General features: G+C 37.1%; 13 protein-coding genes and 1 long non-coding RNA gene across 68 annotated transcripts; 4 read left to right on the top strand and 10 right to left on the bottom strand.

The window, feature by feature from the left end:
- Positions 1 to 16,431: 16,431 nt before the first annotated feature.
- LOC110182686 (uncharacterized) lies at positions 16,432 to 17,447 on the bottom strand. Its single transcript, XM_020950779.2, has one exon. It carries the CDS (start codon positions 17,329 to 17,331, stop codon positions 16,540 to 16,542), a length of 792 nt encoding a protein of 263 aa, XP_020806438.1. The 5' UTR covers positions 17,332 to 17,447; the 3' UTR covers positions 16,432 to 16,539.
- Positions 17,448 to 21,278: 3,831 nt separating this feature from the next.
- LOC110182684 (beta-1,3-galactosyltransferase 5-like) lies at positions 21,279 to 22,797 on the top strand. 3 transcript variants are annotated; one of them, XM_086832602.1, is made up of 2 exons: positions 21,279 to 21,974; positions 22,043 to 22,235. In XM_086832602.1, exons 1-2 carry the CDS (start codon positions 21,315 to 21,317, stop codon positions 22,103 to 22,105), a joined length of 723 nt encoding a protein of 240 aa, XP_086688728.1. In that variant the 5' UTR covers positions 21,279 to 21,314; the 3' UTR covers positions 22,106 to 22,235. The 3 variants fall into 3 exon arrangements, with proteins under 3 accessions (XP_086688728.1, XP_086688730.1, XP_020806435.2); XM_086832604.1 differs by having other exon boundaries at positions 22,024 to 22,164; XM_020950776.2 differs by having other exon boundaries at positions 21,279 to 22,797.
- A 9,135-nt stretch (positions 22,798 to 31,932) lies between these two features.
- Positions 31,933 to 33,110, bottom strand: LOC110182689 (farnesol dehydrogenase). The gene is made up of 2 exons (XM_020950782.2): positions 32,368 to 33,110; positions 31,933 to 32,310 (listed from the first exon to the last, which is right to left on the bottom strand). The coding sequence occupies exons 1-2, from the start codon at positions 33,079 to 33,081 to the stop codon at positions 32,269 to 32,271; spliced, it is 756 nt and encodes a 251-aa protein (XP_020806441.1). The 5' UTR covers positions 33,082 to 33,110; the 3' UTR covers positions 31,933 to 32,268.
- A 576-nt stretch (positions 33,111 to 33,686) lies between these two features.
- Positions 33,687 to 34,470, bottom strand: LOC110182685 (galactose-specific lectin nattectin-like). The gene has a single exon (XM_020950777.2). It carries the CDS (start codon positions 34,449 to 34,451, stop codon positions 33,744 to 33,746), a length of 708 nt encoding a protein of 235 aa, XP_020806436.2. The 5' UTR covers positions 34,452 to 34,470; the 3' UTR covers positions 33,687 to 33,743.
- A 696-nt stretch (positions 34,471 to 35,166) lies between these two features.
- On the top strand, positions 35,167 to 36,979 carry LOC110182672 (uncharacterized). The gene is made up of 2 exons (XM_020950753.2): positions 35,167 to 35,305; positions 35,363 to 36,979. Exon 2 carries the CDS (start codon positions 35,367 to 35,369, stop codon positions 36,801 to 36,803), a length of 1,437 nt encoding a protein of 478 aa, XP_020806412.2. The 5' UTR covers positions 35,167 to 35,305; positions 35,363 to 35,366; the 3' UTR covers positions 36,804 to 36,979.
- A 138-nt stretch (positions 36,980 to 37,117) lies between these two features.
- On the top strand, positions 37,118 to 40,906 carry MICU1 (Mitochondrial calcium uptake 1). Its single transcript, XM_020950732.2, has 9 exons — positions 37,118 to 37,209; positions 37,310 to 37,798; positions 37,859 to 38,051; positions 38,829 to 38,991; positions 39,117 to 39,154; positions 39,224 to 39,338; positions 39,398 to 39,558; positions 39,975 to 40,434; positions 40,485 to 40,906. The coding sequence occupies exons 2-9, from the start codon at positions 37,506 to 37,508 to the stop codon at positions 40,637 to 40,639; spliced, it is 1,578 nt and encodes a 525-aa protein (XP_020806391.2). The 5' UTR covers positions 37,118 to 37,209; positions 37,310 to 37,505; the 3' UTR covers positions 40,640 to 40,906.
- LOC110182674 (uncharacterized) lies at positions 40,815 to 46,569 on the bottom strand. 2 transcript variants are annotated; one of them, XM_020950758.2, is made up of 3 exons: positions 45,452 to 46,569; positions 42,397 to 43,195; positions 40,815 to 42,335 (listed from the first exon to the last, which is right to left on the bottom strand). In XM_020950758.2, the coding sequence occupies exons 2-3, from the start codon at positions 43,178 to 43,180 to the stop codon at positions 41,380 to 41,382; spliced, it is 1,740 nt and encodes a 579-aa protein (XP_020806417.1). In that variant the 5' UTR covers positions 43,181 to 43,195; positions 45,452 to 46,569; the 3' UTR covers positions 40,815 to 41,379. The 2 variants fall into 2 exon arrangements, with proteins under 2 accessions (XP_020806417.1, XP_020806418.1); XM_020950759.2 differs by lacking the exon at positions 45,452 to 46,569 and adding an exon at positions 43,430 to 43,694.
- A 252-nt stretch (positions 46,570 to 46,821) lies between these two features.
- LOC110180228 (uncharacterized) lies at positions 46,822 to 50,791 on the bottom strand. 4 transcript variants are annotated; one of them, XM_020947878.2, is made up of 3 exons: positions 50,664 to 50,791; positions 48,875 to 49,786; positions 46,822 to 48,493 (listed from the first exon to the last, which is right to left on the bottom strand). In XM_020947878.2, exons 2-3 carry the CDS (start codon positions 49,774 to 49,776, stop codon positions 47,824 to 47,826), a joined length of 1,572 nt encoding a protein of 523 aa, XP_020803537.1. In that variant the 5' UTR covers positions 49,777 to 49,786; positions 50,664 to 50,791; the 3' UTR covers positions 46,822 to 47,823. The 4 variants fall into 4 exon arrangements, with proteins under 4 accessions (XP_020803537.1, XP_020803540.1, XP_020803538.1 ...); XM_020947881.2 differs by having other exon boundaries at positions 48,875 to 49,782; positions 50,664 to 50,748; XM_020947879.2 differs by having other exon boundaries at positions 50,360 to 50,721.
- Positions 50,792 to 52,254: 1,463 nt separating this feature from the next.
- On the bottom strand, positions 52,255 to 63,537 carry LOC110182660 (ubiquitin-conjugating enzyme E2Q-like protein CG4502). 2 transcript variants are annotated; one of them, XM_020950738.2, is made up of 5 exons: positions 63,025 to 63,537; positions 53,737 to 54,320; positions 53,521 to 53,644; positions 53,111 to 53,460; positions 52,255 to 53,043 (listed from the first exon to the last, which is right to left on the bottom strand). In XM_020950738.2, the coding sequence occupies exons 2-5, from the start codon at positions 54,093 to 54,095 to the stop codon at positions 52,959 to 52,961; spliced, it is 918 nt and encodes a 305-aa protein (XP_020806397.2). In that variant the 5' UTR covers positions 54,096 to 54,320; positions 63,025 to 63,537; the 3' UTR covers positions 52,255 to 52,958. The 2 variants fall into 2 exon arrangements, with proteins under 2 accessions (XP_020806397.2, XP_086688868.1); XM_086832742.1 differs by having other exon boundaries at positions 63,269 to 63,414.
- A 2,703-nt stretch (positions 63,538 to 66,240) lies between these two features.
- Positions 66,241 to 84,122, bottom strand: LOC110182677 (uncharacterized). Its single transcript, XM_020950764.2, is given in 7 exon segments — positions 66,241 to 68,393; positions 68,395 to 69,101; positions 69,165 to 69,319; positions 69,386 to 69,550; positions 70,885 to 70,998; positions 71,068 to 71,198; positions 82,998 to 84,122. Coding segments are annotated over 7 exon segments (2,523 nt in total). The 5' UTR covers positions 83,201 to 84,122; the 3' UTR covers positions 66,241 to 67,345.
- Positions 84,123 to 84,349: 227 nt separating this feature from the next.
- On the bottom strand, positions 84,350 to 87,103 carry mEFG1 (mitochondrial translation elongation factor G 1). Its single transcript, XM_020950742.2, has 4 exons — positions 86,893 to 87,103; positions 85,124 to 86,798; positions 84,716 to 85,061; positions 84,350 to 84,651 (listed from the first exon to the last, which is right to left on the bottom strand). Exons 1-4 carry the CDS (start codon positions 86,962 to 86,964, stop codon positions 84,507 to 84,509), a joined length of 2,238 nt encoding a protein of 745 aa, XP_020806401.1. The 5' UTR covers positions 86,965 to 87,103; the 3' UTR covers positions 84,350 to 84,506.
- Positions 87,104 to 88,788: 1,685 nt separating this feature from the next.
- Positions 88,789 to 117,358, top strand: LOC147643691 (uncharacterized). Its single transcript, XR_015271697.1, has 2 exons — positions 88,789 to 88,846; positions 117,290 to 117,358. It is a non-coding gene; the product is annotated as an uncharacterized LOC147643691 (long non-coding RNA).
- Positions 89,100 to 117,389, bottom strand: Ndae1 (Na[+]-driven anion exchanger 1). Of its 48 annotated transcripts, none has more exons than XM_086832791.1 (13): positions 111,637 to 113,430; positions 102,091 to 102,194; positions 100,082 to 100,288; positions 98,201 to 98,671; positions 97,330 to 97,440; positions 96,317 to 96,475; positions 95,365 to 95,659; positions 94,358 to 95,303; positions 93,773 to 94,275; positions 93,386 to 93,698; positions 93,026 to 93,268; positions 91,407 to 91,660; positions 89,100 to 90,842 (listed from the first exon to the last, which is right to left on the bottom strand). In XM_086832791.1, the coding sequence occupies exons 1-13, from the start codon at positions 111,711 to 111,713 to the stop codon at positions 90,632 to 90,634; spliced, it is 3,894 nt and encodes a 1,297-aa protein (XP_086688917.1). In that variant the 5' UTR covers positions 111,714 to 113,430; the 3' UTR covers positions 89,100 to 90,631. The 48 variants fall into 48 exon arrangements, with proteins under 48 accessions (XP_086688917.1, XP_086688870.1, XP_086688875.1 ...); XM_086832744.1 differs by lacking the exon at positions 97,330 to 97,440 and having other exon boundaries at positions 95,365 to 95,602; positions 111,637 to 111,790; positions 111,949 to 112,088; XM_086832749.1 differs by lacking the exon at positions 96,317 to 96,475 and having other exon boundaries at positions 95,365 to 95,602; positions 111,637 to 111,790; positions 111,949 to 112,088.
- A 1,682-nt stretch (positions 117,390 to 119,071) lies between these two features.
- Positions 119,072 to 121,485, bottom strand: LOC110182687 (uncharacterized). Its single transcript, XM_020950780.2, has 4 exons — positions 121,382 to 121,485; positions 120,072 to 121,321; positions 119,884 to 120,000; positions 119,072 to 119,815 (listed from the first exon to the last, which is right to left on the bottom strand). Exons 1-4 carry the CDS (start codon positions 121,468 to 121,470, stop codon positions 119,166 to 119,168), a joined length of 2,106 nt encoding a protein of 701 aa, XP_020806439.2. The 5' UTR covers positions 121,471 to 121,485; the 3' UTR covers positions 119,072 to 119,165.
- Positions 121,486 to 124,462: the final 2,977 nt, after the last annotated feature.

The following is a 124,462-nucleotide window of genomic DNA, read 5'->3' on the forward strand; positions in this document are numbered from 1 at the left end:
ATTTGTTACTTGGCTTGGAGTGGCTAAAATAATAGCGACCATTATAGGTAGTGATATTCGAAGATGAGCTGACAAAGGTATTGAATGTCTTAATTTAAAGTACAAACTGCAGAAGCAGGACTATCTTTAAGATAAGTTATTATGAAGCTAATGATGCCTTTTTTTTATTACTTATTTCAAGGGTATACTTGTTAAGTAAACTATATTTTGTACATACTTCCTTAAGGTCCAAATATCAGGGTTTAATCATATATCTCTGTCACGAACTAAAATAAATGAACTAAAAGAAATACAAGAACACATAAAATATAAATACCTTTGAAAGGCCTTTACAAAATACAAATATTTTAAATTAAGGCATCACCTGATTGTAAATAAATTATAGGGATCACGAAAGTATATATCAATAAACTCACTGAATCCTTCAACAACTATAAACCGGTTTTGAAAACAAATATAATGTAGAAATTCCTTTAATTTCAACCCTACTTCAATGGCTGTCAATCATCCTGCAACAAAGGAGTATTTCCCTTGAAATAATATACGATACCACAATTTATGGCTGATACCCATTGTCTCAACTTCCCCAAACCGCATTTAGTTGCCTATCAGTCTTCACCTGGCACACTTTGTAGCCACTTTTATGACACATATAACCCAAAAAGAATACCAAAGCGCACACAAAGTTGCCAGCTCCTACATTGCCACGCCCACTTTACACCGCCCACATGCAACCAGGAACTCGGATCCATGTGGATATATATATATATACATATATGTATAGGGATATAGTATTCCTGGCAGGAGCTAGAGATGGCCAGAGAGACAAATGCCGTTGCCATTGAAGACGAGTTGCCATCATCTCATGTCTCCTTGTGCCTCGTTAAAATCTGTGAAAAAATATGTCTGGCTTTCCGTTATACAGGACGATATCTATAGGGTTACAGTTTTCCTTCTATTTTTCTTTTAGTTCTGGTGTGTCTGTGTAGGTTGTTGTTGGCTTGTTAACAACACCAGGAGGCAGACACTTCCTTCGGCTTCTGCAGATCCTTTTGCAAACACAGAGAAAATATATAGAAATTTATGTCAAATATTTGTTTCTATGTTAGGAATTATAAGGGTTTAATATAATGAATACAAAGCTTCAGTATTTATTATATAATTTTAATAGTTGTAGTTTTTTGTATAGATTCTTACTGTGTTTTAAAATTTTCAAATTAAATTTCTTCAAGAATATATATGTGATTGAATTAGAATTGTTTAAATAGAAAAGGGATTAATTTATAATCTCCGAAATATCTCTTACTTTTTCTTATTAATTTATGATTTTCTTTAAGTTGATACCTTATTTTTTGCAGCGTATTTTGAACTCATTTTTTTCTTTTCCCATTGTCTTGGGCATCCTCAGCTCGTGTCGCGTGCTTTGGCCTCATCCTCATGTCTCCCTTTATTACCATTCTTTTTTTGCTCGTTGCTTTCTGGGTTATAGGCCCCTTTTGTTTGGCCAGAAAAGAAGGCGCCGCTTTGTGTCTACTAGAGTGTTTTCCTCGTTTTCCTCGTTTTCTCCCCCGCCAAAGCTTAAGTTGAAATGTTTAACGCCAGTGAAGGCGGTTGGAATAGGGAATAGACCATACAATATGCTGCCATTGATGATGATGATGGTGGAGATGAATGGAGCCAAGGAAGGTATCCCATTCTAAACGGAAGTTCTGGCCACCGAGCAAACAATTCTGCAATCTTTAGGGCGAGACCAAAAGGGGCAAGTAACGGAGCCTGGGAAAGTCAGGAAAAACAGCTCAAATATTATCAGTTGAGTTAAGACGACTTAGCCAGGATGAGTCACGAGGGAAAAGAGTCATAAAAAAGATTATCAACAAGTGTCAAAGTCCTGGGAAAAATAAAAACAATTTCTCTTTGGCATTTAATAAACTTTGAGTGTGAAAAAATAAGAATACTGCAAATTCTGGAAAGCATTTTTTGACATAAGCAGCTGCCTTTTGATAAGAATAAATATCAGCTTACAGACTTATCGAAAGTATTATTCATAGTCCATAGTTTATTAAAAAAGAATATATTTTAAGTATAAAGATTTGAAAAACATTGTTAGGGCTTTAAGGTAAGTGACAATATAATTTCAGCCTAAAAATAATTTACTCTAATATAATATGCAATAATCTCTTTAAAGATTATCTTATTAATTCTTAAACCTTTAAGCCTTGGCAAATTCCCTTTTCCTACTAAAATCTCTGACCCATTAAGGCAATCATTTAAAGCTTATATTCTCATGGTTTTGGCAAACAAAAAATGTAACAATAAAAGGCCCAAACTTAAGGAGTCAACGAAGAACTTCAGCAAACTAAAGAAGTCCCATCATAAATGGCAACGAAAAATTTCGCTTAAATCAGACTTTGTGAACTCTTAAGCTGAAAAACTTTGCAAGGAGGGAAAACTGAGCCTTAAAGCGCACCAGAGTGTTCCCTGGCAACTTTGAAGTTGGACTTGGACACACTTGTTGCCTTAGTCAAAGACTAGGGGGAGGGCTTGGGCTTCGTCAAGGAGAGTGCCTAGTCACGTAGGTGGCTACAAATAACCGCCAGCCATAAACGACCCGAAAAAAACGAGAAACATAATAAAAAGCGAAGGAATCGCTCAAATGGCCACACACAGAGCATCCAAGAGTTCTCGTTTCTTAAAGGAATATTAAAACAGTCGCAGGGAGCTCGGAAAAAGCCAAGATAGCTGAGGAGGCGCAGCTGTGTGAGCCCGTCCATAGCTCAAGGTCAGAATGGGAAATCCGGTGGCGGAAAATGGGCAAAAGGTGGGCAAAAAAAAAACGGTTGGAAAGCTGGTTCGGCTTTTCGGTGCCTTTTCGCCTGGTTGTGCATGCAAATAAATATACAATTTTTATGAATGAACACGTATGATGAAAGAGCACCGAGAAGCCCGTGGATCCGACATACTCGACCTACAATGGGAATAAAAAAGCACTGACAACCTGGTTGCTGGGAAATTATATTTATAGAATCTAAGGAATACTTCAAACAAATATTGAAAAGCTGAAACACAAGATAGAGGCTATGGAAACACACATTTTCAATACTAATTAGTTAAGATTACAAAATAAGATATGAACTATTTATTAAATAAATATATAAATATAAGGATATTTTTAAAGAACCATTTGATAGTGACGAGGGTATATGAAATTTTATGTTTTCTAGTATAATAAACTTGAATAAATAATAAAAAAGGTAACTACATATACGGTATCTCTGTAAAAGTTTTTAATCTATTTTCAACATATTTACCAACACTTTATTTTCAAAAACTTAATTTCCAGTGCAATTATTATTAATTTCTCGATTCTGACCTATTGAACCCTTCGTTAATTTTGCCCACAGTGCGTGATCCTGTTTCCACGAAAATAACCCGACTCACCTCGCTCCCTTTTCGCTGCCCAACTGCGTCCCTGGAGGCCACCTCGGTACTGACATGGTTTCGTTTAACCAGGCCAGAATGGAAAATCTGTTAAAGGTAGCAGCCAAAACCAAACCAAGCCGAAACTGAAACTGAAACCTAGTTAAACGAAAGGGGGCTAGTAACGAAACGGGGGGAGGTTGGGACACTGTTTTCTGTGAAACAAAACAAAAAAATGGTAAAGGCAAAAAGGCTATGGCAAATACTTGTAAAAGTTGGCATGTTCTCTCGGTGCTCGCGTTTTGTCAGTAAAATGTTTCTATTTTTATCACCATTACGAGATGGGAAATACCCCCAGCAGCCCCTTTTCCCAGCTTGATCTTTTCCCTTCACACGTCTCACAACACCACCACCCCCTCTTTTGACTGCATTTGCATGTGAAACAAGCAGATAAATTCAGACATGCAAACGCCATAAATTCTTGTGAGGCGAGCAGCACAGGAGCAGTGCTAACACAGTAGTAACAGGAGCACACGGAAACTAAAATTTATAAATTTTATAAATTTAATTTAATACATTAAAATTGGCATAATTTGTATAATTTTAATCAGAAGCTTGCAACACAATGAAGGAGTCATTTGCGACCCTATACATCATATAGAATCAAGAATCAAGAATATAGATCAGCATCAACAGCCGAGTTGATCTCGCCATCACCGGCAGAAAAACCAAATTTTCAAAGGGGTTACATTGTTAAAATTGGTTATTCAGATATTATTCATTGATCATGTGATATTTTTGGAGTCAAAGCGCAATCACTATCACTATCACCAATATCACTTTAGATGTTAACAGGGGGAAGGCCACGTACAGAATGAGGCGCGAGCGGCTGCTGCGCCTGGTATTTATAGTCTCCGAGCAAAGAGAACAGAGAAAGTGAGAGTGAGAGAGAAAGAGAGTCTGAGATAGAGAAAGAGAGAGGGAGAGGGAGAAAGAGAAAGCTATTCACCTGCATTACAATATTTTATTGTTATAAGAACGGAAGCCCAAGTTTAACACTCTCAGTTTTGCAATTTCCTCTTCTTCTAAAGATCATTCCTATGGCAGATATAGTCATTCGATCCGGCTCGTTATTTTATTAGCTTAGTTATGATATGATTTCCGATTTGATCCTATATTTCATGCTGAAATGCTTTAATCTTTTTTTAAAGTGTAGCCATGAGAGAAGAGTAAGGGACCGTTGCAGCGGCATCATTTAAAATCGAAAATTTCACATATTTTTGCATGAAATTTGCATGCAACAGGGCCGGCGGAAACAGGAAACGGTCGTAGATGCTGCGGCAAAAGATGCAGTTTCAGATGCATCCCTTTTTCCGTGTCCACATTGCGATACAGTTACAGATACATATATAGAGCCGGCATTATGTAGATGGCAATGCCATACATCTTGTTCCCCTAGAAAATGTTTGCCTTAAATTTTTGCGGGCGAGAACTTTTTAAAGTTTTTGCCAGAAAATTGAAAAAGTTTGATGTCTGAAAAGGAGGGGGCTGCAGATAAACCAAGTTTAGAGATGCGACATGACGGCATGTGGAAAGGAAATAAATTTAATTGTAACGATCATGGAATACCCGGTACTTAAATCATTAAAAAATTTACTGGAACTTACTGAAGGTGTAGAAAATATTAGAAACAATCAGCTAATTAAGTTTCAATTGCATTCAACTTGGGTAAACACAGTGAAGCTGGTTATTTTTCATTAAATTATATTTTTATCTTAATTTGAGACTCTTAAATTATTGAATTTGCTCTGGATTTCATAGCTTAATTGTTGACATATTCATCTAGACCACCATATGCCCTTGTATTCCTCGAGTACCGTGTATAGAAAAAAGGTAGAGCAGAATGGTTGCCCTGAGGGGCAACTGATGCCTGTGATTAGACCCGAGGCACGTTCCCCTGGAAACTGCAGATACAGACCGCCAACGTGGACAAGATTTATGGCCTGCGATTGGGTTCCAGTTATTAGAAGCAGTCGAGAGCCGAGAGAGTTGCGGCAATCGAATGCCGTTGCATAAATCAAATTCATTGGCCAACTGTTTTCACTTGGGTCCGAATCTGTCGGCTGACGGCTGTCGGCTTGCAGCCTCAGCTCAGAAGCCTTGGCAAATGGAGCAGTCAGGTGATTAGCAATCATCATCGGCCAACAGGTAAGTCTGGTAAGAGCTTTGGCACACTTGATTGAAATGTCCAACTGTCCAGTAGTTCTGTCACTTTTCCCCCATTTCTATTAGCCAAAGGAGTGGACAGACAGCTGCCTGGGTTATTGCATCTCAATTCTGGGAAACTTGTCACGGAGCTTATATGCAGATTCTGGTCTGAAAAACTAATGAATTTCACTTGGAAACTTGTCAATTAAAAATGCTCTAGGAAATTCTGGTAAATCATGTGAAAATTCGGAACATTTTCTGGAACATGAAGACAATCTAGAGGGAACTATCTTTCTTTTAAGACTTTCTTCAGGTTTTACATTAAACCAGAAAGCAATAAAAAGAGTTTAAATAGTTGTAGGTAAATAATATATATATTGAACCCATTTATCATAACCGTTCTTGGTCTAGACAGTTTCCCTGGTCAACCCGATTGACTCATCAAACAAAAAAAAGGCTAAGGAATCACAGAGGCCTCCTTCCCGTGGCTATCCCATTAAACACCATTAGAAAAGAGTTTTATGTTACCAGTTGGAAGCTAAAAGCATTTCCCATTCGCAGTGGGAGAGACTAGGAAAACCAACCTGAACCTGCCCCAATGCTGCACTCAAGTAAAATGCAAATGAAACCACAAAGGAAGAACGAATATAAAAACGAAGATGAAATTGAAAATCGAAATGAAATGAAACTGAAAAAAAATACATAAAATCGAAAGGCAGTTGCGATTGAGATTCTCAAACTGCTGGTGGCCTATCGAAATCGGTAGGCATCTGAATAATTGAAGTGTTGGACCCTCCAGATGCTAAGATACATTCCCAGATAGTCAACAAGTTATTTTCCCCGGTTCCTTTTATTTTCCTCTCTTTTTTGGCCAGCTGGAAAATTGCCAATTGTCAATGGCTTTGACATTGGCAGGGCAAGAAAAGCGTGACAAATTGTTGTGTGTTCTTCCTTTGGAGGGGTGGAGAAAAGGGAAGGACTTGACCGCAACTCAGCAGGAGTCATAAATTCCTGGGCAAAGAAATTTATCAGGCTCAGGCTTGGCCAATTGATTTTATCCCTCGGCCTCAAACAAATCCAATTGACCAACAAAAAGTCGGCAAACATATAAAAAATTCCGATTGGAAATTGAATCTAAGTTCGAGGCAGACACTTACGCAAGTTTCTTCTTTTTTTCCTTTTCAACTTCTTGGTGAAAAGTTTTTGTGGCACTTGCGATAGAAGATTTTCACGGCAGCCCTAACTGGGAAAATAAACAAGAGGCAGCTGCAAAGCAAACAAATCCACAAGTATTTCAAAGATGCAGCAGAAACGCATCGTCGAGATACAAATTCGCTTCCTCATCGAGCGGCACTTCCACTTGTGTTTGCTTACCTAAGGTAACTTTAAATATTCTCCCAACTGCCTGCCAAAATTTAGGTGAGAATTTCGTTCTAGCCAAACAGATAATGGCTCCAAGTCAAAACTTTGCTTTCTATCTATCTGCTGGTTGCATCTACCAAACTTGTGCCAACTGTCGCATATCATCTTCATGGGAAGTACTTATAGGATTTAGAGGGGGAAGTTCAGATACTCTATTTTAGCATAATTCGAACAAATATGTATTAAATAATAATAATATTTTACTGATGGTGTGACTTATACAACCTTTTAAATTAAGTTCAAAACCTATACCAAACTCAGCCACTTGAAACCCATTCCCAATCATTAAACAAACTAAATCATCAATTCATGATACTCTTCAAGAAAACAAACTCCTACAACTTCCAGATTTTTCCTTCAGCACACAGAAAAAAAAATATAAAAGAACGAAGCTAATAAATCAAGCAAATATTTGGGTCACGCTTCCGTGGCTCTGTCTGTCCGCAGAGTGCACACTGTATGTGGCAGCCGGGGTATGAGGGAGGTGCAAATGGACATCGACAGTGTCTAGTAAAAAAAAATAAAGATAAATATTTGCTTGAAAATTGCCTGTAAATATTTGAGTCAGTTGGTTGGGGCAGATCAATGTGTCTCAAAATCGATTCGGTTCTCCTTTTCGGTTGATTTATGCGCGGTCAGCCACTCTTGACCCCAACTTAAATGTGTGGCCAAGATTCGAATTCTGGCCAAGACTAATGCCACATGCTTACGCACACATGTCTGGGCCATAATTCAATGAAAGTGTCAATAGGGCAGCAAAAAGCTGACCAAATCAACACTAACTCAATCAATTCCAGCAGAATAATAATAAACAATTTCCTTAACAAAACAGACATCGCCACAAACTTTTTCTCCTTCTTAACTTCTTTTTCAAGCTACGTGACTTGGTAACATGGGGCTTTCTCGGTTTTAGCTTTTTATAAAATATGTATATGAAAAGAATAAATTTTTAAGAGTTTAAAATTATTATATTAACGTTCTTTTACAGAAAATAATTAGGAATAGATTTCACCAAGTGTTAGAAATAGATTCAGGTTTTTTAAGAAGACTGAAATAATTTTACTGAGTAAAACATATAGTTTTTTTTAAGAAGACTGAAATAATTTTACTGAGTAAAACATATACAGGATATATATTCAAAGCTGATCCGATATTAAAATTATAATTAACCAAAAGCAATATTGTTTCTAAATTGTGAACAATATATATCAAATTAAAACTCACTTATGAAATGTATAAAATTTCAACAATATTGTCTCGAATCAATAAAAATAGACCCTTAAGTGAAGTTATATAATATTATTAAATATATGTATTTCCCAAGATTCCATCACCCCCCAATAAACGCACTACGAAAATTCGTAATTTTCTGCTCATATCCTTGGAAAACCTCAACGAGAACCTCCAAAGCGAAGGACATCGCATCTCAGCTTGACTTTAAGCAGGCCTTTAAAGTCGCTAAACGTCAACTTGTGGCGATGGCAAAATAGCAAAATGGAAAATGCACTTTCCCGCACACACACACACACACGCACACCAAGAGTCAGACGGATGAACAGAGAGGCACACACACACATCCGGTTGGCCATTTGTCGGAATGAACTGGCAGGATTGCGGGCAGGGTCACGACACATGGCGGCCCAAACCGATTTCACCAGGCCAAGACCAAGCCGGCAGACAAACAACTGTGAAATGCATTTCGACATGTCCAAAGCACGAAGGAAAAAACCAAAAAGGGGGGGAAAAAAAGAAAAGGAAAACAAGAAGAAAAACAGCCAGGAAGAAAGGCCAACCTACTAGGAGCCAGATGGAGGGAACTTTTCCGGGCCCTGCCATGCCATAAAAGTAAATGGAACATGTACAAGTGTCTCTCTGCACACCTAAATATATTTTTAAAGCAGAGAAAGAAAGTGTTAACTAAAACTAAAAAATAAGTATAAGAAAAGAAAAGTTTAAAACAATAAAAATATGAAATTAATAAAAGAAGTGTAATACAAAATATCTCTCTCTCCACAAAAGCCCTTAAATTAAATAAATATAAGTAGTTTGGTATTATTTTTTAATACCAAAAATAAATATATTTATTGTAAGACTAATTTACTAAAGCAGCTTTTAAATTTATATTTTATTTTCTATCTCAAATAAAATTTTCAACCAATTCTTAAACATTTTCCTCTCTGCAGTAACAAGTGTGTTTTGTTTGAAATTGCCAACAAGTGCAGCAAACTGTCAGCTGCTAACTTTAAAAGCTAAAAATGTTTATAGAAAACTCGTTACACAAATCGAATAGAAATTCTCGTCTCTCGTTTTGCAGCAACCTCATTTCACGAGAAGGGGGGCGTGCACCCTGCTTGACCCTGGCAGCCCCCCAGGAAAACTCACTAATTTCCCATCGTAAAAACTTCGAAATGCTGTTTGTCGATAGAGAGGTGTAATTTCAATAGGTGTAATAAAATGGGGGGGAAAAAAGGGCAGAGGAAAGACCAATTGCCAGTGATGGACTTGCAACACAAAAAAAGGCGAAGATATTGGTTGCAAGCTGTAATTGCTTAACTGCAGTTTCCACACAGGAAAACAGATTGGAAATAGGGTTTTTTCTTTACCTATATATAAACATTAAATTTAATGGGTGGTTCCAAATAGGTGACAAAGAGTTTTATATATATTTTAATACAATAAATATCCTCCTGAATAATCAATCAAGTCTCTTACCAAGTCTCCCCTTCATGCTAACCCCAATCATTTTTAATTTTCCTGTCTTTAGCCCTTTCATTATGACCAAAAGCCTTGTCTGAGCCCCTTTTGTAGTATTTGCCACAATCGACAAACAATTTAATTAGGAAAATAAGACGAGGAACAGGAAAGCCGAGAAGTAGACAGAATTTGTGGACTAAACTTTGGCTTTGACTCCTCTCATCTATTTGTCTAGCAATTAAAAAAGTATAAAACCAGCAAATTAAATGCGCCAACTGTTGGACCAAGTTTTCTATTTTTTCCCACTTATTTTTTCCAAATTCTATTTGCAGCGCCAATTTTTTCAGCTTTCCTAGCTTTGGCAAACTTTTTTGCGTCCAAGAACGAGGGGGCAGAGTGAGGGATAAAAAGTAAACCAACAGGCGTCTCGTCGCCGCACTTAATTAAATTAAAAGGAGTTTTCCCACACCAGTGCACAGTGGCGCCAAAACGATGCGAAAAGTCAACAATAACAAACGAGGAAACAAGAGAAAAATTGAGCAAAATGTTGGCGACAGTCGCGGGAAATAAGCAAAACTAATGCGGAAAGTTATTTTTTTTCCCTGCGAAAGCGGGAAAAGGTTGGAGACGGGAGGAGAAGGATCCAGTAGGAGGAACAGGAAGTAGGCGGTGGGCGGCAGGAGGTAGGCGTTGGGTGACAGCTGCCTTTGGTGGTCGTGTAAGTCGGGGAGGCGTGGCATGGCCCGTCACCGAACTCACAGCGCCGTGAAATAGCCGACAACTTTCATCTGCCAAGCGAAATTTAGTTTTCCGCCCCGTTCCGGTTTTCACTTCCGGTGATTTTTGGGATTTTGGAAATACATTTTAGAGGATTTTGTTTGTTGAACTTTTATTTTGATTAATTTTATAGACTTGTTGTGTTTTATTATTTAAAAGAAGCTTCAAAATCACAATTCAGGCTAGGAGTTTTGTGGAATGAAAATAATTTGTATTTTGCATACTTATTTAATAGAATTTTGAGTGAGATTTTGTACACAGGATTATTGTTTATATATTTTTTTGATAAACTAATCAAATATCGCATAATTTAATTCCTTTAAAGTTTATGAAAATTGTTTCTATTAATCAACTATTCAAAATAACTTGGAAAACAAAAATCTTAAACCCAGAACACAGTTGTGTAATTCCTTTGACGCCCACTATGTCTTTTTTTTTTTGGTGGAAAACTGTCGAGGGCGGCACAGAGTTTATCAACTTAATTAGAGGCTTGATTACGCCAACTGTCGTCTGTCTCCATGGGCATTAAAATTAAACGCGACGAGAATGGTTAAGGAGGCTGCGGCTAGGTTCCAGGACACCCGGATATGGACAAGGATTCCGGAGACAGAAACCGGATACGATGGCGGCACTTTGACATTTTAAAGCAGCCACCGCCAGACGGCGTGTCGCTTATCGCCCAGTCACCTCTACACCCACACCCACACCCACACTCACAGTCACAGTCACAGTCACAGTCACCCCGGTCGGGAAACCCTTTAGCGCCACAGTCTGTTATCAGCTTATGGCTCCCATTTGGTTAGCAGCCCTTTAACTGCTTGCCATTTATCGTAGATTTGATTTATGGCGCAATTAAAAACTGCCCCAGATGAATTGTGGAGGATGGGATAAAGATGGGCTGGTTGAGGCGGTCCAGCAGTTCACACGATCCACGGCTGCTTTTCGCTTCTTTAGCGAAGTGAAGCCAAATTTATGGCAACAAATTTATTGGCAAAAAAGTGGCAAGGAAAAAAGGAAACACAAAAAATTTAAATAGAATTTTCGCTTGCTTAAGAGTGACAAACGGGACTGGAAAGGCGGAAAAGAGAGCAGAGAACTGAGTTGGAAAATCCCACTAAGCTACACCGCAAAATATTTGGGAGAAGGGAGTGACGAAGGTTCTGCAAGAGAGGTGGGTTTATAAATATATAAATAAATATATAAGGCTTGGAAATTATATATAGTATTTTAGATACTTTTAATGTGAGTTCCAATTCTAGTCTTTACTACTTTCCGAAATATTCCCTATGATAAGTACTTCTCTATTAAGAACTAAAGCAGCCACCCTCGTGTCCCAGCCTTGTCAACCTGACTTAGGCTACTCTTCCATCTTGGAACTCTACCAGCTACCATTTTCCATTTCCCATCTCAACCCCCTAATATTTCTCCCTCTTGGCCAGCTGTTTTGCCTGCACTTTGAGTTATGCATTGTGGTACCACTCCGGCCTTTTTGGACTCGTGTCAAACATATATAGACCAACATAGGACCGAGTACATATAGCTGTAGCTATATATATAACAGTGCAACATGTTGCCAGTGCCATGAAATGTAAATAAATTTCTCATGCGGCCTGGCATGTCGTAAAACCCGAGGTTAATGTGGTAAAAGCTGGCTAGACATCTGATTCATGGGCACTGGGTAACTGTAGAGGGGTGCTAAAATAGGAGGAGCAGTTGCCACAGTTACCCGCAACGGGCAACATATTGTTGCCTAAGCAAACTATTAAGGACAGTAAGTGGCATTTAATGGGGTTTACTCGTGGATGGGAAAGTGCAATCGCATATTTCATTGCCAACTTTGGCTGCGAACGAGAACTGTTTAAGCTTGGGGGAAGTGGGAAGTGGAAGTTCACCAGAGGAAGCTACAAATCTGGACAACTTAGACACGATAAAGTAGAGTAACTTTTTGAAAATAAATTGTATACAAATACCACATTCTGTAAGGGATTTAGTTGTGTAATCCAAGTATTAAATATAATCAATGTATGACATAAATTTTGAACTTTAAATTGTAAATATTTATATAATTGTTCAGAGTAAAGGTAATAAATAAATATTAATTGTTCAAAATCAACTATTTATTTGTTTAAATCAAAAACGTTAAGCCTCTTTTTCTAAGCAGCTTCACTTAAAAAAAGTCATTTTCCGCTTACTAATTCCAACCCCAAAGACCCCACAAAGTATGCTACATTTGTTGAAGATTACTGCGGCCATGTCTGAGATTTACCTTTAACCCATTACAGCCTCTTTCTGGCCTGAGGCAAAACAGCCAAAACAACAGGTCACGCAGTCAATTATTATAAACTGACAAAACTGCTAAGGTAACAAATGTTGAAGCTCAAACTGGGGAAAAACCCCTTCGGCCTCTCCATTTAATTAACACGCACACACAGACATGCCAAAAAATTGAGTTAAAACTTTTTTTTTTGGGCTGCGGCATCAGCAGAGATGAGAGAGAGAGACTGAAGAGGGGTTAAGGTTGAGAGGGATGGAAAATTAATTTGGCGCCCTTTTGCCCGACGCTCTAACTCGCACATAAACTTCTAATTGGCAGCACATTCCGCATACGCCGCGTTGGCCCATGGAAAAACTTTTTGCACCCCAACCCCTGCGTGGAGGATGAGCCCTGCAAAAAGGGCGAAAGGGAAACACAACTTTGACGTTTTTGTGTGCAGAAAAGTTATAATAGATTTTTAGTTTCACTCACTTAGTTGAAAATATTTTAGAAATGGGCGGCGGGCAGCTGGGCGACCAGAAAAACCAATCATTTGTAGTTATGGTCCAAAAGTTGACTTTCAGCCCGCAATGTTCGCAGATTGAATTGAATTGTTTTCGGGGGGCTTGATGGTCATGTCCGGAAGAAGGTCACTCAATTTGCTGTCAATGGGAGTTTTGTGTAAATAGTTGTTGTTTTGAGTTTATCATGTGGTCAGGGTATCAATTTAATGTTAAATGCTGAATGTATTTTGAAGAGAAAATTGAGCTGTAGTTTTGCACAGAAATAAAATGTAAATTGTATATGTATTTCATTAAAGCTTATTTAATGTTTAAACACATATCTCTTTTATCAATAACTCTAAATCATTTTAATTTCTACTCACACTTTCTTTGATTAAAAAGCACTTTGAGGCTATGTAAGCAAACCTTTAAACTTTAAGCTTTAAACACTTGCCTAAGTAAATTCAATGGTTGTTTAAAATGTATTCTCCATTATTCATTGGCCTTATCAGTTTAATCTCCTGCAGCTTCTAAAACTCAATTATATTTGTTTATTCATTCCCAAAACTAATCCGGCTATTTAATGTCTTCAACTTGGTCAGCAGAAGCATATATATCTTGGCCAGAATTCCGCCGCCCCAAAGAAAACTTTGTTGTTCTGCTTTCTGGGTCTTGGGGTCTACTATGGTCCTCCTGGCTTTTCCCCCGCTTTTCCCGCTCGGCATTTTCTCGCCTGTCTCGAAAAACTTTCCCCTGGGCGTCATGCTGTCTGTGCTTGTGGCTTTTCGCTGCCAGTTTTATGGTCAACATTTTCCCACACCCCCAGCTCTCTCTCTCTCTTTTCCGCCTCTCCTGTTTTGCTTCTTGGTTCATATATCTTTAATTTTTTATGCTCGCCGTTATGTCAGCACATTTGCCATAGCATACTTTTCAGCAGCCACAAAACTTGAGTTGCTGTCATTAGCGGGAAAGATTCTCGAGAAGAAGAATGGCACAGAATGCACTTGAAAAATAAATTATAAAGAATATAATTAATTTTGATGACATTTAAAAAAACATTTATTTATTCATTAATAAAGAGCTAACAATTAAAATTAAGATCTAGAAACGGTGTTAGAGGACATATTTTTTGCTCTTTAAATATTCTTTGCTCTTTAAATATTTATAGCTTCTACTCTAAACAATTTGTTACATACTTGTAAATATTTTGTATTTCCCCGATATGTTTTAATTATAAAAAAGCATAAACATAATTAAGAAGACTCTGAAAGGAATAAGGAAGTTAATAAGGTAAGTTGTAAGACTTTAATATTTTAAATTTACTCTAAAATATATTACTTTATTATATATATATAGTTATATATATCATAGAATATTTATATGACCTTTTAAAGAATTCCCACTATTTAAAATTACCAACAATTAATTACTATTTATTTATTTATTAACTTAATTAAGACTTACCCATTTATTTCAGGTGCATCTCCTGGATTTTATTTGTGTGAGTTGACTGGTTTGTGGCCCATAACTGGGTCAACAATGGGAGCTCTTTGAGGTCCTTTCCCTCATTCCGCAGGACGTCTGCTTCTCCACCCCACCTCCTCTTGCTCCTTATCATCCTCCTCATCTTCCTTTGTGGTTATCCTGGCTGGCTCCTTTTAGCATTGTCGGGAACCATCGCCCGTTTACAAGTCAAGTGGCGGGCATAACACCAAAAAATTGTGTAACGAAAACAATTTATTTTGCTGTAGAACTTGACGTTTCCCTGCTGCTGAATGCCGGCTGCTCCACCTCCTCCTGTCATTGTCAGTTGGCCAGATTTGACAGCCAGATTCTGGACAGTGCCTGCCAATGCATGTGTTTGTTGTAGTTTTTTTCCTTCCACCAAATCTCTTTTATTAACACATTTCAACATGGCATTAAATGCAAGCATTTATTAAATTTGTTTTGTCAGTTAAATCCTTTTTGCGGTTTTAAAATGCCAAATCGCATTTATTTATTTATAATTGCATTTTGCTTTTATTTTGATTATGACGTGTAAATTTAAGTGCCTGCTAGGTTCTGTCCTATTGAATTTCCCTCACAGCCATTTGAGTAAAAAATATTTTAATTACTTTTCAATTGAGATAGGTATGGATTTTCCATTTGACACTCGTATTGAAGTATGACAAAGCATTTGCATTTGTTAAATATTTGCATTTATTGCATAATATTGGCTATCAAATATTTACATGTCATTGCACCCGAAGCGGGAAATAATTTTGGGCATAAATATTAAATGTTTTGCGGGCGATTGGCTTTGAATATTAATTGAAAGAGCATATTTGCGAGCATTTGTTTTATTGATTAAATTATTTGATTATTTGTAATTTAAAGCTGGCATTTAAAGTGACTTGCTTAAAGTGTTATTTTAAGTTGATTTCTTGTTGGATATTAAGCACAATTTATTTGCATAGATTTTTAAGCAAACTTTTAAAGTTATTATATCTTTAAAGGTTTGCTTAAAAAGCTATGTTTAATTGAAGCATAACCCTATTGAAATACTATTGATTTTTATTTAAGAAACAAATATTTTTTCATTTAGGATATTTTTAAAACTTGTGTGATTATTTTTCATGATAGAACATTATCTTAAATTGTTACTTTCAACTAAATGAATTCCCACAGTTTCATCAAAAAATCAGCAAGATTATTTGGCAAATATATACCATTATAGTAGATTTCTCAATCAATATATCCTCAACCATCTACCCATTGTTTAATATTGTCAAATTTACTGAAATTTGGTGCATATTTGACCTGCTGGCAAATGCATTTGCAACAGCTGGCAAACATTTTAGCCCACTGACCAAAACGTGACAATTTTGGCCAAGACAAGCATCGAAAAGCAGACAAACCAAGACTGTGGGCAAACATTGCAGCTACTTGGTTGTTGGCCAAAACCACTTGGCCATGTGTGTGTGCCAAGGCAGCTGTTCGCTTATTGTCAGTCGCTTGGCTTACAGCTCTCGGTATTTGCATAAAGATTCGATTGGAGATGAGGGGAAGCTGGACAAATAGCGCAAAGCTGCCGCAAAAATCAAGGAAATGCATATAGATGGCTCAAAAAAAACCCCCAAGAACTTTTACAGTCAAGAATAGAAAATGTACCATGAATTACTTTTAAAGATTTTATATATGTACTTATTCTTTGTATGTGGCTTATCCAAAAATCTATTTTCCATTAGAAATTTGATAATATTACATCTGTATAGATTAGCCAGATCAATGAAATTGAAATATATCCTCCGATGGATCAATGGCCTGCAGCACAGGCACAACAGGAAATGCAATGGTATTCATCTTGCCACCAATTTCATGAAACTCGTAGTGAATGTTTTTTTCAACAAAAACCACAGTATTGGTTTTCGTGGGTTTCCTAATGTTGTGACTACTGCTGTTGAATGTCCAGTTTCCAGCTTCCGGAATTCTGGTAACCAAATCAAAGCACTGGGCCAACTTCCCTGACCACACAGAGGTAGCATCAAAGTCCATCTTTTCTCGTTTATAAAGTGCCACTGCTTCGCTGAGGGTTCGAAAGGTACTCATTGTGATCACAGCAGTGGGTGTATCTCCGAAATAGTATTGGGGAAAGTCCAAGACAACTATTGGTGATCCTTTTATCCTGCGACCACATCGCTTTTTCGTATCTTCCTCATCGAATTCCTCCATGTGAACAGTTTGACATTTCAGGCGATCGATAATCTTTACTGATCTTAGATAACTCGGATGTTTTTGTATGCGCTCATCCATGGGTTCTAAGCCTTCTCGCAGCTTTTTGATCACTTCATCTCGGATGCATTCTTCCACCAGGAAACACACCACCTGACCACTTCCTATTGGATGCTTCAGATCCTTGATAATGATCTCCAGAGCCTTGTTTATATCTCCGCTGGCAAATAAGATCATTATTTGTGGCTTCACCCATTTCTTGTGGCTTCCATCAATTGGATAATGGTACTGAAGACGACGAAGTAAATGGGCATAAACATCACCACCTAAAACTTCATTGGCCATTGTATTTTCTAATGCGTTGAATTTTGAGATTGATTGATTTGTTTGTAAGTAGTTGCTGGAATATTTTAAACTTAAAAGAGAACTGTCGTAATATCAACCTTTCGCTTGCTATACAAACAAACTACACCCAGAGCACTTAGTACACTTAAAAATCAAACAAAAGTATGCGGAAATCGCTGGACCAGCCAGCAAACTATAAAAACTATGTGAAAAACTTGCTCAAATCAGCGTGGAAAACCGAAAGGCCGCATGAACTGAGTGCAAAAGATAAGCCTAATGAAGATTGCCAATTGGCCAATTGTTGCCACTCGGCAGCAGAGATTTTTGTGAGTATTTTTTGTTTCGCCTTTTAGGCAATGGCAAAAAAGAATTAGCAGCAATTAAAGGAAATTCGCAATGAAATGCGATAAGTGCGGCCGATATAAATGTGTTTGAAGTTTTACCATTTTTGTGGGGAAGGTGAAGTCAAAGTCGCTTGCAGCTTAGCTGTGTCGTTATGGCCTGCAAAAATTGGCTCAATGAAATGGAAAATGTGGCCATAAGTGGGTCAAATTGATTCTGATAAATGGCCAATGGCAGCACATAGAATTTAATGGCAATCTATTTCCTTATTGAGCTTTCTTTTCTAATGCCTCTTGTTTCTGTACATTTATCAGTTTAAATGAAAATGGCTTTCATTGACTTTTATTTGCAACAAAACTAACAATTTAATGGATTATATTTGAGTTTTTTGTGGTCAAAAAAGTCTTTATTTTAAAATATATTTAATGATTTTTAGTATTAATAAATGTTTCTCTTTCAGAAAACAAGGTTTTGTGCTAAATATGATTGAAAACCAAAAACACATACCTGAGTCAACCTTCATAATAAATTACTGCCTTTTTAGGCTCATAAAAATTACAAGTACCCTAATTAAAGTGCCATCACCATTCCCACACTCGCCTTATAAAGATGTACGTACATCATGTCACAATATTTTGACATCTTGCTGTCAGGCCTGAAATAATCACGGGCCCTTAATGAGATGCAAGACGAATGGGGGACCGCGTTTTTTTGATAAATTGATAAGGTCTTCGGCAGGTACAAATTACAGGCCAGCAAAGGTTGCCCCCGGTACTCAGACAAGCCCAATTAAAGTCGAATATGCATAATAAAAATCAGAAAAAAAAAACAAATGTGAGGAATACGAACAAAAAACAAAACCTAAACTTGTTGTGCATCTTGTGAATCGAGGCAGAAAAACTCAACAGAAGTAGCAACAGATTCTTCAAGGGCGATCGATTAACGCAAAACTGGTTTCAGAAAAGAAACCATATGGAAAATCGGGTAGCTGTGAGGGGCGTTGTAGGTGTCAAAGGCCCCCTTGCATCTCGATGAGTCAGTCTTCATTATGATTCCCACTTTTAATGGTCAAGGCCAAGTCACAGCAGCTCACGATCTGACAAATTGAGTTAATTTAAATATTTGGAGTAAGAGAAACAAATTGGTAACTTTACATTTCGATCGATGCCTTTTACCATTGTCAGTCGCCCACATGAATATTTTTTATTTAAGCCACTTAAATACAATGCGGAAATTGAGCACATAAACCTTATAAGGTTAGCAGACCTTTAGCTGCATTTAAAATTCAATGTTTTTATGCCATTATGATGGGTATTTATGTTTCCCATTGTTTATTTTGTTGTCCAAAACACCCAATAAAAAAATTAAGTCTATAAATTTCATTAATTTTAACATTATAATAGTTGGTTTTACTACAGTACATTTTCAATTGTACATTTTTTCCCTTTCCCTTTTATTCAGCCCACAAATTCCTGTCACTTTAATAAATATTAAAATATATATGAAATGCAGATGGATTAAAAGAGGAAAGTAAATGCATTAATTGCCATAATATTGTATAAAAGCGTGCACGCATTGTGTGCAGTCTGCAACAATGTTGCAATTGCCATCAATTAAATGAAAATCCTCAACAATTTGCATGGCCATGCAAATTATGCTCAACAGGCGGGAAAAAAGCCAATTCCGATGATGCCGGGATGTAACAAAAGAAAAAATCGGAAAATAACAGCAACAAAGAAAGATAACTTTAAGAAGCCGAAGTGTGTATACACTTGGATCATGGGTTGGAATGTGAAATTGATCATAATTAAGTCAAAGATGCAAGTCATAGTTATAGCACTTACCCTTTTCCTCCTGTTAATTCCTTCCAGTGTAAATTTATATATTTGGTAACTCCAAAAAGGCTTTTTATAGTGTTATCGAAGCAATTATCCATATTGTATTGGTCAGGTTATATATTTGGGGTCGCATGGTTATCACTATCACTATCATTTCCACTATCACTTGAGATGTTAACTCGGTGAAGGCCACGTACAGAATGAGGCGCGAGCGGCGGCTGCGCCTGGTATTTATAGTCTCCGAGCAAAGAGAACAGAGTAAGTGAGAGAGAGAGAGAGAGCAAGCGATACCACTAGAAAGAGGTATCTCTATAGAGATACTCATAGAGAGTGAAAGAGAAAGAGGCAGAGGGAGAGGGACGACAGAGAGTCAGAGATTTGGTGAAATTATACTCAGAGTTTTGCATTTTTATTTAGGATCGAATCAATGACAGCTATATAATATAGTCGTCCGATTTTAATAAAATGAAAACCGAAGTTATAAAATAATACAAAACAGCTTTACATCAAAACAAAATTAAAACGATATTAAAAACTAGAAACGATATTATTTGTTTTCTAAAATTTTTCGATCCTTCCTCTGACAGCGATATATAGCTATATAGTTCTTCGATCCGGCCCGTTATGACTTATGGGTATACATGTGAGATTATAAACTGAAGAGTTTTATTCAAACAAACTATTTAACGTAGAAACGGATATGGCCAGATCGACTCTGATGTTGATTCAGATCAAGAATATACATCCTTTATATGGTTGGAAATGATTTACTGCGTTGCAAACTACTGATTAAAGTTAAAATACCCTGCAAGGGTATAACATAAGTAAGGTAAAATGAAAATGAAAACTTTAGTTGCACAGAAATTGACGTAACGTTCATTTAATTTGCAGGCGAAAGGCCATGCAAAAATAAGTAAAAAACCAGACGTTCAGCTTACTTTCTAAAAACGAAATGGAAAGTTGTCAGTGTGATGAAGGAAATCACTCGAGGATATTTAAATATCGAAAGAGGAACTCAAAGATAGATCAGCCTTAAAGTTTATTTACCTGAAGAGGCTAAAATATGGCAAATATTTGTATATATTTTATAATTAATTAATTATAAGCAATTGACATATTGGTTGTACAATATATAAATAATAGGTAAACTACATATTCCTGTTATATCAGCTTTAAAGTTTTCTCTACCGTGCCATATTCATAATTGAGCTATTATTTTAAAATCTGAGTAATCTGACCTTAAAAGAGATAATGAAACCCATTTTAAACCAACTACCAAATTTAATTAATAAAATGTTTCAAGAAATATCTGATGACAGACTTCCCAAGATATTTTAGCTATAAAATTATCTCCCTTTTTTAATACATTTATTTTTCCCAGACCTCTTCAATTAGTAAATCCCAGTATCATTATCATGGGCTTATCTATCAATTCAAGTAAAATGATAACAACATTTTGGCCCCTCTTTAAAAAGCGTAAGTGTATGACACCAGCAGAAAATATAACATTAAAATACAGAATAAAGATTCTTAAATAAATTAAATATAGAATAATGGTGAACAAAATTTATTTTAATTTAAATTAATTACTCTAAGATTTATATGCCTTCCCTTCAATATTTAAACATTAAGCAAGTGTCATATAGGCATTATCAGCATACTACCAATTAATCGAAACTTGTCACAGTGCCTTATCAGTAAATACATATATTTGAGAAGTAAGGCCAATTGATTTGAGGAACTCCGCATACAGTTGTCAATGGGATACCGTCTAGTGCGGATCGTAAAAATATTTCGGAAATAATGGCCGCCATACGATCCGTAATCGTTTTCATTATTTTGCTAAAAGTGCTCCTTATTATCTATCTCGTAACTCCCAGTGAAACGGAATTTGAAGAGAAAACTATCTTGAAGGATGAAAACTTTACGAACGTGGAACACTTAATGGACTTTACTAACTTCACATATACCATAGAACAACCATCTTGCGGATTGCAAACCCAAGGATTAATCCTGATCCACTCGGCACCGAATCACTTTGAAAAGCGTTCCGTGATAAGGGAAACCTGGGGTGGCTTTAATTCCTTACAAGATTCTCCTCTGCGGTTGATATTTGCTCTGGGAGCCGTTCAAAATGATTCGATGCTAACATCACTGGTTGAGGAACACTCTCTCTACGGGGATCTACTTCAGGGTAACTTTATAGACACTTATGTGAATATTACCTACAAGCATGTGATGGTACTCAAGTGGTTTAATTCGCACTGTAACCATGCCAAGTTGCTAATGAAAATCGATGACGATATATTTGTGAATACCAAGATACTCTGGGATAATTTAGTAGAGCCTGTGAAAGCCACCAATACAATCTTGGATTATATTGTACAACAAAGAGACAATGTATTGTTTTGTTCACTGAATCCAAATCCTCTAGTGATACGATCCCTTAAATCCAAATGGCACGTAAGTTTAGACGAATATCCCGATAGTCATTATCCTGACTTTTGTCCAGGCTTCACGGTAATTTATAGCCCGGATGTGGCCAGGAAACTGTACGAAGAGGTTCAAAAATCACCCTACTTTCGATTGGATGACGTTTACATCACGGGAATAATGTCGAAGCGTGCAAATATCACGATCACTGACCTCAAGCCCTTTGTCCTGTATCCCGGAAAGACGAAAAAGAAGCTGCTGAGTGGCGAAATTCCAGTGTCAGCAATGGATTTCCTGGTTTCCTGGCATAAAATCGAAGCCGAGGAGATGAGAACTCTGTGGACTCTGTTCGCCGGCGGCCAGTAATCGGATTCAAGAGCCATGGGCCCCAGGGCCTTCCTCAATCTACCAGCTCCAATTCATTGCAAGTCAAGTGCGTTCAATTTCCTTCGGCCCTCATCAATATAAATCACAACAAAGGGCCCTTGGCAACTGGCTTTTGACATTGTTTACCTCATCAGTTCGTGGAGTCCCTTACATCTACTTGACTGATGTTCCCATCCATTGTTTTTTTCTGGACCAGTTGCCGGGCTCGCCTTTTGATGGATGCGTTTCAGGCAGCTGTTTTTGGCCAACAATGGAGCAAAATAGGACGGAATAGTGATGTCCATAAGCCAAACGGACACTCAACTTCATATTTTGGGGGGCTATGAACTTGGCCAAGTGAGGAGTACATATCAATTTTACCCTTCTGTCAGCATCAACTGGTGTGTTTTGGATTAAAATCTCATCATACATACAGCCTTTTAAAACCTATTAAAGACTTAAATTATTTAGAAACTGGTTAGATTTTGATTCAGTTTTGTGCTAGAAAGAATCTTATATTACCTAGTGCGAACTTATAAATATAATTAAATGATAATTAAAATCTTAAGCTAACTAAGGGTATTTCATATAAAAATGTAAATATACTTATTGATGATAATCTAATCAAACAAAGCGTCTATTATAGTAAACTATGTTCTTAAAAGTACTTCAAGATAATGTTTATTTAATGAATGAAAAGAAAACCTACAGTTACCTCTTAAAAATCAATAGTTTTTCATTTAATTATTTAATAATACCCAGGCAATAATTTCTAAAGTTTCGTTGTCAAGCCATGACATTAAGCTCAATTTGTGATTCGCGTCTTATCTCATTGGCCATATCTTGTTCGCAGTTTTGCATCGCCTCACTGAAGTTTCCATTGAGGTTGGCAATTTGAATTGCAAAATGAAAACGAAGCCGAGACGCTTATCGGCCAGTATTTATCTTTTGACGGTAGCTGGTTGGGTAAATATTGTCCAGGGCATAAGCACTCCGTATCTCTCAGTTCGTATCTGATTCTGTATCTATGTCTTTTTTTCGAACCCGCCATTCTCTGGCCAAAACAGCTGCAGGCCAAAGTGTCAAAATATATGCACAATCTGGTGTTGCATATATGCAAATTATTGTCACTTCAATATACGAATTACTCTTTTAATTTTCTTCAGCAAGACAAGCGACATGTTGTAATACTTCACAGCCATTAATTATTATATTTAACATTTTTGAGTGACTCATCATGAAAGAAAGATTTTTTTTAAGTAGAGAAATACATAATACATTCATTAATAGTAAAAGCAATAAGGCAGCAGAATCATTAAATATGTAATTAATGTATAAATAATTAAAGGAGGATACTCATTTACTGGATAATTCATTTATAAATATGTACTTATAAAAGGAGAATCATTTACTGAATAAATAATTTATAAGTATTATAGAACTCTTTCTCATTATATTAAATTAATAAGTATTTGATGAAGGAGATTAATTTAATTCTTAGTTATTTTTATTAAAATTTATAACAACAAAGGAAATAATGCAAGCAATATCAATTCTAAAAGTTCTCTGAAATAACTGATATAAAAAATATATTATATTTAAATAATTAAATGATTGTCACGTAAACAATGACATTGCGATTTTCATTTTTAATTAAATTTTTAGCTGTTAGCTTTTGGATATTACTAAGTGTATGTTTCTTTATAGCGTTTTATCACTTATATGGTGCCAAAAATTAAAGATAAACCCACCTTTGGATCAACTTTGCTAAGACAAAGACAAAACTCCTTGCTTTATTGATTAGACTTCCTTATGGAATGTTCAAAAGTGTTACTTATTTTGAGTGAAATATATTTAGCAAATATAAAAGATAATAAATAAAACCAAGAAAATATAATATGAAGTTCTAAAAATTTTATTTTTAAATATTTTTCAAAGCATAAAAATTGCTTTATTTATTGCTTTCTTTTGTTTTCTTGTAAAATAGATTTACGTATTTCCATTGTCTTGGTTTATTTTTACAAAAATCCGCTTTTCGTTTAATATATTTGCCGTATCTCAGTTTTCGCTTGCCATCGATCAACAAGGAGTGGCACATATTTTCCGGGCCATGAAAAATAAAAGCACAATCACCCCTTCCCTTGGGTTCTCCTTTTTTATACCCTTACAGGGTATTATAGTTTTAGTCAAAAGCTTGTAACACTAGGAAAAAATTATTTCCGAGCCTATAAATATATATAAATTTATATTTATTATTATTAACAGCAAAGTCGATCTGGGCATCTCCGCAGAAAAACAAAGCTTTCAAATTTTTTAAAATTTTCAAAATAAGATAGGGATACAATTTTTAAATTGAGTTTGCAGATTTATTAACCTAATAAAAACTGGGAAAGCTTTCCTAATTAAAATAAAGTCTTTTTGGATCTGTTATTAGTTTTTTAAACTTTGGTTTGTTGAAAAAAAATATCTAAAAATCTCTATTCAAAGAATGCAAATAAGGTTACTTAGGATCGATTGACGATTTTAATTGCAAAGAGCAAGGGTATATAATTTTCGGCTTCTCAAAATTTCTTTCCTTTCCAGCATTTTTTTTTTTTTTTTAATTTTCCTTTTTATTTTATTTTTTGTTTGACAGGAACAATGCCGCTTTTCTTGCCTTCAGTCATCATATTATTTTCAGTACCGCCTTGTTCCATGTAGTTAGCCATTTTCCGTATGTGAGAACCGTTTTTCCTTTTTTTTGTTTTCAGCTTTTTCATTCGATTTTTATTTTTTCTTTGCCCTTTTTGAGTTCCGTTCCGTTCCGTTCTCTGAGCGAAGCAACAACAATGGATGGGCAACCCAAAAACGAGCATCCATTTTCGATTTTTCATCAATGGCGGGCCCTTCTTCCTTTCTGGCTTGACTTATTTCTTTGCCGGTTGATGTTTTTTCTCCTTTTTTGAAGCTTTTTGGAGATATTGTACGGTGCATTTTTATTGGAACGCTTTTGGCTGTTTTTTGTGGGATGAGGAGGGAAATCGACGAAGGAAGGGGGGCACTTTTTCCCTTTGGCTTTTTGTGACTGGTTCCTGGCCATTGTTTACTTCCGTTTCCGGTCGGCAAAAGGACCGGCAGGGCAGAGTTTCGAGGGTATTGCCATATGCAAATATTTTCGACATGATTGCATTTTGCTCTCTTTTGATTCCCTTCCCTTTGTGTGTGTGCCAGTGTGTGTTTGGGTTGACTTTTTGTTGTTAATCGAATTGATGAAATTAAAAATATATAACTGCATCGGAACGAAATGAAAAATTTAAAGGGTAATGGAGGACATTTTCCCCCTGGCTTTATTCTTTTATCTCTTTTAAAGCATTTGTCATGTCGCTTTCTAAGGAAAAAGGACTCTCGTATGTCGCTTAAATGTAATTAAATGAGTTTGTTTATTTTAGAAAATGTACTTTTGCTTTTTCACGCGCTTTTAAGCAAATTTTGAGGCTCTTTTTCGCGCTTTTTTTTTGGTGTTCGTGTGGCCTAATTAAGTAAAAATATTTACCCACGTGCCGCCTCAACCCCACACACACACACACACTTTTCGCATCTTAACGTTTGCCTTTTTAAACGCTCTTAAAATGCTTAGCCCTTGTGCTCTTGGGTGATTTTCATTTTATGCCATGTAAATAAAAATTAAAACGAGCTCACTTTTCGCCCGCCTCTCGCGTGTATAATTTCCTTCTCTTTGTTTTATTTCGGGTGGAACTTTTTAAGCGGTTTTTTTGTGACGCGTGTTTAATTTTTAAAGACTTTGTTTTCGGCGGTTGGGTGTTGGAGACCCTTGGAAATTATGTTTATACAGGCACTGAAAAATTTAACTTTTTTTGTGAGTTGCCATATCCTTAACAAATGCAACTGATTCCTTTGGGATTTCTGGGTTACTTGGCTAACAAATCTTTTGGCTAATTCGTTACATGACTTTATGTCTACTTTTAATCGTTTACTTAACTTTTGTGGATTTTTTAAGACTTTTTCATGATTGGTTCATAGATAAGATTAATTACAATGAACAATGTTGAAGAAAAACAAACCTAATTCTGATAATTTAATATGTGAAATAAGTTTTTAATCAAAAAGCTATTATTATTAGAAAACTAAAACATTATTAATAATTAATGTTGTAAATAATACATTAAATGCTATTCAGCTGTCAAAGAAATAGAATAAACCAAGTGTCATCATCAAATGAAAGCAAGCTACTTAAGTAAGCCAATGTAAAACCGGAAAAGGAGGTTAGGGAAGAGAAAATATAACCAATCGATAAATGCATGTGTTGGGCAGATATGGAAAAATAGCAAGGGGAAAACGATTTAAGCCAGGTAGGGGGTTATAACCAACAGAAAGCCGGCTTCAAAGCACAAAGAAAGAGAGGTACTAACCCAAAGAGAGAGAAAGGGGAAACGAAGGAGAGACAGGATGAAGCCAAAAGCTATGAGGGAATGGTAAGTTGACTTACTCCAATTGGTATTGGCATATTGGCCAAAGTTTTCCAACGCTAAAGTGGATTGCCTCTTGATTAATTAAAAGCTCCTTTGATGCTCCTGCTGCTCTTTGTGTGTTCACCTTTTCGAACCTGTATTTTCTTCTATTTCCCCCTTTTCTATTTACCACCTTCTATGTCCTTTCAGTTCAAACTTCAACTCAGGTCCATGGCTCACAGTTTGGCAGTGATATTGACAAAAGTCTTTGGTAGCTGTCAAGGACATTATTGAGATGCACATTCACATCCACAGAAAGGGTTAAGGAAGCAGTACAGATGGGTTTAATATAAAATTACTACGATTTATCAGATGCAACAGGTTGGGAGTAATGTTTAAAATAATTTTATAAACTTTAAAGCATTTACATAATATAATAATTTATAAAACTTGGAAAGAGTAGTTACTAAACTATGCATAAAATACAAAAGTAACTTCTTAGAATTCAATTCAATACTGTATTTATTGTACTTCTTTAAATTATATAAATAAATTAATCATTAAAAGCTAAAATATTGAATTATATTTGGCTTTAAGTTTCTATTATTTTGTCATCATCTGTAAAACTTTCAAGAACGGGAAAGCTATCAACGGCAAATGGGGAGAACCAAAAAGTGTCCTCAAAGTCCTATGCAAAATGTGTGCCAATTTGTGTGTTTGTATTTGGTGTCCTTTGCTAATGGTTTGTCCTGGCTCCTCCTTTTACTCTCTCTCTCTCTCTCTTCCTTCCAATTTGCGTAGCAAAGCGTAAATCAATTGCTTGCCAAAGGAGCAAAGGATGCAGCCAAAAGGTTCAATTTTCGGGGCTGAAGAACAACTAAAACTAATTGCTTTAAGGTCATGCTAACTGGAGATTAACCAGGAAATTCAAGCAAACTCATGCTCAACCAAATATAGACATGAGATAATCGAATCAACCAGAAATTGACCGCAAAAACTTGACCAAAAATGTCTAATAAGGCAATAAAAAACAAGAAAGGAAGCCAGCTTCGGAAAGCCGAAGATTGTATACCCTTGCAGACCGAAATTCGATCACTAGAGTTAATACAATATTAATTATATATATTTATGTTAAAAAACAATAATGAAATGCCTGCATTCATTAACCCTATTTTCCTCTATTTTTAACGATCGTTTGTATAGCAACTATATGATATAGTAGTCCGATTTTTATAAAATTTTACACAAAATTCTAGATTAATATATAATAAATATCAAATTTGATGAAAATCTGTTGAAAACTGGAAAAGTTATGATTTGTTTTTCTTAAAATTTTCCGATCGTTCATATCACAGTTATATATATGTATATATGTATATAGTCTACCGATTCGCCATGCTTCGACTTACATGTATACTAGTAAAGTTATATAGAAAAATAACTCCATAATTTTATAGCTTGCTCTTAAATTTGTTCCAAAACAAATCTCGCACATCAGTGCATATGATTCCCAACTGGTTCTAACATCCCCAGAACGAAGTGACTGCTGCCGGCCAAGTTTCAGAAATGTGTTGTGTTACAAAAGTTGCAAGTCATTGTGTATTAGTGTTCAAAATTAGTAACTGATAATACATACTTGCTGGTCATAGATACTTACAGATCATAGTTACTTACTGGTCATAGATACTTACTGATCAGAGTAACATAATGCTCATAGTTACTTATCGATTGTAGTTAAACTAAATAGCGCGCTGCTCCTCTCTGTCGCTCCCCCTCTCTCGCTATGTTAGTCGCTCTATGTTAATCTCTAGAGGCAGCTCCTCTCCCGCCCACTCACACTCACTTTCTCTGCTCCTCTCTTTCCTCGGGGACTATAAATAGAGGCGCTAAGGCCGCGCGCGATTCAGTCTGTCCTAGGGGTACCTAGTGTTAACATCTCAAGTGATAGTGATTACCTTTCGATCCCAAAACTATGACGTGGGCAATGCAATACATCTGGATGACCAGGAAGAAGCTCACTTTGGATGGAGTCACCCAATATTGGTCGCTACACTGTAAGGAAGTAAACAATGACGTGTCCTCTACTGCGGTAAGTCTTAACCATGACATTTATATTATGTATGAAGAAGCTATTGGTGGTATCAGACCTAGGTATAGCCTTTATATTCCAATTTATTTTCCTATTGCCATGGTCCTATATGCATACTTAAAAACTTTCTGATATTTTCAGATACTTTAGTAACTGATTATTGTTACTTACTGTTCATAGATACTTACTGATCACAGTTACTTAATGTTAATTAATGTTAAAAATACATACTAATCCTCTACATTTAACAAACGTTTCTCTTGCAGTTTTATAGTATTCCGATTTTCAAAAAACTAAAAACGATTTTCTATAATAATAAAAGATAGCTTTGAATAAAATAAGATAAAAATATGTTAAAAACTGTAAAAGTTATCCTTTTTTTCTAAAATTTTCCGATTATTCTTATGTCAGCTAGATGATAAATCGTCCGATCTGGTCTGTTCAGATTTATATAATAGTGAGAGTATATATAGAAGACTAACTGCAAAGATTTATTGAGATATAAAGGAACTAGTTTTCGAAGAAACGAACAGATGGACGGACAGACAGACAAGAATATATATACTTTATATGGTCGGAGATGACTGACTCACTGCGTTTCAAACTTCTGACTGAAATTATAATACCCTGTAAGGGTATCAAACGGAGCAACAAGTAAATGTGGCATTAAGATGGCGTGACCAGATATTGCATGAGAATCGATAAAACACGAACATGAATGGGAACCAAAGTGGGTTGTATTCGAACATTGAATCGAACTAAGATTGAGCTAACGGGGTGAAATCATGAAACATGATCACGATAGTGTTTATAACTTAATTTTAATTCTTTATAAACCAGCAAATAGGAGAACATTTGGCTCCTTTTATATGAGTTTCTATACTAAATATTAAAAATTATATATCATAATGTAGAGTAATTTAATAAGCCAATTTTATATACTCTGTTCTTGGTTTAAGTATAGTAAAAGACTTAAAATACTTTCATTATGTATAGTAAGTACCTCTGATTAATGTCATTAACCATTTGTCACATCTCCTTAACCAACTTACTCTGAATCCTGGCCAGATACTTGAAATGGCCAACTCATCTTCGCTCCTATCAATTCAAGACATTCCCCAACCAAAACAAAAGCCTCCACACACAGTCCTGACCATCATTAACATGAGCAAGGCAGAAGACCAGATTATATATATATGTATATATGTTATATATATAAAGACCTGTTGTCCCCTTGAAATACAGTAAGAGAAATATATGTAGCTTTGATATTGTAAATAAGTTTCTTTGACATACCAAATATTAAATTTTATAATGAATATTAAAATATTAACTAAATAAATAATATATAGTTTTTGAATAAGGATTCTACCCGAGGAATACATAATCCAAAATTGAAAATGAAGTTTTTCTTAAATCAAAAGTCACCCTTAATTGAAGAAATTTATAAATAAATTTATTTTAATATATGAAAAATAATCGAACTAATATTAAGCATTAAAATAACTTACAGATAAATTTATTTCCAAGAAAGCCTTTAAAAATCTTGTATATTTTTTCCCCAGTGTACATTTTATATCCGTGGAAGTGCCAAACCGGTCCAGGAGTCCAGAAACCCAGGCAGATATCGAGGCCTAATGGCGCCAACGACGATTACTGAAAACATAGACATTAAATGCAGAGGAAGTGACATTAATTGCATTGATTTAGCAAAACCCTACAGCCCCGGCTAACTGATAAAACTTGACCAGGTCTGGGCTCCATTACTGGTATCCCCCTCCCAAGGCCTACTCCTATCCACACAACACAATTTTCCAGGAGAGGGAGAGGAAATGAAAATGAAAATAAGTCGGCCATTACGCACTCATTGCGTATGCATTTGAAATTGTTGCTAATGAGAAATTAATTTGCAAAATGCTAATCAAGCGGTGGCAGTTGGTCGTCGCTCAGATCTCCATTCTAATTCCAACAAATTGCAAATGAGCATGGGAAACGAACGGATCGAAGTGATTTAATTAAGACCAGACCAGGCCAATCGCACCGAGTTTCGGTATTTCAACATCTATAGTCGGTTTCTGACTCTAATGCGGATTTAATTGTTTCAATTCGGACGACGAAAAGCCAACAAAAAAATATATCGAATCGTAATTAGAACAGCATTGAGCAGACCTTGGCAACATTGCATTTTAAAAGGGGGTGAAAGGATCACGAAGTTCTTGATACCCTTGAATTGAAGAACATATAAAAAATGAATAATTAAATACCTAAGGAAACTACAATTTCCTTTTTTATAAACATTAAAAAGAACAGGAAGTAAAACATTAGATAGGTTTCCTTTAACTCTTACCCTACCTACACCTATAAAATCGAGCCATAAAACCGTAAGGGTTATATTAAATTAAATTAAACATAGAACACATCATACCCCACAAAAATTCCTAGGATATCACAACGGAAGTGGATTGCAAGTTGCAACATGTTGACTCAAACATTGTTATTAGCAGTAGGAGGTAAAAAAAACGCCATAAATACAAGCACCGCTCAATAAATACATCAGCGGTAAAGACAATTGGGGCGTGAGGCAACATTAATCAAAACTTCAGGTAAATAAAATCTCACCTGTCCTCCTCCTTCTCGCCGCGTTTACCTCTTTCTTTCTTCCAGTTGCAATCAGAATTTCAATTTTTCACACCATCCCAGTGGCCAGTGCAACGGTAAATTATGTGTGTGTGTGTGTGTGTGAGTGTGTGTGGGTGTAATTGCATGTGCCGATTGATTAATTCTGATTGATTAATGGCATTTAAAGTGCGTGCGTGCTTGCGTGTCGGCAATCAGCTGCTACTTACATACCTGATGAAAAATACTTCAAGTTGCGAATTTATGAGGTAAACATATTTCAAGAGTTGCGCCAAAATTAAAAATAATTACATACATATATACGAATTTGAGAGATTGCGAAGAAGAGAGATCTCAAGAAAAAAGATCCAGGACTAGGGCATAGGATGCATCCTTATCCTGCTAAATTTTTAACTTATAGTAAATTTGTTTTGTTAGCGATAAGGAAAAAGTTTCAAGTCAAATGATGTTTTTAACTTCTTGTGGTTCCATATTCATAGGTGAAAGTAGAGTGCCTTTTTTATTTTCAAACTTGGTATTCATAAAAACTTGAGCTTGCCAAAGCTATAAAGTAAATGTTATAAGAATATAATAATAGTATAAATTTAATATTTGAGAGTATAAGACTTGCTTTTGTCGAATTTCAATTTAAATTAAATTTTACTTTAGAGAAGCTCTAGTAAATTCAATATTAAATCGTTTCTGAAAACTGTTACATTTTCATATCAAAACTCATTAGAAAGAAATATAAATAAATACTATTTAAAAAGGTTTAATAATCAAGAAAAACTCGTTCCTTTTTTTATTAAAACATTTCTCCCATAGGTTTGATGGTGATCTCATGAACCTGAAAACAATTTTGTTATATTAGAAGTACTTTTCAAATGATTCCACCTTTACCCACCTGAACATGAGGTGGCGTCCTCAAGGCATACATCACAGCATCGGCAATATTTGCGGGATCCAAACGTGCCATGTCCTTCACATAAAAGTGAATCTCCTCGGGAAAGATATTGGTATTGACTGCTCCAGGACATATTCCGGTCACTCGAATATTTTTCGTATGCAACTGGAACTCTTGCCGATATGTCTCCGTAATGGCCGTGATGGCGAATTTTGTAGCCGGATAGATATTAAACGAAGGCAGGACATCTATAAAGTTCAGCACCTGATGTCCAGCGATGCTGTTGATGATGAGTACATGACCCTCGTTGCCCCTTTTCTTCATGTTATTAAAGGCCTCCCTTGTGCACCAGATCACACCCATCACATTCGTGTCCAGGACCTCTCGGAGTTTTTGTGTATTACCCGGAGTAACTAGTTCCGTTTCACGTGTAATGCCAGCATTGTTCAGCAGAACATCCGGACCCTCCAGCTCCCGTTCGATCCAGTCAAAAGAGCTGATCACCTGCTCCTCCTTGGAGACATCACATCGTCGTGGTATAAAGTTAGCCTGCAGATGCGACGGCAGGCTGTCCTTAAGTTCCTTGAGTTTTGCCTCCCGTCGAGCGAGGCCCACAACCCGTAATCCTGCTCCGATCATGGCCCGGGCACAGGCAGCTCCTATGCCACCACTGGCACCAGTAACCACCGCCAATTTGTTGTGCCAGCGCTCCATTGCATCTGATGAATGAATGAATGAAATGTGGAAACTTGGTATGTATATAGAAACCCTCAAAAGCAAATGAAGGGCTTCTTCACTTGGAAAAAAACTAAATGAAAATGTTTAAAAATAAATTAGTGGAGTCTTAAAATATAGAAATTCGTAAAGATAATATAGAAATTTCTATGCTGACTTAAAATCCAATAAAAGAATACCCAGAATAATGATACTTAAAAGTATTATTGCAATAATAAGTACAAACTGTAGATTTCATACCTAAACAAACTGTTTTTATTGATTACAATTACTTTAGTTTTTTATCTATATTTCTTTTATTCAATTTCTCTTTTAAATAAATATACATAATATTCCTCTTTTTTCCCAGTGTAGCTAGAGTATTAAGGTTAATCGCTAACGGTCAAATATGGGGCTTGCTGCGGTCATAGGCCTTTGAATACACTGAAAATATTTACCATAAGTAAATATACTGTATAACAAATATTTATTTTTTAAATTTAAGGGCAGATTTATAATATTATCACAACTTTTCTTTCAAAACCCATTCACTTCTCCATTTAATTTTGTAAATCGCTTTTAAATATCACAAATGCTTAAGACCATAGTTTTTTGTTAGTAAATGTTTTTTTATTTAGGGAATAACAAATTTAAAAATTATTTTAAGCTTCACAAATAAAGCGATGCTTAGTACTGCATGGAGAATCGTAAAAATAATCGTTAATTAATTGCACACAATGTTCATTATTGTTGTGGTTGTCGGGTTGTCTTTTTCTCCAGTTCAAAAAGGATGCTGGCTTGCCTGAGGATGTAACGAACTCCCCCTCCTTATCCAAATCGTTGAGATCCAGCCAGTAGCCAACATCATGTTTCAATTTACGTTCAATAAGATTTAGCTCCTCGTTGTTCCTGATGGTGGCTAGTTGGCCGCCCATCTTTCGACAGGCGGCTTTGGCGGAAAACCAATCCACATTTACCTTGGTGGAAATGTAAAAAAGCCTCGAACCGATCCTCTTGAAATTATCTGGAACAAACCACTTCTCCGGAGAATGATCGTTCTGCTCCAAGATCAGATTCTGCTGATGTTCCAACTTTTGAATTTTCTCCTCGATGACATTCTTTAGAACATTCAGATCAGCTTCCGTCCAGAACACTTTCTCTTTGAAGGACGTTCGGACCACCATATGCAATACTTTCTGTAAAGCCAAGAGCTGGTCTTCAATTATCTTCAACTCCTCCGCCGGTGTGATAAAAAAAGGAGGTTCCTCTAGTTTTTTGTCATCTGAGCCACCGGGGGGTCTCCTCATGGATCCACAAGCATCATGTGCAAAAAGAGCGATGAAAAGGATTATTGCTGTGTTTCTGAACATTTCCGAGTTCTTGTAATTACTGATTATTTATGCCTTGAAAGCGCTGTATTTATAGGCCAACCCGGTACTGTTTATTTTATTAAACTGATAAGAAACATCTTTTTACAGAAAAAGAACACTGCCCGTGTACTTTGTACATAATATAATCGCATCAAGTAAAGACAATGAAGTGATTAACATTTTCTACTTGGAAATGCATCCTTTGATAACAACTTCTGGGAAGAAGAATTCACATAAAGATTAAGATTCATACGAAAGGTTCTCATTGGAATGCCTTGAAAATAGTCCATATACAAACAATTAATAAATAACCAGTCTTCCGCCCAATTGATTGGACATGGCTATCTTCTTTTCAATGTTAAAGTGGAGGTTGTCCGTATTGATATGTTAATGTTTTAATTGTAACAATTGAAGCAGTTTAAGAAAATAATGTGTTCCATTGTTCCATTTAAGTTAATATAATCGTTGTGTTTCTCCGTGAACAAACAACAAAACTCGAATCTACCCGACTATTTTGGCTCCAATTTGGAAATAAAGTTAAAATAAAATTGTTAAAAGGAAATAAAGGAAAAATATTATATAAGATTAAGGCAACAATTTGACCAATCTACCCTTGCAAACATAATTGAATAAACCCCTTTTTTTTAAATATAATAATCATCTCAAATCTCAAAAAAATTTTAGTAATAAATGTTTTTGAAATTCAATTTAAATATTACTAATAGCATAGCAATCAGCTTTTGTCCTGCCTTACATATCAGCTGGTTGTGTCTCACAGGGTGTTTAGTGTTCAGATTGTCATAAACAAAACAAATCGTCTTTTTCTAATTTGTACGATTTTTACCAAATTTAAGGTAAATATATTTTGTATTCAATAAAAATAATATTCAAAACTATTTGTTGAAACTCAGGGCAATGGAGGACACGTGTAGAATTTGCATGAGAAAGTCGGATACAGCCTTGGTCAACATACTTGATGAGATGCCTCCTGGAGCGGAAGTTTCCATTGCAGATATGATTTCTCAATATACTGGCTTATCGGTTTCCAAAGGGGATTCCCTGCCAGAAACCATCTGCTCCCCTTGCCTGCAGGACGTCCGAAGCGCATTTCAGATAAAACAATCGTATGAGGAAAACCGGGAGCACCAGAATCATTCAACGGAGGAGGAGGAGCCCACGCAGATGGAATTTTTCACCATAACTGAATTCAAATGTGAGGACGACGAGGAGGAAATCCAAAATTTCAATTCTGGAAATCATAACGAAGGCGTCGACGGGAATTTAACGCAGAGTTTGGAACCATATGGCGACTATACCAACTTCCAGGTGAAGAATGAGCCAATTGAAGAAAACTCTGTCGGAGAGGTGGACTGCGAGGTGGATCATACCGAATGGCAAGTGAAAAGCGAAGAAGCTGAATATGATGAAGAACCGGAGGATGATAATGATAAGGATTATATCGACGAAAGTGAGTTCCTTAGCCAAGATGGACAAACTGCAGAAGAGCTACCCTTCAAGTGTACCCACTGCTCCAAGTCCTTCTCAGACCGACGCAAACTCAAGAAACACATACTGTATCACAACAGTAAAAAGACATACCAGTGCAACCAATGTCCAAAGTCATTTCTTTCGCCATCTAACCTGGAGAACCACGTCCGTACACACACCGGAGAAAGACCGTATAAGTGCTCCCAGTGCTCAAAGTCGTACGCCCAACTATCTGCCCTCAATACACACTACTTTAGTCACACCGGTGAAAGACCCCACAAGTGTCCTCACTGCCCGAAGGCGTTCCTAACGTCACCTAGTCTCAAAGTGCATGTCCGAAGTCACACCGGAGAAAGGCCCTACCAGTGTACACTATGCTCAAAGACTTTTCTGAGACGATCCTATCTGGATAACCATTACAACGTTCATACTGATGCAATAAAAGCCACCGAGAACCTTGAGGGATTGGAGGTCTTCAAGTGTACCCATTGCCCAAAGACTTTCCTAAAAGAAACGTGGCTGAAGAAACACATACGCAATTATAGTAGTGAAAAGGCGCACAAATGCTCCATCTGTCCAAAGTCCTTTATTTCCCGAAACAATCTAGAAGACCACATCCGCACTCACACCGGGGAACGACCCTTTTTGTGTACCCAATGTCCAAAATCCTTTTCAAGTGCCGTCGGACTCAGGCGGCATATCCTTACACACTCAACTGAGAAACCATACCAATGTCCCCATTGTCCCAACTCCTATACCATAAAGGAGAATCTGACGAGGCATATTAAATCACACTCGTCGTCTCTCAAGGTACCCTTGGACAGTGAGCAAACTTTGGAACAAGAGGATATACTTGGAAAGTAATATTTTAAATTACTTTCCATAGCATTATGTTAGATACATTTTATGGGAAGGCCTTTGCCCTATTTTAATCTATAATTTTAAATAACCAAATTTTTCATTTATATTACCAAAAAATATAAACTATCAAAAAGTATTTGTATTCAAACGAATAAAATTGTACAAATATATTTTATTAACACCATATTTTATTAATACCACATATTTCTGGAAAACATAATTAGACATTTTATGTTAACTTTAATTATAAAATGTATTTAAAATAAAAAGTTTAAAATTTTTAAAAATTATTTTTAAATGCATTTAACACACAGCTGTAAGCTATGGTCCTGCTTCACATGTCAGCTGATTGGGCATCACAGGGTGTTTCTGTTGTCAAATTTTTGTTATGGTTTGTAAAGCATATAAGGTAAATTTATTTTATTTTTCATCGAAATACACAAACCTCATTATTGTTAAATACTATTGTCGGATAATTAAAATTTTTAACTGCCTTTTAATTCATTTAGTGTTAACCGAGCAAAAGCTGGGTGTTGTGACAAAAGAACACAAAACATAAACAAAGCCTGAGCCCACCTGCGAAACGTGGTGTTCTTTGGCCGTAAGGCATCTGGTCATACTAACCTATTTTGCCAAAAAAAATGCGCATAAAAACGATAAATTGGATTTAAAAAACGTTAAAACAACATAAACAAGGCAATAAAAATGTCAGTGCTGCGATTCCTGGTAACGCGCCAGGCTTTGGCTATCATGGCAAGACCCAGGATTTTTAATATACTTCAGAAACCAGCACAAATCGCCTTGGCCTCCACTTTGTGCAACCAAAATAGCAATCAACTCATTAAGGATTTAACAAAATCGAATGGAAATCCAAATTTAATGCAAGTGAGAAACCACAAACGCTTCGGACATCAGGGTGAAAAGACGCCGAATGTCACAAAGTACTTTCACATGTTCATCCTGAGCCTATTCCTGATATCGGTATTGGATTGGAGCAAGTGAGTAAAATAACCAATAAATTATCGCATTTTATATTCACACACGAAATCTATTTTTAGGGTAAAGCGTATGCTGATGCCCAAAGTGGATGCGGATGCTGGACAACGACCATCCTCGGCCGCCGGCGTGAATGGTGAGGACAAGTCGTCCAATACGGAAGCAGAGGAGAGCGAGGATGAGGAAGGTGGATCCGACTTACACCTGCACGAGGGCAAGAAGATTCGTGAGAAGGTCGGATTTCGCGAGAGGAAGGTACATACATAGCAGCTTTTAGCTCTGGAAAGCAATATATAACTCCGCCTTGTTAACTCTGTTTATAAAGCCTTTATTATATATCAGGTTTAATCCGGTTTTCACAGTCTAATAATCTATGGTTTGCCAAAAGTTGTTTGAATACAAAAATACGTCAAAGAATTATATCAGTTTTGGAAGATAATGACTGTCATTTTTGCAAAGAAGGTATATTCCTTTTTGGCTTGTCTTGAAAGGATGCAAATCATAAAATGAGAAAATATGATAATTGACAAATCAGTCGAAATATGTGAAAACCGAAGTAAACCCAATTTATACTATTTTCCAATATATTTTAAAGTTTCTTTAATTACGTTTACCGCAAAATCCTTGGTTTTCTTTACTTTTATGTTATGTGACGTCTTGATTTTTGTCATGTTACACACATCCACCCGTGAAGATCATTGAGTATGAGAACCGTATTCGACAATTCTCTACGCCGGACAAGATATTTCGATACTTTGCCACAGTACGATTGCAGGACGCAACCCAAACCATAGTCTGTATGACGCCCGAGGATTTTCTGCGCTCTATTTATCCGGGAATCAAACAGCCAGATGGTAAATCAAATCGACGGAAACTCAGAAAACACCTTAACTAACATTTAGTTTTTAACTTAATTTTAGTTTAGTTTAAAAATCCTCTTGTTTAGTTGATTAGCCTTCATTTGGAATCAGTGTTGCTCTTTATATTCAATGTCATTGTTGCTATTAGCTAAAGTAATGTCGTTTGCCTTAGATCATAGAGTACGAGAACCGTATTCGTCAGTTCTCGACGCCGGACAAAGTGTTTCGATATTTTGCCACCATCCAGGTGCCAGTGGCCGATGATCGTCATGAAGTCTATATGACACCAACCGATTTTCTTACCAGCATGACACCGGGCATGAAGCAACCAGATGGTATGTGCTAGCAAACATTGGGACAGGGACATATGAGATGACTCTCTAGTTTGTAGCAAACTAACACGATTATAATAACTAGGAGAATTTGTATCTAACAATATGCACATTTTATGTTTTTATAGGATTGGGTCTGGACCAATATCGACGATATGATCCCAAGGTAAAATTAATAAATTAACTTAACGTATTTAGAAATTTATTTGCTTATTAAATCCTTTTCCCTTTTCAGTCCGTTGGCGAACAACTTAATCTGCACTTGGAGAAGAACAGTATATTCTACAAGTTGGGCTCCTTTGGCTTGATCACCTTCTCCGATTACATATTCCTGCTCACCGTTCTCTCAAGTAAGTAATATAAATTAATGTAATATGTAAACTAACCAAATTATGTTTATCTTTTCAAGTTTCTCGTCGGCACTTTGAGATTGCCTTTCGTATGTTCGACCTAAACGGAGATGGGGATGTGGATTGCGAGGAGTTCGAAATGGTTGCGACATTGGTGAGGCAGCAAACGAGCATGGGGACACGGCATCGTGATCATGCCAATACTGGCAACACCTTTAAGGTAATATAGGAAAATTCTCTTCGAGATTAGACAGTACCTCGAGACGTACTAAAAAAAACCATTCCTTCTTTTGTATACTTGTATATTCTCTGTCTTTTGGCTTTGATCTCCTGTATATGTATATTGAACGCGTGTCTAAACTGTGTACATAAAAAAAAACTCTTAACTTCCCTCTGTTTTTGACGTACTCACAGTCCTTGAAGGTACTTTGTGTGATAATGCTTACTGACTTATATTTTGCCCTTTTCGAACTTCTTTTTGAACATCAGTCACATTCGCACCTAACTAAGACTAAATCACGCTAGAAAATCCACAGATGCACCAGCTCCCACGCACACAAGTTACTGCCCATTAATGTTAATCATAAATTCTCTACAAAATAATATTAATTTATTATTGTTAAATACTTTCTTTAGGGTGTGAATTCTGCCTTGATCACATATTTCTTTGGCCCCAACATGGACGAAAAGCTGACAATTGAAAAGTTCTTGGACTTTCAAGAGCAACTTCAGCGGGAAATTCTATCGCTTGAGTTCGAAAGAAAAGAACCAAACGATGAGGGAAATATAACCGAAGCCGATTTCGCTGAACTACTTCTGGCCTATGCCGGATATCCTTTGAAGAAGAAACAAAAGAAGTTGAAGAGAGTAAAGCGGAGGTTCAGGGATCACGGCACAGGCATTTCCAAACAGGATTATCTTGATTTCTTCCATTTCCTGAACAACATTAACGATGTGGACACTGCCCTGACATTCTACCACATTGCGGGAGCCTCGATTGATCAACAGACATTGCAGCATGTGGCAAAGACAGTGGCTATGGTCAATCTATCGGATCATGTGGTGGATGTTGTCTTCACAATTTTCGATGAGAACAGTAAGTTTCGTATAAAACGTTATTATCATAGCTAAGAGTTATTTATACAGATGACAACCAATTGAGCAACAAGGAGTTCATTTCGGTCATGAAGAATCGCGTGCAACGCGGTCTGGAAAAGCCCAAGGATACGGGCTTCCTGAAAATGATGAGATCTGTGTTCAAGTGCGCCAAGGAAACCAAACCCGTGCTGTTGGACATCTAAGCATAATAACTACTTCATTGTGGATTCTCCCGCTCCAAGCGCGCCTCAATCTTAGTCATTTTTTCCTACGCTTACACGCTTTTTACTATTTATTTTGTAGTCAACGTTACTTAAATCGATTTTAGCTCAATCTCTTAAACCCAAGCAAGTTTTTCGAAGACGAAAATTACTCTTGTATATTTCACCGACTCTTGTGCACTTAATACGTTTATTTTGTAATACCAAAATATATCATAATATTTATAAATAAATACAACAAATTGAAAAGGTGGTTATATTTTATTGGAACATTTTCGTTCCAGTTCAGTGTTTGCCACATCATTCTTATTGCTTTGCAATTAAGGTTTTTTGTGAAATAAATATGTTTTAAATTAATTTATATAATTTAAGGTTTCGGAATAGCTCTATTCCAATGAATCATTGATGAATCACAAAGTGAAGTTAAATATATCAGGGAATGTATTAAAAAAAAGGCAAATGTATGATTATGACTACCTAGAATGATCCTTAAAGCGTTTAAGACTTAAGGAATGCTTCACTCAGCAATATTACAATTTAATCTTTTAGATTTATAATCTTTTATAAAAATATAAACTTATAATCCTCATAAATTTAAAACTTACTTTCAATAACCTGCTATTTAATATCGCATCCAAAATGTCAAGCAGAATATTGATTGATCGGACATATTTCCTTATGCTTATATCAATAATATGAATTCCACATCTTCCATTCCTTATCTAGGCCACATCCACATCCTGATCCTCATCGCCGACATCATCTACACTCATTCCATACAATTCCAAATCGTGCTTCTTAAGATGCGATGTATAGGCTTCCAATTCTGTGAATCTTTGCTGACATTCACAGCACTCGAGCCAGTCTTCCACAGAACTCTCATCATCACTTTCGTAGTTGGAGGATTTCCTATCCCTTAGCTGCTCCAGATGATTGGACTTATGATCAGCATACTCCAGATAGTCCCTGAACTTCGCTGGACACCGAAGGCACTTGTACCAACGGTCTCGGATATGCGTGGCCATGTGTTTCTTCAGCGTTGAACATTCCCTGAAGGGTTTTCGGCACTTGGAGCAGCTGAATGGCTTTTCGCCTGTGTGAATCATATAGTGACGCTTTAGGTTATGACGCGTTCCAAAGGGGCGATGACATAGGGGGCACGGATAGGATCGACGAGTGCGACTTCTAGGCTTTGCCAAAGTATTGCCATCATTGCTCAGGGAAGACGAAGAGTTGGCGCTACTGCAACTACGCGGAAGTGGAGGACGACTTGGTTGAGTGGGAGGAGGAATCTTTTCCGGCGCAGACTGAAGTGTAGTCGGTATCAGGGTTACCATCAATGTGGGCAGCGAAGGCACAGGTGGTGGCTGCACCTCTTCTTCTGGTTCATCAATCTCCTCTTCTATTTCCTCCTCTATATACTCATCTTCCTCTTCCATTTCCTCTTCTGCTTGATCCTCCACTGGCTTGTCCCCCATCTCATCTGGTTGTGGTTTTACCATTAGATTTTTGCTTTCACATTCCGCACACCTGGTGGCATCCTGATCCAGCGGTTGCCCCAAATGACAGATCATGCAGATGAATCTGGGGTCATGAGAGTGCCTGCGGCGATGCTTTTTTAGATCACTAAATTCCCGGAAGCGACGTTCGCAGAGATCACAAGGAAAAGGTCGTTCCCCTAAAATAAAGAGTAGAGATATTAGGAAAGAATTTATAGAAATTAAATTTAGGAAAAATACCTGTATGTATCATCATGTGGCGTCTTAGATTATAGTTAGATTGCACTTTTTTACCACAGTCAGGACACTCGTACAGGTGACGTCCCCTCCTATTGACATACGAGCGTTTCCTTCTTGACGATGCAGGTTTCTTTCTTATGGCCCGTGGGCGCTGCTTTTCCTCTTCCTCTTCGTCGGAGGGCAGGACAATCACCTGCTGCTCCTGGGAATTTTGAGGCGTGTTTTTCTCGTTTTCCAGGACACAACTAACAGTATTTGACGGAAGATTAACATCCTCATCTGCGTCGCTATTTGCATCCTGTTCGCTATCGCTGAGCTCGATTTCCGCCACAATCCTGTGCCCCTGTTTGGGAATCAATTCAATATCCGGCGATATCCTTTTTATAGAAGAATTCCAATTGGCCAGACTTCGAGCGGCGCTTATTATTAACCCATTGGCTTGGGAAGCATCCTCCGCATCCAATTCAATGACCTCCTGTTCCCTTCTTTTCCTCTCTGCCTCCTTTTGTGCCTTCTCTATATCCTTGAGTCTCTTCATTTCCAACTGCTGCTCCTGTTGCTGCTGGGCTATGCGCAACAGGAAGCCCTTGATTTTGACATCATCTATGGAGACAAAGTTCTCCTCGGGCTCCTGGTACTCATATCTGACCGGATCGGGGGGAATTAATCCGCAGCTGGCTCCACAGCTGGCATCACAGCAGGCAGCGCCCAAGCAGCAGGATAGAGCAGTACAGTCGCTGCAACAGTCCAAGCAGGACGATGACTTATTCAGGGTCAACTCCATTTTAAAGGTTTAATGCTGTAATTAAGAAATTTAAATTGATTAAGAGAATAATTAAAAATAGTATAGAACACCAAATCGTGACTTATTAATTCATAATAATTATTTTAATAATTCTTTGGGATGATCGTGTCCTTGCATCAAAGGTTGATCACTTTCAAGGCTAATATCTCGCATGTTCCATAAGAAAAATGTATAAAACAAAGACACACTCTTCTCTTTGTGTCCTGTCTGATTTAAGTGTTTACTAACCATATGATCTGAAAGGATATTCCGAAATTCAAGGATAAAGGCTCCTCCGACTATGTATCTTTAATCCCCGATCTTTGTTCTTTCTTTCAACTGCTCCCCTTCCTTTGGCGCTTTGCTTTCCTTTACTCTTTTTTTATCCGCGATTTCTGTGCTCGGCAACGTGCTGCGACTGCCGAGCGATGAAGTGAAGAAGAAACTGGATTCGCGAATCGCGATTTGCGGCTTGCCGAGCAGCAACCTCTCGACAAAAACAACAAAACGCCACAAAAGTCGAGTTTCAGTCGCCGTTGGCAGCGCTGCTTGGTCTGTGAATCAGCGAAGCGAGCAGAGCAGCAGCAGCAACAACAAAAACAACAATGGGCGCTGCAGGCTTTTTTTATTTTTCGAAACACGAACGTGAGCCTTATCCCCAAACCCACCGCCCCTTCTCTGCCCGTTTGCGTGTGTTAACTTGATTTTTCTTCGGGCCACGCAAAAGCGAGACACAACAAAAACAAAGAAAATGCGCACAGGGCAAGCCCCAAAGAAAAGGCAACAAAAAAAAACAACAATTACAGGCAAGAGCAACAGGCGCAACAACTACAAGAGCAACAACAACAACTCACGATTTTCAAGATTGCTCAGAGAGCCAAAGAGTGAGAAAGAGAGGCAACAGAATGGGCAGTTGGGGGTGTATGGAGCCGTGTGTGTGTGCCAGAGCGAGAGGGATGCGTGGGGGAGGAGGACTGAAAAAAGGGAGCAGCGTGACGGAAAAAACAGTAACAATAACAACAACGAGACCAGTAGCCACAACAACTACAACATAAACATCAACCACAACAAAAACATCTGGGGAGCTGCGACGTCGGCGTCAACGACGACGTCGACTTTTTTTATTGACGGCCGAGCAGCAGCGCAAAAGTAAAACCGTGCGCCTTAATTTTTGTTATTTTTTATTGCCAGTTGCTTTTCTTCTTCTTCGCTCGTTGCCTGTTGTTGCTATTGCTTTCCTTTGTGGTATTTCTTTTTTTAATTTCGCAGTAATTGATTTAATTATTGAAGATGGCTTTTGTTGTCCATTTTCAGGCCGAGTATCTTCGGACAAAAGCCTTTCGATCGTTCTTTTTTTCGATCAGTGCAAAAAAGTTGAGGAGAAAGGGTTGAAGGATTTTTTCTTCTTTATTGAATATTCTTTAATGTTCATGACGACTTTCAGTAATTTAAATTTAGTCCTTTAAAACAAAATACAAAAAAAAAATGCATGAAAGCACTTTAAAAATAAGGTAAACGAGGGTTTAAGCATATAGTCCTTAAAAAATTAATCGTGAGAATTACCGACCAAAGAAATTCCAACCTCAGCTCACATAATTTATTGCATACTTTTTAGCCATATATTTAGTCCTTGAAATTGATTTTATCTTCGCATTAAATAGTATATGAAGTTTATTTTAAAGTAAATTTTAATCCTTTTTAAATTGTAAACACTTAAGAATGTTTTTAAATTTTTTAGTTATCGAAGAATTTTTTGGCTATTTTTCTCGAAAATTTTTAAGGAGTAAGCATCGTTAAAATTCTCAAATCTTGGCAAAACAATTTATTTTTAAATTTTGAAACTAAGTACACAATAACAACTAGAACGCAAAAACTCTCCGAATTTAAAATAATGAATTTTTGACGTAGTTCTAAAATTTTTAAACTTCAATTTAACAAAAAAAATATCATATACAAATATGATATTTAATATACCTTTTAATATTAAAGCCCAATATACTGATATGCTAGTAATAGCATAATAAAAAAAATTGTATAGATATTTATTTTACACCACTGCTATGCATGAATTCTGCTCTTTAAATTCTAGGATATTATCCTTGCTTTTTAAGTTACTATCCTACCCAGAGATCCTTGATATCTACTTGGATGCTAAATAAATCACTATAGTTTTTTAAATTTATAGTGATCTCTGCAAAACTTCACATATATTAAATATACTTAAAAGTTAATATCTGTATATTTAAGGATACCTCTCCTGTGTATACTCACATTTCTGAATTAAATTTGTGTAGCTTTCCGAATGTTAAGCCCCCGATCGCGTTCAGGTTTCAGTTCAATCCGTTCTTGGTAAGATAGTATAGCGTGTTTTCTTCTAATTTGTATGCCATTTGCGTGAGTAGCCAAGTTCTGGTTCCAAGCCTGCCACTATGGTCCCAAAGATCCGCTTCGAGTGCTGGGCTCTAGGCTTCCGCCTGGTCTCTCGGTCTCGGGAATATTGATGATCGTGACTGCAGCAGCGCACACTCATTTTCGTACTCGGGTGTTGTTATTTTTTTTCTCTCATTTTCGCTATAAAACTCGTTTATATCGGAGATCCAGTCTCTGGAAGTCAACACACAACGCCCACTCCGTGGTCCGTGTGGAATCGGTTTATCGGTCTCGGTCGGTCTCTCTGGCTCTGGCATTTGCGATGTTAGCCTGGGGGATTGGCATCCGTGTGCGATGTCTCAGCAACTGGCCTGGCCATGTGTCTCGTATCGTGTCCTATCTGTGTGGGGAACCAGTATCTCGGTGTTGGGGAGCGAGCGAGCGAGCAAATGGGGAGCAATGCTCGGCACCTCGGCTTCTGCCTCTTTCTGTCCCCCTCCCCCAAGGTGTTCGAACTTTTTCAGTCCCACTGTCTCTGGGTGCACAACATACACACACACACACACATACTCATCATGCAGGTGCTTTATAAGGCTTGGATGACGGTGGGGAGATATCGTGCTCGGCGAAAATATACAGATTCTTGGTATTATTTTTATAAATCAGTTACAATTAAATATATATATAAATATAAAAAAAAATTATAGAAATTTTGAGATTAGGGAGGGAAATTGAAAGTCCTTTTTAAAGTACTTATAAAATATCTCATTTTAAGTAAAATTGAATATATAAATTTGAATTATAAAAATTCGTATACTTCAAAAGGGAATATATGGATAAAAATAACAAAATTCATATTTTTAAGAGCTATGTAATAAAATATATAATAAAATAATTGCAATATTATTTGCAAAATGAACTTATTAATTAGGATTGTATAATACAAATATTTGAAAAGATTTACGAAAATATTAACATACATACCTTTCCAAGACAACTTATTTTCCTTAAGCGTTATCTGAAAAGTAAACGATTAAAAATATATTACAGAAAAATAATCATATTTATAATATTCTTACCCAGATCCATTTTTAAGGGTATCTATAATGAACTATATTCCGAAATTATGACATCAGCTCTCCACACAATTAGAATTATCCATATAGAGTCCATATTCTAATTATATTTTCGATTTAATTCTAAACAGTTGTTTACTATAAACCCCTAGACATCTCCTTACTTATGTAATAAAGCAAAAAACAAACCGATGATCTATTTGAAAAAATGTTTAATAGGCATTTTCTTTCGATCTTGAATCATTTCTAAGTATAACATTTCCTGAAGCTACGTAAATTCGCTTACGATATTTAGAATCGAACTGTAAACCTATATAATATAGGTGTAAATACATATTTATATATATATATCGATCAGTTTCTTTTTGGAGATATGCACATATATCGCCGCGAATATTTTGATCACATTATAGGCAATATAATGTTGGATTACATATTACGTACAGGAAACATATTTGGCAAAATTGGGACCTTGTTTGGTAGGCTAACATCTAACGAAACTAAATTATTCATATTATTTATATATATATGCAAAGGTAAACAAAAAAGATTATTTATAAATCGAAACATTTGTAAATGAAGAACATATCATAACACAAAAGATCGGGTGTAATAAATCTGCCTATATAATAGATAAACTTAAGCTAACACATTAAAAACGAATGTTTGCTAGGGATTAAAGAGCGAGCGAGTGTGTGTTGTGTGTTTTTGTGAAATATGATATGCAATACAGTTGTTTATAGCGTTAGACAAAACAACTTAACTATGTACAACAAAGCTACAAACTAATTATTTAGCAAATCAGTGGGTTCCTATGGGAAACCCACCCGACTAAAGCGAGTTGTTTTTCGGGTCGAGTACAGAAGATTTTGCTTTGGAGAGCTCTACGGATTTTAAATGAAGTTAGTTATATTAGATTTCCTTAAATTTTGTGTGTTCAAGATGCGTATTAAGTAGATAATACAGATCTGACATTAATTACTTTGTCTTCTTACTTTCCTTTAACTTTTCTTTTAAAAAATTGTTTAAATGTAAGGCAGAATATGATTTTCTATTTGTATTATGGATTTCCTTGGAAGACAAGCCTAAGATTCTACCTGAGGCTTCCAAAGCAAAATACCCCATGAATAAACCAATATCTATTCTCTTATTATCCTTTCTTTTTGCATTCCCAAAATCGATTTTATCAACCGATTCTTAAAGCTTTTGCGGCACATCCTTGCTGGCGGCACTCGCCGTTCTCTCATGGTTAACAATGAACTTCTTGGCGCCCGACAATCCCTGCTTGTTGATGTAGAAGCTCTTCTGCGCCAGCGGTGAGCCACCGCCGCTGCCATCCGAATCCACAACCAAACGATTGAGGAAGGTGGCTGCCGTTCGGGCACCACTGTCGCAGGATGAGGACTCTATGCTGATGGTGGAGCAGCCACCAATCGATGACGTCTCGCTCTTGGCATCATCCATCAGCGTGGCATCGTCGTTCAGATCGTTAACTAACACCTGAGTGCTGGACGAAGCCGTCGATACTATGGAGGAGGTGCGACTGCGGCAGGTTGAGGAGTTTATCTCTGATTCGAGTGGTATGGAGATGCCCTCGTCGATGCTTTGGCTCTGGCTTCCGCCTGAAACGAGGCACATGGCTGCGTCCAGATTGGGGCCACTGCTCAGGCCGCCCGGTGATGCGGATACCGGCGAGGGGCAGCCCGAGCTGCTGCAATGATTTGTCCCGCTTCCTGATCCGCTCACCGCATTATTTGTGCACAGCTTTGAGATAAACAACTTGGGCGTAATCCGACCGTCGTACGTTCCGGAATCCGGGCTGGGGCACACCGACGACGGTGATTGGCACACAGGCGAGGAGCCGCGGCTGGGAGGGAAAGAAAAAAATACATTATATTAATCATAAAAGACATATTTTCTTTAGTTGTTGGTTACATTGTTTTTTTGCATTTTGCCACGTGCTAATCTTATAAAATTTAGCGCATTTGTGCATTTTCAAATATAGTTTTAATCAGTGCCAGCGCATTCTGCATTTATTTTTAGCTTTTAGAGGAATGTTTCGTTGTCGAAAACAATCCGAAAATAATGTAAATAATTCTAAGAGAAGCTACATTTTATTTTAAATGAACTTTTGCCCCAGAAAGAAATTAAAGGCAAGTATAAGCAAAGCAAATAAAATAGTTTAAAGGTTTAGTTTGCTGTGCAATTTGCATATACCCATTAGTGATCTTAAGATATTATAACTTACCTCTCCGTAAATATCTTTTTAAGCGGCGGTGGGGAATACACACTCCAATTACTTCCCTGCGTGGGAGCATCGTCCAGCTCAAACTTCCGCTTCACCGGTCCCAGCTGCGATGGCCTCATGGCAATCGGTGACATCGATCTCCGGGTGGCAAATGTCCGCCTCGTGGGCGATGGCGAATATGGTAGCCGCATTCCGGCTCGATTGTTAGTTGGACTGGGACTGGAGCAGCTGGTGCTGCCGGTGGGCGGCAGGTTGACCTGCAGGGGATTCGAAAACTCATCGGATTTGCAGGACCAGTTCTCGGCCACCAGTGTGAGATCCTCCCAGCTCTGCGATATCTGTATTTCCCGATGCACTTCTCGCTCATGGTTCACCTCGCGACTATTTAGGTCCGCACACTCCTCCTGCCGCAACTGGGAGACCCTGGGCGTTAGGCAGAGAGTGGCTCCATTGGCGGCTGTGGTCAGGGGACTATAGCTAGCCGAATAGCGTCGGGCTCGCGGTGTGAATATATTGAATACTGGAGCCGGGGACACCTCCCTCGAGTTGGGCTGCGAGCGTATGTGTATGTTCTTGCCAAAGCGATCGATGGAAGCAATAGTTGGCATTTGGATATCAAGCACCGGTTGATGCTGGCTCTTCTTGGGCGTCTGCTCGTGCTCCCTGGCCGCCAGAGCAGCCGCTGCAGCTGCCCGGGTGGTCATTGGAGTTTTTGCACCCGGAGTTTTGCCCGTTGACGGGGTCCGGATTATGGGCACACTCAGGCATCGTTTAAGGGTCTTTGAATTACTGTTGTTGGCGCTATTCGGCGGCGGTGGGTCCAGAGTGTCCATGGGCATGGCCATGCTGGGTTTTTCTTCCTGCTTCTCCTCATCGCCGCTGGCTTTCGTCTCCGATTCCATTGCCGTCTATCTAAAAATAGAAGATGTTTAGATTTCTTCTTGACTCCTAGGGTTTATTTTTATAGCCTTGGAGAGGGGGTAGTTCGACCTCTTCTCGGGAGTTCCTTAGGATTATTTTTAATCGAACGTAAGACACAGTTTGACAAGTTAGTTCCTAAATTAAAGAGCATTTGTGGTATTTTACAGCTAAACTTAAAGCGATTTCTACTTTTTTTAGGTACAAATGTTATTTTAAACTTTAGAAATTATAAAGGTTATAGTAATATATATTATTTACGATTTACGATACACAATAACAACTTGTAGTCTTAACGAACATTGGTTTTATCTTAATAAGTTAATTTATATTAATAATTAAAGAAGTTATCATAACATATAGAAACTTCATTAGGAAATATCAATTTAAAATCTACAAAAAGAATGGTTTATGTCTAATCTGAGTTCAATGATAGTTATTTTAATAGAATTCCGTGGATATTCCCAAAAAATAAAGACAATAATCACAATACTAGTAGAGCCACGAGCCAGTCGGCTTTGCCAGCTCCCGTTCCCTTCGGCGGCTACCTCCATACCCCGTTGTTACCTTATGTCCTTGGGCAGCAGCACGGGAAATTTATCCCCGATTTTCCGCCAGGACTTCGGGGCGCAGCTACTGCGCTGCCGGCGTCGCTGCCGCCTCGGGGGCAGAGAGACTGTCTAGTTTTTTTTTCTCACTTCTCCACACAAACTGCGTGCCCAGCGAGGCAACTTTTGCAGGCCAATTTTCACGAACCAAATGCAATTAGCCGCCGCAAATAACTGCTGATTTAGCTACGCCAAACCATGAAGTACACTTGGCACTACCTTAAATGTACACAATACACTTGCATATGCCTTAAAATACTTACAAAATTGTGTCCTGCGATTGTAATTTTTCAGCTACCCGTTTAGTTTTTTTCTAGTGTTGACAAGCGATTGATACGCGTGCTCACGAGGCACGAGCAAGCGGAATGACAAACTAATAATCGGATGAAAAATGTACAAAAACTGGAAAATCTCACGTCCAAGTTGAGCAATTCGTATAGATAGTAAAATCTTTAATTTAACTATTAATGTGTTGAAGTGTTTTTTGTTGGATATTAATGATTATTTAGCTTTAATCCGCTGGTCTGATGACCAAGCCAATTTTCTACCAGTTGGAGCTCTCGTCATGCAGCTCTGTCCTTGTGCGTTGCCAAACACTGTGCGCGCGCATTTCGAATTCAGGCGCTTAACTTGTAAAATATAAATATTATAAAAGTTTAAATTAAATAATTTTTAGATCTCTTTGACAGACGAAAAACATAAAATGTAATTATAATGTCTTTTCATATGTATGTATGTATATATATTGTACAAGATTATTCGGAACATTATTTCGGCGTTAAAGGAATGTGATAATACATTAATATCAAATGAAAATGGCATTAATTTAAATTAAATTAAAACATTTTAGCAATAAAATAATATTTTGTATCCTTTAATTTTAAAAAGTATATTTTTTTTAGTATTTTTATTTTTTCAATTTTTCCATTTGTTTTTAGACATTACTTAAATTTAAGTGTTTCATTTTGGCAGCAAAAAAAAAATTGATTTATGCACCATACAAATTAAAAACTGAATATATTAAGCTCTAGATAATTAATAAATATGCTTAACCTTTTCAAAAGTACATTTTTTGATATTTTCCTTTTTTTAGCAATTATTAAAATTAATTATTTATATATTATTATTATTATTTATAATATATCAAACAAGAAAGGAATCTTACTTCGGCACGCCGAAGTTTATATACCCTTGCAGATAGTACTTCGATGACTAATTAATTAATACAATATAAATTTTATATATTTATGTTGAAAAACAATGAAGTAATGCCTGCTTTCATTTCATTCACCTATATATATATTATATTTATAATTTTACATTCACAGTTTTGCATTTTCCTCTATATGTAACGATCTAAAATTGAAATTCTGGAATAATATAATAGGGCTAATGATAATAGGGCTGTAGAATAATATAATATGGCTATATCTCAAATTGAAAAGTTATATTTTTTTCTAAAAATTTCCGATTCTTCCTATGGCAGCTATATGATATAGTCGTCCGATCTGGCCCGTTCCGACATATATACTAGTGAGAGTATAAAGATTAACTGCAAAGTTTCGTTCAGACAGCTTAAAAACTGAGAGACTAGTTTACGTAAAAACTGACAGACGGACATGGCTATATCGACTCGACTGTTAATGCTGATCAGGAATACATATACTTTATTTGGTCGGAGATGACTCCTTCAATGCGTTCCAAACTGACTGAAAATGAAATAAATAAATAAATAAATAAATAATGACTGAAATTATAATACCTTGCAAGGGTAATACCATTTAAGCAGGTAATGCTTTTTGGTATTAAAAATCCCGAATACAATTAATGTATTTTTAAAGACACCATTAAAAGTCCGTTTATAGACACATGTTATATTTATTCATTATGAGAAACTTAAGAAAACAAAGTCGTGTTTTACAAACATCAGTTGTAATTTTGGTTTTTTTCATGGTTTGTTAAACGTTAACAGAAATCACATCAAATTATAAAGTAACACAGTCGGAACCAAGATATCAGACTAATTGAAATCTGTAAACCATACGCAACTTCGTGTTGAACGCTGGGCGATTGAAACTATATAGAAAATTGATTTTCTTTTATACTTCTTAGTCGGTTTTTCCTTTCTCAACTAATATAATACTTTAGACTTAAATAACCGTTTTTTTTTCTTTTTTTGTATTCGACGAAAGTTTTTCATTTTGCTTTGTTGTCTACGAGCTAAAAGTACATATTAAGCTAATTTGTTGCTTGATGCGTTTTTGTGTTTTTGCTTCATTAGAAGGCGATCCTCCTCTTTGGGCTTCCTTTTTGGATGGTTTAGCAATTGAAATCGTTCGTTACTTTTCTAAGAACTATGTCCCACGGGTTGGGGGGAGAGAGGATCTATCGCAACCGATGATGATTGTAAATATGTAATGATGGGTGAAGCATTTCTATGAGCGACGACTGAATATTAAATTGCATTGGTTGTTCTTGTGTTGACTTGGCAAACGCAGAGCATCTGAGCGTAGTTACATCGCGGTTCTGGTATCTGGAATCTTGGTAAGACTTTATACTTAGCCATCGGCCAAAGCTGGTGTCACCCATCCGTACTTTTCGTGTGTCTTTACCAGCGAACGGAACGACTCTTCGGCCTGGCGACTGCAAAGGAATATAATATTTGAATTATTTCAATTTAATATATACATTTCAGGAGGACTCAACTAACCGAGTAAACTCTTTTGCATTCTTTGGCTTGCGCGTTATACGCCCCTGACCCTTGACAACGCTGGCAGCGAACTGCATGATGACCGCTTCCACCGTATATGCACTGGCCCATCCGCGGGGCGTTAGTAGCTCCATGCAAATGGCCCCGCCCTCCATCACATAGCCCTTCTCGATGCGCGGCTCCACGACACGCATGAACGGCGGGGCGAACGGAAAGTTGTCGGGAAAGCTCAAATGCAGCAGGATGGCCGGAACGCCCATCTCAACCATATCCCGGGCAAGTGGTGAGTCGGGATCTATCACATGAAGGCGGACATGCCACTCAAACAGGTTGTCATTGACGAGTTCCACCTGTAAAGATGTAAAGGTTAGCAAATTGAAGTCTCGATATAGATATATCCTTGGACTCACTGTGAAGACGGCATCGTTCTTGGATTGGAGCCGCTCCATTTCACGGTACTCCTTCATGAGGCGCCGCGAACGGATCGTTTGATCCGGCGCGGCTACCAGATGGCGTCCCGTTGTCGGCGCCACCCTGCCAAGAAGGATTGCGAATTTTAGTTTATGAACAACAAAGCAGTTTGAAACAATGTTTCTTTTTTTGATTTACTAAACAGAAATATTTACTTGTGATCTTGTCGTCGCCGCTTGCCTGGTGAGTCCCAAACGGCCTGTTCGGCTGCCATTCGCACCACAGCATTTTTGGAGGCAGCAGCACCGGATCCAGATCCTGATCCTCCTCCGCCCATAGCACCGCCACCCATTGCTCCTGCGCCGCCGGCTGAAGGAGCTGCCGCTGCAGCCTCATGGTTATTATTGGTTATATTCGGATTGCTGCCAGTAGCACCATCAATTTTGTCATTGTTATTATTGTTATTATTATTATTATGGTTGTTATTATTATTATTATTATTGTTGTTGTTGCTGGACTTGTGGAAGATTTTGCGGAATGCCGTGACAACTCTCTCCTTGGAACGCGATGACATCTTTGTTAGCGTTTTTATTGGCTTTGGGCTTGGTCTATCTCCTTGTCAATTATTCTTAGTATATTTCTTGTGCTTCGTTTTTTGTTTATTTGTGGTTTAGAGTTAAGTTTTGAGCGGTGGTGGCTTTTTTGAATTCCTATAGTTTACAAGTTATTGTGTGGGGCGTCGTGGATGTTCAGTCTTATTTCATTAAATTGTTTTGTGGTTTTTGGTTATGACTTAAGCCTGAAAAGGGAAAAGGAATAAAATCAAATCAATAAATAAAAGTTGTATGCTTTTGAACACCAAAGTTAGCCACCTTTCTTTGTCTTCTCTATATTTAACCCCACATAACACATGTGTATCGTCAACAAAATGACCACATTTGCATTTTCTTGGGTTCTGACTTTATAAAATTAACATACTTGTGCATGTTAAGGATGCCATTTAGCTTGGAACTTGATTCCCCTCAAGCAACTTTCATATTTTAGTAGTCCTTCTTTCCCGTACAAATTTTGTGACCTTGAACTGGGTTACCCCCCTCCCACCGACGACAACAATAACCAGTGGGGGTAATTCTACCATGTCTCGGAGTCATGACCACAAACACATCATCCTTGGCGAACTCTTCAAGTGAATAACGAGGAGCAGCCAACGGAATATGTTAAATACACCCACTTTACCACAACAGCACCTACAAAAAAAGGTAGGAAAAACAAAACAACTCATAAATGCGGTCGCAGGAATGACATAAAAACTTATTCCGTCGCAGACAAAAGATTTCCAAGGAAGCTTTAAGGGATAACATACTATATTAACCGAGGGAACTACATATTATGAAAATCAGTCGGAGGTATATGGATAAAATGTAATATAACGAAAATATAAAAAATATTTACGGGAATTCTCAGTTAATAAGAAATCAAGGGGGTAACTGCAGAACTTGTCTAATGTTTTATATTTAATTTAGAAACTAAAAGAGGTCTAATATATGTATATGTTTCTAATAATTTGCACTCCTTGTTTCAAGACGATATATTTTTAATTAATTGCATACAGAATAGAAATACTTATTTTCCATACTCAAACTAAAAATCTCTTTTGCTTTATCCCAAAAGTTTACATAGCCTCTGGAGTGGCACAGTCTCCGCTTGCCTTTGACCCTACCTATTTTCAGTGGTTGCCAGTGGGAGCCACCTCATTCTCTGTCTTTTGACCAAACCCGCCCCGACTCGAGGTGTTGACCGTGTTTGGTCTCGCCAAAGTGTTTGCCTTGCACATAATTAGCTTTGACCCCCCAGTGCACGAGCCCTCAAAGGGGGGATTATTTCTGGGGTCACTCCCGGGGCTTCTGGACACAAGCCAAGACCTGGGAACTTGGTGACCAAGGACAACCGTTGTGGGCGTTCCATTTTTATGGCCGTGGGTGGTATGGCTAAGGGACCATTATTATTATTATAATAAGAGGTCGGATAAGTGTGAGCCAAGTTGAGAGCAGAAAGATCAGATAAAACGAGTTTCGAGGGAACCTACGGCATTTTTGCCAAGTAAAAAGAAGCTGTAGAGAATAAAATTATGTATTAAATTTGAGTGGAAACTAATTTCCTTTGCTTAAAATTTAGGTATATATTAAGAACTCATTTTCTTTGGTTATTTTCCTGAAGTCTGATACATTTTCCTGTTTCAGAAAACCTTCACACATTGTCCTTTAATTTCATATTATTCATAATTTATTACCCTTAACTTTTGGCTCCTCTTTCTTTGCTCATCTTTTATTCATTCCCAATCCAATGGAAGTTTCTCCTTTTTCTCCCAAAAATTATAGCACTTTGCTCTAGGCTTTAGAACTTCTTCCGTAATCTTGCAAATTATGAATGATTGATGGATTAATGAACCGGGTTGGAGAAACGAAATCCACTCTCTGAAACTGACCTCCCCCAAAAGACTGACTCATTAGGAGTTCATCAAGATTCGAACTATCCCTGGGCCCCTTTTCCTACTTTTCCTTCCTTCCTTCCCGCTTTCCGGTTAGCTATGAGCCATTTCCTTCCTGCAGCTCAGCTCTTGTGTGTTCTGTGCCCAACTAAAAGTATTTTTAGAGAAACTTTTTGCACTTTTGCTTTCAGCCAGGGGCATTAAAAGGAAAAATAAAAGCTGACCGAGGCCGAAACAAAGGCGCCACAGGCATCCTCTTCTCAGTGCAAAAAAAATAATATTATATCCAAGACCAAGCAGGTTCCACAAATAATGCAGACCAAAAAGGGGAGGAGAGATGTGTATCCGAGTCATGTGGATGGAAATGTTTTCTGGCGCTCAGCGCAACACATTTCTACAGTTCTTTCACCATTTATTTAACCAAATAAATGTCAACAATGGTTGACATATTTTTTCTCCTCGTCCACAAACGCGCCCAGAGACTCTTGAAATGTCTATATACCAGGCAGTAGGGTGCATCGATTCAGATTTTAAAGAAACTATAATAAAATGTGTAAAGAATGGTTTAAAATTTACAACAAATTGGGAAATATATATTTTGTTCGATCAATCAAAGTTTAAAAAATACATAACTAAACCAAGAAACCATTAATTTTAATTCGTAAAGCGTTCCTTTGTTAGTTTTTATTCCGTTAATAAATCTGCATACTTTTTTAAATAAAAAAAAGTTAAATTTTTGAAAACTAACGATTTTAAACCATTATAAAATTTGGAAAAATTTCGAAGTTTTTTTTTGTTGCCTTAGATATATATATATATATATATCATATATGGTTTATGGGGTCGGAAATGACTCCTTCATAGCGATATAAGCTTTTAACTTAAATTATAATACCCTGCAAAAGGGTGTAATATGAGCCACCCTAATGCAAGTACGTGTATCTATAGATTGGGCGACAAATTGACTGTGCGGGTGGAAATTACAGCTCTCACAAAAAATATATATATCTTATCTGGCGCCATGAAAATCGATACGGAGAATAACCCTTATCATATCCCCCTTTGTACCCCCTTTTCCTGCATTTTACCCACGCTATAACTGACCTATCCCACCCAGCAGATATATAGGACTTATTTAATAATAGCCTACGGAGCTGTTGCCTGGCTAAATCAGTGTTATTTGCCATTCCCAATATAGATAAGAGTGAAAAAGTCGTTAAAACAGGTGGCGGTCACGTTTTATGAATCTAGTTAATGGTATCCAATAGGATTGATGGATATTTAATGACGTTTTGCTTAATGTCAAAGTTTTAATTTAGAAATTGATAGTTAAAAAAGCTAATATTAATATTAATGATCTTTCCGTAGATTAAATCGCACCACAAGTATTCCAACAATTGTAATCCCTTTTAAACAACACATTTCAACTTGCTTTAAGTTGATTTTTCTGAAAATGCACAAAATATAATCAGATTGTACAAAAAAACATAAGTATATAATATGTACATATTTCGGAATATAAACAACTGGACTCATGTTTATTGTTGTTTCATTGCATGCAAATTTCCTCGCCTGTCGCATGCAAAATTTTGAACGCAAACACGAAAGCACAAGGGGAAAAAGAAAACAATAACACGAACTGGGAAAAAATGCAAAAATGTTAAAATTAAGAAAAGAAATGAGAACTGTGTCAGTTTGCGAAAAATGCAGGCAGTCAGAAGCGGAGCTGCTCAAGTTCCCTGCTCTCCTTACGCTTTTTATTTATTGATTTCTGTTCCTGCTGACTGACTTTTTAATTGCATTCGGAATGAAAATCAAGAAGTAAAACCAGAAAATGCACTTTTAAAATTATTTTAACATCATTAAATAAGATTTTAAAAATTCCTTTGCCAAAAAATACTTGGAAAATGCATTATTATTTATCACTAATGGATGTTCTTTAAAATCATGAAGTTTTCATTAATAATTATTTATAATTCGAGAAGAAATAACCAAGAAAATTAAATTTATTTTATGATCAAATTAATACACTTTCAATTTTTAATATTCTAAAAAATACACTAATTTTTATGCAGTTTTAAACAAATTTAAAATGCAAGCATTTTTCTAAGTGCACTGACCGTGTGAGAGAGAGATCGCTCGTTAATCAACTGTTTGGTGAGTAGTTGAAAAAATGCGGAAATATTTGCCAAGGGGAAAGGAGGAAGCTGAAGAAAGATGGGGAGAGAGAGAGAGAGAGTGCCTGACTAATGGCCCCTGCAACGGTTCTTTGTTCTCCCCCATTAGCGAACACCTACCCACACAGACACACACACGCTTACTCCCACAGACAATTAATCCCACTCACCCCCCCTTTTTTTGCATCATCAACCTCTCACCCACACAGATTGCTTACGGTGGCATTCGGTGTCCCTTTCCACTTCCTGCCACGCGCCTGTCGCTGGTCATCCTCTCATTACACTCACACTCGCACTCTCAATCACACTCTTACCCTTGCACTTGCACTCGTCCTCTCATCAGTGATGCCCAATAGGAATGGTTAACCCTTAAGGGGCTAAGGGAGTTTTATTAATATAAAATATAATTTTCTTTAAGTTCTATTAAATTTTATATGTATTTTTTTTCTTAATATAAATTGTTTTGTAATTTTTATAAGTATAAATTGTAATTCAAAAATGTATTATTTAAAAAAAGATCAATAGACATCAATAACCGGTTATACCCTTACCGCACTCTCTCACAGCTGATTCCGCTGCATTGGCATTGTTCTAGTTGGAAGTCCGAGGGTCACCATCGCTTGTTACGGCTTTGTTAATTTATTTATAAACAATTCTCCGCTCGAACTCGGACCCTCGTGCACATGCAAATTGAATTAAACTGGGGACTGGGACTGCCCCTATATATGGCAAAGCTTTTAAATGTGCATTCAGCATTAATCAAGGCCAGCCATCGGATTCAGCATCCAGCGGCTTCCTTTATTTCCTGGTTTTACGCTAACCAAAGCTAAGTGCTTTTGTCTCTTGACAAGGTTCGATGACACTGTCTCTTCAGTTACTATATACTATATATACTATACCCAATAATTCCCGATAACTGACTAACAGTCTGTGACTGATGGTGATACTTTAACCCCATTAGGGTCCTCCCAAAAAGAAGCAAGGGATCGGGTCTTGGTCCCCCCCTCATTTGACCTTGAATATGTCTCAGTTAGAGTCTGTTTATCATTTTGATGTGGCGCCATAACACATGGCGCACAACGCAAAAGTATCTATGTATATATAGAAACACGAACCCACAAAATGTGTGTTGAAGTAGGGAAACATATCGAAGCTTGAGATACACTACAAGATCCTAAATTAAATAATAATAAATAAGGGCTTATACGGTAAGTAAATAATCATATAGAGATCTAGTTTCTCTTGTAGTTATATATATATAACTTTAATTTAATTTAATTTAGATAGTGTTTATAGATTCTTTCAAGAACCTTCAAACTGCTTCTTAAAGTTAAAATGCTCTCCTCAAAATAACATTTTCCTTCGAGTGTTTGCACCATATTTGGTATATGTGTTCATTAAGACCCCAAAAGGCATTTCCAGCACGCAGATATAGATATAAAGATAAAGACAGAGCAAGCGCCTAGACAACAATCCTCGAGTGGGTATGGGCGTGGGGCTAAAAGATGAAAAGCCCAGCTAGGATTTAGGACCTCTTTTCCACTCCTTGGTATTACTTTTGGCCCTTGGAACACTGATGGCGCGTGTTTCATTCAAACGGAAGCCATTTATGAAATTGCTTTCGACAACAGAGAGAGAAAGAGAGAGAAACAACAGGAGCAGGCACAACACTCAACGATGGCCACAACTCGTCGTGGGTTAAAAGTGGACTTTGACATGGACATCAGACAAGGGATATGGTCATATATACGCGTCATTTGATGACGTTGACGGTGGAATTGCGGCTGTAGTCTGGTCAACGTTCAAGTTAGTTCACAACAAAAAATAATATGATACCTAAAGAAGCGAGGCAGAAAAGTAATAAATTAAAGAAAAAGTGGAGATATTTTGCAGACCATATTTATCTTCAAAGTTATTTTCATTCTAAAGGTATAGTACAATTTATTATTGCATATAAAATATAAAACTTTTCTTTGACTTCTTTCCGTGTATCGACTTTCATCTATATCTTATAGCCCGTGTGTGAAACGACCTGTCAATTTGGCTTTTGTCGGGTGTCAGAGCTAAATACTTTGGGATAGCCGGGTTATTGCACATGAGATAAGCTTCAAGTGCCTGTTGTTGCGTGTTTTACGTTACGTTACGTGGTTTGGAATTGGTTATTGAATTTTTCGACAGTCTCTCGTTAGGCACTCGAAAAGTATGCTATACTAAAACCAGAAGAGAAGCTAACATCAGGAAGCCGAAGGTTATATACCCTTGAAATTGCTAATAAATCGAAAATTTATCTTTAAATCACTACTTGTATAATACGCAAGACAATCTATACTACTTCTAATAAATAATTATACACAATTGTATCTTATTTACATGCACTTTGAGACTTAATCGGGCAAAACTCCCATGATATGGATATATCCCATTCGCACCTCAAGGAAATTAACATTGCTGACGTCAATGGCTGGCCTGGGAGCAAAATAAAAACAAGGACACACAAGGCCATACACACGCACTTGATGCCACAACCACCTGCCATATATTGTTTATGCTCGGTGGAAATTGTTTATCACCTGCCACAAAACACTCCTCACTCTCATGTAAAATGCATAAATTCATGCGATAACGGGGGGAAAGTTCATCTAATTGCTGGCGACCCTTTGCTCTTTTCTTCTATTTATAGAGTCCCCCTGGGATCCTGGGGTTTACTTCTTCCTGACTTGGATTTTTTTTATTTCCATGGCTATGCATAATCAATTGGTGCGTGTGCCGGGTTAAATCTATAAATTAATTCAGCCGTAAAAATAAAATGCCTACTCGGCGGGTCCATAAAAAGTTGGATGCACCCACATCCACATCCTATCATCCCACATTCGTTCGCTAAGCTCCACTGATCAAGTGCGATTTAAATGCACAGCATGTCCGGAGGTCGAGGAACAGGATAGCATTTACAGTGGACACTTGGTTAATGGAATGGGTTCTATAAGTATATAAATATATAAATATAAAGTGATAAAATTAAGATGGGACTCAAAAATTGTAAAGATGGTTTTGTAAGACTTTAAAAAGATATTATTTTTGAATATTTATTATATCGTATCGAGCGATATCTGGTCTGATTTAATAATGGTATGAGGCACCGCCTGTTTCTAAACTATTTTAATTGTTGTTCTGCTGGGAATTCTGTTTTTTATTATTATAAGCCAGAAATTAAATCCGATGCCAAAGCACATTTAAATTTAATTGCCTGCCACTTTATGCATCTGTTAATGATTCGGACTAACAAATAAGTTTGAAATTTCAATCACAAAATGGAGATAAATTCATAGTTTTTACTGTAGAAGGAAGAGGATAAAATGCTTTGCTTTGGCGCCTGTCTTATTGTGTTGACGCAGCGGGAAAGTCTGGTACATAAAATAAGGACTAGTGGGGAGAAGCAGATGCCTTTGTCTCTCTCTTTCTCTCTCTCTCTCTATCTGAAGTGGAGCTCTGATTTCATTCATGAATACCAAATAGCGCAGAGAAGCCTTTCCTGCTCCTCCTTATAAACTTGTACATACATATGCCTGCCGTGTCCTTAGGCTGGGTGGTATGTGCGTATCGGTAGGCGTGAAAATGTCAGCAGTAAATAAAATTTGAGCATTCTTCGTTGTGTTGCTGAGCTTCTATTCATTTGCTTAGATTTATATTCCACAATCTACAGCTTTAGGAATTTCCTTTTATCCTTGCTTCTCAACTGTCACGGGCAATAAGAGCCGAAAGCGGAGAGGCAACAACAACAACAGGCATAAACATGAATGGAAATTGAATAACCAACAAAAAAAAAAAGGTAAAACTGGAAAAGTTCTGTGTTTGCATTTTATTTTAGAGGCCCTTTTTGCTCATATTTCCTTTTTTCAGCTTGTTATTTTTAGCTGCGATTTTTCATTTGCTTTTCATTCTCTTTTGGATGAGTTAGAGATTTAAGCGAACTTGGTGAAAAGCTAGCGGGAAGCATGAAAATTAAAAACTTTACTCATTAAAGCAATGAAAAGTTTAAGGTTTTATGAGACCAGCGAAACGAGTTTTAAAGCCTATCTTTGCTACAAAGAAATCATTCGCCAACTTTGTCCAAAAAAAAAACGTTGATAATTAAAAAGACAATTGCAAAACAGAAATTTAATAAAGGAGGAGCTTAAAGCCAAGTTTAATTTAAAACTTGCCTTATATTTAAATACTCTCAACCTGTCAAAACAAATAATAAAATGTAAATCCAATTTCTAACCTGATCTTGAAACCTAGATGACAGAAGCCCTGAAAAACTACTACGGTAAACAAAAAAACAAACCACAAAAAACACTTGCAAATTTCAGTATCAAGTTCAATGAAAAGCTGGCATTGAAAGAGCAAAAGAGACAGAGATAGCATCCCTGGCCCTCTTGAGGACGAAAATAAATCCAAACCAATGTCAAAAGCTAGAGTGCAATGAATAGGACAAGCACAAATAAGTTGACAAGAATACACTCACATACACACACACACGTGCGGTATTGTTTGACGGGCTTCTCGGTAGTGGCATGCTTCAATTGAAAATCGAAGGGGAATAAAGAGGATAGAAAGGAGGGGGGTGAGGCAGCGGCAGCAGCAGCGCGAGCGAAAGAGGAGCTCCAGCAACACAAAAGTTCTACTTGCAAGAGTGAGAGGTCAAAAGCTTTTAATTGGCAAATTGTTGTGAGACGCCAAAAACCCAAAAGGGATACATGTAAGAGGAGACAGGGGAGATAGAGAAAGAGCGATAGCTGTAAGACGCAACTCACAGACAGCCGAGACACACACACACAGTCCCAGAGGGAAACACTCACCGCAAAATGCAATACGCCTTTGTTGTTGTTTTCCCACGAATCGTGCTTATCAGCGTTTTTTTTTCTATTAGTTTGGTATTCTTTATTTACTTATGCAGTTGGGCTTGCAATTCGCACAGCAAACAAATAAACCAACGCGAAAATCAATCAAATGCAATTTAGCTATTTAACGGCGACTTCCGCGAATTGTATATCTTTTATTGCGCGCTAACAAAACTTCGCTGCAGTTTGTTTTTCGATTTACCAGCTTTTCCTCTGCCCGAAATACCACTACATGGAGCTGCACTTTTTTTCGCTGCGAATCAGCGGAAGGCGGAGAGAAAATTGAGAACAGTTTAAAAAGAAGAAAATTTCTTTGCTTTAGTGAGACCAGGTTGCAGAAACACAAATAGCTTACAGTACGGTATACAGGGGGTGAAAGTTTATTCCATTTAAATGGGACGGTCATACTTTGTTGACCTGGCTGTTTTGAAACTTAAGACACGTTTAACATTTGATGGTTAGTTTTGTATTAATATTTGTGCAAAATCGACAACTTATTGAAATCATAGTTTTGAATGCTAATAACAAATTACAGAATGCTCTCTAAAAAACTTAAATTTACCCGCACTAAAATTCATTAACAGACTCTTTCGATGAATATCGGAGTAAATGTAAATTAACAGAATTCTCTCGTGAGCGTGCACAAATTTAGCAGTTTGGCTTTTTTCGAGCTGATCAAATATTTTTGGAAATGCCTTAAGAGTAGATGTTTTTAATGTTCATCTATCATATGCGTCACATCAACAATATATTTTATAAGGAAAATATATATATCACTTAATTAGGAATATCTAATTAATTAAGTGATGTTAATTTTAGATTCAGTTTTAGCAAAAATCTGTACATTGTTTATATTTGGCTTTTTATGCCCTTGCTGTGTAATGTATTTTTAATCAGAAGTTTGTAACGCAGTGAAGTCATTTTCGACCATATAAAGTATATATACATATTCTTGATCAGCATCAACAGCAGTCTCGATCTAGCCATATCCCTCAAACTAGATTCTTAGGTAGGTTTGAAGCTGTTTTAATAAAACTTTGCAGTTAGTTTTCTATTTAATCCCACTAGTATATATATATGAACGGGGCGGATCGGGCGACTATATAATATAGACTCTATTGGAAAGATTGTAAAATTTTCAGAAAGTAATTTAAAATTTTTCTAATTTTCAAAATATTTTCATTTAATATGATATTTACATTTATATATTATTTGTGTTGCTATGGAATTTTTGTTTTTATTTTTTGAAAATCGGACTACTATATCATATAATTGACATAGGAACGTTCATGAAATTAATACAATTAAAAAGTATAACTTTTTCAAAATATATTTTCATAAAATATGATATGTAGCCATTCTGTGTTATTCTAAAAGTTGTAGTCTCTATATCATAAAGCTGAAATAGCAACAATCGTAAAATTTGTAGAAAAAATTATAACTTTCCCAGTTTTTAACAAATATTCATATATGTGAATATTTATGTATTTTTTATTGCTGTGGAGTTTTGGTTCTTATATTTTTAATCGGACTACTATGTCATTATGTGATGTGACAGCCATTGAAAGGATTGTAAATGTAAAGGAAAATGTTTAACTGTGAATGTTAATTTGTACATAAAATAAATATAGGTAAATGTTATAACCGAATCCAAATGTAATCTACGGCGTCGCGAAGTATTCTTAATTTTCTTTTTTTTTGCTTATTTTTTCTAGGTCTAGCTTTACGAGTGGTCATATCCTGTCAGCACTAGTGAGAGCGGACAGTGAGAAAAGAGAATGGAAATCAAACAAAAAAGGTTGCCAGCAAGTCTCAACAGGCAAGCTGCCAGATCGCTTAAAAGTTTTTGGCAGGTTGCCAAAGTGGCCAGATCAGTATTGTAAGTGAGGAAATATTAAATTAAACTTATTATAATACAAATATTTATAAGTGGATAATAATAATAAATAAATATAGTATAATAATAATAATAATACTTTTAATACAACTTAAAAGTCTGATAGTTTTATAAACGTTACTAGCCTTGAAGTCATATAGAAAATACATACAAGTAAACAGATCTTGGGCTAGGTGAGTAATGGAATTGATAATTTTAAGTTTTATTTAAGGGTAAGAAAATTAATTTAAAAAACCATTTATAACAATAAAGTTGTATTATAATAATAAATACAACATTAAACGTCTAATAGTTTTATAAGCGTTACTAACCTTGAAGTCATATAGAAAATACATACAAGTATTTAGATCTAGGTCTAGGTGAGTAATGAAATGTATTATTATATGAAATGATTTATTATTTATATGAGGGTAACAAAATAAAATAAAAACATAATAATATCAGCTGTTGAAAACTATAACAATTCCCTAGTCACTTCCATAGTTACTTGGTAACTGGTTACCGAATATAAATATTTTAATAAATTATTCAGTCCAAAAACTTTACAATTACGTAAAATTTTAATAAAAAAACTCACATTTATTTGTATATTTTATATTTATTTTTGTTTAATAAATGTCTAGAACACCGATAAAGTAAATTCAGTAGCAAACAAGTCCGTTTGCAGTTTATTGCTTTTTCTGGCTTGTGCCTTGACTTACGAATATGTCTCTATATACGAGTAATATGAGTATATTTAACGATTTTAGTTATGAAAAAAGAAATGCCGTTGTTATAATAACAGTTGTAGTTGATTATGAGTATTTTTAAGTAAGTAAGTAATTCGTTTTACAGTTGTAGTGGAAATTTGGATAATTAGATTCCCACAAGGATACAGTATACTGCGCTTCTTTCTGCAACATATCGGTTATTCTAGGGATATATATATAACCCATACCCATACACAATAGGCAAACAATCAAAAATAGCCGCTACGTACTAATCAACAAATTTCTCGTCCCATTCCATTGATTATTTATAATTTTTAAATATTTCTTAAATATTCTCAAGCACTTTGAATACAATTTGACGTGGCTTAAAAATAAATCTCATATTTAAATTGTGTGTACGTTTTCAACGGAATCTCAAAATTGCAAGGAAGATATTTGGCTTAATTTTCATTATAGGTTAAAGTTAATTTCTAGAATTACATATGTAGCTAAGGGTGTTAGGAATTGTGCTATATACTTATAAAAAAGAAATTAAAATTAAATAAATTAAAAGAAAACGAAAAGAAATTATAAGTTTTGCTTGGGTTTTCGTTTATTTTCGAATCAATATTCTTATGGAACTTAGCTAATAAATTCTGCTAGGAAAATGATAATGTTAAAAATTCTTTAAAGAATAATATCGAGATTAAAGTTTGATTTTTGTTGGTGTTTTTCCGTTTCGTTTTATACAAATCGAACTTACAAGACTACGAAATGAATTTTCACTAAGGTACGAAAAACAATGACAATTTACTATCAATTTGTTTTGTTTTTAATTCTAAACAAGGTTCTAGGCCCGAGCTGAGGGAAGGTTGCTCACAAAGTGGATATGTTCTTTTGTTTGTTGGAAAACTTAAAGGCTGTGACAACTTTCTGGCTTGGTCCCTTCCCCAGCTGAAACCCCTTTGCTCTCCATTTAATTCACATAGTCCGAAACTAAAGTTGATAAACTAGTTTACAAATTTAAAGGCTAATCTGTTGATGCATGATCTCACATAAAAAACAATGTACATACATGTATATAAACTAGACCTGCTTTAATCTTATCTTCTTGGTAATAATTGTTACCCCCGAATAACAGCAAAATGAACAGCATAATGAATTTTGGTTTTTCCATCTTTCCGCACGAGTCTTCTACATATTCCATTCCATTAATTAACGATCTTAACCCCTGACTTATACAGCGTGTATAAGAGTCATGGTTGTAGAGGTATGTTTGTATGAGTTATAAGATGATTTCCGTCGAGCTTTGCTGCAGTGGATCGCACTGATACGCCTCCGAACTGGGCACCGGAGAATATTTGGAGTTCCTCTTGCCACTGGTCGTCGAGTTGGAGCTGGTAGTGGCTGACGTTGTGGTGGTGTAGCTATAGGTGGTTCCGCAGCCATTCAAACTGGTCACAGTGCTCACTAGTCCCGCTCCCGGTCCCGGATACTTGGCCACGGTAACCACACTGGGCGTCAACGTGGCCGTAGAGGAATCATTACTCTCCGCACTTCTGGGTGGACATCCCTTTTTGGCAGTGGATTTCCTGCGCACCGGCGTCTCCTGCAGCACGGCCGACTTCCTTATGGTCTGCTGCAGCAGAGCATTCACATCGATGGCTGGCCAGGCGACCAGCGAGACACTTCGTCATAAAGAGCTGTCCACAGGAGAAGCGGCGCGTTTGTGTTTGGTATGCGGATTGCGAGGATTCAAGTGTTTGCAGGACGGCTGTATATCCACATCCCTTTCCTTTGAATCCTTTGGCTTCTCTTCCTTGATGGGATAAGAGGTGGTGGCTCCTCCAGCGGTGGACGATAGCGAGAAGTATTCGGCGGACTGGCTTAGAGAGGAGGCATCGGCATCGGTTAGATTACCGCCACCATTATCATCGCTCCTCATTGTATGATCTGCATGATCCATAAAGGAAGACCTGTGGGTGCTAAGGGGTGTCAATGTACTGCTGTGCATATCCTCACCCTCCTGAGAGGGAGTTATCGTGTGATCAGCAGCGGTACAAAAACTTTCCCTTTGCCCTGTGGTTTCATCATCATCTTCATCGTCAGCCTCCTCCTCTTCCTCGTCCTCGCCTTCCTGGGAGCCAGAGCCGCAACAGCAGCTGGAATTGTGGCACGAACAGAAGCTGCCTCGCCTACACTCATGACACTCTGCCGAAACGGTCATTTCATGGACCTGACCCTCCAGATGATCCTCATCCAAGCTGCTGCAAGAACAGGAACTCGAGCAACTGCTGCAGTAATCCTGCCCAGGTTCGGCCATGAACCTCTTCCTCTTGATTCGCACGCATTCATTTCTCGCTGGCGCCGAGGCTGGATTTCCTCGCTTTGTGGAGCTGCTCGAGCTTGTATTTGGCGGCTGAGTTAGTTGGGTCTCATCCTCCGGCAAATGATGGGAGCCCATACGCACATCGTCATCGTCGTCGTCGTGGGAGAGCTCATCGGTTTCGATGGTTGTGTTGGAATTCAGAGAGCCTCGCCTGTGACGATGCTGTTCTCGCAGAGGTGCCATTATAATCGGCTTCACACCTTCGCTGGCTACCTTATAGGGAAAATTAGAGGTGGCCGTGCTGCTGTTATTCTCCTCACAATCCTCGCTCATCGTTGCCGCATCGATCTCAATGGCTATGGCCTGATGATGATGATGCATTCCCTCCTCGCTGGAGTCCAAGGAAGACTTTGTTGTTGTTGTTGTTCATTGGAAGCATTTGGTTGGGATTCGTTTGCTTAATGGGTAAATGCTGATTGTGATTATGCCGATGGTGGCTGTGACTCCTTTTCTGGTGCAGCAGAGCTCTCCTCTTTGTGCTTCTGTAGTGACAATGATGATGATGGTGATGATGATGCCTATGACAATGGCAGTGATGATGATGTGTGGTAATTACACAGCAGCAACTGCCGCCATCTGATCTGGTTTGCGTGGCATTATTGCGCTGCTTCCTTCGACAGCAGCTGCTACTTGTCTCCTGACCACCAGCACCAATCAATCGCTGCTCCTTGGAGGCCGGTGAATGCACAATGACCACCTCCAAAGCTGCGGCCATGCTGCTGTCATCCTTACTCTTGCCACTGCCGCCTGGTCTGGGCAACATCTTGTTATTATTGTGATACTGGAACGCTCGATTATCGTGGCACTGACCAAAGTCCAGCACCTTGAAGTGCTCATCGTCTGCCCGCGCGGTGAGTAAATGGTCATCTCCACTGCTGCTCACGGTAACGGGTAGCGATAGTTGATGCTCCTCGGAATGGGATATATGTAGATCATGGGGATGGACGTGCTGTGGCTGTTCTTCGGGGGCAAACTGCTAATCGCCGCGTCGCAAATCACGCGGCTTGGAATTCTTACGGTAGAACCACACCTGTGAGAGGATCGCAATGTCCAAGCTGACCTGGAGGTAACAAGAGCAATTTAGTAGGTATATTTCTATTTATTTAAACTATGCCATATTTACCTGCAGCGTGCCACAGATCCAGAATTGCGATGGTGCTTTCCTAACAATAAAGTAACCAGTCTTAAACATATCACCGAGCGTCCACATGATCACCATGTGTATGCTCATTCCATATGTTGATTTATTCTTAAAATTGCGCAGAAATTGCGGCGCCCCTAAATAGAAAATGTATAAAAATAAATTTAATGAGTGACGGAGAAATTTATGGAGTTGTGTCTTACCCAACATGGCCTCGGTGAAGACGGCCACAAAGCCCATGGATTCCATGAACCAATGTACGGACAGCATTAGATATGTTATAGCGGCACCCACGGCCCAAACGACGAGCATAAAGTCCAGATACGATTGGAAATCTGTCCAGCTCCAAAAGTATTTGAAATCAAGGTCTAAAAAAGAGAATTTAATAGGATTATAGATTTAATATATGCAAGTATACAATTGTTCTGGTTCTATCTTAATATTTTTAATATATTCAGGGATGCCAAAGAATGGCATTGAATTTAAACGACTTGAAATGAGATCCTTAAAAAATGCTACATCAAGATGTGCTTTGTATTTGGATTCTTTAATATATCATTGCATACTTTCAGATACACTTTATAATTTATTTAGAATATAGCAATTTTTCTGTGACACACTTGGCTTTTTAACCTGACCAAAATGGAAATTATTTTTCCTTAAATAAAAACAAAAGCTTTTGTAAACTGTTATATATTTTAAGGAAAATCTTATTATTTTCCCAAATTTATATAGCCTTAAATAGGCGTTGCATAAATATTTTCCCTAGCTCCTGTTGTGTGGGGTCAAAGGTCATGACCCCCTACAATTTAAAGCTCTTTAAATTGTTCAAAGCCAGAAGCCACAAACAGAAGGCACCGACTTGGGACTGCTACAGATGCCAGCACAACCAGTTGGAAATCAATTTTCATTATCTTTGCCTGCTTTTAGGCGCTGCACAATTTACGACAAGCAAATGTACAACAAAGAGAAGCCCAAGGCGTGCCAATATAATTAGCTTGCCATCGACGTGGGTGCTGTATATATACATAAGATATATATATATATATATATATATATATTGTTCATTGATCAATTTAACCGCGACACCCTCCTTCTAACCCAGTTACTGAGCTTTCTATTTACTGATAAGAAGTAATGAAGGAGAAGAAATAAAAGCGGACAGCAAGCGAGCGCCTCATAAAGATAAAGTATGATAAAAATAGCAGAAGGCGGAGCTCCCTAGATTTCTCCAATGTTTGGGTGGAATTGCAATTCCCTTATACACTGACCCTGCCCACAGTTTTTTTTATATTTTATATCAATCTATTGTACAGACTGACACAGGAAATTTCCGTCAATTAAGTGGAAACTTTGTCTACCTTTCAATGGGAATTTAAAATGGGTGTATCAGAGACATTAAAATCTAGGGCAATAGGGTAGAGTAACTAACTGAGGATATATATATATACTAAGTAGGATGTATAGAAAGGGAAAGTTGGATATGATATCATTTTAGATCTCGAATTCGTTTCGTTAAATTATATTACAAAAGTATCTCAAATTAAACCAAATTCGTTTCGAAGAAGTATCTGCTGTTACCACTTAATAAGGCCCATAAAAGTAGGCAACATATTTTATAACACTCTAATATTAGGTATTCCATAGTCGATGCGCTATGTAACAAAGTTAACCCCCTTAGGAATCGCTGCAGTTGACTCACCGTTTAGATAATGCCTGGAGCGAACTCGCTTCAGGACACTGCCACCCGCCTCCGTGGAGACCGAGGCTCCCGTATCCGTGTCGGTCATCACCTTGGGCAAATGCAGTTCATCGCCTGTGGAATCGATGGAAGAGGTTGACATGTTTATCCTCTGTCAGGATAGTTTAAAAAAAAGGAACTCACCTCGCAGGGCGTGCTCACGGTTATTGGCATTAACCCGCTTCACCTTCACGCACAGATGGATCATCAGGAACATGGTCACGTTCATCACGACACTCTGCACCAGCAGTGGAAGCTCATAGCGGCTGGAGAACCTGCAACAAGGAACAATGGGGAAATGAGGTAAAGGTCAATCAGAAAGGTTAACATAAAATTACATTATAATTGGCATATGGCAGACACTGCCCGGTGGGACAGTATTCCGTGGTGGACTTAATTTAAGAGTTATTTAATTGCAATATTTGCTATTAAAGAAAATCTATACTACATATATTAAAATAAACTTTTTTTATTGCTTGAAAATACAGTCGAGTCCCGATAATTCGTACCCCGCTAAATCGAAAATCGCAATAATTCGTAAAAAATTCTGTCCGCCTGAAAAAAACTCGTTAATTCGTAAAAATTCCATACATTTTGGTCCCCTCGTTAATTCGTATTATTTGGCGCAACGCAAAGAATATTGAATGTCTTATAAATCGTAATTTTGTTTCGTAACCTCTTATAAATCGTAATGCAATGCGAAATTTTTTGTAGTTATAGCACCGTTAGATTTTGCAGACAGCTATTATTTTAAGGCTTGAATTTTTTTTTTTATAATTTAATGTTCCTGCTTAATTGTTTAATTTTTTATTATTATAATTTTATGTTCTTGTTTAATTTTCCTTTAATTTGAAAAACGTACAAATGAATGTACATACTTATAATGTTTGTTTAATTTGAATAAAGTTAAATACATATGCAAACATGATGTGAAATGTAAAAACGCCGGTTATTCGACTCTTTCATTTTTGAGCCCCGTTAAATAGAAATCTCGATAAGTCGAATTCCCGTCTAATTCGTAAAAAAAGTGATCCCCTTGCCATTTCGAATTATCGGGACTCGACTGTAGTAGAATATATTGTATGTTTTAAATAGTCCATCAATAGGAATCATATAAGTAGGAGAACTCCTTAGCCATTTTTAATACCTAATACACACTCGCCTCGATTGGCATTCCACGGGGCATTAAAAAAGCATAAAAAAGGTATTATTATTTATCACCCTCACGGCTGACAACTTCCTGGGCCTAAAATGTAAGTACTACTAATTGACAGGTGCTTGAAGGCAGACCCAAACAAGTGATTGATGTGTGCGACCAACAGCATAATTCACTCACGAACCAAATCGATTATGGGGGCCCTGCAGCAAAGCTTAATGTAACATATATGTTTGTAATATATTTACTATATATATATAATTTTAACCCCGAGAAGAGGCAAACAAAATCCCAGGACTGTGTCAAGCGTCACTGTCATAAATCTGACAGATGCCAAGTGGGTGAAAGTGGGGAGTGCGCCTCGTCCCCGGACAATGAATGAAACGTGTTGAGCATTTGGCAAAGCCACCAGACAAAGGCCTAACAAACCAGAAATTTGCTGGGGATTTGTTTGTTGTTTGTTGGCTGTGTGTAAGTCCGGCAAAAAAGTCATTCCCAAGTGTTATTAAAAAAAATGCGACAATTTGTTGGCATTCCGCTGGTCCCCACAACGCCCTCGGATTTGTGTGCCCAACTGTTATACAGCTGTCGTTGCCAATCACGCACCAGCAGATAGCATACATTTCCGCGTTACTTCCGATTATCGGATGGGAACTAGGGGGTGTTGCCTGGAAGGACCAACTGCGGGTTATTTACCCTCCTCCTTTGGCATGTCGATAGTGCGGCATGGTATGGAAATTGAATTACAAGTTGTGCCAAGTCAATGTCATTCCATGGCTGTAAACGAGTCACCACATAAATCGCCTTTAAATGACATGCAAAATACATTTACATTTCGATTTCGTTAGCGGACTCAAAAGAGTTGTATAGTTTGAGGAAAATGGAGGAGAAAATGTGGATTAAGAGTTGGATTATAGGCAGTAAAATTGAAGAATTAGTAGAAATATAAAAAGGACTTTGTATAGGTTAAAGGATATGTAGATTTAAGTAAACATTGTTATACATATTATATTAAAGTTAAGGGTAAACATAAGTTTATTAAATGTCTACCCTACTTAACAAGTTAGTACCAAATTTGTTTCCTTTTAAACCAATTTCCCACAATTGCTAAGGCTTTACAACATTTAAAGCTCAGTTATAAAACGGCTTTGACGGTTTTCTCATCCTTGCTAAAATCCACTTGCTATGCTTAATGCTTTTTGTGTTTGTATAACAACTGCAATTTTCTGCAATGTTAACATTTTCATTGCAAACATTTCAATTTGTAGTCATCACTTGACTTCATGGCACAGGCAAAAAAAAATAAAGAAAGAAAGAAAACTAACCCCTCAAACAGCACATTTCCCTTAGTCACTAGTCCGGAATGGTTTGGCTTTACCTTTTAAATTGGCAAAAAAAAACACACACACCAACACCCCATTTCCACCCACTGGCATAACATTTTGCACGCTTCAACGTGTAAAATATGTCGTAAAAAATCGATAAAATTGTATACGTGCACACTGCACAAGTTCGCTTTTGAGCTGAGCCTGTAATGTAAACAATTTCCCAACTACTACTACTACCAGGTAGCGCACAGAAACACCTAATTTCCCCCCAGCCCAGTCCCATGTCCCACCTGCATATTTGGAGCTCACTTTCAATGGCAATTTGTACAAATAGCCGCAACAATTTAACTAAATAGGTGAGCTCCAAAAAAGAAATGTCACTTAGTCTTGATGAAAGTTTTATTGATAGAATTTGCCAGAGGGAGGGTCTTGGGACTGTCAAATTAAGTCGAAGGAGGGAAGTCAGGCAATTTGTAAACTGTTATACACATGTGAGAGGGCTTTGTTTAGCTCTAGCTTAGTGTGTCTGTGTTCTTAGACATAATTAAAATTCAGCAAAAGCCTTCAGCGTGATGTTTACTCAAGTGTAGATGGGGTTTGTTTTCCACCTAATGAACAGTTTTACTCAGTATAAAAGAACTGAGAAATGGGGAATATTTTATTATAAGAATTATAACAGACTTATAACAGTATTATATTAGAATTATAGAACTGAGAATTTGAATTGTTTTGTTTATAGAATATTCTTGGATGTTTTAGTACTAAGAAAGTATGCATTAAGTTTTAGCTAAATATATTTACCTGAACTAAGAAGTAATCCTCATGTTATGTCTGCTTTTTCTACCATTTTGACCATAGCTGTATGGGTTTGTGTTTAAGCCAAGGTTAACACATTCCGCTTAACACAAATTTCATTTGGTTTAAACGTGCCGTGGAGGCCTGGGTAAGTAGGCTAAAACTCAGTGCGGACACACAAGTCCTCATCATTGTCTCACTTTAGTCTCACTGTGAAGGGGCTCCTAACTAACGGAACCAAAAGCACTTAAGTCCGTACATTCCGGTTATTTCGGAACCATGTTGTGTGTGTGTAATGTGTGTAGTGTGTGTCCGCCTCGAGAATTGTGTAAACACAAGTTGGCGCCTGATGAGCATAGTCAGAGAGGAGGGAAAAAAAAGAACCAACAAAGCAAAGCATAATTTTTCTCCATTGAATGGAATGGATTGCCTGCCTTCCCCCACTGTTGATGATGATGATGAATACCCATAACTGGGTCGATCTCAAATCTAGATGGGTTTTTTGCTAAGCTGTCAGCTGCTGCTATTCGAAATGACCTTGCCCGGGGATAAAAGATACAGTAAAACTACCAATGGCACAGTTAACTGGCAATTGCCAATGAAGTGAGCACACATAAAGTGTGTTAAGTTGGTGGGAATTTTAACAACTATTAAATTATCTATCAATCTGTATTTATTGCTACAAATTATCACATTTTAGTGTACGTTTTTGTCATTAAATTGTCAAATTGTCATATGCTAATTGGTAAATATTAGATGTTGTGACTAGAAAGCAGAAATCCAGACAGCTTTGCTATATTTCTTGCTAATATTAATATTAATACCCAAATATATATAGAAATTGATACAGAAAAGATGTCATAAAATATTTTATTATATCATTTGATTTGCTGAATGAAATTTAATGCAAGACGAGTGGTCCCACATGGCGGTCTAAGCCCATAAAACCCCAAAACCGTAAACAACAAACAAAAGATGCCAATCCACCAGAAATGCTGTGGGTGACTTTAGCCGGGGGAAAAACAACACTTTATTCCAATCTACGCCTCCTCAGAAAAGCCACCGTGGAAGCAATAGCGGAAACCAAGTCAAGAGCACACAAAGTCATAGGAGAAAAGATGAAAGGAAAAAAAAAGGACACAGGAAATGCCACAATTGAAAAGACAAAGCGAGTGAGCAAGGGGTATAATATATATATATATATATTCCCCTCCAGGCAAAAGCAAAACAATTTGCTGATTTGCATATGAAATGGAAAATTGTAGCCAGATATATACACACAATATCGAATTATTTATGACTCTGCAGATAACTTTTGAGCTGACTAAGTAAGCCTCCTTCCTACTTGCATTAAATTTTTACTCTCTGCACCAAGACCTACCACAATTTTATTGCCAGTAGTGGCCCGGGTGCAATATATATGTATATCCATCGAGCGGCTTATCAAAAGTGATTGAAAGTCATGCGCCTTAAAGGTTTGCCGGAAAATGTGTCAATGCCACACAGCTGCTTCTCGAAGCCAAGCGTGATAGTGCTGTTTTCAACTTTTTATTTTGACTTTTTTTTTATTTCCATTTCGCGCTTTTCCAACAGAGCCTGAGATTAAATGGTGGAATGGATGAAGCTGGAGCACTTTTGCTAGCGTAACTTATGAGTGAAAAAAAATCGATATGTGGGGGAAAAGTTTTGTAAGAGGGTTTAGGTTAAAAGAGAAGAATATGTCAATCGTTTGAGATACATTTTTGTATCATATGAATTCAGTTTATAACAGACTAAAAAGTCGCAAAACATAAATTTGAATACTTAGAAATTCAAAATAAAAACTGTTATACTATTACAAACTGTTATACAAATTGTTATATTGGCCTAAAATAAATATTTTGTACATAAAATTAATTTTATTTTAGTACAAAAATCTTTATAATATTTTAAAAACAACTGTTATACAAAAATCTTGATCATTTTGCTTAAATGTATTTATTCTTCTCCAAGTACTCTTCTCCAATCAAACATAAACAAATTCATTAACTTTTAATACCACTTAAGAGCCCCTTGAGCACACCCAAAAGGCTTAAATTAAGTTATATAAAGAAAGCCTCTTATACCCAAAAGCATAACCAGAAAATCAATGAACCCTGTTCGTTTTTTCTTGGACACAAAATAAAATATTAAAGCAATGCCACAGAAACCTATGAAATTTAATATTCTTTAAGTTGAGAACACGCAGAGATTATCTCTATATCTATACTATATTCTAATTGAGAAATTGAAATCTATGTCTGTTGGCATCGTGCAAACATTTGCGTCACTCAACGTCGACGCCGCACATTTTTTGCATGCAAAGAAGCCACATCATGGAGGTGAGACCCAGAGTGATTGCGATTGTTCATTCAGCAGGCCAAAGGCGTAATCATCGAACGGACACGGACATGGACACCGGATTGACGGGCACTGTTTAGACTTTTCGATTAGTTGTACACACAGGCGAGGTATTTTTGCGCCATCGCCAGCAAAATTACAAAATCTGTTAAGAGTCTCCAGGGTCGCTGGGAAAATGGCAAAAGTAACCTCCTTTGGAAACGTAAACTGGCATTAAAATTCAATTAGGGCAACGTCTCCGGCATAAAGCTTAACAAAAGGCAAAAGGTTAACGTGTTTTTTTTTGTTTTAGAACGCTTTAATTGTCTGTCCTTTCCGCACCTGTGACCGACATTTTAGGGATTGTCCCAAAGCACGCAAACAGCACTCTCTCTGCTTTTAATTACGCAAAAATCTTTAAGCACAAATTCATTTATTCAGCAGATAAGAAGCGGGTTGTCTGACCTAACCGCACCCTGGTTATCAGCCAGGCTCTAACATTAAAAGCAGAACTTTGGCCTGAAACGTAGGGAAAGCTATTGAGATAATGCCTTCAAATCGGCTTAGGCATCCATAATGGTTGCCTTTTGAAAACTACTCTATGTAATGCACCAGATAACCTCTGGGGGGTCATCCCAATCTAAGTATTAATGCCAAAGAGAAACGGAAACTGATAATTGGCTCAATTAAATAGAGAGTTTTTGGGGTGCTCGAATGAGCTCACAATTAGGGCGATTAATTAAGAGAGGGATTGCGAGAAAATTGTGGTTTAATGTTAGTTGAAAGACGCATTTTCCACAGGCCCATTATCTCCACTTGGTTACTGTTAAAATTTAAGTGGTTAAGTAAGCTAATAAATGGCTTGGCAACTAGCTAATTCTAATGTAAACTTTAAGCTTGTTTATGTGGAAAATCTCATCAAGAAATGTTAATGCCTAGCCCCTCGCAATGTACTGATAATAAGTGTTATACACTCATTAAGAAATGTGTTTTAAATACGTACTTTAAACTTTGCTATTTATAAAAAAAACATTGTTAGCTATACTTCTGGTATACTTTGTAAGTTTCTTTGATTATTAAAAACTTTTTCCTATATATAACTTTACCTTCTTCACACAGAACCTTTTCTATCCTAAAAATAATTACATAAACTTTGCTTAAACAAAACCAACTTGAATTTCAAGTGCTCTTAAAAGTTAACAAAGCAAAACTTGTGCCAAGACAAGTTTTCATATATCGAAATTATAAATCCTCCTCCGTCATCCGAACAACATTTCAACGAATCAAGTGCAATGTCGTTGCTATATAGCAAACAAAAAAAAAACACCAAAATGGGAAAAACAAAATAATCAACAACCATAAAAACCAGAACACCGGGAACTGGGAACAACATCATCATCAGAAACCACATTGACTTCAGGCCAGCGGTCGTAACCAGTTTCTAAAAATCTAATTTGCATGCGATGCGAAAATAAGCAACCAAAAAAAAACCGTAAACATTTATGGGCCCATACGCAAGTCAGGTTTGTTGGTCAGCGAATATATATACTTATATATATATATATATATATATAAGACCTACCCCCAAAAATTAATTGGAATATTCCCTCCCACAAAGCTGCCTTTTCGCCACCCACAAAACCTTGACCTTCGGCGAGAAACTGTCCAACAAAGTTGTTTGCTTTTGGAAATTATTACGCTTTTCTCTTTTTTTGGGAGGCAAAAGTTAATGATAAGTATTAATAATGAATACCGCAGGAAAGTGGGCCAAATCTTGTATAAATAAATGTGAATGAAAGTTGAAAACTTGCTTAATAAATTATTTAAAAAAATTTTTGATTAGATTAGAAAGTGCCTTCCCATTCTTATTTTTCATTGATAAGCAAATTATAAATTACGAAATAATGTCATATGTAGATATACCCCATAATCATATCTATTCAAAATGTATTATCTTTTTGCTGTCATATCTGGGAATCCAAGGGATTACGTATAGAGTAGCAACTACTTTTGATAAGTTTTACGTAAACAAATTAATTGGTTGGAGTAGTCATAGTCGCCTGATGGCGAGACATGGACTATCTTGACACCCACACACGCGTAGTCCCTGGTACAATAGTACTGATAAGAAATGAGAGGGAATAACAAGTCCAAGTAGAAGTCAAAACCATCATAAACTTGGACTGGGAAATGAGGCGATACTAGCAACTAGATTGCATGGGAAGTGTCATTACAGATAGGCATAGGAAATCAACCGACTCTATTCTATATATTCTATATAGTGTGTTGGTTGTTCAGATTGCTTATCACAAAGGGAAGTGATTGTGTAAAGTATTTCGACACCAAATAATTAAGGAAATCGAGTGTTTCGCTGGGAGATACAATTGAAAATAAGAAAGGAGTAGTTCTATTACATTTTCATTACAACTTAAACTTAACAAATTGGTTTCTGTTTAATTTTAACAATTTACTCATTAAATTAAATGTTTCTTTAAGTATTGCTTTCATTAATAGGCCATATTTCATCATTACATTTTTAAACAGAAGAATCCAATTAGTCAGAAATTTTTCACATTATTACTTTTTCGGATTGCTCAACTTTTCCCTTCTCCCTTTCCTCTGAAACTTGATTGCCTTATGAGTGTTGAAATATATATACAAAGTTCAATGAACCCCCAAGTTCTCAAACTTAACCCTTCACTTTAACCTCACTAACTTTAGCCTCATATCGTGTTGTGTTGTAATATAAAAAGTTTTGCTTAATTATTTTTATGCACAAGTTTTGCAACAATTTCAAGTAATTACGTTCCTAAGCTCTAATATAAGTTTATGAATATTTAACAAATTTTTGAATAGTAAAAATTTTAATTACAATTTTGTTAAGTGTGATCGCCTCCCCTAGTCACTGACAAATTGTGTAAATATTTGAGCAAATGTTGGCATGAAAATTACAAATATAGAAATGACTATGACTGGCCACTGTCTGAGTCGAACTAGCAGCTTGTATACTTTATATATATATATACACATATATGTACGATCTATTGTTATATGCGGGATATGAAAGTGTAAATTATAATTCATTTTCTAAACCAAGCCGTAGACTTGTATAGTCACGCCCCACTGACCTGACCAACTAACGATTGAGTCATAATTTTTGCCAAGAAAACCTTTTTAGGGAAACCTGATTCCGCTTTGTTGACTCTGGTCAAATAAATAAACTTCAGTTCGGTGAAAATATATATTTATATACTACGCTTCACGAATTTCTGATATATTTATAAGAAACTACATCTAACGCCAACTTTGAGTTACTTTTGATGGGTTAATTAAAGGAAAGTTGTATATATCTATAGGTTTTTGAAATATTACTAGCTTATCACAATTAATACATTTATTTGGGAACTGAGAAATAAGATCCTATTTTTATTAACATGATTATTTTTTATGTTTCATATAGCTTTGCTTGGAAACAGTTTAAAAATAACTTAAAGTTTTCAAAAACCATTTCTAAGTAAAATTTTATTCAGATTGCAGTCACTGAGTACTCAAAAGTTAAGATAATCACTGAATGTTTTCCCAGAAATAAATATTTACAACCCTTCAGCGACACTCAAATGCTCTTGAAAATAATTTCCAAAAATGTAATCATAAAAGTGAACTATAAACCCAAAAATAAAATAAACTTTTCAGCTATTAAAATATTTTAAAAACTGATATTTCAAGCAATGAGATCATTTTGGGCTCTCAAAGTTATCCAATATAAAATATAAATATATAAATTTCGGTTATTATTGACATTCTATGGGGAGTAACAAGTGAAAACGAATCATGATTTAATCATTGTTAAATATGCATATATGTATATATATTCACGATCAGCAACAAAGGCAGGCACACTGACAATTATTTATAATGAAGACTGAGGGATGTGTCATTCTGTTCACTATCTTGTTCTCTTTGTTCGGAAAGTTTTTCCCTCGAGAGTAACATCGTGTACGAGTGTGTAACTTGTGTATATATACGAGTTTATATTTCTAGAGCGTTTAATAATTAATTGCAATTGCTGTACGAGGCTTGTCTAGCCACAAAAAAACACACAAAAATAGTGTAAGTGTTTTTGTGCAAATTGCAGTTGCAATTAACTGCAGGAAGGAACTTGCCAGTGGGTGTAAGAGGGGGACTCTATTGAAATTACTCGAAATAATAACAATTATCTTGGTTCAAGAAAAACTACTAATTACCGAATGCACTTCCTAATGGCATAAATAAATTAATTACAACTTCCTTTCATTGTTCTAGCCCTTAAATCGGGTTTTTTCGTGCACTAAAAGATCCCCCCCAGTTATTGTTTTTTTTTACTGCACAAAAACCCATTGAAACTCATCGCGTGTCGATTTAAACGCCTCCCCACAATGAATTCTCCATGAAGTCGTAAACGTCTATATATACAACAAAAATAAAATATATATAGGGTATATCGGGATTATTGGGACGCATTGCACACACAGCTGATTCACTTTACTAGCCGGCAACAATTTCAAACTAAATAATTAATTTATTGATTAGCCAGACAAATTGACGGCGTTACTAGAGACGAGACGACTAGGGCCACCAGTTGCTCCTTGTATATATTTTTTTATGCGTTCACATTTCACTCGATTTGTTAATATTTTATTTATAGGAAACGTAAGCGTTGCCATTCAAACAACTCATAACAGAAGGGGTAAACATAAAAAACGTAAACGTAAAAAAATACAGAAACCAGCTGGGCAAAAGGAGTTGACCCTGGTCTGAGTTAGCCTCAAAACAAAGCGGAATCAGGTGGGTCAAATTCCATAGGTTTATGCTTGAAATATATATTTTTAATATCAAAGTGTGTTCCCAATAAACAATAACAAACGTTTCAATCATTTTCAAAGGCAATACATTCAATTTAATATTTGTTTATTTGAGCGCTAAAAGCAGTTTCATCTGGTTTCAATGGCATTGTGACATTTTGAAAGATATTTTGCACATTCACTCAAATTGAATTAAAAATTTATTTCATTAAACTTGATTTATATCAGTCTCCCCCTCCCTCTAAATGATGAATCAACTTTTTATGACGGACAAAACATTTCCATAGTCATAAGGAATTACTGTTCAAAATTCATTTAATTTGGCACAAATTAATAACATTACTTGATCAATTTTAACAACTGAAACTTTAAAAGTATCTAAAAAACAAACCTTGAAATATTAAACAAAGAACCATGAAAAATTAGGCGTTGTTTATGAAATTAGCATCATGACTCTAGTAACTAACATCATTGGCTGCGGTTGTAAAAAAAAAACATTTAGATTGTGTTATCAATCATATATTCCACTAAAAACATCAGTTCCCCGGGAATCATTTTTCCCAATCAGCATGAGAGCTGATAAATCTTCTCATTAATTGTCATAAAACCAAGCGAAAATACCGATTATCGATGACATTGTGCCCAAATATCATATCGCAGGCCATGCAATAAAGATAAAACCCTCCCAGTCCAACAGTCCTTGAACGATTTCCAAACGCGATCTATAGTCTACGAAATCGGCCAGAAATCATGACAAAGCTATACCCAGACAGGGGGTGGTCTCAAGAGGTGGCAGCCGTAAAATAAAGTCGCGACAGGCCACGAGAGAATTCCGGGCGATAAGCCCAGTTTGTATAACCCCCCTTTTAGATAAGCCGAGATACGAGGTGTTTGCAGAGAGGGGTTTAGTCATCTCGCCAGGTAAGAATGTGCGAGTGAGAGTATTTGCAGGTATTTCAGATCTAACGGTGGTATGTACTTAACAATATATATGTAGAATTGTACGATTTACTATTCAGGTACATTTCTTGTCAAAATAGTCTTTGGAAAGAGTAATATTTTTACACTTTTATAAATGGGAAATCTATGATTTTAAAATACTTTCATAGCTTTGTATAGAGAACTTTGGTTGATGAAAAACAACTTTAAATTATATCATGAAAGCTCATTCTTTCTAAGATCTTTAAAATCAAGAATAATGAAATATCTACAATATTGTTTGATGATTGATTTATTTGTTCAAGGAAGCGAAACTGTATTATTTTTAGCTGAATTGCATATTGGAATGGCATCAAAGAAAAGTATCCAAAATAGGCGCATTTCTAATTTTAAGCATTTTAAGTGTTAGAATAAATTATTGTTTAGACAAAAATAATAATACACTGCAAGGCAAATAATCTAATATAATATTTTAGAATCTATTAAATATACATATGTATAATTTCATATTAAAATTTTTGCTACATTTTGTAAGAGCAATATTTACTTTTCTTAGAAGATTTTGAATGAAATAAAATCTAGTCAATCTCTGCTTTAACCTTCTAAGGTTTTTATATTATATATATATGTTAATTTAAAGTAAGGATCTAGACTTACCAGAAGAGTATTCTCAGTGAGTTGGCCACCAGCAACGCTAGACACACATATAGCGAGAATCCATCCGCATCCTGCGTCTTCTTGATCTCTATATATTGCGGTACATAGGGGATGACGCCCCCGATTACCATGGCAGAGGCGGCGGCCCAGCCGACCACATGGCCCACGGTGAGGCCCATTTCATCGTTGATGATCCAATCCATGTTGATTTATTTATTTGAACCTTTTATACTATATAAATTTGGTGTATAGTTTACTTTCAAATTGTTATTAGTTGTGCTGACGGATATGTTTGTTTATTTTATTTATATTAATTAATTTTGTTTTTATTTGTTGACTAGTTGATGGTTGTTAAGAAGCCGGCGTTTTGGAAGTTGTCGTTGTTTTGCATTATTTTATTTCGAACAGTGTACGCAGGAAGGTAAAGAAGAGGAAGTCAGCTGTGTGTTGTTATTGTTATTCTTGTTGTTGTCGCTCTTGGCTCGCGTTGATCTTTTTCTTTTGCACACGCACACACACTTGAGAGGCCGCACACCCACAATCGCACACACACAGAGACACACAGGTAGACGTGCGTTAGATATTTATTTTTCTCTCTCACTTTTTCTTTTATTTTTCGTATGTTTTTGCGATTTTTTGTTGTTTTTCTTTTTTTGCTTTCCGCGTTTTGTATTGAATTTTCCCCGAAAAACGCGCGCGCCCCTCTTGTATTTTCTTTTTGTGTTGCCTTTCTATGAATTGTCAGCAATTTTCCTGCGCACACATTTCTGGCAGCGGAAAACTCGGAACAAGAAAAACGGTGCTATCACAATTCGCTCCATTTCCACGCAAACACAACAACATCACTTGCATTTCATTTGTGTTCTCTGCATTTTCTTCGCTGCCTTTTAATTGAGTTAAATTTGTTGTTGTCGGATCCGGAAATTTTACGAAATACTATAATTCGGTCGCTAATTGTTTTCGTTCGCCGCGCTGTCTGCGTCTGCTTTCCGCCCGTCTTCCGGCGCCGTGTCCCTGATGAGCGTTTTCCTTTTATCTCGCCTGTGTTTGCATATTTTCTGCGAGTTTTGAAGGGAAAACCGTCCGCGGTTCAACCGCTCGCAAGAAAAATTTTGTTTGTTTGTTGTTGCAATTTGCTTTTACTTTAGTGTAACCGTTCATTAGTCTGGCATTTATCCGTAAAGAATGTATTTTTTCTTGCGACAGCTGGTCACACTTACGTGCGCGGGAATGTAAAGTAAATGTAAAATACTAAAACTGAAGTAAAGAAATAACGTTTTTAAAATTAAAAAAGGAGTTTTTATAAAATATATATAGTTATGTTGAAAATAAATTAAATTAAACTGTTTCAATTCTGGTTTCGTCTTCCTTTATTATACAAAAACTGTACAAGTCGCATTTATCACAGTAAAAACTGAAGAATTTTGAAATGAAATAAAATTTAACTAAGCAAAAATAGAGATGGTAACTGGGTGAGTTTGCTTAAAACTATAACTATACAATATTGATTTAGTTCTTCTTTTTCTTCTTGTCGGGCTGAGCCAAGCCTTGGGATTCCTGGTATTGGCGGACGATCTGTTCCTGGATATCGGGAAGGCAGGGCGAGTACCGAGAATACTCCATGGTGAACTCTCCCTTGCCTTGGGTACTCGATCTAAAAAACATAAACAAACAGCATTTAATATAATTAAAATAAGAGCACTAGTTTATCCTCTTACCTCAGCTCTCCGGCATAGCCAAACATATCATTGAGAGGAACCTCAGCATAGACTGTGAACCAGCCTTCGGTTCCCTCCGTTCCGGTGATAATACCATGCCTCTTGCTCAGGTGACCCATCACAGCGCCCTGGAATTCCTCAGGAGCGGTGACTTCCACCAGCATAATGGGTTCCAAAATCTGCCAACTGCCGTTTTGGAAGACTTCCTTGATGGCACCGTGAGCGGCCAACATGAAGGCCAATTCACTGGAGTCCACAATGTGGTGACCACCATCCTGGAGGCGGAACCGAATGCCAGATAGCTTGTGACCCGACAGCATTCCCTTCTCAGCCATTTCGCGGTAACCTTAAGAACAAAATATAATTAGTTAAGTATAGTAAATTATTCAATTGTAAATTAGTTCTCACCCTTTTCAACACCAGGAACAAATTGTTTTGGCACATTTGTGCCCACAGTTTCGTCGACGAATTCCAGGAGGGTATTTTGATTAGGCGGCAGTGGTTCCATGACTCCAATAATCCTGGCATATTGACCCGATCCTCCAGACTGTTTCTTGTGCAGGTAATCGAATTCACAGGGTCCAACCAGTGTCTCCCTAAATGCCACCTTAGGCTTACCCAGCGTCACTGGGCAACCGTATTCCCTCTCCATACGCTGGGCATAGATTTCTAAATGCAATTCACCCATTCCTGAGACGAGGGTTTCCTTGACATCGTTGTCGAAAAAGAAGTGGAAAGTGGGATCCTCTTTGGTAAATCTCGCTATGGCCTTTGAGAAGTTATCTCTATCCTTGGAGTTATTCGGCTTTATGGCCATTGAAACTACAGGTTCGGGTACGAAAATGGATTCCATAGCCAGGTTATCCTTGGGATTGGTGGTGAAGGTGTCACCGGAGGCGCAATCTACTCCAAACAGGGCGAAAATATCGCCGGCGTACACTTCGTTGACATCCTCCATTTGGTTCGAGTGAAGACGGACTAGACGAGCGATTCGAACCTTCTTGTTGGTGCGCGCATTGAAGATGTTGTCACCCTTCCGGAGCACACCCTGGTAGCACCTGAGGTAGGTCAGTTGGCCAAAGCGTCCAGCTTCCAGTTTGAAGGCCAAGCCCACAAACGAGTCTTTGCCATCACGAGCTGGGTTCAAGACTATTTTCTCAGCTTCTTGTCCCTCCTTTTCGATGAAGCCCAGATTCTCAACTTCACCGGGATGGGGCAGGTAATCGAGTACAGCGTCAAGGAGAGGCTGAACGCCCTTATTTTTAAGGGCAGTTCCCACCAACACTGGCGTGAAGGTCCTTTTGATGCAGGTTCGCCGCAAGGCAGCCTTCATGTCATCCTCCGTGAAGGGTTTCTCCTCCAGGAAGAACTCTCCAAAGGTGTCATCGGCATTGGAGAGATGTTCAATGAGTTCCTGCCTCCTTTCCTGGCTCTCCACTCGCATATCCTGCGGTATTTCATCCAGCCTCACATTCATTCCATGCTCGCCCTCGAAATATATTGCACGTTCCCGAACCAGATCCACAATTCCTTTGCAATTGCTCTCCACACCGATGGGCAGCTGGATAAATGCAGCATTGTGGTTCATTTTGGACCTCATTTGGGACAGGACTCTATAGGGATTCGAGCCCAGGCGATCCAGTTTGTTGATGAAGGCCAGACACGGGACATTGTATCGCTTCATCTGCCGGTTGACGGTCAGGGTTTGGCTCTGAACTCCACCGACGGCACAAAGAACCAGCACAGCACCGTCCAGAACACGAAGAGCACGCTCCACTTCCACGGTGAAGTCCACATGTCCCGGTGTATCAATGATATTGATATTGGTGTCCTTCCACAGGGTGTAGGTGGCAGCCGACTGGATGGTGATGCCGCGCTGCCTCTCCAGCTCCATGCTGTCCATAGTGGCTCCTACATTGTCCTTTCCACGCACCTCGTGCATCTCAGCAATCCTTCCCGTGTAGAACAGTATCCGCTCCGTCAGTGTCGTCTTACCGCTGTCTATATGCGCCGATATTCCTATATTCCGGATCTTCTCGATCGGTTTATGCTCCGAGAACTTGGCATGCGAACTGTAGCCGGCCTGCAAGGTAATAATTATATCAATATTATTTGCTTTTCTAACAATTACATAACGCACAGTTGGTTTTTGTCTCGTTTTAATTTATCCAACTTACTTTGCCAAGAGTTTCCAAAGCTCTTACTCGCAGGGCATTGTTCCCGGTCAGCAGTCGTGTGATTAGCGACATCCTGGCTAGTTTTTAATTAATAAATCGGGATTTAAATAAAAAACACGCGCACGAGGGACACAGCCACCAAACCAGTGTGACCAAGGCGGAGACCGCCAAAATATACCACCGAGTTGCTTCAAAAATATACTGAAAATAAGTTTCGTTAAAATTTAATATCAATTTATACACCTAAACATTTTATATTTAGAGTTTTACATTCACCGTTTTGCATTTTCCTATGCTTTTAACTTTCGTTTGTGTGGCAGCTATATGGTATTCATCAGATTCGTACGATGTTGCGGGAACGCAGAAGTATTGGAAAAACATCGATGTTGCCCCGCTAAGCATCGATGTTGCCGATGTTTCAAAAACATCGATGTCATCGATGTTCGCATCGATGTTTCTCAACCTCTGCTCAGAAATGTGTTGTGTTACAAGAGTTGCAAGTCATTGTTTATTAGTGTTCAAAGTAAGTAACTGATCATACATACTTACTGGTGATAGATACATACTAATCATAGTTACTTACTGGTCAGAGATACTTACTGATCATAGCAACTTACTGGTCATAGATATTTATTGTTCAGAGTTACTCACTGCTCATAGTTACTTACTGCTCATAGTTGATTACTGGTCATAGTTAATTACTGATCATAGATCTATAAATTGTCCGATTGTTCCTATGTCAGATATATGTATGTTCATATATAGTCCACCGATTTGGCATGCTCCGATTTATAAACTTGTAAAAGTATATAGAAGATCAACTACATAGCTTAATTCAAATAGCTTGCTCTTGAATTTGTTCCAAAACAAATCTCTCACACTTGTGCATATGATTCTCAACTGGTTCTAACACCCCCGGAACGAAGTGACTGCTGCCGGTCAAGTCTCAGAAATGTGTTGTGTTACAAAAGTTGCAAGTCATTGTTTATTAGTGTTCAAAGTGAGTAACTGATCATACATACTTACTGGTCATAGATACATACTAATCATAGTTACTTACTGGTCAGAGATACTTACTGATCATAGCAACTTACTGGTCATAGATATTTATTGTTCAGAGTTACTCACTGCTCATAGTTACTTGCTGCTCATAGTTGATTACTGGTCATAGTTAATTACTGATCATAGATCTATAAATTGTCCGATTGTTCCTATGTCAGCTATATATATGTTCATATATAGTCCACCGATTTGGCATGCTCCGATTTATAACCTTGTAAAAGTATATAGAAGATCAACTACATAGCTTAATTCAAATAGCTTGCTCTTGAATTTGTTCCAAAACAAATCCTTCACACTTGTGCATATGATTCTCAACTTGTTCTAACACCCCCGGAACGAAGTGACTGCTGCCGGTCAAGTCTCAGAAATGTGTTGTGTTACAAAAGTTGCAAGTCATTGTTTATTAGTGTTCAAAGTGAGTAACTGATCATACATACTTACTGGTCATAGATACATACTAATCATAGTTACTTACTGGTCAGAGATACTTACTGATCATAGCAACTTACTGGTCATAGATATTTATTGTTCAGAGTTACTCACTGCTCATAGTTACTTGCTGCTCATAGTTGATTACTGGTCATAGTTAATTACTGATCATAGATCTATAAATTGTCCGATTGTTCCTATGTCAGCTATATATATGTTCATATATAGTCCACCGATTTGGCATGCTCCGATTTATAACCTTGTAAAAGTATATAGAAGATCAACTACATAGCTTAATTCAAATAGCTTGCTCTTGAATTTGTTCCAAAACAAATCCTTCACACTTGTGCATATGATTCTCAACTTGTTCTAACACCCCCGGAACGAAGTGACTGCTGCCGGTCAAGTCTCAGAAATGTGTTGTGTTACAAAAGTTGCAAGTCATTGTTTATTAGTGTTCAAAGTGAGTAACTGATCATACTTATATACTTACTAATCATAGTTACTTACTGGTCATAGATTCAAAGTTAATTATAATCTATTATATATAAATAATTTTTATATGACTTTATTTTCATAAATTTATTTATAACTTTGTTTGAGGAAACATATTTAATCAGTTTCATCATTAAATATGTATTTTTATTTATTTAGTAACAATAAATTAATATAAACTAGAAACACTTACCTTGATCGACTCTATTAAAACGAATCAGTTTCCCTCTCAAAATAATCAAACTTTATTTTATATATTACATTTATATTTCAACAAATTCCTTTAGTAGGGAGGTAATACGATTACAAGATTGGTTTTCGGAGTTATTTCTTGATATGTTGATAGGCAATTCATTTTTGTGCCAATTCGCACATTGAGGATATATTATATACGCAAAATGGGACGGTTGGTGGTACATACAGACATTAAAGGTTTTTATACGGATTATAGACACACACATATAATTGTTTTACAGGTACACAAATTTATGATAAAAAATGTAATTAAATCATTGACTCAAACGGATGTTTCTGTTGGTGTAAGATATCCACGCCACAATTGCTTCGACGTATTAAATTTTGGGTTCTGCAATAGTGAAATATAAAATTAATAACTATGATCTATTGATTTTTAATGCCAAAAAATAACCTAGTCTCTTAACTATTTATTTACGTACAGCTTAAATCGGGGATATATGGTAAAGATGCACATACAGATGTCTAACACGATGCTAATAGAGCTATGAAGGTTTTGATTTTTTGAAACAGAGTTTGAAGCGTATCAAAAGTAGATATATACATTTAAAATCTGATACAGAATTTATAAAACTTTAAACTCTGATTCGAAATCATTATGATTCTGATTTTTTATGGAAGACAGGCAGAACTAGATTTTGGTGCTATATATATGAACGTTCAGAGATATAGAATTGGGAGCAGTAGGTGCCACACTCAACACTCACAACTATTCACAAAATACACTGAAAACGAACGATGCAAAATACCAAAAGTAATAAAATGAAAAATACAGGGATTTGGTTTTTCACTTTTTTTTTTGTTTAGCAGCTTAATTGTTTGCTTCTTTATTCAATATTTGTTATATTTGTATATACTTTTATTTATATAGATTTTTGTTTGTGTATGTTTTGGATAGGATGTTGTGTGTTTGTTTTTGGTTTCAAACTTAGTGTAATGCATAAAATATAATACAAATTGTTTACAGCTCTGTCTTGGCTAGGCTAAATGATACTTCCCCCTTCTTGTACAACCCGCGCCCCCCAAGATATATACCATCAGATCACAGTTTAATAAAACCCCACATATAGCTAACCAAGTCAAAGTCGGGAAATAGTAGGAAAATGTGTAGGTGGAAAAACATCGGAGTACCGATGGAGATTCTGTTCTGTGGCTTCTCCTCGCTACTCTAGTCTTTGTCTGCGGAATTGACACTATAAAATTCGTTTCAAAAGTGTATATATTTGGAATGGTTTTGGTTGTTTGTTGTTTTATAAAATAAGTAATACTTGTATATAACTGGTACCTGAGCCCCCAAAAAAAAACTCAAATGCAAACAACCCTCTACTGGCACAGCTAAAAAACGTCCTTTGGAAAAACTTCTACGGTATTAGAGATTATAGTAAATAGAGATTATGATACGGCGGCTGTGAATGACCAACTACAAATATATATAGATGTGTGTGTTTTGTGCGTGGGTTCTTTTTTGTGCTTGTTTTGTTTGTCCTGTGAATCCTTTTTAAACTGGCGTTATGTTGGCTGGACCCGGCACCTGGCTGTTGACTATGGAGGAGGAGGATCCTTCTAGCCTGGCAGCCGCCTCCTTGCAATTGCTGATTTGTTGTGGCTGCTGCAGCTGTGCTCCTGCAGGATTCGTCATGGCTTCACTGTACTCATCCGCCTCGTGCATGGGCGATAGGCGTGGCGAAAGAGTGGCATTCGGGGGCGCACTGTAGAGAGTTGGAGGCATGAGGGGAATGCGAAGACGAGCATGAATGATTTAATAGTTCGATATACTCGAAATCAATAAAAAAATTTAATAAATAAAATCATGAATTCGTGTTTGAGTTAAAAATATAAAATCGAAAATTCTAGCCAATGATCAGTGGCTGAATGATTATGTTTATATACATAAGTGGCCTCTTAAATGATTTGAAAATCTTCTTTTAGCAAAAGATATGTTCATCTTAAATTTAAATTTTAGAAATATTTAAGATCAAATGGACCTTCATCAATTTGCTCAAAATGAGTCATATGACATAATTATCCGTTGAATACATCATTTTCAAATTCAATATAATCCTTCTAAGGAAATCTATAAGCTGATATTGATATAATTCAGCAAGCTGTCATTCCAAAACTGACTGCGATTAATGAATATAATGAGTAGATAGAAAAGAAAGGATCAGGATGTTTATATACAGAAGAGCGATCATAGATTCTAGCCGTTCATGAGAAGATTCCTGAATGAATGTCATAAGAAGGGGGACTCTCTCTCTACTGGGAACACTTACTGGTTGCCATTGATTTGACGAACTTTAACGGTGACAGGAATAATCAATTGATCCGAGATGCCATTGCCATCCTTGCTGATCTGTTGCCAGACTGTAGATCGATCCTGGGGAATGTTCACTGTGGGTCCATTGTTGCTGTTACCGCTGCCGGGCTTATTTCCCGAAAGGGGAATGTGAATGGTGGTTGGACCCGATTGATTGGCATTGTAGTTTTTCCCGGTACCAGCTCCCGGGGGATGCTGATGATGATTGTCCTTCAATGTAAAAATTTGCACATAGTTGCATAGTTTTTGGGACCAAAAATTAGCTCAGGAAGAGGGGAATCACACAGGGATAGATATATCATTTCTAATGGTCTAATGTTGCAAAGGTGAAAGAGAGATAGAGGCGAAGTAGTAGAAAGAGCTCGCTAAATAAATGGATGTGTTTCAAAAAAGGTGTTAGATTGTGTGTAAAAGTGTCAAAAAAATGCCAATCATGGTGAAAGTGTCTTCAAATTTTCGATTTATGCCAATTGTTTTTTAATTGAATTTTTTATTTGTTTTATTTTTTGTTTTGTGTTTTTGCATTTTGGAATTTTGCCTATGAATTTTTTACATCAATTTTCGCTACAATTAGTTGTGTTTTTTATGTCGCTAGTTAGTTACTTGAAATTTCAACCCGATGACTATAAAATAACATAACAGGTTCCATTTAATACATTTAGGTACTTGTTGTACAGTGTAAACGCGTGACTAATTATGACTTATTCTAGAATTTCATTTACATTTATAAATATCATAGATATATGTATATATATAAAGGGTAAGAGTAGTTTCTTTTTTAGAGTAGGTTCGGATAGGTAACACATTTTGGTTTGCACTACGAAAAAACACATAATTTCCATTTGTTTTTGTTTTGTTTTTTGTGGGTTTTGGCATTTACAGGTGGTCTAAAAAGCTTAGGATCGAAATAAAAAATATTTAAAAAACGTTTATCAAAAGTATATATAAACAAAATGCAAAAATAGCGACATGCCATATATGGTATTAAATTAAAATGGGACACAAGGGGGGAAAACATTTACAAAATACTGTTAAAGACATGATAAAAAACGTATAGTATATATAACAGAGAATTATGCATATACATGGGTTATATATCTATATAGTTGGTAGTTGAAGAAATTTTTCAAGACCGACAAAATGCAATTAAATCAATGCAAAAAAATCTATGAATAATTGAGTTCATCGGTATTGGAAGCACCATCGATCGCTGATCGATGGCTTTGTGCGGTTGACTGGGCAGCACTGCAAACGCAAATGAAATGGGCAGCACTGGTCCGTGGGATTTTCTTTTCTTTGCTTTTTGGTGTGTGTTGCAGATTGTGTGCTAGTGGGTGGCATTGTGTGTGTTTTTGTGCTTGGGATGGGGTGTTGGTGTTGTTGGAGTGTCTATTTCTTAAGCAGACTGCTTTGTGCCTCGAACTCCTTCTCATTTGCATTTGAGGTTGAGCAGCTAATGAGCCCAAGGCCAACGGCACTGCCCCCACCGCCAGCACCACCTTCGACCGGTGACTTGGTCACCACCCGGCCGTTGCGACCCTTTCCCCAAGGGAAAATTTTCGCCAATAAGCCCACCTCAGCGTCCAGTTTGTGCAGATCATCTGCCGCCGCTCTCTTCGTCATCTCCGGCATTATGTCATCTAGGATCTTAAGCTCGCGACGTGTAAATACCAAATCCAGAGCCTTTCGTATGCCAATCATCACCACCAACATCAGGGGGAACAGGATGGAGGTCTGGGAAAAGGACTTGATCAGCCAGAGAATAATAAGACAGGCCAGCTGAATGATGGTGAACAAGTGGACACGCTTGATGGGAACCTGTAAGGAAAAGATATAATAAAAAAGATATAATTACCAGGAAGAAGGTTTTTAAGAAACAAGTACATATTTGGGTTTCTATTAAAGACTTAAGATGAAAGTAAAAACCCAACTCACCTGTCGCAGGAACATATAATCCGGTTGGTACTTGGCCGGCATGAACATGATTAGTATGCGATCAAAGAACTGCAAACCCTTGAGCGAGGCCACTCCCATATACAGAAAAACACCGAATAGAACCGGCATGGGAATGTGACCGAGCAGCGGGGTCAAAAGCACCGAAACACCAATGGTCAGGAAAATCAGGATGTGGGTAACCCGCTGCTCGCGCACACCCAGGAACTGTGGCTTCTCGCCAGGAGCCGAGCACTCAGATTCCAGCTTCAGTGAGTTTACGTGATTAATGCTCAGCACAGTGGCAGCCACGAACCTGTAAAAATATGAGAGATTAATAAGATTTCCATTAATAACAAAGCATTTCCTTAGTTTAAGCTAGAAACTCACCAAGGCAGACCCATTAAACTGCAAATGGCAATCAGAATGGACAGGATAAACAGATCTAGATGGTAACCGCAGCCCTTCTTTAGCTTGTTCTCCTTACGATTCACAATAACCGCAGTGATTTGTTGATCCATAAAGATCAGGATCGTTCCAAGCAGGGCAGGAAAGACGGCAATGATTGGTGACCACCAGGGATTCTTCTCCGAGAACGGTGGGATTAGCCAGCCACGGGTGCTCAGCGTGGGCTTCAGCTCATTGGGAACCTCCAGCTTCTGGGTGGGCACTCCCAAGGAATAGTCAAAGAAGCTCATGGCAAAGATTGCGATCAGCACGGAAAAGTCACTAATATACTGCCGGACAATGGAGGGGAAGAACAGGGCGTTCTTGAAATCCTTTAGGATGGTGGAGATTATGAAGGTGCCGGTGCAGAGAACCACCGACATCAGGAAGACGTTCTCGGTGGGTGGCGTTCCGCAATCTCCGCCAACCAGGGTGCCGTTGTAGGACTACATAAAATAAGTAAGGAGATATTTATAATAAGCGTGATTAAGAGAATGATTGTCTAGGATTGTCTATTAATTTACTTACCTCACAATAATCCCAATTATACTTGGCATAATCCACCACACTGGCATTGCTCCCAATTGGCGGGGTACAGACACAGTCATATATCCCCTGATTAACCGGAAAGTTCTTTCCAATAACGACCACATTTTCAATGGCCTTGTAGATGAAAATGAAGGCAATTAATGTGGCAAAGTTCTCCTCGGTGAAGCGGGTTATGTAGCAAACAAGGGCACTGGCATCAATCGCGACCAGGACGATGCAAATGCCGGCGACCCACATGCCGATCCAGAACCGGAAAGTCATATATTCCCAGCCCATCTTCAGGCAGAACTCATAGATAATTGACTCAAAGACCAGTACTGGACCGGTGGACCCGAGAATTGTCAGCGGCTGGCCCGAAAAGAAGCCATACCCCATGCCACAGACGAACCCGGACACCAGAGACTCCATAGCAGCCATGTTTTTGCCAGTGGCCTCCGCCAGGAGACCTCCGAACGTAATGATCGGGGAGAGGCAGGCGAAATACAGGAAGATCCAGGAGGCAACGCATTGCATGGACAACGCATCCTTGTAGTCACTAATGTACCAGGGCACCTTCCGTTTAACATCATTGATGAGACCGCCAAAGAGACGACCTGTCCGGGACAAACCGGACTCCTCCCTCAAACGCTGCTCCTCCTCCTCCTCGTCCACCTCCTCTTTGGGCAACTCTGGTGGTCGCTTACGCACCTCCTGGGAGGGAATGGCCGCCGGTGGCTCAATACGAATGGTGGGATCCCATTCGCCGGGCGGCAGCACAGTGACAGCATCCAGGAACTCATCCACACCGGCCAGCAGGTGATCCCGCTTCCTCGCACGGTAGGCCACCTCGTGGAAGATCTCATCGGACATTAGGGTGGCCATGGCACGGCCAATCTCATGGAAGTTGCTCTGACTGCCTGGCGGGCCAAGCAGGATAAAGATGAATCTGTAAAAGAGTTAAGAGTTATTTTAGGTAACTAAATTCAAATCCTTTGAGATGAGCTCACCTGGTGGGCACTGGCACCTCGGTGAGATCGCCCATGAGCGCCGCCGTGCTCAGGCGGATGAAGCAGGAGAGTGTTCGCTCCAGGAAGTCCACCTCGCCTACAAGGATGTTACTGGCCTCCGCTCCTGGCGGTATCTTGCGCATAAAATGGGTATTCCCCTTGTGCTGCTGCTCGTTCAGCTCGGTGCCGCTTCCTGGCCTGGCCATGGACTGATTGCTGGGACTCTTGACCATGTCCTCTGTGATCACCGGCAGGTTTTGTGCAGGTCGTGATTTTTTAGAATTAGATTTTTTCTCTGCATTAGTCGGGATATATCGTTTTTGCAGGGTTGTTTTTTTGGTATCACGGGGTGCAGGTTTTTGGTATCGTGTTTGTATTTTATATATTTAATTTTTTTGGGGTACGTGCGTTGATAGGTATTACAACAATAATAAGAACAACACGTTACAAACGATACAACATAAAAAAAACATACGAAAAAAGAAGTGCAAAAGAGAGATATTGGATTAAATTCGGATTTCGGCTAAAAGATGCTGCAATAGATTGTTCAAATTCGGTTGAAATACTGAGATAATGAAGCATGCAAAATATATATCAAGTTGGAAAGTTAGTTTTGAAAAGTGTGTGTGGTTAGGTGACAAGCGTGCAAATGTGTGTGGATGGTATTTTCTTTTTCTTTGGGGTTTTTTTTTTAATTTCTTCTTCAGAACCAATCCCTGAGTTTTCAATTCTGATTAACCATTTCAACCTTCATGCAAATTTCTCCGTCGTTTATCCTTTTCTTCAACCAATTCTATTTACAAAACTGCAAACTACCAAACGTATATTCAATATATATATCAGGACTATTTAAACGATTAACAGACACGCAAAAATCAATCATTAAACAATAACGAAACACGATCAGTTCTTTAGTTGGTTGGATTTTGACTTTGGTCTTGGGATTATTTACCGAGCGCTCTGTTGCTGGGTTTTCCACTGGGCACCGTTAGGAAACGCCCCATGCCGCCGGCTGCTGAGCTCAGATTTGGATTTCCATTGCTTCCAGGCGGTCCAGGTTCGCTGGCCGTTAGGGAAATCGGCGTGGTGGCCCCCAAAGTGTGCTCTTCAACTGGAAAATGTTTTGGGGGGTTTTTCGTTTTTTTTGGTACTTCATAGGTTTGAGGGGAAATCTTTTAGACAGAGCTGCCCACACAGTGCACTTGAGGGTCCTTAGAAGCAACCTCTGGGAACTCTGTGAACAGCTATGCTATAGGATATCTAAGTATCTCGAATGGGCTCCGGTTCATCTTTAATTTATATTGTTATTTTTCATACTACTACCTAAAGAAGTCATTCTAAAATAACTAAGATTTCTCTCCCTAAGAAAACTAGAAACCTTCCGCAGTATTCCTTATCAACTCAAATATTTTCACGTAGCTTATGGTTCTTTTGCGATAAGATTTTTAAGAAAATTAAAATCATCAGCCAGGATTGAGTTACAGTAATTAAAGTTCAAGGTTTAAAAGGTAAAGAAGTCGGCAATGGTAATACAAAATTATAATTGAAAAAGGCTTTCAAAAAAGGGCTTTTTATAGAAGAGAAGGAATATGAATCAAGAAAATAGAGAGAGACTTGAAAGCAGTAAGATATACAGATTAATATCTTTTTTATAACTTAACTTAGGGCCCCATATAATTTCAATATTTAAATATATATTTGAACTTAAGAAATCGTTTAGATAGACAACACATTTAATTGGGTAATATCATTTAAGAAAGGGTCTAGCGAGCTTTTTGAAGGAGATATATTGTCATAGGTTATAGTTGATTATATAGTGATATAGTAGTTATTAAAAAGTTAAAGGAGTAGAGAAAAAATAGTAGAGTCAGAGACGAGAGACAAGAGATAATCATCGATAAACACAGCGTGCTTTTGAAAAGGAACTTCAAAGTACAGTAGAAACCATTGATGATGGGCTATTACTTGGCATTGATTGTGATTGCGATCGTCCTTGATGGCTCTGGTGCTGGGGCGAGGCCCCGGCATGGAACCAGGTGGTGACACCGATGGCCCCTAGGTGCGAAGATGCGTCAGCTTTAATGTTTTTTGAGGGAACGAAGAGCGCAAGAGCGGATTTAATCAAGGGTTAGAATTGCTCAACACTGGTTTTATAAAACCCCATTTTGATACCGTTTTACTAACTAATGGTTGTGAGTGATTTATGAATGATTAATTGGTGTTCAGGGTGCTCTCTAAGGAATGAGATGATTCTCAGGCCGATGTTTTGTGGAATTTTAATTTATCGTTAGACCATTGGAAGGGGATTTTGACTTCTCATTAATGTAAAATCAAGTTAGCTTCCTGTTGATTGGTTCTGGGTGCATTTTTGTTGGGTGCAAAGGCAACTGAAAAGGTATATACGACTTTGGTCTTCAGCTTTACAGAAATCTCTGGGAAGAGAGTGGCATTGGATTTAGTTTGCTAGTTCTAAGGCTATACCTGTGGGAACAGCGAGATAACAACCACGCTGATCCTTACTCGACACGTAGAGGGATGATGTCTGGTGGTGACCTCCAGTGGGATCCAGGCCAGTCGATGAGCCATGCAGTGAGTGCAGTGGACTGCTCTTGCCCAGGTCTGAGTTATTAGTATTATTTCGGATTGGATGAGAGTTTTAGACACTTTTGACACTGACAATGATCCTAAATGAGTTGAGCTGATCTGATCTGAGCTGATTTAAATGATGTGGCGGCAGTAGACTCGCAGATGATTCACAGACTCACACCAAACGAACGAGATGAGCTTAGAGTAACCTAACTTTTGTGATGACATATGACTCTACTCCCATACTCACTTTTCGATGACGACTGATTGCGCATATCGGCCAAGGATCTGATGATCGGTAGTCGCGTCTTCTTGGCATATTCGTGCTGATGCCGATGGCGTCGCAGGAGGGCATCCTTTACCCGATCCTTGACCCCTGGTGGGAGAGTTCCCGCACTGACCATCTGGTCACAGACCAAATCGGCCATCACCTCTAGATTATCCGCTTCCATGTCCAGCATCACACTTCCATTGACCAGCAGGCGGCGCAGCTCGAAGAGCGAGTGCAGCGAGAGTGTGGCCACATGGGGCTTTGACCATCGATTGCCACCCTCCTCCACATCCTCCTCGAACTTAATCCATCGGGCTGTCTCCTTCCATTCGATCTCATCACCCTCCTTGACCAGCATCCCCATTTCAGAGAACAGGGGATGTGAGACATGTGTGCCATCGTTGACATCTTCACCGAGTATAAACTGTACTCGCTGGGCTGGAGGAGTTACTGTAAGGTGAGGGATTTATTATTAGAAAAATCAGATTTTGAAAATGCAATTTGGAATCAAAATAAATGTATTTCAAACGGGTTTTGGGTATTTAAAGTTCATTGCAAAGTCTACATCAAAAATGTATTGTAGAACGTCTAAAGTTACCAAAAAAGAAACTTAAGCCAAATAACTACATATTTTTTTATACAAAAAATAAATAAAAAGCTTTGGTGTTTTTCCCTCAGTGGTCAGACCTTCATTAGCTTAATCAACATTTATGAGCCCGGCAAACATCTTCCTGGCATTGCCACCCCGTTCATAACAATCATCCTTGTATCCTTGGTCTCTGGCGAATGCGTGCTAAAGTTAATTGGCGTAATAATTTGGCCCTGATCTGTGCTGGGAATTTGCTACTGACCATTGACCGCCACCATATGTCCTGCTTAGGACCTCTCCGAGTGTGTTTTGTGGTTCATGGCAGGATTGCGTGACGTTATAGTACTCTATATACTATACTACCAAAGGATAAGGATGCACATATGTTTATGCAAGCTAAAACGTTTGAAATGTGTGAAAGTGTCTTAACAATGTTTGGCTAAGTGAGGTGATAAATTTCAATTTATAATTCCGGATGTTGAGCTATGTTTAAGCTTAGGTTTTATAATGAATACAAATTACAAAAGCTTAAATTAATTACTGAGGAATTAGGCTTGAAGATGGATTTGTCTTGAGTTAAAAAGTGTGAAAAGGTTAAATTATATGCATTACTAGGGCTCAGAAGTACAAGTTAACTTAAGACATATTTCTAAATGACATTACTGATAAATAAAATCAAACTAATAACTAAAATCAATTGAAGTAATATTTATTGGACATCATACAAATGGATAGGTTAGTTATGAAGTGCTGTAATTGTAAATAAGTCTTTAGAAAGGTTGATTAAGAGGATGCACATATGAAAAGCAGTTAAGCAGGTTGTTAGCAATACAGGTTACTAATAAATTAGGTTAGTAGTCTTAAATAAATATTAAAAATAAATGGGTTTCACGAGAGTTTGGTGCGTATAGATAGCAATAAACAACTAAATTAAAGCCTTATTATATGCTGTATTTACTAAGCTTCCTTTCCCTTAAAATTAGCTGCATTTTTGACTCAGGAAAATTGCATCATTCCGATTCAATGTCAACCATTAAGGCTGCTTTGCCTCATTACAATCAGAACTTCTTGATGGCGAACTGTAAGCCAATCAGCTGTCATTTTCATTATCCTCCCCAGTGAGTGAGGACTGTAATTTGTGAAAGTTTTCCCCCACTGTCATTTGGCCACATTTACTGGTATTTCATTCTGGCCTGGAGCCTTTACATCGCCATCATTACACACACACTTTGGGGAGGGGAAGTCGGGGGTAGAGGGATACCTGGACCCACCTGGCCGCTCCACTTCCTGTTGCTTCTCGCTGGTGTTGTCCTTGCCGGCACCACCGCCCACACTTCCGGATCCGCCGATGGAGCTACCACCACCACCTCCTCCTCCACCACCGCCAGGACCACTGTGATGATGCTTACGCCGTCGCTGCGAGTGGCGACGTCCTCCTGGCACATGGACACCCACATAAACGGTGTGTGCCCGATGTCCTGCAGGAAAAATGTGGGAAAAAGTCAGAGGGACGCAGAGGCGGAGAGAAAGGGGAGACCAAATAGAGTGCGACTTTGTTTATTAATTGCAATTGAGTTACCTAATTTCGTTAGCTTAAAATGTTTTCTTTTCGTCTTAATTTGTTCTATATATTGAGTGTTCTTGAAATCTTTAGGCATTCTTTAAGAGTTTTCTTTAAGAAAGTTATTAAATTATATTTCGAAATGTAAAAAATTCTTGGTTTCGTAGTTATAATTTTAGTAGATATATAAATATTTATAAAATTACAGTGCCACGTTGTCTAAAACTTGATATATTTTCTTTGTAATAATTTATATAAACTTAGCCCTTTGTTGTCTACTATTACAATTTATTATCGTTACCCTAAATTTAAAAATAGTACACTTCCATAATTTAAGTCTCTAAACGTCAAGGGCCTTTGCTTATATATGACGACTTAGTTAAATAACTTTTGTAGCTCATAAACTTATGAGTTATTTCGACTATTTTGAAGCTCAAGTGAATCACAATACAGTGGACTTTTTTATTTAACCGGTCAATACAAAATAATTATAGTGGCTTTAACGGTAATAAAATATTTATAGCTTTGTTTTGAGAATTAATAACACTTTTAAATGCTTAATTTTACTTCTATACACTTCTAAAAATTTCTGTATAGTTTAAGAAATATAATTTGAATATAAAATAATTATAAAATCAAAAGATTCCAGAAACACACTTGATTTTTGATATTTCAAAACGTATTTCCCTTACGACAACACTTTCGTTTATAATCAAGGTTTAAAGTTCACATTTAATTGCGCTTACTTTTGGTGATAAGACCTATATATAACTCTTGTCAGTCCTCAGTTTTACTTATTTCCAAACCATAGACTATATAAATTACGTATACGCAACGTTGAATCATCTACAAATCAAAAGTAGACTCAATCTCAAGTTTCGTTTCTATTCTCAACCTTATTTTTTTTAACTACAAATAAATTTATGTTAATTATTTATTTTCTCTGAATTGAATATCCGCTTCTGAGGTACTTTGTAGTTTTAATTTTCAAAAGGCTTTGTTCAACTTGCGCTCTCTGTCAGTTGACTAATTGTGATATCATCTGTTACTTGCTCGCATCAGTAGTTTTTCATAAATTTAAATTAATTATACAGAGCACATCTTATAAATGAAATATTTACACACTTTTCGCCAAGTCACGCGATTAGGTCTTGCAAGTAAATTGGTGGGCGTTTTGTTTGTTGTTTTATGCATTTTTTTTCCTTATAAACCAGTACAGTAGAGATCACTTGAAAGGGAAGCCGGCACAAGGTGTTATTTTATTTATATATATATTACAAGTATTAGAATTAATTATTTAAGCCATAAAGTAAAGCATATGAATCACCGCCACCGAAACACATGTAAAATGAGGCTTAGGAAGTAATTTAAACAATAGCAGTTGAATGCACAGATTAACTAATTAGTACGACCTTCTTGCTAGACTTTAAATATCCAGTTCAATCGGGTTTTTCTTTCCCTTAAAATTTGATTTCCCCCAAAAAGAATTCGTTGTCCATCTTGGCCTCGTGTCAAAATCGCTGCCAACTTGCAATTAGCACAACGCAAATATCTTGTTTTTTGGGTCTATCGAACTTGTCACTTGGCTGGTTTTACAAGTCCGCTTTTAATTTTGGATCTAATTTTTTTTGGTTCGGTTTTCATTCAGGTTTTTTACTTATCAATATTCAGCGAGCAATTAAAAAATATTATATTCCATTTTAGTAACTCTCAACTCACCCTCGAAATCGTTTTCTGTAAATTGCTGCGTAAAGTCCTCGCCGCCAGTGCGCGGATCCTTTGGCGCCTCATCGTCACCACTTGAGGAGTTCATGGTCCAGGGTCTGCAAAAAGGATAAAACGAAATTTAATATGTTGTTAAGGGATAATTGAATATTGGCAAAAGGGTCGTAAAAAATAGAACAAGGCAGTCTGATTATAAAGCTCTAATTAAACTGCGTTACAACAATCTTCATTACGCTATTTGTTTTTGTCTTATCAGGGCCAAGTGTTTGGCCCTCAATAAGTTAAGCCCGAGTCAGTTTTACTTTATTATATTCTCTATATTTGGACCTCAGTTGTCTATGCAAATGCGTTGTCAATCGCCTAATTGAAATGCGCTTTAGCTATATCAACTGAAAAACATACAAATCCATGTCATGCGAATGGCCAGACAAATATAACTCAGAGATGAGTACAAAAATCGACTTAAATTAAGCCAAGTTGTGGGATTCAATGGGGGAGAATAAATACTCTATAAATTAAAATGATTTTATTATTCTGAAAATTATTTATGATTAAATAAATTCTAAATAAATTATTGTCTTCAAAAGTATACCAAATCAAAGAATTATAAATCAGAATCATATAAGTAATTCTTGGCTCAAAAATTTATTCAAAACAAGTCGAAGGTTTCATGTTAGTTTGAAATATATTTAAAAGAAACCCAGAACAGTAAGTTTGTTAAGAAATGATAAAAGATACATAACTTCAAAAAATTGTAAATTCAATCAACATTCTCCCACGATCTGGTTTTATTTTCCAAAGGTATTATTTAATTTAAACCTTTTACTTCTTGTTTTTCTATAAAATTCTAAGAAATCGGAATTGAAATTTGATAATGAATTGGTATTTATTATAAAGGAGCATTTTTATATTAAAATAATCATCAATAAATTAAAGACCCACTGTATTTTAACTACTTAATATATTTTTGGCTAAAGTTTCCCCTAAGCCCCATCAAAGAGTAAAAATAAAAGAAAACGCTGGCAAAACGTCAATGATTTCGCATCGAGTGTCATTACCAGCCTCATTGTCACAGTTTCAGGGGCAGGGACAGAGGCAGGGGGCGGTGACAGAGTACTGTCATAGTCATTACACCCATTCGAAACACTTGTCATGCCCATAGGAAAAAATATTCACCCACAAACGAGGAGTGTTTAAGCTGCATTTCACCCCCCAGTCTGGAAATTATTCGTCTGCTAAAACGTTTCAATTTTCGTTTTCAATTCATGCAAATTATTAATTTTTCATGCGCTTTTCAATAGTACAATATTTTCGGCTTTTTATATAAACATAGTCACTGAATCGCTGCGGCTTCATACACGTGCTGCAGGTTCTTAATTGCCAAATGAATATGGTTTTAAATTTACGACTATTTGGCTAGCGTTTATTGCCAATGAATTCATTAGTATTTATTGTTTATACTCTGTTTGCATTTGTTTTTAGTTTTCTTTACTGCTTTGTAATGGAATTGCTATTTAATTTGTGCGACGTGTTTTGATAAGAGAGGGTAGTATGTGATTGTGATCTAATCTGGGGTGTGGTAATTGTTTAATTTGTTGTAATTTATAAAGGTTTATATTTTGTATAAGGGTTTATTAGTATTACATTTATAAGTACTAATATTTTTCAAATGGGAATTAAATATATAAATGCGGTTCTTGGATGTTTTTTGTTGTTTAAGAAAAAAACTTAATAACTACTAAACTTGATACAGTTAATGACCTTTTTAAAAGATTATTTACAAAGTTTATTTATTTTTATATTTACGAGCACATAGCATTGAACAACAAATTTGCTGTAAAAATTAAAAAATGTGTAAATTTATTGATATATATTTGTAAAATAATTTATAGTTCATATATTATTGAAGTTCTGACTCGTATTAGTCACAGGTAATTTATTTGGACTGTCAGTTAAAAATAAATCAAGCTCAATTATAGCCTAAGCTTAGCGAAGTTTGTTCATAAAAATAAATATCTATTTATTTATAAATCTCTTACATTAATATTTGACTCAAATCTCTGAATTAAAGTAAATATTATTTATAGACACTGTCTAAAACAGAAATTTCTTTGTTGTCAACTTTATTGTTTACACGAACCTGCTAATTTTTAGTTAATTCCCAGATCAGACAGCATTATGGTGGAAAAATTTGCATTGCATAAAGGTTTATTTCTATATAGTCTATCATCTTGACTTGATGTCGTTGTGCGGCGTCTTATCAGTCCGAGAAGTGTTTAATCTATATAGCGCTGCTTGAATATATAGACTTATAGAAAAGACAAACTGACAGTCGAATGGTCAGAGGAACACTTCCAGATTGTCTGCCAATTGCCGGTCTAAACTGGGTCTAGCCAGGGTTTTCTCACTATAAATAATAATTATACGCTCCTCATTCCTCTCTATCTTTCCACCTGCCTCCTGCATTTTGATTGCCTTATCAACACCTGAGTCACAACAATAAACATAATTTGGGGCCGATATTAACTTAATTGACGATGTTATATACTGTGTCAACAGGGTAACAAATTTCTAGACAATTTGCACTTGGCTTTGTTTAATTAAACATTGTGGCGGTGCTAAAGCAAAGAAAGGAGGTGGATTGGGCCCAGAACCAACGGATCTCAGTTATTTGGCTAATACTATATCTATTGTTTTTTTTTGTTGTTTTCTTAATAATTTATTTATGGTAATAGTTGAAGTACTCTTCTCCATGGATAAGGGTTAGAAGATTTAGTAAGGGATATTTAATATAATATATAAAAATTAAAATTCATTTTCCAATTATTTAGTAATTCATTTCATTCATTTATTTAGTAATTAATTTCCTTAGTTGCTTTGACTTCTTGTAATATTAAAACAAGAAGGTATACTCATTATTATATACTTTTATAATAAATGTATATAAATATAATCTTTAAAATACTATTATTATTTGAAACAAGACAATTTTATGCATTTAATTGTCTTGTTTCTTTGTAAATGAACAGACGGTTTGAAATTGTATTGAAGGTATTTGTATCGCATAGAATTTTAGCCTAACACTTAATAAAACAACACAAATAACTTAGTTTTTTTTAAGAAAACATCTCAAAATATTTTATAATTATTATTTGAACCGTAATATTTTTTTTTAACTCTCTTTTAATACAATTTAAATAGAAATCCAATAATTTTCTGTCTGTTAATAATTACATTAGTAGGTCATTCACAAATTCTGCTATACCTTTCCGGTCTCCGATTTTTCTCCTACCCTTGTCCCGTTCAGATAAAACTCTGAATAATATTAATTTTTCAGAGACACACTTGTTGTGATAAGCCTGGCTGCAAAAGTGCGACTTAAACTTTGGACCCCCGATAACTCCCGTGCTGTTTTTTCCTGTGACACTTTTTCAGCAATCAACGCTTATGAATCACAGTCTGAAGGCGATTACTTACAATTCTATGTATTCATTATTTTTGGCCATCACCTTATCGCCGAGAATAGCGATCGGAAAGAACGGGAGCTTTAATTTTTTCCTTTCTGTTTGTGCCGAAAAATTCACACACGCACCTTGAGATTAAAAACCGAAAAGCAAATATTGGGGAAACAATAAAAAGTGAACGTTGTGTTGTTCCGTTTTATTATTTGATTCTAATCTGTTTTGGATCTCCGATTCGGTAGAGTTATTATTCGGGGTTTCGGGGTTTTTTCCGTATTTCTATTATTATTTGTTTCTTAAATATTTATGCGACGCGACCCGACGACTCGACTACGAGCCCCGGCGATTGCAGACTAACTAAACTCTGCCGATCTTCAAACTGAAGCAACTGCGCTCGCTTAACCCTCTGCTGCCGATTCAAAATTCTGCCGGCGTCGCTGTAGGCGTTAATCGCCAGCAGCTGCACTGAGAGAAATTGCTGTAGAGGGTCACATTTATAGGGAAATAAAATTGAGCAACAAATTAATCAATATGAGCTGTACAATCTATATATTTAAAGAAACAATTTTGTCTAGAATATTATTATTATTTTTTGAAAGATATGATTGCATATTTCATTTTAAAAAAACCTATTTTGATTGTAAATATTTTATTTATTTTATAAAACAAAAATTTCATGTTCTCTATTTAAATTGTATATTTTTTGTTGTACAAATGTTCTTTAAAATTTTAAAATTATTAACTCATTTCAAATTCCATAATTCTTTCTCTGTATAATTAGGAAACAAATTCTTGGAGAGACTTTGTCAGAGAGTCCCCTCAGAGCGACAACTTTACAAAATGTGTTTTTAAATGCCAATTTTTGCCTACTTAAACTTATCGATGGCTTCGCCTCCAAATGGGCTTTCTTATCGCCGGGTCTGTTATCAAATAAAAGTCGTGTAGTGGGGGGTTAAAAAAAAATGTTTACCTAACTGAAAGTGCATTTTAATGGTCCGTTACAAGATCCAGCGATAGCTGCCCATATATTTATATAGACAAATCCGGTTAGAAGCACTCGATGCCAAAGTCATATATATTCGTTTGTGGCGTTTTGACAGGCATTTAACTGGCATTAAGTCAAATCAAACAAGTGTTCTCTTTGCCACTTTTGGTTAATCATAATTTGTTGGCTTTCTGATATACATGTGTTTTTTTTTTGCTTTTGACTTTTGGCGGTATGTCTGGGCTATTGTTTTGTTGACTAATGAATATCCACAAACAAATTTTTTTATCAAAACACATTCCACCTCGTGGTTATATGAGTATCATATACATACATATGTGTATGGTTTTTTATGATATATATATAGTTTTTCTTTGTGTTTTGTCCACGCTTTTCTCGATGACGAAAATAAACAACAATAAACAAACAGAAATACGTTATATTTGGTGGGGGAGCCCTTGAAAAAATGAATGTAGGGCACTGGAAGTCAAACAAACCAAAAAAATATATATTTATTTTTTATTGTAGTTAAAAAGTAGCAAAAATGTCTAAAATTTGAATGGCAGTCGAACACTTTTTTGTTTATCTCAGCTTAGGATTATTAAGAAGTGAAATGATTGCTCTAAAATAAATAGTTTATAAATAAAAAGATAATTATATATGTTAAAACTATGCTATTTATCTTTCTTTCAGAAACTATAAATGAGTATTGTCTTTTTTTTTCGAAGCAAAAATCTTTCAAGTTAATTAATTTGTGAATTTGTGTATCTTAATTAGAAAGAAAAATGTTATAAACCTGTTTATATTTTTATTAATATAATATAACATTTATTCGATAAATAATAGATTTTATAGAGCATTTTGAAAAAGGTTTAATATTTATTACATGCTGTATACTCCCCGATTCATTTCATTTTATTAATATGACTATGCTTATCAATTACCTTATTTCCTAAATATTTTCATAAGAAATTTATGATTGTAAACTAAGTTTTGATAGGTTAAATTCCTAAGAATAAGTTGCATTTATTTTACTTCACGTTTACAAAGCATGTAACTCGGTTTTCAAGTACGATTTTCAAAACGTGTTTGGCCTCAAAATGTTTGTGGCGTCTTTGAAGATGCCTCCCACTCCACAGACCCATAAAATTCATAATTATATATTCAAATTTATGCAGTAACCGAGAAAACTAAACTGTTGTTCTCTGGCAAAAACCCAAAAGCAAAACAAAACGCATCAAAAACAAATAAAACTCAAACGAATAAGGGAGAAAAAGACTTTTGCGTGTCTGTAAAACTAGAAATTATTTTAATTTGATTTGCAAGTGACTTGTTGTGGATGCTAATGTTTTTGATGCTGCTGTAGATGTTGGCCAGGTTTGTTGGTAGTGGAAATGTGGTAACACATTGTCTACAAAAGCAAATGCAAGGCAAATCGTACCGGTTAGAACCGGTAAGAGGCAATCGGTACAGGTTCAGGTTTCGTGGCGACACTCGTAGCGAGATGTTTGTTTGTTATTTAATGATAAAGGGGAATTTCTTTGATTTAATATTCTCTTTTCCCAAAATTTGTTAAAATCTCTCTGTGTCTGCCAAAACAAAAGTGGCAGCAAAAAACAACAAAAATATATACTGAAAGTGGCATCAAAATACATCCGAAATAATTATTTTCTGTTTTTTATTTGCCTGTTTGTTAAGATCCGAAAGCGAATTCTGCTGAATCGAGTTGACGCAAACTGAGTCTGGCGACTCGATTCGATTCGGATGTCATTGTTAATAAATCTATTTTCCTACCTTAGCCACAATTAATAACAATTAGCACGATAATATTCAGCCTAACTCTGAATGAATCAAGAGATGATTTGAGGTAAAAGCGGGTTTATATCGCTCCCATTGAGAAGGCCAAAATATTAGTTAAATCAACCAAGATTCGGATCAGGCTACGCCCAAAAATGAAATCACGCTTTCTTCTTATTTTAACCAATTTTGACGTCAATTTTGCTGACACGTTTTCCATTTAATCTTGTTTTTTTCCTCTGGAACTGCACTTGAAAAACTGAAAACCGAATTAATCATCGTCAATGGAACGTCATGGGCAAGATTTGGTCTTATTTTTCAGGGTCCGCTCTTATCGCACACCCACTCGAGCCGCCCTGACAACTAAATTGTTTAATAAACCTAACTCTTGTTGATAAATTTTCGATTCTTATCGAGGCCGCGTAGCCAGTCAAAGCGTCACTTTAGCCACTCGAGGGCCCACTCCACATTATTTTCGGTTTCCTTTTTAATTGGCAAAAAACAGTCTTATCGGTCTGGATTCGTGTCACATATAGTGATATATAGACCGAGTCTTATTTACTTGATGGCTTTATGATCAAACGAATTTCGTTTGACACCCTTCCGCCAAGATTTTTATGATCACTCAAATGTGAACTTAAATATGTATTAATCACAAGGTTTTTTTTTCTTTTCGAATTAAGTGTGATTTTAATGCCTCGAGTTTTGCATTGTGTGTGTATACTTTTTGTGCCACATTGTTTGCTTTCGCTGTTAGCCAAGTTTATAGGGGGGTTCTTGATATTTTTTTATGATCTTTGTATTGCCAAAAGTTAAATATCTGAGAAATACAGCATTCATGGTGAGTTGAGCAATGTTTATGGGTATAATAATGTTATACTTCTTCCTATTTACTTCTTACTTTCTTTTCCTTAATAATTACATATTAAATATTTAAAGGTTTTTATGTAAACATTGATATTTCATTTTTCTTGCTAAACCCCACAAATTACTTTTTGGTTTATTGTAACATTTGTATGAATTCCAACATATTTGGTTTAAATATTTTATTTATTCCCAACCATGATTCCTGCTTAATCCTGGCCTAAGCTTTTTTGTTGGCATTTTCATGTTTTCGCCACAAAACCTTTTTCCCTTTTTTGTCCCAATCTCTAACCCACACACTCTTTCGACCTTCTATGAGCCCATCCCGGAAGGACCTCAAACAAAAATCAAGGTCAGTCGAGTTATAAATTCCTTAAAGGCTAAAATATTTCACAGTTCACACATGTCTCTACGAAGAGTAACTTCCTATCTTTGGCAGTGTCATGGCTGCTTTTAGTGTCGTATCTTGTTTTACTACCCGTCCAATTAGAGCCAAGAATAGGGTTCTTGGATGGCCATGAGTCGTGTGAAAATGCTTTGGCTTTGTTTGATGTCTGATGTCATTCTGGCAATTTGATTCCATTTTTATTGTCTTCCAGGGTCAAGTTTGAAGAAAAATGGGTAGGGAGCAGCTATTGCTGTCATCTATATGCACAGGGAAATAATATTGTATTTAAGATTTTTACTTAAAGTTTACTTGCAAAAATAGTATTGGTCAATAAATCCAGAATTAGAAGTGCGAAAAATGAAGACCACTTGAAATTCTCTTCAACACTTTTCTCAGACAAATTCGAGCTGTTATATGTACCAAAGAAATTTGCAATTGGTTGGGAAAATGTTAAATGCTGCAAAAAATGTGTAACAAAAAAAGGGGGAAGGGTTTGGGGTACAGGTGCGATTTGGGACCCGGGGCAACTTGGCGTGTGCCGTTTTGAGAGACATCCGCTGCACGCGGAAGTGACACACATAACAGGAGGCGGTGTCGAAAGGGTTCACAGGGTTGAGGAAAATGCGGAAAATGGGGACTGGGGAAATGGGATCAATGTCCCCCAATGAAGCGAGAATGAGGCAAGCAAAACAGAGAATCCCAAGCGGGAAATGCAAGAGAGTCGGGAGAGTCAAGAGAGTCGCACTCACAACTCCCTGATGTTCTCTTCCTTATTCTCCGAATCCCTCGCCCTGTCTCCAATCTCCGCTCTTTGTTGTTTGTTGTGTGTATATTGTTTGCTTATCGAACGCCTCCCCTGCTTATCACAACAGACAAAGAAAATACACAAGCAAAACACAAAGACTTTGGGAGGGAAGTATCTACTAGATACAACACCCCCTTCTCTGGCTGCTTGACTTTTTTATTTCCTCCCTCAGTCATTCCCAGGCCATGCACTTGACATGTTGTTGACCCAGTCTCTGGCAAAAAGTCAGACAAGATATCATCTAGCAACCGCAACAAACAAAATAGAAAGTATCTATATCTTTCAGATAGCGTAGATCATCAGTCGTTGAACTGTGACTTATTTGTTATGAAATATTAAGTGTTTTAAACATAATTTAACAAAAACTATTACCAAAAGAGTATTTAATATAATTTTTCTTATAAGGTAGCATTAAGAATAGTCAGAAAAAAGACACAAGTTCTTTAATATTATCTAACAGATACTTTTGCAATAGTAAACCATACATAGATACCCAAGACTTCATCAACAAACCTCAGATAAAAATATATTAAGCTAATAATCTAGTATCTACATATATTTTAGATAAAATATATCATAAGATTTATCAGTTGAAATATTTTTACCCCAAAGAAAATCTCTATAAATCTATCTGTAGACATTGTGTCTAGATACTAGATTCTATCTATAGCTTCGAGATGTGCGTGTGTAGAGATTATATTGAAATGAAAATTGCTGGTGGAATGGAAATGAGATGCGGCAGTGCCCCGTTCTCCATTGTCACTTAATTGGGGGCAGTAATACTGTCTTTAAGTTGATTTTCCTAGCGATTACAATCTTTACAGATGTTTATTATGGACCTGTATTGTCATTTCATTTGTGACATCTTCATTGAGGGAGACTTCAATTTGCATTGTGCGAAATAACAACTAGGAAGTTGTTTCTTTTAATCAAAAGCAAGGCTCAAAGAAATATTAATCAGCTTAAAAAATATTGTAGTATGAAACCTTATACTAATTCCAGATTATAAACCCTTATTAATTTCAAGCAAATTGTAATTAGTTTCACTCAATGCAACCTAGCAACCGCCAACAAAGGCTCCTTTGTTTCCTTTGATCCCTACTCTTTACTGACATCACACATACGCCCCGTTGGCCGATGCCAAGCCCCCCTTTGGAATATTCAATTTCCCTTGTTTCGGGTAATGGCGGTGGATTATTCAGAAACAGGATGCGGCGCCCACTTTTATTTCTCCATTTACCTGCTACCATCCGTGGCTATCACTCTGGGCAATCGGCCATGTCCGTGGATGTGTTTTAGCTGCGCCTGCTGCGGCATCCTTGATCCCTGACTCGCTTTTCGCTGGAAACTATAGTACACCCGAAAATCCTGTCCAAGTCCTTTGTTTTTTGTAACTTTTGGGGCAAGGGTATAGAAAAACAAAGACACATTTAGATGGCACAGCGGGAAAAAGGGGTTAATGACACTGAAAGTCGCCACAGGAACCCGAAAACTGATGAGGGATTGACGCGATTTAACTGATTTGTTTGTGCGGAAAATAATTGGAATTTACATATTACGAGGGCAGCACTGTCGTTTGATATGTATAGATTTTCAGGAATGTATTTTGGGTGTATTCAAATTTTGTGTGGAATATTTTTTTCCCCGGATTTAATTTAGTTATCCGCTGCCGTTTGAGTCGCGCGGCAGACTAATCCGGCCGGCTGGCTTGCGAGAAGTTGAGAGCTCAGAACCTGGAGGTTTTTCCGCTGCATCCTCTTCGGCATTTCCACTCTCTCAATTTTCCTCTCTTTTCGCTGCACTTACTTTTCCCTCGAAGAGTGCAATTCGCTCTCTTCGGGCTCTGGACTCGCTCTTCTCTGTCGGCTGTTTAACACTTTTGCATTTGCGGCTTTCGTCGTTATTATTCCATTATGGCCACATTGCATATTTGATGATGGCGGGCTAAGACTGTAAGCCAGCCTGAATGGCTGAATGCTGCGGTAAGGCGGAAAATTGAGGGGGATGGCATCTGGGTTTTGGTCCATGTCAATTTAATTTTGTGGAAATTCGCTTTCGACGCACTGAATCAAGTTAATGTGTGAAGGTCTTCCGGTAGCACCCAGGCCGGCAAAAGGAAGTTTGGATTTTATTCTTGTTTTTCGCCAGAGTGCAATTCAATTAATTCTGAACGATGCATGTCCAGCCCCGTAATGGCTGTTTGACATTGAATTCAATTTCCCTAATGCCAACATCGATTTACTGAGATTTTTCGACATCCAAAGAGGTGAGATGGAACTGGTTGATTTATAAAAATTTGATCTTGTGGTTTGCTTTTGCTTTGATGCAGGAATTCAATCGGATTTTATTGAAGAAGGTTCAAGATATTTACATTTTTATTCTTAAGGTTTATTTTATATTGTAGTCTGAAGGTTGTCCCTTCAAATTTGTATTTAAAATTCTAGTATTTAATTATTGCTTTAATGTGTTATAAAATATATTTAAATGCTACTTAATACAATTGAAGTCATTTAATTTTTGGGAAATCGAAATTCGGGCTTGTACAAGACATTTACCAAATGAAGTTGCTTTCATTTTATTTTACGATTAAATTTTATTACTTTGCAAATTAACTTTGGCAATGACATATTCTCTGTGAGTTGATTTATTATAAGCAAGAAATTTAAATCTCTCTTATTGCACATTAATTTTGTATGACTTTTTCGCTCAGATACAAAAGTAATTTATTTCAGCATAAAGTTACCCATTTTTTCTGTCCATCACAAATTTATGAAGCGTTTTAAAAGAATTTTTTCCTTTTCACCCACATATTAAACCTTTGTCCTTCGCTCGAAAATCATTGGGATTTTCAATTTTCCTATCCTTTACAATTTATTTTTCATATTTAAATTATACCCCATTTCAATGGAAATTCTCTTGCGTCCAGATGATGTGGGAAAATGGTAACTGTTTTGTAACCGACCACGTGCATTCTACTTATGGGAGGAAAATGGCATTAAATAGGGAAAATATATAGTGTGGCGAGGGGTAGAGGAAAATAGCGGCGGAAAAAGAGGACGAGCCGGGCTCGTGTCAAGTGTAAATGAAATTTTCAATTTTGCTGTGTAGGCAAAAATCAGCGAACGAAAGCAAAATGTAGCCGTTTTTGGTATTGATTTTTTGTTTTTCCCGCTTATGTGGTTAAATAGTGTCACATGAGGAGGGATGTTTTCCACAGGGGGGATCTAAAGGCATAGTGTGTATTTGGGGAGAGGGGTTCTGCCCTGTGTGTTTGGCATTCTATGGTGTGTAAGGTCGCGTTGCGAAATAGATGACAACAGCCAAGGAACTTGGTTAGTTTGACTGTCATAGAATTTCTTAAAGGAAATTTATTTATAAATATATTTAAGAACCTTTTGAAGTATCATTTTTTTTAAGAAAATTAAATAGAACGTCTTAGACAAAGATTTCTTAAAGATTCTTTGTGTATAGACTTCATTGTTTTCTCTACCATGACTCACCAGAAACGCACCTCTCGAAAAAGCTCTTGAGCAACATTGAGCTATTAAAACAGACACCTTCTAAATATAGCCAAGGACTGATAGTCCTTGCACAGGCATCAATTTGGCTGGAGCGGTGCAAGGAAGCCAATAAAGCATGCATGATATCTTCCTATCGATGCGTGCTTTTCATGGCCCTTACCAACACTGCCCATCTGATAAAGGACGTATGTATGTCATTCGACCCGAAACTCAATCCGTTGCAAACTGTACATATTGAATAATGAATTTTTATTCAACATTTTGATTGAGTTTCAACTGATAGAGAGACAGGTGCACGAAAGGATAAATGCAAATATAATTTGGCTCGACAAGCTTGGAAATTCTCTGTGACATTCGACAATTCAATTGAACCATATTTACATATTCATAACGGTAGGCAAACAAATGTAAATATGCGTTGGCATATGCAAAAAAAAAAGTACAAGTGCTCTTTCAGCTGAAATTGGAAACTGATATATGTGAAGGAGGTTGAAGAGGTTTAACATTTTCAAAGTTTTGTTCCATGATATAAAGAATACTTGGATTACCTTTTAGTAACGTAATCCCCTTAAAGGGTTAAGTCTCTTTAAGATATTTATTAGTGTAATAATTTATATGCACCTTAAATTCTTCTTAAATAAAATATACATCTTAAGGACTTCATTGAAACTCGTTATGCTTGCTGACCAGGGAACATGCTACCTTAGGAACATATATATTGCATCATAAAAAACACATAAAAGCTACTTGTACCCTGGGGTTAATTTTTCCTTATTGAAAATACATCAAACAAGAGGGCTGAAATTAGGTTGGTGTGATTACCCTAACATTCGCCCAGAACAGAAAAAAGTTATAGCAAGTTTCCAAAAGTTTCCTGACGAGCAGTAGTTATAAAAGTACATGAATTTCTGTTGTTATAATATTCGGTCATATGTGTAAACATTATTTCCATTAAAAGGTAACCTTCAGGGTTTTATTAATCCCACAAACAGATGACAGCATTTATTGCAGGTATGCCACAAAATTGCTTCGGTTGTGTCAAGACTGATATTTACTTTTCCCCCTTACATTGGAATTATATTGAACAAGACGAAGCTTGTTTTCGTCTCCTTCTTTTTCACTGGGATTTCCATATCCCATTAGCCATCAGCCATCAGGATATACTTAAAGGACACGCGCTGTCACTTGACGTTCTACCTGTCGCGAGTGTAATTACACTCATTCCTGTACTCGGAATTCAGGTCGAGTACTGGGTCTCCATCGCCACCCGTGGGCCAAACCATCCATGCTAATTATAATACCTGGGGTTCGTTGGCTTAAGGTGGCTTACATCTTAAATGAATGGGATTACCCGGCAGCTTCTCTTCGGGGTCTTGTTTTCAAATCGATTTCAGTCAAGGTTTTCCTATCGATATCGAAATCCAAGATATGTATATGGATAGATACTATCTATTAGATATGCGAAGCGGCTTGATGTGGGTACAGTCATGGAAATATTCATCGATTATGTGACAACATTTGGGGGCTTTTATTTAGCGGCAATGTTCTCTGGGCTCTTTCCTTTGCCCTTCGGTTCCCTATTGTGTGTGTAATCTATTGAACATTTCTCGCTATTTTTTTCTGGTTCGTTCGCTTTTTGCTATTATGTAAAATAGTTGTACGAGCGGAAAAGCAAGGTTAGGATGGGGATAGGTGGGTAGGGAGGAGGCCCAGCTAATGGTCATCAGCTCACATGTTTGGTTTTGCCAGTCGGTGGCGGCGATTAAACTTTGACTGTGACTTGTTTGCCTAGTTGGCCGGCAAGAGTACTTAACGGGAAGCTATATAATATCGGAGGTGTGTTCCACGAAAATCCGAGGTTAGTAAATTGGTTAATATAATGACTTTCGATTGCCTGGAATAAGCCTTGAGTCATCAGCAAAAGTTGCTTGCTTGTTTTGGTTGGTGTGTAAGGCGGGTGTTTCTTTATTTGCTGATCAATATTTGTAGATAACACTGGGCTGGAGAATAGATCCATCATTTTTTCTGTATGGAAAGGGGACTTCTATTTACTCGAACACACATGTTCAGTGCAATTTGAAGAAGCTAAGGAATGTTTAGTAAATGTTTTGCTAAGCATTTAATTATTATTTGGAAATTGTGGTTGTGGTAAAACCAACAAGTTTTTTATTCTGAGTGAAGTTTAGGCTTTTTTTATAGGATAGCAATTTGTAAGAAAGAAAGCAAGCTTGAGTCTTTTGGTTTTTACTAAAATAATTAACTTAAAAATAATGGTTAAATTTTTGTTTGCTCAGTGTTGAACTGTGTAATAATTTTAATTGATTTTAAGATATCGATTCGAACATATATATTTATTGATTATATCTTTTAGCTTATTTAAATTATTGATTTTCAAATTTGCATTATTTTCTTGGCCAACATAAATTTGTTTTCTTCATCCCGGCTTATATCCTCCAAAACTTTGGCATTGCTGCCAACAAAAGTAGCTTTGGTTAAGTGACAACTGACCCGGTTTTTATTCCTTGGCAGTCGGTAACAATCACAACAAGCTCTTAAGTCGGTCAAAAGCTAATCACAGCTAACGAATCCCATTTCTCACCCACAAAAACCTCTGATCGAAATTCAAATCTGGCTAAAAATCCAACTTGGAACAATTTCAGAGGAGAAGGATTTTCCACACAGAAATTGAGGCTGATTTCCTAACATCTAAGGGGATGGAGGATGGAGGTAGAGAATAAGTTACTTACCGCCGCAAGGGGATGCGGGCGAGGAAGGACAATGAGGCAGCGGGAGGGGGTCGCGAAGGAAGCCCTCGATGAGGCTGGCGTTGCCTACTGACCCAGTTACCGTTACAGTTTAGTTACTGTTACAGTTTTGGCTTACTGTAGCGACAAATACCGTTGCGACCTCTTAAATGCTCGTTACCGTTGTCTTCAGCTATCTTGAATTGCTTTGTTTAACATTTAATATTTATGTATTATTTTATATAGATGGGTTCGATTTGGCAGTGTTTGGTTGTGGAGTCCTCGGAGATTGATTGATTGGTTTATTTTTAAATTCTTTATCGATTTACACCTTGGCGGTTTGCAGAGCTCATTAGCGCCAGGTAAAAATCATCAGCATTTGCTATTTATTTAATATTTAACAAACATTAGCTAATTTTTCGGCTCACAAACTTGTGTATTTCTTGTTGGTTATTTATGACTTAAATGCACATTTTATTTGGGGAAATTCAACAAAACTTCACTTTATCATATTTTCGAGGTGGCTTAAACGATTGATAACGTTTTCACTGGCTTAATTGGCTTAGAGGTTTTACTTTTATTTAACTATTTTTATTATATATATTTTCTTTTTATTTTCCGTTTGCAGTTTTTGGCCGCACAGCGCGTGAAAAGCCAAGGAAAAGCGAGAAAAGCACGTCCGCACTGGGCGAAGAGCCAGGAGAACCTGAAAATCAGTATCCAACAAGCGGGGCGAATTCGGCTTGCACCCTCTCTCTCTCTCTCTCGGTCCCACCCCCACCGCTGGCGGAGCTTTCCCTCTGCCGTGCTTTTCGGCTCTCTTCTAGCCCTCCCCCCAATGCTCTTTGCCGCTCTCTGGGCGCCGTCGCCCTCGCCTGTGCCAGCGTATCCTTTATCCTTATCCTGCCTGTGACATTTACAATGTCAGCCTCCAGAGTTTGGATACCAATTCGCGGCAGCGAAAGAGAGAGCGAGAAGAGCGGAAAAGTTATGGCTTGGGGCCCCAACAAATTTGTTTTTCGGCGTTTTTTTATATTCGCCGGAAAACTCCTTTGGGCCCAGAAGCGCTCTTTTGATTTTTAAGCGAGGCAATGCTATGCGTGTTTTGGTCTTGTGCCATTCCGGCAGTCATTATGTTTGTCACTCACCTACAGTGTAAAGAGGAGGGTATGTGAATGTATACAGGTAAATAATATAATCATATTCAATATAATTTAAAAAGTATATATCAAAAACAATTTTTTAATAGTAAATATTTATACTTAATATTTATCAAATTTTTTATATGCAATTTTTTGACAAATCAAATTATAAAAAACTCTTAACTGAGCCAAGAATGCATTAAATTCAATTCAGATAACTTTTTTATGTTAGTTTTTATTAATTTAATAAATCGATATACTCAAATATATATATATATATATATAATTTTTTTTGCCAATTTGTTGTAACCCCTTATCTTTTTTTGAAAAAATCAAACAAATCAAACTAGACAAGGAATATATTTTAATTTTAATTTGAACTTAAGTTATTTATTCATTTTTTTTCTCTTTTATTTAATCTATTTCTACTTTCCTCGGTCTAGCTTTCTCTTTAAAATTCTATAAATTAAAACTCTCTAGTTTCATGTCATCATAAATAATGACCACTTATAAAAATAATCAATATATCTTCTATTAAATTTTCCTATTAAAGTTTCAGCACTTTTCCAGGCTAATAGCTATATAGTTATGTTATATGTAGTTTTCCTGTGTTTTTGGTAGCTTTGAGCTGTTACCTGTTAGCCTGAAATAATTAAAAGCTTCTATTTCTCAATCCATTCATGTGTGAGCTGTGATTTTGTGAAAAGCTTGAATAATACGATATTATTACTTAGCGAAATATGGGTATTTTAAAAAGAAAATAATGTGTATAGAATTTTAGTATTGTTCAAGTCCAAGTGGAGATTTTAATAATTAAGAGTGATTATTACTAGTTCCATTATTCACTTGCTGTTGGTGTAAATAATCTTTATTTTCCCATACTTGCAGACTTTTTGCCCAGTGTTATAGTACACCCGAAACCCATTCAAGTTTAGGTTAAATAGGATTCGAATACAAGGCCTAAATCACGATGGGTCTGAGTGGGTGGGCGGGTAGCCACAATACACCCTTTCAGCGGGACATCAGGTGGCCTTGGCCTGCTCATAGGTTTGTCATTACGGGCGCGTGCCTTTTGGCCGGGAAATTGAGCCACTGCTATGACTGATAAGTGGGCTATTGGCCAGGCAATGCCCTCCATGCCCAACTGTGCTGACTTCCTCAACCCGAAAGCAATTGCTTTATAATTCAATCGCTGACGTCGTCTCTGCTCCAAGATCAAAGAGGTTCCCTAATTATCCAGCTGTGCTTCAGTTGATTGATGGTCTAGCTTTTGCCTTTGTGGTGCACTCGTTTATTTTGGTGGTTAACTGGTTACTGGGTGCTTGTGTGGTGCTACTTATGCTAACTTATGATTTTAGTTAATTAGGTGAAAAAGTGCGAGGAAGCTGGTGTTTGTGGATAGTCCCCGGGATGCTGTCTCCTCTCTCCATAGAGGGCATGATCATGCTCCACCTGACAGGGATCCATGCTGGGAGTGGGCATCGCTTGCTGTGGCATTGGCCTTTCCTCATGCAATACAGTTTCCACATCCTCCGGATATCGAAGCTGCTGCGAATGGGACTCTAATTCCCTTTCCCTGGGATACTGGCTCTCATCAGACTCTTCGATGCTTTCGGCATGGGATAATAGTCTCCTTGCTGGCACTGGGGCAAAATTTCTTTCGGGTATCAGTTGCCGTGAATTTTGAATCCTTTGACCTGGACCCACTCGTCTCATGTCCCAAAATTGCTGTGGCTGATGCGGATTTCTTATTGGATGATGATCAACTTCATCTACACAATCCAGTCCCCTTACTATGTTGTTCATATAGATCGAATGGGGAAGACGTTTCCTGTACTTGGGTCGTGGTCTGGGGACTATTTGCTTATTGGATATAAAATAATCCTTTTGCGGAGGTCTTATCCTTGTCGGTCGATGAAGTGGCTTGGCAATGTTTCCTTCATATAATATGGGTTCTACATAGTTTTTCACGGGCTTCCGTTTACGATATGGTATTTGAATTCGTTTTGGAGCTGCAGGTTTTGAGAGGATATAATGTTTTTCTATTAATGTATATAGAGAATTTAAATATATTACTTACCATTCTGATGTCTTTGTGCTGGCATAAACTGGGGACATAAATTTGTGCCTTGCTCCTCGGTATCCTCACATGGTTCTTCCATAGAGGTAACTCCCTTACCTTCAGAACGATCGGAAGCTAATAATTAATAGTTACAAAATTGAATATTAAAATTTTCTTTAAATACATTAAATCTCTCTACGACTTACCTTCACCTTCGTCATCTTCACTTTCTGGGAATTCTGGTAGCTTGGTGGTCTCGACTTCATCTTCACAGCTGTCTTCGGTGGTGGTTTCCGGTTCGGAAGTGGTAGTAGTCGTAATAGGCATGACCGTCGTGGTATTGTCTTCTTCCGGTGTGAGCCTCATTTCGGCTGCATTGGTGGGCAGAATTACATGAATCACCTCACTGGGCTGGGTGGCACCATCTATCTTGATCTTTGGCGGATCGGGGACTTTTGGGGTTCCTTTTTTATAACCCTTTCGATTCCTCCTCCGGATCTGTGCGGCTCTTAGGCGTTTTAATTGATTTTCAGTAAGTGGTTTTTCCGTAGTTGTTGTGTAGCTTGTTGTTTTTGGTGTTGCTTGATATTGTTTTGTTGAATATTGTGTTATGGGGTATTCAGGTGTAGTTGTCTCCTGTTCTGTTGTGGTTGTTGTAGGATCTTCAGTAGTTGCCGAGGTGGTTTCTTCTGGCATCGTAGTTTCTTCTACAGTTGTGGTTTCCACTGTCGTTGTTGTTGTTGTTGTCGTGGAATTTGGTTTGAGCTTTCTAGTTTTGGGTACATATTTTCTGATATTTATGATTTTCGAGTCGGGTTTTACTCCTGTTGTTTCCATCGTTGTTGTAATTGTTGAAGGTGTCGTTGATGATGTAGAATTCGACTTGGGTTTCCTAGACTTTGGAACTAATCTTGTGAGTTTTATAAGCTTTGGGGTGGTTTCTGGCATTGGTGAAACTGTGGTTGAATTTATTTGTAAAGCTGCTACCGATAATTGTGGTGAACATATAGTTGGATTTTCTGGAGAACATTCTGTTGAATTGTTGCTTGTGGACATTCTGTCCTTTCTTTGTCCCTTGGGGTTGCACTTCTTTTTAGGTTCCCTGTAGGTTTTTGTTGCCTCAGCTGACGAAGTGAAATTGGCGCATGGATCCTCTTTTAGAAGCGGTGTCCTCAGCAGCAGTAATCTCACAAAACATGGATGCTCAACGGGTATCTCTGCCTGATAGGGTGTAATGAAATCCATGCACTCCTCGCTGTCGTCATCGAATATATCACCGAAAGGCTCCTGGGATCCACTTTCATCACAAGCTGCTTGCATGAGGGAAACGTCCTTCTCATCGCAGTGAATTGAGGGAGCTGGCAAAACTGATATATCCCTCAGATCCCGGCCATTACTAGGATAGCCTTCGGCCTCTCTCAGCATCATTTCCATCAGTTGAAGCTCCAAGGGAGTACTAGTTGGGGATTAGGCCATTAGGGGTATTAATTCTGTTCGAGAAGCTCTATCAACTCACCCATAAACTGAAGGGCCGAGCAGTAGCACCCACAACCAGAACAGCAGCAGCATCATAATCGGTCGAGTGTTTGGCCCGATGGTTTCCATGGAAATGTTGCCCCAACCCGTTCGACATTTGGCTTTTGTTGAGTTCACGTATCTGTCGGATGCAGTATGCTGCGCGCTCTCTCACCTTTTGCCAATGGAGACATCGTATTTTTAGATCTGTAAGCCACCCACCCAGCCACCCCTGCCCCCGTAATAAAATCATAGTTCTATAGCTCTGTGGTCAGCTTTCTCATTAGACTTTTGTCATCCGTCTGGGCGGCGTCTTGGTTGCTCTGCTTTTGTTTTCACTTTCGTTCACTACGTGACCTGTGCTGAGTTCGGCAGTTTTTTTGTTTGGGTTTTATTTACCAATTCGTTCATACTTTGGTGTTGTCGTATGAGATACCCTGTAAATGAGAGGGTATGTTGAGCCAGGTTTAAAGAAAAATGTAATAATAATATCCATAATGATTTTCATGAAGTTCACGGAAAGGAATTTTTAAAGGGAGTACATATTCATATGAAATATATTATCAAACTCCTGAAAATATCAAAACACCTTAAAAGAGCCTAAGTTGTGTTCTCAAGGTATTTTTTTATTGGGTATCCTTAAGTCAACTCTCTACCAATTAATTTATTCTCGTTCTAGACTCGTATTTTTTATTTACCTAATTTATTTAATTTATTATTGTTACCATTTGATCCCACGTCTCGTTCGTCTCGTTTCCGTTTTTATGCTAATTACTTTTATTGTCGCTTTCGTGGGGGAGTAAAAAAACCCAAATTGTGGCCAAAAAGGGGAGGGAATCCATGGCACCATGGCGTCTGGCTACCAAGTAATTAATACCCATCAAATGGTTGTGGTTTCTGGCCGAAGCTTTAAGAATTTTCTGTCATGCTTTGGTCGGAACTGGCATTCGGAAAACATCTGTGGATTTGGAAAAGCAGTTGCCAACTGTCTGCAATTAAAATAATGGCATAACATATCTTTAACTATGCAGTTTATATAATTAAGCAATCATCGGATTTGCTTAATTGAATTTTAGATATTAGATTACAATTTATTTATACAGTTCGTGACAATTGTTAGGGGAAAGTGTGGCTGAGAGATGATTGATAAAAGTGGAAAATAAAGCTTTCTCTGGGTGATGTAATATTATTCTAAAGAGGAAGTGTTTGCTCAGGTCTGTGCCTTTTCTGATTTCATTTTAAAATACAAACTTCCCTCTTTAATTCAATATATTCTTTGCAACTTTAAGTCATACAAATTTCTTGAAGCAAAAAGTGAGTCAATACACAGGCCTTATAAATTATTTAATGTATTATGTTAGCTACATATACGAAATATTTGCAACTGCCAAACATTTCCTTTGGGGAACACTTGAAATAAAATGTACAAAAATCGTCCCTTCCCCCTTAACTTTTCGACCTTGTTTCCGTCACATTCCAAAATGTCAGCAAGGAGAAATACGTGTTTGGGGAATGAGCTTAGGGCGACTTTCGGGTCTTGTCATTACCAAATGGCATTCGCGTGTAATTTGTCTTGTCTTGCTGAAGGAATCTTCACGATTTTCCAGCTGCTTTATGTAAAAATCTGAACTCACTCGAGGCGTTTGTTCTCAATCAATATTTGTCCGCAAGCAAAACAATTTCCAATCAAATAAGGACCGCAAAGTCTGAAGTTTACATAGCAAATATTGTTTTTTGAAGAGCTCTTATTAAATGAAAACCTCGTGGCTGATATTTTTAAAAGGTTTGCCCTTTTTTCCCCCGAATAATCTGCGTTATCCTAGTTATTCAGAACATGGAACAGTTTTTCGGGACTTAACACGCAACTCTACCTAAATAATGTTGACAGAGGCATATCAAAGTGGCAGGGAAGTGGTTACGGGACTTGGCAGGACATGAAACATGACAGATGGCTCAAAGGCGACAAAATAATATAGCAAATAAAGGACAGTAATCCTTCTTATACCAAAATTGACATGGGATTTAATGTAAATTTTTTCTAAGAAAAGAAATGGTAGAATTTAACTAAAAGATTTAACTTAAGGATGTAATTGATTTCCATTTTTATGCTTAAGTTTAAATTATAGAGGGCTGAGCTTATGTTTATCTTGCTTGAATATCTAGAAATATTTTTTGAGGATTTCAAGAGGCTTTTGCTTCTCTTATCGATGCCTGACTGTACCCACAACTCAATTTGTTAAAGTCTTCTCCAGACCAGAGTCTCAGTGCCTTTCTGTGGGGTTAGGTTAGGTGGTTTTTGGGGTCTCTGTCCCGGGGTTTCGATTTCGATTTGGGTTTAGTCTCAGTCTCAGTATCAGTCTGTGTCTCTGTCTCGTGCTAAGCAATGTCGCGTGGACATCGTGAGCCGTCAATTTAACAATTGATAAAAACCAGTTATCTAACACTTGAGTTTGTTTTTGCTTACTTCGGTTCTGTCAGGTTTGAAGCTGTTGAAACGGCCTCAGGTGGGACACTGACACTGATACCGGAGCGATCAATGTAACCGGCCGAAAGTTGATAAGAGTTTGCCATTTTGTTGCCATTGGCCATAATGAAGTTGAAGTATTTTTTGCGGCACTACGTTAATTGACCAAATGTTTGCATGCGTGCATAGGACCAAATGTTTAACGAACTTTCAAGTGTCTAGATGAAGAACTATATTGCAAGGGTAAATTTTTATGTCCACAGGAAATTCACTAATTGATTTAATAAATAAACTGTAGATCACTAGAAAAAAATATGCTAATTAATGATTTATTTAATTATACTAATTAATACTCAAACTTTATATTGGAGAACTTAATATTTTACCTAACGAATTATTTCATATATTTAAGAAATTATACCTTTATTACTTCCGGATTTTATTGTTATCTGCTTTGGATATGAAGAGCGAAGGATTTTTATTTACAATTTTACATTCACCGTTTTGCATTTTCCTCTATTTTTAACGATAGTTTTTATGGAAGCTATATGATAAAGTTGTCCGATTTTCAATAAATTTTACGCTAAATTTTCCGATCGTTCCTGTGGCACATGTGGG

Source organism: Drosophila serrata, unplaced genomic scaffold (assembly GCF_035046125.1).
Source record: "Drosophila serrata isolate PLE 108 unplaced genomic scaffold, ASM3504612v1 contig_249, whole genome shotgun sequence".
Taxonomy (NCBI): Eukaryota; Metazoa; Arthropoda; class Insecta; order Diptera; family Drosophilidae; genus Drosophila; species Drosophila serrata.

What these genes read in the sequence shown, in the direction of transcription:
- LOC110182686 (XM_020950779.2), bottom strand. Translation starts at nt 17,331, where the DNA reads ATGGCCAATGAAGTTTTAGGTGGTGATGTTTATGCCCATTTACTTCGT.
- LOC110182684 (XM_020950776.2), top strand. Translation starts at nt 21,315, where the DNA reads ATGGCCGCCATACGATCCGTAATCGTTTTCATTATTTTGCTAAAAGTG.
- LOC110182689 (XM_020950782.2), bottom strand. Translation starts at nt 33,081, where the DNA reads ATGGAGCGCTGGCACAACAAATTGGCGGTGGTTACTGGTGCCAGTGGT. An exon ending in GGACGCCACCTCATGTTCAG is followed by an intron (nt 32,311 to 32,367) that starts GTGGGTAAAGGT and finishes AATTGTTTTCAG; the next exon opens with GTTCATGAGATCACCATCAA.
- LOC110182685 (XM_020950777.2), bottom strand. Translation starts at nt 34,451, where the DNA reads ATGTTCAGAAACACAGCAATAATCCTTTTCATCGCTCTTTTTGCACAT.
- LOC110182672 (XM_020950753.2), top strand. Translation starts at nt 35,367, where the DNA reads ATGGAGGACACGTGTAGAATTTGCATGAGAAAGTCGGATACAGCCTTG.
- MICU1 (XM_020950732.2), top strand. Translation starts at nt 37,506, where the DNA reads ATGTCAGTGCTGCGATTCCTGGTAACGCGCCAGGCTTTGGCTATCATG. An exon ending in TCGGATTTCGCGAGAGGAAG is followed by an intron (nt 38,052 to 38,828) that starts GTACATACATAG and finishes CGTTTGCCTTAG; the next exon opens with ATCATAGAGTACGAGAACCG. An exon ending in GGGCATGAAGCAACCAGATG is followed by an intron (nt 38,992 to 39,116) that starts GTATGTGCTAGC and finishes ATGTTTTTATAG; the next exon opens with GATTGGGTCTGGACCAATAT.
- LOC110182674 (XM_020950758.2), bottom strand. Translation starts at nt 43,180, where the DNA reads ATGGAGTTGACCCTGAATAAGTCATCGTCCTGCTTGGACTGTTGCAGC. An exon ending in CCACATGATGATACATACAG is followed by an intron (nt 42,336 to 42,396) that starts GTATTTTTCCTA and finishes TCTTTATTTTAG; the next exon opens with GGGAACGACCTTTTCCTTGT.
- LOC110180228 (XM_020947878.2), bottom strand. Translation starts at nt 49,776, where the DNA reads ATGGAATCGGAGACGAAAGCCAGCGGCGATGAGGAGAAGCAGGAAGAA. An exon ending in AAAAAGATATTTACGGAGAG is followed by an intron (nt 48,494 to 48,874) that starts GTAAGTTATAAT and finishes TTTCCCTCCCAG; the next exon opens with CCGCGGCTCCTCGCCTGTGT.
- LOC110182660 (XM_020950738.2), bottom strand. Translation starts at nt 54,095, where the DNA reads ATGTCATCGCGTTCCAAGGAGAGAGTTGTCACGGCATTCCGCAAAATC. An exon ending in CGGCGACGACAAGATCACAA is followed by an intron (nt 53,645 to 53,736) that starts GTAAATATTTCT and finishes CCTTCTTGGCAG; the next exon opens with GGTGGCGCCGACAACGGGAC. An exon ending in AGAACGATGCCGTCTTCACA is followed by an intron (nt 53,461 to 53,520) that starts GTGAGTCCAAGG and finishes ACATCTTTACAG; the next exon opens with GTGGAACTCGTCAATGACAA.
- mEFG1 (XM_020950742.2), bottom strand. Translation starts at nt 86,964, where the DNA reads ATGTCGCTAATCACACGACTGCTGACCGGGAACAATGCCCTGCGAGTA. An exon ending in CTTTGGAAACTCTTGGCAAA is followed by an intron (nt 86,799 to 86,892) that starts GTAAGTTGGATA and finishes ATTACCTTGCAG; the next exon opens with GCCGGCTACAGTTCGCATGC. An exon ending in TGTTCCTGGTGTTGAAAAGG is followed by an intron (nt 85,062 to 85,123) that starts GTGAGAACTAAT and finishes TTTGTTCTTAAG; the next exon opens with GTTACCGCGAAATGGCTGAG.
- Ndae1 (XM_086832791.1), bottom strand. Translation starts at nt 111,713, where the DNA reads ATGCCGCAGCAGGCGCAGCTAAAACACATCCACGGACATGGCCGATTG. An exon ending in ACAGGAAGTGGAGCGGCCAG is followed by an intron (nt 98,672 to 100,081) that starts GTGGGTCCAGGT and finishes CTCACCTTACAG; the next exon opens with TAACTCCTCCAGCCCAGCGA. An exon ending in AGTTTAATGGGTCTGCCTTG is followed by an intron (nt 93,699 to 93,772) that starts GTGAGTTTCTAG and finishes ATATTTTTACAG; the next exon opens with GTTCGTGGCTGCCACTGTGC.
- LOC110182687 (XM_020950780.2), bottom strand. Translation starts at nt 121,470, where the DNA reads ATGGAAACCATCGGGCCAAACACTCGACCGATTATGATGCTGCTGCTG. An exon ending in TGAAGATGACGAAGGTGAAG is followed by an intron (nt 120,001 to 120,071) that starts GTAAGTCGTAGA and finishes ATTAATTATTAG; the next exon opens with CTTCCGATCGTTCTGAAGGT. An exon ending in AGCACAAAGACATCAGAATG is followed by an intron (nt 119,816 to 119,883) that starts GTAAGTAATATA and finishes CAAAACCTGCAG; the next exon opens with CTCCAAAACGAATTCAAATA.